This window comes from Agelaius tricolor, unplaced genomic scaffold (genome assembly GCF_023055355.1).
Source record: "Agelaius tricolor isolate 1412-34295 unplaced genomic scaffold, bAgeTri1.0.p SCAF_9, whole genome shotgun sequence".
NCBI classification, from domain to species: domain Eukaryota; kingdom Metazoa; phylum Chordata; class Aves; order Passeriformes; family Icteridae; genus Agelaius; species Agelaius tricolor.
Window position 1 is genome coordinate 21,187,062 of NW_027269269.1, and position 142,499 is coordinate 21,329,560.

Genomic DNA, 142,499 nt, shown 5'->3' on the forward strand with positions numbered 1-142,499 from the left:
AAATGTGAATTGCCTACTTTAGAGGAAGAACAAGCTAAGTACTGCTAGTATCTGACTCTTTACTGAATGGCTACTCAGTTGGAAGAACAGAAGGGAAAGCTACAAGGCATACTGAGATATACTCAGAATTAAAGCCACATAAACTCAAGGTAGAAGCTTTTCAGTTTTTTCCACACAGAAACAAATGCAAAAAACAGTAATGGAAGGTTTATGAGAAATACATTTGAAATGCAAAAAAATCTGCTTTTTTCTTCCCCCCTTAAACTTCCATAGTGCACTTAAGCAAACAGGCTGTGAAAAGAAATGGGAGCCGGGATGGCTGGATTGTGACCAAGCATGTCACAGAATCCTATGCTTAACTCAAACTGGCAATTTCTCTGGCACAGAAGATAAGATCTGTCTGAGAACCATGCAGTACCCTCGCAGCTGGCAAAGTGCAGATCCAGTGAGGTGTACAGCAAGAGTGCTCTTATGCCCTTTTTAGTTACCCTTCTCATTAATCACTTAGAAATAACATATGAGGTATTGTAAAACAGCAACGGGAGAGAAACATATGGCAGGTTTGCCATCTAGTCTAAACAAAGAAATAAGCAGAAAGTGGAGCTGAGAGCCTCAGGCAGATAGCATAGAACAAGGTTCATGCTGGGGCTAAGCAGCTAAATCCAGAGAAGACGAAATGAACTGAGGGGTAAGTCTAACCTAGTATGATGACAAAAGAGTTCTTTTAGGTGAAACATTCAGCAGCTGGACAGCATCTTCGCAGCATAATGTGAAATTAAGGAAAAAATATGTTTTTCCCATGCAGAGGTATAACTTCTAGGACCAGAGACATTTTGTTTTCCCAGGGACTCAAGTCTTAAAACATATGTGGAATAACTGATTTCATTTGATACACTACATTTCAAAAATAAAGTAGTTTAGAGGCCATTTGGGGAAAGAAAAAAAAACAACAACAAAAACTGCAACATCAACAACAAAAACCAAAACAAACAAAAACCACACACAAAACCAGGAGAGAGCACAGGGGAGACTTACAAGGATTGACAAAAATAAAATTTAAAAAAACCCTCTAAAACAACTAACAAAAACCTAAAGCAGTTAAGTAAGTGTGTCTTATGCAAGTCACAATTAATTCTATGAATGTAGTTATGCAGACATACATACCAAGTGGTGGGTGGCAACCTATTTGGTAGCAAAAGCAGGTAAACTGGAAAGAAGCAAATAAAATTCAAATAGAACACAGAAAGCAAAAATCAGTGCAATAGCTCTGGTTGTAAAATGTGCTATGCCTTGAGCAGGGCAAGAAACATGGCTTAGCTCCTGGAAGAAACAGAGTCTGAAAAGCACAAATATCTTGACAAGGAAATAATACCTTTCATGGCTAGAATTTAGAAGTCTCACATGGCAAACAAACTATGGCAAACAAGCTATTGGATCTACCTCATGTCCTGCATCAGAAGCAGAAGACACAACAATGTTGGAAGTGCAGAGATGTTTCCTTCCCTCTGGGTGGACCAATTCCCCAATTTGCTATGAGGACAGCGAGCTGAGAAGCATTTAAAACTGAAACGTGAACCCGGAGTCGTGCTACCCAATGTCAGTGCCTTATACAACCTAAGCATCAGACACCTTTCTGTGTCCTAATGGGCTGTTGTGAAATTTCTGTCCAACTCTGAGTCAGATGTGTCTGCATCTCACCAGTATTGGGACAAAACTTGTGTGTATCACCTGGAAAATGCTTATTCAGTAGAACAGGAAAACTCACTCTGTGCTAAATTAGAGGATTGTGTTGATGTGATGCTTTCTATCTTCAAACCTGGCCTAGGATACATGTCCTGGTAGTCATAGACACACATCAGATTTTAGCCCAGTATAGTCAAACATGTGATGTTCTTTCTTAATGAGAAATCAGATACTTCCTACTCTGGGGTGCTTCTCCAAGCCACCATGGATCCTTTTCAATGTGCTCCATCAGACTGTCTCTTTGAAACCCACCCCCTCTTCCTAGGATCCTCCTTCCTGAGACGCAAGTCCCCTGGAACCAGTCCCACAGAAATAAAACACTTCCACCAGCCAGGAGGGCAAGACCACATTCTGTTTAATAACAACTCCATAAAGGACTGTACATGCTATTTTGAGCTACCTCCCCTCCTTTACTGTGGTTGCTGCCACGTACAGGCATGGAGGTGTGTAGTGCCATATAGTTCTCTAAGTCTATATGTAATGTGTGCACATGTATGCAGGTGGTTGCACATGGATGTATTTATATATAGCTTTGTAGAAGTGTTTATCTCGTAAGTCACATTATCAAAACATGCGAAGTATATCCAACAAAAATTTTCAGGCAAACATGTTTTGGAGCTGGAAGACCAAAGGCAAATCAGACTCATTTTAGTTATTAAGGGCTAGTGTGGGACAATGTAAGGATGAAAGCTTTCAGTAGTGGGTCCCTCTCCCTTTTTGTTTTACTTGCATTCAGTACCTTCTCCCCAAACATCAATGCACCTCTGTAAACACTAGCTGAAAAGGAAACAGACAATCCCCATGCAGCCTCCCCTCTACAGAAAACACGTCCAGGCTTGGGGGAAGCCCTTGAAAACTGCTTTGCAGCAACCTCCATTGTCCCATACACTTATGCTAAAGGAGTTTCAGATACTGAGAATACAATATTTGCAGACCCGAGCCTTGAGATATTTTTACACATGCTTCAGGAATCCATTCTGCATGCCACCCCTGAGACTCCCATCCACCACCCTCATACCTCCCAAATCCTCTGCCTGTACCTACCCACATCTGAAAAGAGCTGAAACAAGAGGAATCTTGTTCCCTGTAAAATTACTTTTGAGTTCCAGTTTTATAGTGTAGGGATTCCCAGAGACCTCCAATCATGCACAACATCCAAAAATCAGAGAAGAAAAATTAAAGCCAAACAAGAATATATACCTGCAAAAGAGCTTTTGGCTTGCTACATTGCTCAAGCATGCAGAATCTGAAAAGAAGGGAAATCCACCTACACTTGCCTCATGGGAACATGGCAGAGCTCTGGAAGAGGATTCTTAACCTTGTGGCCTCCAATCCAATCATGACTGGATTTCCATGCCCAATGAAAATGAATCCAGAAGGCCAATGAATCTGGACTACATGCCTTTATCTTATTAGAAGCAAATCTTGATTTGCAACAATCTTGTTTCCATAATGGAGAAAAGCCTTTTTAGATGTTTTTGTCTTGCAAGCATGGACATTTGATCCCTTATGGGAAAGCGAAAACAAGACTAGGTTTCAGAGGGCATTTAAAATGTCCCCAGCTGAAGGAGATGAGGAAGATCCTAGCAGGAGCATTCTTTCCACAGAACACTGCAACCCCTCTCTTCCCAGAAGACAGCAGCTACTACACATCAGTGGGTAGGTCCTGCCCAAGGCAGAGGGGTTGGGCTTGATGGTCCCTTTCAACCATTCTGTGATTCTGTGGTATCTGCACTGAAAACATTATTGAACAAGTCTTTACAGTTCAGTAAACATGCTCTTTCTCAGAATCACAGCCTGACTAAATTTTTCCTCTTCCAACAATGTGTATCTGCACTGGAAAAATACAGCACAAATTTCTTTTCTTTTGTGCAGACCAACACTGACAATCATAGAGCTTCTCTTCATTTCCAAGGAAAAAATAACACTTTGGTCTGCCTATGCTGGGGAAAATGTCAGTGCAAGGATGTAAATAGACCCTGATGTTGCAAGCGCAGATCTTCCATGTCCATTTGTTAATATCATAACCCTCACGCCTTATCCCAGCCAGTCCACAGAGCTGGTTGTGCTGCTCAGGGAGCACAGTGCCCCCAGGCTCCAGGACATATTCTGAGACACACAGAGACACTGATCTGGCACATAAGTGCAGCTCTTCTGCTTATGCACAGGTCCACTACTACTCAGCCTGGGAAAAGCCCATGGTACAAAAGAGGCACCTGACATTGACTTTGCAGCTTGCAATCGTATTTGAGACTGTGCTTTAATGACTGTAGGCTGTCCTACACATACATTTAGTTCTAATAGGCACCATTTTACTCACATTTTCCCTGTTTATTTTTCCTTTCCCTGAGCCATGGCATAGAAATCTTTCCCTGTCAGATTGCTACAGGGGAGGAAAATCAAAGATGAAAGTATTACTTATTTACATTTTTCTAGCTGTAAGCTGCTGATAATCTCTGTATTGGACTTAATTTTTTTTCTTTCCTTTCTTTTCTTTTTTTCTTTTAGAAAAAGTCAAACAGATTGTTTAAAAGATATGCCAGAGTTGTCTGAACAAGGAACACTGGAAAATCCACCTGGGAGAAATTAGAAGGAAGAGCTTAGACTTTGCCAACATTGCTCTGCTTTTTATAGCATTTAGAGGCAGGTTATCTGAGTTTGCTTCTCCTTCTAGGCAATTAGCAATACAACAGTTAAGGCAAACTAAGCTGAATTTAGGTATTTTGGCTTTCCAGTGAGATCAGAACTCACACTAACTTCATTTGGGCAAGGAGTAAATTCTTATTTTGTGTACTTCTCATACGATTTCCCTGAAGAACAAAACACACTGTGAGCTTTTTTTTGAAGACAAGGAAGAAGAAGCTAGCAGGTACCCAAATCCAGGCAGGTCTCTTTCCTATCACTGTCTTAAAAAAAAAGTGTGTTTTGGACTAAGGAGTACCATAAGCTGCAACAATCCTGGACTTACAGCTTGTTTAGCAATTCTGTACCTCCGTCCACTCCGCTGGGAGTCTGCCATGAAGCTTCTTACCTGTGTTGTGTAAACAAAAGACATCAGGCTTTTCTGGACTTTTTCCCAAGCCTTTCCCTCCATGTCTTTCCCTCTCTGCCACACACAGTGGTGCACAGGCCTGAGCTGTTGCACACAACCTTGCCTCACCACAACACCTCCTACCTCTGTCAAACAGAGAGATGACTTTCCTTCTCCAGTTCTCCAGGGCAACAACTAACATTTTTCATTGCTGCTGTACACAGTACAGCAGGCACAGGCTCTGTCTAGGTGTGAAGTACTCTTCTGTATCTCACATTGGACTGGAACTGGCCTGAAAATAGGGATAGATAACCCTTCCAACAGCTATTCTTCACTCTTAAACAAGTCTCCCCTCTTGCAATTACAGGATAAGACTTGTCAGTATCTTTAGCTGCCATGGAGTTTGATCACTGAGTGCATACACAATTTGTGCATGTTAATTTTATTAATTTCATGCATATATCAAGTTACTCATGTCTTCCTGCCCAGTTTCCAGGGTTTACCTCAAAGGGGCCTGTGGAAGGGAACAGTGAGGGAAACAACAGGGCATAAATAACAAAGACCAAATCAAGTAAGAGCATACTAAAAATTCCAAGGAAAACACTAAGGAAGAAAATGGGGAATAATGTCCTTCTTGGTACCCCAGCGGGTCTTATTCTTTTCAGACAGACATACCACAATCAGCTTAAGCCAACTTAAGTTGCATCTGCAACCAGTCTTCCACACGACCATCTACACATTTCACCAGCCCTCAGTGATGCCTGCCTCACCAAGAGAAGCAATATGAAGAGTTCACCTCACTGAAACCTTTATTTAGGTAGGGGACTGGGTTAGTTTTCAATGGGGCCAGTTCCTGAGCAGCCAAATGAGTGTTAGTGCTGGTGCTTTTTAGGCAGTAGAAGTACAGAGCTGGTGGTGGTGGAAGAGAGGAGGCAGGACAGCTCCTTTGAGCAGCTTAGACTCATAATGAAGATGCCATTTCAAAGTGCACTTTCCCAGTTTCTCCAACCTGATATAAAGGAAGGCCAGCTGCTGAGAACAGCACTCTCTCTTACTCTGCTCACAGCTCTTCCATCTTCACTTTTATAGCAGGGTAAAAGTCGCTGGCTTGGTGTGGGCCAGCTGTGCATCAGCACCTGCCCAAGGGTTGTGGGAGGTGAGCATGGTCAGAGCAGAGCTCCTCTTCCTTCAAAGCAGCTCACCAAGAGATCAGCCTAGAAGCATGGCTAAACTTGTTCTCTGCAGCAAGCCTGTCCTGAAAGGTGATGTTACCATTTTTAAGGGGGAAAAGCAAGTGGATGACTTGTCAGCAGCTCTCCAGAAGAAGATGATGATTTAGAGGCACAAAAACTGAAAGAAGCAGATAAACTTCTCTGTCTCAGAGCCTGAGGTAATGGAATTGAAGAGAACCCAGAGGGCTTGTAAAGAAAGCTTCAGATTTATACAAAAGAAAAGCTTATGAAAGAGTATAACTAATCAGGTATGAGCAATCATGGGAGAAGGAACAAGGGAAAATTTTCTTCCAGCAGAAGATTTTAAATTAGGGTCACTTCTGGTTAAGCCTTATTTCATGCTTAGCACAGTAATTTCAACAAGTTCCTACTGAAGAACAAAGGCTTGGAGGAAAGATGGGAATCTTCTATCTCCACTACTTCAAGAATATCCAAATTTTTCTGTAGTGCAGCTTTGCTTCATAATGGGTTTGTGGCAACAAACAGCAGAGCTCAGTTTCTTAGTAACTGCAGATCAGGGATACTGAGCTCACCTTTCCTTCTTATTTACAGCCTCACAAACACAATTTGGGCTCTGACTACTTGGCTGGACTCTCTCCAACTCATCCCTCCTCACCAGGATAAAGGGACTGCAGGCCAAATTTTGCTCACAGAGCACCTGTGCCTCCCATATGCTTGAATAGGAGTATCTATATAATAACAGCTTTTCTGGGAAATGTACAGGAGGTTCCAGGTCTCTCTCGCTGGTATTGGATACACACAGGCAGCAGGCCTGTTATGTAAGAAAGGGCCAGATTACACAAACAATTTTCCACTTTCAAAGAGATTCAAACTGCCTTTCCAGTTCAGCTCAGGCTGCTCACTCGGGTGGCAAGTGTGAACTGGAAGACCTGCTCTCTCTAGTCAGACTCCTAGCAATTAGCTCTTTTGGACTGTGGAGAGGTATGCAAAATAGCCTTTTTCTTTCTTTCAGGAAAAGGCTGAAATTTTATTGTTCACAGAATGTTAAGTCATTTAAGGAAAAAAAATTACAGAATTTAGTAAGCTGGAAGGTTTTTACAGAGAGTGGTGTTCAAACCAGTCTGCATTCACAGAGAATGAGGCTCTCTACTGGTTTCTAAGACAGCAGAAATAGGACAATAAAGCAGGGTATAATTCTTTATCCCAATTCCACAGAGACTAGAAGAATCTACAGATTTTCTCTTCCTATTGGACTCCACAGAATTTTCTATATGGTCAATTTTTTTCACACTTTTCCTTATGCAGATAACTCCCTGTCACTGCTTTCCATGGAGATAAGGTATATCTTTTAGACATCAATCAGACATCTTAGTAAATGTACCACATGACCATCTTAAAGAAAAAGAAGCCCTGGACAAGTTGAGCCACTTGTCCCAGTCCTGTAAACAACACGAAGGGATGATCAGAAGCTACTCTGAAAGTTACTGTAAACATCCAGATTGGTCCTGGAGAGACACATGGGAACAAAATGGTTTGGAGAAAGAAACAAACAAGCCACCCAAATCTCCCACAAAGGTACATGCCCAACCATTTTTGTTTCCCTAAAGACCTTTTAAAAGAGAAATAAAAATAGGTTTAAACTTACTCATTTACTCATCTGCTGAAGTGCTCTTGGCACTTGCCCCATCTCCTTTTTCTGGCTAGTGTGATTTCCCAGGCCCTGCTCTACAGCTGGACCCAAGCCAGTTCAGGACAATGAGCTACCACTGGCCCTGCAAGAACTATAGGAGATGATTTTTATCAAGCTTTTCTGCCCAGGGGAAGTTAGTACCTGAATGTGTAAACATCTCTGAAGAGATACTGAAAGCTCATCACTCAGGAGAAGAGCGACCTCCTTAGAAAGAAAGGAAGCAAGACCAAGCAAACAGGTAAAAAAAGATGGGTCACAAAAACTTTTCTCTCTTACCTACACCAAATTACCAGTGTAACTTCAACATCCCAGAGGTCTTTCATTTAGAGGTGCAATGGAGAGGGAAGACAGATCTGCTTGAAGTGGACTTGGCTGGAAAGACCTGGGTATTGAAAAAGGAGTCCCTCTTTTTGCAGCTGCCCATGTCAGTGGGGAAAAAGCTGATTGGGGTAAAGTTCTTCCTGAGAGTCCCATTCCTACTTTTCACAATTCCTGGACATCATTTGCTTTGCTTGCCAGGAGCTGTCTAAACTCTGAGACTTGATGATATTCCTTCAGTGACATTTTGCTCGCCTTAGACATTCTTCCCTGAAAATATGCACGAACTGAACCTGAAGCAGGAAAGAAGCATGTATCACTCTCCTGTCATCCAAAAAACACACCAAGCCTGAAGAGGAGGCAAAGAAGAGACAAATGTATCATGAATTAAACAGAGCAAATATGAGTCAGAGTAAGTGAGAAAAGAGTTGCTCCTGGAACAGTATGGCAGTGTCCAGGCAAATTCCTTTCTATAACTCATCAGATCCAGCATCTGATCTACACCCATGCTCTGCTGATGCTTCCTTGCAAGAGGTCTTGCAATTAAAACTCAGCACTCAGGTAATCTCTGCTGGTTCTCTTCAGTCCTCCAGCAAAATCAATAACCTTATATAATTTTTGCCTTTGTCCCTGTTTATTTTCTGGTGAGAGCTGAAAGTGAAACAATTTCCTTTCAAAACCTCTCCCTCCCAAAAGGAGGTCTGTGAAAAAAATGGCGAGGAATTGCAAGAGACCAAATTCCCCCTAATCAGAGAATCATGTTTTTTTTAAACAAAAAATATATACCCCGTACAAATACGGGAAACTCCTGAAATCAGATTTCTCCACACCTAAAAAAGAGATGGGAGGGAAAAACAAACAGACCAACTATTGAGCATTATTTACACTGCTTGGGGGTAGGAAAACAAAAGAAGAAAACATAGGCAGGAAGAAGACAAAGAGGAGGAGAAAATTTCCTCTCACCCCTTTTCATCCAGCTATATTTGGCACTGCAGGAGTGGCAGAAATGGGAGAGGTGCAGTATTTCTGTTAAGTCATGACTGGAGTACAGGCCTTTCCCATTACTAACTGCTTTGTTATGAACACTTATCCAGAATATAAAAAGGTTAAAAAAAAGTGCAAAAACTGAAAACTCTAATGTAAACTAGGTATCTGTGATCTCATAGCTGTACGCACTGTTCCTGGACCTGCTGCCTGCTCTCTGGGTCTCCCCATTCTGCTGGCAAGGAAAAGACAGAAGGACACAGCAGCAGCACCAAGATGGGCATGTCCTCAAGCCCCCTGCAAGAGTCAGCTTTTTATGACTGTCTCTGTTGCTGAAAATGTCCTTTCCACTGGCTTCCAGTGCCCACTGCCAAAAGGACACACCGCTCTTGCCAGCTCCTGGGAAGGCAGAAATGTCAAAGAGAGAAACAAACAAACGGAAGAGACCAAAGCATGAATATCTGAGAGCAGGGTTAGGTTTGTATCTGCACCCATTTTTCCACGCCACAGCAGAGCCATGCCCACAGAGCCACTCTGGCAGCACAGCCCAGGCTCTGGGAGCACAGCTCGTACCCATCAACCCTACAGCTTGTATCAAGGTGCTACTGAGGATCTGGTTACACAGCACATCTTCCATGGCCTGATCCTCTGCATCAGCCACAATCCCAACGCTAGTGCAATCTAGATCTGCAAAGCCACAGCTTCATTTTAAACCAGTTTATATTCATATATTCTACGAAATAGAAGGGGGCCATGTCCACAGAGCAACATCCATTCTGCCAAGATGAATTCTAGCCACAAAGTTGCTCCCTAAACCAAGCCTGTCTCATCAGCCACATCCCCAGTACCAGAAGAGTTTGTATCCACAGCCAAGACTTTGTATTAAAAAGACTTAGAAATTATTTACCAATCCAGATCTCTCCAAGCACATCACATGTTGCCCAGAGCAATGAAAATCCAAAATATGTGTCCATGGGGGAGGGGAAGAAAAGGTTTTTATGTGTCAATCACTTTGACATTTTCCTCATTTAAAAAAATAATTAAATGTCAGGAATGGAAGGTGTGTCTGCCTGGAAATATGGGGAGCTGGAGAGAAGAATCCCTGTCATTGCATTCCTTGCCACCCCTCTCTTTGTTCAGCAATGATGAGTATTTCACAGAAAGCATCAGTTGTTTGTTTCTCCCTCTTCCTCATCAAAGGACTGCACCCCAGAGGAGGTGACATCTGAGACTTTGCGGCTCAGTGCAGCATGTTCCATCTCCTCTCGAGGAGACAAAGATTCCAGGTCCCGGCACACTGCATCATCCTCCTCTGGAGAGGGCTTCTTGTTTAGGAGAGGAGCCTTCTCCAGCCTTGGGTTCCCTTCATCCTCAATGTGGTCCTCCATGTACGTGCTGGACTCAGCTCCACCCCCACCCTGAGCAGTCTGCAGGGGCCACACGTGGACCAGCCCCGTGCTCTGGATGAAGTTCTGCTCCTGCCGCTGTTGCTGCAGCTGCTGCTGCTGGAGAAAGCTGCTCTGAAGCAAAATGCTTTCCTGAAGGTTTGTCTGGGACTCATCAAAATTCTGGCCTAGGTAGGAGCCAGTGGCTGGGGAGGCGATGAGGGACTGGTCACTGGCCTCCCAGGCGTCGGAGGAGCCTAAGCAGTACATGCCCTGCGAGACGTAGGAGTGAGGCCAGCTGTCATACTGCGTCTGGGCCATGTGCTCTGCAAGCAAAGGAGGCAAACAACACACAGTTAGACACTCTCCCTAGGCCAGGCTGGCTCATCCTGGTAGCCTGTGTGCCTGAGCATGGCACTGTACTGCACAAGGTGGGTGAATCCACCTTTAGAGGCAAGGAGGGCAAAGAGAAAACACAGTTCTGGGCAGTTGGCAGGTGACCTTGATACCCACAACTGACTGCAAGAGCTGGTAGTTTTCCACAGTTGTGCTCCAAAAAGGCAAAAGGAACTGGGCTTTGGAAACTCTCTGCTAAGATTAGATTCCTTGGACAGCTCCACAAACAGGGATGACTCTAGGAGATCTGACTGGGGCTACAGAATAAAACAGAGTAGAGCAAAAGAGAGCAACCAGAGCAGGAAGCGGGTGTCTAAGATTAGCAAGAAGCACTAGAACTCACCTTGGCTCTCCATCAGCTCCTGATAGTTCTCAGAGTAGTTGCCTGCTGGGTTGTCCTGATTTGAGTTTACACTCATATCCTCACCATCCATGGAGGACCAGGCCATGAGAGTCGCCTCAGAAATAGCAAATTGCTCCATCACCCCTGGGCCAAAGGAGACAGGGAAGGGAAGCAAAAATGCATTAAAGTCTCCACTTCTCACCATCATCCTTTACCCCATCTTTTGGTCACACTGTCCCACTCTGGTCCTATCTCAGCAACACCCATCACCCACAACTGACCCTCACCCTCTCCACCTTGCATTCCACTGGCAATATCCCAACCACCAAAGTCTCTCTCTACTTCAGCCTGTCCCGAGTGCTCTTCTCAAGCTTCTGCATTTTGGAATCTCTCAGGGGTTCCCCCCTGGGGGCCCCCCGACCGACCCCAGGCAGGTGCCAGGAGGCAGGCACGGCTACCTGCGAGGAAGCGGGCCTCCTTCTCGCCGTCGCTGAGGTCCGAGTAGGCGTCGGCGTCCTTGCGCGCGCTCTCGTGCGTGTGCTGCTGCTGCTGGCTGTGCGCCTTGCCCCAGCCCTGCCACTCGATCATGTGCGCCACGCGGCCCTGCCCCATGGCCGTCGGCTTCGTCACGTGGTCCTTCATGCTGCGGGATATCCCTAAGGGGCCAGACATTGGGAAACAAGGCAGGGCTATTACACAGCTCCGGCGCTTTCCGACGGGGATTTTACTTCTCTCAGAAGCGGAGCTTCTCCCCTCCTGTCCTGACAGGATGCGTGACTAGGGTTGGGTGTCTCCCACCTTTCACTGCGTCACTCTCCAGGGGAGTTTCTCCATCTTTCCCTGGACAAACTCTCAGAAGGGGGAAAAAGGGAAACCCCAAATATGAAAGACCATTTCCTTCCTTGCCTAGAATCCATTTAGGATAGAGCTGGGCATGAAGGATGAAGCCTGGAAGTGAACAAACTAAGAAACAAAAAAGGGGGTTAAACCCAAGACTGAGGGGAAGCAATTGAAGATGTCTGAGCAGGGGTGCACAGTGAGAAGCCAACAAGAGTAAGACAAATCTGTTCTTTAAAAGGGCAACAACTGTGAGATTTCTGTATTTAGAACCATGGTGTTGGAGACTCCTCTAAGGCCATGAAAAGGTGAAAGCCAGAAAGGAGCAGTTGTGAGAGTGACAGATATATGGGAAGAGGCACAAAGGCCTGTGGAGAGAAGCTGCCAAGGATAAAGTCAAATTTTGAGGACCTCACCAGAGAAAGATGATTTAGCCAAAGCCCCAATCCCATAAGCATTGGAGTTGCGTTTCAGCTTGGGAAGGATGGAGGTCGTATCTTCCATGGAGAGCTGAAAAGAGAGAGAATATGAAGAAATGATATACAGGAAGGAGAAAAGGAAGTGAACTGAAATGAGAAAACAGCAGGTAGTTGGAAGATGAGGAGCAGAAGCAAGCAGTAAGAACAAAAGAAGGAAAGGAAAATGAGAGGCTGTTTAACCAGGACTCGATATTGCACAGCACTGGGACTGACTGAGGCAAGGCCAGAGGGAGAGGCAGAAAGAGGCTGTGAGAAGCCTCTCCCTGGCAGCTGCCAGCCCTCCACAAACATGCTGCACCATTCCCAACTCTTTGTTAGAGATGCAAGACATGGCTGTTGGACAATTCAGGGATCTTGCAGTGGGGAGCTGTCAGTGCAACAGGCATGCCACAGTAATGTATCATATATGCATTGTACTACCAATTTCTTGGTACTTTGGTTTTTTTTCTTCTTATATAGCCTTAATAAAATGATCATGACTATATCAGTGATGGGTCCTGTTTCAAGCACCTACATCTGTAAAGAAATTTGGTCTACAGCTCTACAGCTCTGCTTAATTTTCTTGACTGCCTTTTCTGTGTTTATCCTCAGTCCCTGAATAACAAGGACAGGGCACTGTTGGGACAGGCAGCCATCACAAACATCATCACAAAAATAATCTCTCAAGATGAATTCATCAGGCTTCTTCAGAGATGCCAGGCATTGCATATGAGGCTTAACTTTCACAAGGGCTAAATAAACATTGCTTCTGCTCTTCATTTCAACCTCTCTGAAAATCAAGGCCAGAATGTTTCAAACACAAGGATACTCGAAAGTAGTGACTATGACACTGAAAATTTTAAATCCTGACAGAAAACAAGCACTTGGACCTCACAAAAAGTGAGTGGAGCAGTAACTGGGCAGTGAAATAACTGGAGGCAAAGGAAGGCATTGTAAAGATGTCACACTGTGTATAATTCCAGTCAGTTGCCAAAATATGAGAGGTGAGATTTTCTGGAAACTGAGTGTAAATGCAGCAGCTAAGGCATCCTGTAACTGTGGAGGCAGGAACGTGCTGTGTGTGCAATGTGAGCTGAAGAAATCAGAAAGCAGAGGAAGAACAGTAAAAAGTGAGAGCACAGCCCTTGTTCCATGAAGCATTTCCTTTGGTGATGAAGCTTGTTGGAGGAAGTCCATCTATGCCCCCACTGGTCATTCCTGCCCAGGTGCTCCTGCTCAGTATCCACCACTTGTTCCAGGAGAGCCTGGGGGCTGTGCTGTGAGCTGCCTCATGGAACCCATCCAAAAAAGAAGGTAAATTGCAGAGGGCTGCCACTACTGCAAGGCTGAAGAGCTGTGACATGAAGGCAGGAATGAATGGGAAGGGAAGGAAATTCATGACCCAGCTTCGGTACCAAAGAAGATCTATGGAATTACCCTGGCTAAGAGCTGCCTCATGAAAGAGGCTCCATGGATTCTGTATGGGTTGGAAAATGGGAAACTGCAAGTAAGGAAACTGTCTTCTGCTTTCTTTAAGGAAACATGACCTTGTGTACTTTGCTTTCAGCTAGACATAGGTGCAGTGAGGAAAAAAAAAAGACAAACTACTTCTAGATAGTTCCTGCATGCACCATTATTTTCCAACACAATTTGTTTCTATAATTGATTCTAGGCAAAAGATCCCAAGCCATAAGTGCCACAATGAAAGAGGTGAGAATTAGTTAAAAATTATATTCAATGTCCCAAGTGATTTCAAATCACAGTAAAGAAGAAAGCTACAGGTATTTTAAAAGTTTTGTATTTGAAAACACTTACACTACTCAAAATGGGGCTGCTAATCCTGGCTTTCCAAGTGTACAGAACTATAAAGTTAATTTATGTGAAAATATTTTATAAGTACCCTTTAAAAAAGTCCTGTAGAATAAATATGCATTATTCCTTTTTCAGGATGCTGTTTCTGCATTAGTGAAAAAGAAAAAAAAATTTTTTTCATGGCACAGGTCTTAAGAGCAAAAGGAACATGTGTAATTAAAAGTTTTGCTTCTCATCTGCTTTTTAACTGAAGTTAACTGGTACTCTCCATCTACCCTAGGAGACATAAAGAATTCTGTTACTTCTGTGTGCAGCTGAGAATGAGGGAGACATTTCTCCCAAACTTCTCCCTGGAGAAGATCCAATGATGCTCTAATCAAGGACTACTATTTTTTTTAGATATGCTGGATGGACACCTTTCTTATGTAGCAGTGCCCAGAAATCTCAAAAACAGAACATATGAAATGGCACACATTTGTCCCCAAAAGGATGAAAGCAATTCAACAGCCACCTACAGATCAAAATATCTGCCAGACAGCAAAAGACTCAGAAGCAAACAAAAATCTATCACCATCCTCTGAATTGGAAACAACTCCCAGAATTTCAGCAGCACGAAGGACTTTCAGCCATGTTCCCATTCTGGCCTCCGCTGTATCCAATGTCAGACAAACCCTGGTCTTCCTATGACTAGAAATTTGAAAAGTGACTCAGTGCATACTCACATTGATACCATCCCAGGAGAAATCCGTCCGTGTTTGCTAAAGAAAGCAAAGAAAGGCACCACGTCAGTGTAACAAACAACTTGCAAGCAGCCAAGCAACTCCAGTAGTTTGCCACAATCAACAGGCACTACTTTCTTTATCTGGTGTGTTCTAAAAACTTGTGTCTTTCAAGATGGTTTCATTCCTTGCTGGTGCCTGTAAGGGTCACGGTGTTTGAAAGTGAAATAGGGAACAGAGTGACAGAGTAGGAAAGAGAAAAGCACCTTTTCACAAGGCTCTCCTCCTAAGTGTGGGTTGCACCACTTTGAGGTTAACACAAGGAGGAGCTACACCACCTTTGTATTTTGAGTACCCTATAGCAAGCTACTCAATTCTGCTGAAATTATTTTCTTCTGCAGTGTTTTGGTTTGTCCATTCTGACTCACTCGCCCCTTGTGAGCCAGAATCATTTCCCACATCATCCATCACAGCACCAACTCAGAGTGTGCTTCCTTCAGCTGGGAGGACTCATCTCAACATCCTGGGTTTGGGGATGGAGACATTCAGGAAAATTTAGATTACTCATGTTACACCTATGGTAGCCTTTCATATAAATCAAAATGTTCACTGAGGTGTGGATTATGCTCGTTGACTTTTAGATCTGCTTTGATTTGACTGAATTCACCATACAAGATTGGGCCCAACCATTTCCTGCGAGGACTCCATGAAACTCTTAAGTGTCTTGAAGGTGCTTTCCAAGCCAGCAAGGTACACAAACAAAATAAAAATACCATATATATATGTACACCTATCAACATTTTTCAAGGTTTTGCAAACTGTATATTATTTGTTAAGCTTATTTGTGAACAGTATTTGTGATTCTTCAAATATTATGCATTTAAAATAGATTTTATCTTTCTAATCATTATCATTGCATACTCTGAACCTTACAAAGCTGAAAATTCAGGTATCCAAGAATGCAGAAGCTGCAGTAATTCAATGAATCAGCCCTTAAAATACTGCATGGTAAGTCGATTGTCTGTGAGTTATTAGTGAATGCATCTCTAAAATTCAAAATGCAGACAAATGTGTTTCTTCAAAAGATTTCATGGCTGTGCTGCAGAAGCTGGGACAGACACAGTGCTGGACATTCCAATGTGAATCCCTTATTCAAGGAATGCAGACCTACAGGCTTGTCAGAACTGTCACTGTTTTTCTCATGTTGTGTTCCACTCCCATCATGACTGGTTAAAAAGCACTTTCATTTGCAAATTCTTACTCACCATGGATCTTGTGAAGGGAGTGACTCAATTCTGTTCAAAGCAAGCCAAACTGCCCAGGTATGATCCTCAGGAGCTCACTGGCATTCCAGCCCTCCCACAGATGATGCCTTGGTGATGCACAACACCCATTTCTGAACTCAGAATTCAAACTTTCTCATCCCCTTGGCTCATTAGCTCTGGGCCAGGCACTCACCTCAGTGGAAGGTCGATGGAAGCTGCTGCCATGCAGTGAACTTGTGCTGTCCATATTGATTTGATCCACATCTTTCAGTCCCTTCCAGTCTACTGCAATCACCTCGTTTCCTGTGGGAACACATCTGCTCAGGCTTCTGAATGCCTCTAAAATTTGTTCTACCAGTCTTAAGCCAACTCACCTAAACAAGCAGGAGAAACATTGAGTTTAAGGCCACAACAGACTCAAATCAGATATTCCATTTGTAATCAGACCACCTGTACCTCATCAACTATTACATTTCTCACAGCTTTCTCCATATTAACACAAGTCACTTGTGTTTTTCTCAAGCATGATGTAAGCTTGGCTAAAGTGCAGATTCATCCAGTCATGATGTGTGACTGGGAAAGAATCAATTCCTTTAACATCCCCTTTCTATACTGAACCACCATCCCTGAAAAAGGCATTTCACCATTATGGCTTGAATTGGTTGCACATCAGCTTAGAGCTGCTGAAGCCTTTGCTTTGTCACTCTCAGCAAGATAAAAGACCTTTGTAATACCTGCCATTACACTTCAAATTTTAAATATCAATAATACAAAATACACATGATAAAATTTTATTAAGATTTAAAAATTAAAAAAATATTAAATGTAAAAAGTAAAACTAAATGCTAAGAAGCACATGTTAGTAGTCAGCTAGGTAACCAGGACTGCTCTGTGCAGTCAGCAATTTACTCTATCTTCAGCCTGTGTGCCATCCTCAAATTCTGCTTGAAGTTATTTGCTCCCATGTCATGGAGGAACCATTGTACTGTCCTTAAACCTGAGCCTCCTATAATCTGTCAAGAAATGTAGCTGTCAAAATGATCATCTATTCCTGGGATCAATTCAGCAAGGTCTAGTCTGGTTGGATTGAATGTGAATGGTTCTACTTTCATGATCTTCTAACGTTTTTTTTTTTTTTTTTTTACTCTTTATAGCAAATTTCTCCTCCACAGACATATGCAAAGCCCCTTGCTCATTCTAGCAGCTCTGGCACATTTTATAGAGCGCTCATCACTGCACTTCCCCAGTACAAATCTTCTGACAGGAGAGAGATGCTGCAATCTACCCCACACAGGCCTGCAGGGCCATGGAGGCACTTAAGGGTGGGGAAACCCGAGGCATTCATCACCAAGAATTCAAAATGCAAAAAACCCCTGATTTTGTCCCCTAAAAAGGCTAAACATGGCAATATGAAAAACATCAGAAAGACAATGCTGTTTGCATATGATGGGTGTCCACCACACCTTCACATCTCAAATTTCTGCTGTGCAGGAAGGTTCATTTCTGAAAGAACTAAGGGGTATTTTTCCTTCACATCCAAAGGATGTTTCTGTTCATCAGAACCAAGTGCTTTAATAGCATCCCCCATATGTTCCTAATTAGGCTGAGTAAAGCTGCTGTTCTCTGAGTTGCAGCTCCTTGCAACTCAGGGAACTCAAAAAAAAAAAAGGATTCCTGTACTGCATGTTACAAAGGTGAGCACAGAGGTCAGACACAGCCAGACCTCTGGAGAAGGCAGGACATGGCTATGACAAGCATGACAAACACCACCCTTCAGGGCTGTGATCCTCTTAACTGGTTCTCCTGACAAGCACATCCATGTATTGGGCCTCACTGAGCTCTTGCTGACTGCACTGCCACAGACTGGACTGGCAACCTTGAGTCCAGCAAAGCAAGAGAGGGAGATCTTGGGGAGATCTGGGGATTTCTGAACTCAAGCAAGAGGAGCAAGGCTTAATGGGCCACTTGTGAGCTGCCTGTTGCCACCACAACTGGGAATCTCTTATATTTGGGGTCCAAGTAAACCTTCTAGGCCTAGAAATCTCTCTCTTGTAGCAAAGGGAAGTTGCAGGCAGAGCTGTGAAAGGCCAGCTGACAGACCCAGGCACCGTCAGCTGTAAGGTCTGGCTTAGAATGGAATACATCTGTCCTCAGTGCCCCTGAACGGGGAAGGGGTAAAGGAACAAAGAGGGAGCACTGCCAGGAAGAGCAAATCTAGAGAGGAAGGATGGAGGGTGGACTGTGATCAGGGTGGACTGAGGGTCCAACAGAGGTCAGTGGGAGGAAGAAACTGGTGCAAAGAGCAGAGCAGGACCCTGCCCCTGCACACTGGGATCCAGCTGCCTTTTCCTGTCTGTGCTCCTTCCCTCCACCTGCAACCATGCACACTACAAGAGGAGAGATGGGGCATTCCTGCCACAGAGCTGAACAAGACAGGGATGCTGGAGAGCAGGAGATGACATCTGAGCAGAAGGCAGCTGTACAGAACCCTTCAGTGCAGGTAACAGTGTCTCACCTGCTTTATCTCCATTTACCCCAGGTCTTTTTCCTGTACTGTCAGCTCTTTCTGAGCACAGTGCTGTGGCCCTTCTGTGAGTCTGAGCCACCCTGGCACACACTGCAAGCAGGCTGCAGCACCATTCTGGGCACACACTGCAAAGACACCTCCGCCCCAGCCAAAGGAAGAGGAGCCTCTTGCTCAGCACATGTCACTTGACAGCCCCAAAGTTCCACAAATGACACTCAGCCTTTGCTCTCAATGCTGCAAGCCTACTGATGGTTTTCTTGAAGTGTTAGAATGTGGAAAATATTCACAGAACCACTCAATGATTTGTGTTGGAAGGGACCTTAAAAATCATCTAGTTTCACCCACCTGACACAGACAAGGACACCTTTCACTAGATCAGGTTGCTCAGAGCCACATCCAACCTGGCCTTGAACACACCCAGGGATGGGGCATCCACAGCTCTTCTGGGCAACCTGTGCCAGTGCCTCAGCACCCTCACAGTAAAGAACTTCTTCTTATTATCAAATTTAAACCAACCCTCTCCCATTCAGAAGCCACTTCCCCTGGCACTATCCCTCCACGCCCTTGTAAAATGTTCCTCTCCAGCTTTCAGGCCCCCTTCAGGTCACAGAAGGTGCTATAAGGTCTCCCAGGAGCTTTGTCTTGTCCAGTATTAATACTATTCTGGCAGATGGCAGCATCAAATGGTTGAAAAACATCAAACAATTATTTGTCTCAAAGCCCATACCTGTTCTGTGGTAGCAGAACTGAAGACCTACAGTATTTATTTACTACTGTTTCTCTCCAGTTGAAACAGGTCATCAACCCAGTTCAGGGAAAAAGAATGAGTAACATGCAATTCTGCATGCTCTATAGAGACTGAATAATTTTTGAAAATAAATTCTTGGTCTAAACAGTTTCACAGGTACTATGAGAGAAATATATTGAGAAAATAACTCTTTAACATCTGTTAAATGGTTTTAAATGCAGCCATATCTGCTGAAAAGCTACAGCATCACACACTGGTTGAAAAGAAAATGTCTAACTGATGTTGGGCCTGGGGCAACATTACTTTCTCTTATTGAAAGTTGGATAAAGGTTAGTGGGTTTTTTTTCTCTCCTGCTAGAAATAGCAAGAGCAACATTAACTCATGTTAGATCAAGACATGAAAAAACAAGTTCTGCTCTGGCAAATGGAAGGAAAGAAACATGGAAAATCAGAAAAAAAAGTATGGAGAGTGAAGTGGGAAAACAGAAACTGAAAAAGCAGTACTTTGTAAATTAGTGTTCTTTTTATCCAGTCTCTTGTCAACTTCTTTCTCCCTGCAATTAGTAGAGAGTTCTTTTCTTTTGTAATGGTATGTTTCTTCTCCAGTATAATTTCTCTTATCCATCTCCCATTCCAGCTTCTGCTAATCATCATGACTATTCCATTTGTAATTCTATGATCAATATCCTCTTACAGAATAGTATTTGGTCTTCTCCATATAGAGCTGATAAGAACTTTAAAATGAGTGGGTCATAAAGCTAATTTTAAAGTGGAATTTTTACAAACATGCTATCATTTTCGTTCAGATGTTCTGAAATGAGGTGATGAAAGTTGAAAGATAACTGGGTTTCTGACCTTGTCATTGTTTCTGTATAGAAAGGATATAGAGGGGATTCATTTTCATTGAACTTTTAAAAGTTGTCTTCATTTTATTTAGAAATTTGTTATTTGGTTTGGGGTTTTTTAACATCACAGATTTCATCCTTGTTTTGGAAGACTCAGTAGATGGCTGAAGAAAAAGTAGGAAGCTGATTACATGAAGCAGAGAGGGGAAAATGAAGGCTGTCGAAATACATTAAGCCACATTACTTCAGATCATGGCTGCTTTGTATTTTTTAACACAAATTAGATAAAAACAAAGTCTGCAAAAACACTCATAAGAAAAAGATGTCTCCATTACAACTGACGTAACCTTCCAACTCAAGTAATTTAAGCTTTAGGGGGGAATATATCATCCCTCTTTCTCTTACAGTACTGTTAAGGTAAAAAGATTTATTTTTAAGTCAAGCCTTTCTAAATAATAAAGATGAAAAACATTTAAAGAGGAAAAAATGTGAGGGAAAGAAAATATCCTTTTCCCCACTTCTTGCTTTATTTTGGGTTTTTTGAGCATCATAATTTTGGACTCTCAGGAACTAGGGAATACATGTAGTAAGCATTCCCAAGCAAAGTGAACATTTTGATGAATGCACTGGAAAAATACAAAAATCATCTGGATGACTGCACCTCACCTTGCTGATCTATTACTACTACTTTTTTTACTATTTCTGTAGTTCGTTTTGCCTCATACCTTAATTTACCATGAACACGCTGAGTTTCTCAGTTGATCATATTTTCAGTTTCTGTACATTCTATGACCATAAGAAATTCACCTTGTTTTGAATTACTCAAAACTTAATCTAAACAAGCCCATTCTCCCTGGGTTTCCTCTTGACATTTTCTCAATTGCTGTTTCCACTGTGCATTACTTGATTCTGTATTTGGTACCTGTGCCTGCATTTTGTTCATTTACCAAGGTCCATGCTTAAATCAGGCTTCTGCATCTATGACTTTAATCTGCATCTACAGCCTTTAATAATCTATTGTGTTGTAACTTTTGTGCTGGATGTTAAACATCATCTCCAATTTGTCTTCTCTATTTTGTGCCACACCAAATAGATGAACAGAATTTGAAAGTCTTAAATTTTGTTTTTCCCTTCCAAACATCATGCTGGTGAAGATCTACACCATAAACCAAATAAGTATTTGTGTTATTTACTTTCTGATGTGTCATGCCAATTAACACAAGAAACAATTTAATTAAGCAATGACTTTCCAGCACTGCTATTATCCCCTGTTAGCACACTTTCTTCTGTTTCTCAAATGTTACTTTCCAGCAGAGAGCAGAAACCTTGTCATTTGATACTGGTAGCCAGCATTAATGTTGGTAAAGATGAATATTTAGAGTAAATGGTTCAATTATTCCTTTCCATTCCCTTTTTTTCCCCCTGAACAACTAAGAAAACAACAAATGTAATTGCAGTAATTATGATCAGTCTTTAAATTGTTCTTTCCCTGATACCAATTTTCATGATACTCGTGGGAGTGTGTATCTTTGTCAAACACAACATCATCGTGTCTTGTCAAATGTAGTTGAAATTAAAGCAGTTGAAACTACTGGGAAGGACTGACAGATGGGTGGCTAGAATAACCATAGAAACCTTCTCCCTCCCTGCCTGCTTTAGACAGAGCCAATCAAAGCTATCCAAAGGGTCATCAAGGAAAGGAATAAACCTCTGTCACCAGAGCTGTCCCTGAGGTGAACCTCAGAAGGAAGCACTCGAATTCTCTCAGGTAAAGCTGAGAAATCCATCAACCCAAGTTATTCACCTAACTCTGTAGGAATTCTAGGTTGTACTGCATAAGCATAAAAATTAGTTATCTGCTGCTGGCACCTACCAACAGGGTCAGTTGTGGAAGAGAAACAGAAAAAAACCCATGCTTAGGTGGAGGAGACAGAGCAGAACAGCTTGGTGCTCATCAAGGCAGAGAAATGTCTTGGTCTCCACAGATGCCTTTCAAATTTCTGATAAAAAATGGAAACACCTACAGCTCTGACCTGTCTCTAAGATTAGGAATCAGATGCGCAGTTCTCAGGATCTTTGCTTTGAATTTGGATAATTTGAGTACTCTTCCAGACCATTCTACAGCTTCCTGCAGGCAGATCCCTTTTCAGAGCTGTTTAGGAGACAGAATTAATGAACAAAGACCTAGCACCTACATTTTTCTTCTTGACTGGAAACACTGTCAAACCAATACTAAAGGCTACTGCATATCTTTAAGTAAAAGATGAGCGGAGAGCCTAATGCTAGACAGAAGAAGCTCTGCTCTTAGAAGCCATCATGTCATGTGGGCTAGGGAGGTACTGCAAAACAAAACACAATTGGAAACACATCCAATTAACACAAACTCCAAAAACACCAAACCTCAGAGCACCGTCTCATTTGCAGAACAAGTATCAGCCAGCAGGAACAGCAGCGATGGGTTTATCCTCATTCTTCACTGCTTCTCTGAAGTGCAGGGAATGTGTCCCCAGGGCCCTCACTCAGCACAGCAAGTATGAAAACGTCGATATGAACCAAGGTAGCAGCCCCTTCTGCCTGGCCTGCAGCCAGCCTTACAGAAGTAATATGCAGCAGGCAATTGCATACATTGCTCTCCATAGGTGTTTAAATTTTAATCCCCCTGTAGCCAGCACGTCACGTGGGTGCTGTCCTGGAGCACAGGAATACTATTAGATGTGCCATCTTTGTGGTGTAGTTTCATCCTTAGCACTGGGGAAGAAGAACAACCCCCAGTGCTCCTCAAGAGTCAACCAGCAGATCACAATGCACCTTTCCCACCTCAGGGATGCTCCCAGTCCCTCTTTGAGGAATGGACAAAACCAGAGCCTGCTCCAAACACCAGCACAGGGGGGCAGTGGCAGCCTGAGAGTTTCAGGCTCCATCCTCCTCACCTGCCCTGCCTCAGCTGTGGGGTGTCACCCTGGCAGCCCCAGGGTTTACAGCCAGGTGGCTACACCCTTCTCCATCACAGCCATCACAAACTTGGTCACAGTCCCCACAAAGCATCTGTTTTTGGGACAGCAGCAGTGGTCAGAGCCAGACAGGAAGCACTGAGGCTGCTGACTCCCTGCCACCACTCTCCCCCAAAAACAAAGTGTATACCTCAGCCTTTTTCTCTTTTTTTCCCATAATATTTTCCTCCACATCCAATAAAGGATGAAAATTCTCCTTAGCCCTCCTTTGGCTGCTTATGCATTTGCAGAAACCTTTTTATTGCCTTTTATGGCAGCAGTCAGACTAAATCCTGGTTGCTCTTTGGCCTTTCTAACTTTCTCTCTGCACAACCTCACAACACCCTTGTAGTCTTCCTGAATGACCTGCCCCTTCTTCCAAAGGTGAAACACTCTCCTTATTCCCTGAGTTTCAGACTAAGCTCTGGTCTTTTTCCCCACCAGCTCATCTTTCAGCACATGGGGATGGCCTGCTTCTGCACCTTTATGACATCCTCTTGAAGAATGTCCAGCCTTCCTGGACCCCTCTGCCCTTCAGGACTGCCTCTTAAGGGACTCTGCCAAACAGCCTCCTAAACAAGTCAAAGTCTGACCTCCTTAAGTCCGAGGTGGCAGTTCTGCTGACCCCCTCCTTACTGCTCTGAGCATCAAAAAGTCTCTCATTTTGTGATGGCTATGCCCAAGGCAGCCTCCAACCACCACATCACCCACAAGTTCTTCCCTGTTCACAAACAAGAGGTCCAGCAGGTGCTTTCCCTAGCTGGCACACTCACCAGCTGTGTCAGGAAATTCTTACACACACTCCAGGAAACTCCTGGTCTGATTCCTCTCTGCTGTATTGTATTTCCAGCAGATATCTGGTAAGAGAAACTGTTCCCAATCCTAGAAAGCCACCAGCAGGGCTTCAGGTGTCCTCTCCAGACAGAGCTCCACAGCTCCCGAAGCAACTGGGGAAAATGACCACGAGCTGCTGGTGCTGGGACTGCAGGGGCTGAGCTCACCAGGCAGAGCTGCAGGCACTGAATGCCCAGCCCTGCACCTGCTCCGGTGAGGCCACATCTCACCATCACAAACACCATCACATCGACCCCTAACCCCACCCCATGATTTTCCCCACTGTCCCTGAGGGCATCCACACCTACACAGGGGGTATCTACTGTTCAAGAGGCCCCTCTGATCTCCACCTCAAGGGAACAGTCATCACTTTCTGCCAGGTATGCACATCATTTGTTCTACCTTCTCCTCAAACCCAAACACAGTTAACAACCCCTTAGACCCATGATACGTGGTTGTAGGACCACTCATTGTCAGAAGAAAATTAAGAACCCCGGTGGCCAGTTTCTACTTTGAGCTAATTCAATGGCCAATTGGGAACATCATCTGGGAAAATCCTTCATCAAGCAGAAGGTTCAAGTTTCTTCAGAGGACTCCTCAAGTCAGGCCTTTTCTGCAGTCAGAGGGAAAACTGGCACACCACACATGCCCATCTTCTGTCTCCTCCAAAACTCATTATTTTGATTCTGGCTGCACTTGTCACATCTTTATTGTACAGTTTCTATCCCAAGACTTACTAAATTAGGGGTCTTCTTTATCAACTATCCTGTTTCTCACCAAGCTGGATATGTCCAGCTCCAGGAAGAGGAAATCCCAGAATCCCAAAAAGTAACAGTGCCAGTTCTATTCCTGTGCTCTGGGCAGGGCATCACTAGGCAGCATCTACCAGTTCCTGGATATCATTGGAAATACAGGGGTATTTCCAGGTATCCTCACTGTTCCCCCTGTTCCACTGGTTCCCCGTTTTCCAGGTTTTAACCTGTTAGTCTGTTCTCTTTTCTTATCACTTTCTTCTTCCCACCCCTCAGTCCTCAGTGATTGGGGTTTTTTTCCACACCAGTTTCTTTTCTTTATTCTCTTCTTTTGGGAAGTGGTGGGAAAGGAGGTATTCAGTATTTGTTTGGGATGGGTATCAGCTTGTCCTTAAAGTGGGCGTGGATGTGTAAGAAAGACAGGGAACAATTCAAACAGGGGAAACAGCAGTGATATTTTCCCAGAATATCTGTCCTAACCTGTCACAATTTACACCTCAAGTAGCTCCCAAGACAGACATAGTCTCTGTATTTAGTCATCTTTAAAGGATTCATCTGTTCACTTCTAAAATCAAAAAAGGCCTTTTAGTACCCGTACCATCCTACATCAAGTACTTCCACAATTGAATTCTGTGTTACATGAAGAAGTGCTGACTTTTATTTGCTTTAAACTTGGCACTTGCTAGTTTGGTTTGATGTTTAGACTCTGTTTTAAAATTGATCATTAAATAGTCTTCCCTCATCATTTTCTCCATGCTGTTCCAATCCCAGAGAAAATTCATGATTTTTTAGATATCTGTCATATCCTTAACCATCTCATTTCCATACTCGAGAAATCCTTATTTAAATGGCTCCTTTCATATTGGCCACACAATACCTTTGATTGTCTTTCCTATCCTTTTCTGAATCTTTTCCAGTCTTTGATTATGGCCTTTCTGAAATGGGAATAGACCATTAGGGTCAATGCATTATAAAATGTCAAAACAAGGGAACCATATGGATAAATGCATAGTATAAGGCTATTTCTCATTTTATTCTCTTATTCTTTTCCTAATTGCTAACATTCGACTGGCATTTTTAGTGGTACTAAGCATTAAGCCACACATTATAACCTCAAGATCTCATTCCTGCATGGCAACAGTAAACTCAGAACCTCCATCATTGCAAATGTAACTCTAGAATTGCTTTGCCTGTGTGCATCATTTTACATTTATCCACATCAAATTTCACCCATCATTTATGTCATTTGATATTGTGAAATCAAATGACCTAGTAATTTGATATTGTGAAATCCTTCCCAAATCACTCCATGCAGTTTTCTGTCTGCTCCCCCAAATGATTGATTACTTTATTGCCATAGCTTGTTACCTCATTATGTAGCCCTTCCCCTTTTTAATGTCATTTACAGATATGCACATATCTGAAAAAATATTAATATCATTTATGGATATGCACAAATCTGAAAAAAATATCCCTGTGAAAAATGGACATTTCCTGCTAATCCTTGTTTCCTTTCTTTACCCAGCTACTTAAGAAACTTCTCTGATTCAACAGCAGATTTATATCTTTTAACAGCCTGGGGTGAGTAACCTTTACAAATGTGCTTTGCAAATCCAAGTGGACTACTGCCACTGGACCTCCTTTGTCAATATTGCTTGCTGACCCCTTCTAAGACTTATAAATTGTGATATCAACTACCAACTGTAGGGTTAACTCTTTCTCAGTACATCTTATCTCTCCATGCTTACACTAATTCTGTTTTTCAGAGTAATGTTTATTAGCTTGCCTCCTAGGCATATCTTGTTTACTAGCTTGCAGTTCTCCAGATCTCAAAATCATTTTAAAAACTGGCATCACATCATCTACCTTCCAATCTTCTTGTACCAAAGCAACTGGAAAGCATTACAGATAACAATCTGCAGTTCAGCTCCTCCAGCCTCAAACTTCTCCAGAAGTCTCATATGAACATCATCTGACCACTTTTTTGTCTACCTGCTCTACAACCTCACTGAGGCTTTGATCTGAAGCTGATGTGATGTATCTCAAACAAGAAAAGGTTTCACAGGATAAAATTCCACAACTTCTTCCACAATGAACAGATACAAAATTGTTGGGGTTTTGAGGCTGGGGGCGGAGGGTGGTGATGTTCTGCTATGGTCTTAATCTCTCTGAGTCACCTGAAGCCTCTTTAATAGTAACACCACGCAGTAATCCTCCTAATCATTGCAAAAGGCAAGTTATTTGCCTTTTACAGGCTCTTTGAATAGCTCCTGAAGTAAACATTTAATCTGCAGCCAGCCGAGCTTCCTGCCTCCACAGCCTCTTTGATCCTCCTCTGCCTGTCACAGCTTTTTGTCACCATCCTGGCCAGTGAACATAAATGGCCAGCAGTATAAACCCTAAAACTCTTTTTCCCATGTGGAATGTCAATCCATATGCTCACCATTTGGATCACCAAACTGTTTTCTCCAGGGCACTTTAGAAATTTTGAACTGAAACTTTCCCCATGAGCCATGTCTGATCAGCATCTGCAAATACAACACCATTCGTTTCAGGACATAAAATAATGTTTCATTTAAAAGTCTGGTATACTCCTGGACCTGGGAATGTGTAGCTTAAACTCATGGAGAAACATACTGATCATTTAATCTGACCTCCTTAAAATAAGAGAGGCTAAATGTACTGCCTTTGTTAATTATACTTTCTGTTGCTGTGATTGAATGAGGGCATTTTTTAAAATCTTGATTTTATTGTGTTCATGTGACAGAGGGCTCAGTACAACTCTCAGTAAATTACACCAATAGTTCAGTATTTTTACTGTTTGATTTTTGCCTCATTTCCAATCTGAATGTATCTGCCATCCTTCTCTCACATCTTAACAGCTTTCTACTAGGTTGAAAAGTCAGATGACTTGGAGGTCGTTTTTTTCTTCAATCAAACACTTAAGGATTGTCATCAAGTCACTTCTGTAAGTTTTTATTCACAGTTCTATGTTTATTTTCTTGTCATACTTCAGTTCTGCAGTATTTCTCAAAGTGATAATAATAGAATTAGACAAAGTAGATGAAAAATAATTTTTTTCACAAGTGCCAAGTGCAGAGAAAATATGCTTTTCTCTCCTCCTATTCAGTATTCAAGATCAAAGAAGCACATCAGCTTCCTTGGCTGCAGCATCTCAGTAGTAGCTGTTGACCTACTGATTACCAGTTCCAATATCTATAAGCTTATTTAGTGTGACTGCTCACAAAATAGAATTCTGGTCCTGTAAATAGTATTCACACTCTGCCATTAGATATAAGATTAACTCATATTTGGTTAGATTTAAACACACACTGTCTGTCAGTACTTAAAATGAATCAAACTGTTCCCTATCAGTGATTTATCCCTTCCATTTGTTACTTTCATTTTTAGCAGTTCTTCTAGTCATTGCAAATACTATCAAGCTTATCAGTATTTTAGATCTCCCTAAGGATTTTGAGCATTATGTAAAAATCACACGGTTCTTGGCAAAATTAGAGCCACAGGTTTTTCAACAAGGATTCTTTCCTTGTTACTATTTTGCTATCTATTGAATTTAGATGCACTTAGAATGTACTGTACTCATATATTAACTAAGAATCATGTGGTTCTAAGATGATTGCTGGCTTATTAGAGGTTGTATCTTTTACCAATCTCATATTTTACCTCCATTACAATGATTGTAGGTAAAGTACTTCAGAGAACTACTTGGCTGCAGGGAGTCTCATAAAGTCATGAAATTAAGTTAGCTTGACAGGCTCTGTTTTGTATAAGCCCATTCTCACTGATATATTTGCCTTCTAATATTTTATTGGAAATTTTAACTAATCAATAAAATAAAACAGATAGGTCATCTCACAAAACTTTTCAAGTTGTGCTAACATCCTAGCTTTTCACTTGAGACCTTTTTCACCATTTCAAGACCTTATAAAATAAAGCTTTGACTTTTTATCAAAGTGCTTAAAAACTCATGAGTGTGAATTATCTTGAATTGGTTAAGTATCAGTCTAAAATCACAGTTGTTTGCTGTTGGAGAACACAACCTTATTAAATGACCTGAAAACTATTTTTTCTATGTCCCCCCAAGAAAGCAGGCCTAAAACACTTATTGATTAGCCCACTTCTTCTGCTTCAATACACATCAGTCTATAGAATTAAGACTCCCAGCTTTATCATGCCAATGAATTCATTACTTCCATTTTCCATCAGCTCCTTGGTAACTTCTCTCATAATTCTTGCAATATTACTGTCCACAGGAGTTCACAAAGTGAGTATGCTCTTCCTCAGTTCTGTTCCTCAAATCACATCTGTTGCACTGTACACACACAGAAGTCTTACATCAATCAGCAACATGCCAAAGACTGTTTTCTGTTACTAATCACTGTTTCTGACACACACTTACCTTGCACATGTATTTTTTAGGACTGTTTCCTTATAAAGCCAGGCTTATGCAATCATGCTCTTTGCCAGCCTCCCCCCACCACAACTTTGAAACCACCCACCTGTATTTCAGAAGCCCTGGCGAGAGAGGGAGGTCTCAGAGATCACCTGTTCATATACCCTTCAGGACAACTGGCTGCTAGGCCTGGGAGATGCTCTCTGCTCAGAATCTTACTGGGACAAACAAGTTCTCATCCCTGAGCCCTCTACTTCAGTTTCTAAAAGTGATCAGATTGAGAACTGCTTGAAAGAGGAAAAGCCAGACTGGGAAGAAATACAAGTAGTGAAGTGAGACCAACCACAAAGCAGTCTGGTCTGGAAGGTGTCCCTTTGTCCCTCTGTTCTGTCTGCCTCTATCCCAAATAAGGGAGGAAAAAGATATCCAGAGGCCCCTTTTCATGTATTCCCACTCTTTTACTCACATCACCTACAGTTTCTACACGGAGCTCTGTGCTCCTTCCCCTTCCACCTGTGTGAATGCAACTAAATGAAATTATTCCTACTTCCATGACTCAGTTTTCTTCTGCATTACCATCTCCTTTCTGAAGCTTCTCCTCTCTTTATTCCTTTTCACTGACTCACTCAGATGTTGAAGGTGAAGGAGGTAGGAACTGGACACCTTGATACATACTTGGTGTGTGTGAGGTATGCCTGCAGAGTAGATGTCTCACTTTTTCACACTCCAAGTGTGTAGACCACACTTGCCATTCCAGATCTCACTTCACACACCTACAGATCTGTGGGGGGGAATAAGTAAGGAGAAAAATGCAGGGGATGTTCACTGCTTTCTCCAGCTGCTTTACCCCTCTCCTGTCAGCCTCCTACCCTGCTCCCACTCTGCTGAATCTAAAGTGGCTGGATTAGGAGTGGGTGGTCTTTGGCTCCATCTCTCCTGCTGAGGGTGCTATGAGCCACTCATTTACACCTAGCAGGGATCATCCAGTGGGAAAGCAACAAAGTACAGGTGTCTGACAGGACACCAACCATTCCCAGTTAAGGGGAGCCCAGCAAGCCAGGTACCTGGCTTTGGCAGGTCACACCTGACCCAGAGCCTGAACAGTTCATTAACAATGGAGAGCACTGCCTTTTCCAGCCTGATGCTCCATGCACCAGCCCAGCTGTCACTTGGGCTGCTTCTTGCAAAACCGCCACACCAAAAACACACAGAGAGGAAGGGCTGCAGCTGATAGCTGGGGCTATCATGGGGAGGAATTCTGTGACACATGGCACTCCCAGGAGTTAAAGGAAAGTGGTGATGGGGGCAACATGTAGGAATGTACTGATGGCATGTGGAAGACCTGGGGTCCTCTAGCAGAGCAAGAATGAAGCAGTGAGTCCAACCTGACTCAGAGAGGCAATCACTCCAGGGTTTAGACCCTAAGCATAGGATCACAGGATGACTGTGTTGGAAGGTGCTTCCTGAGGTGAAAACTCCAGTTCAAAGCAGAGTCAGCTATGAGGTTAGACCAGATTACTCACGGCTTTATCCAGTCTGGCTCCGAAAACCTCAAAGAATGGATACTGAACAATCTGTCTGAGAAACCCGTTACAGTGCTTGACACTTCTCACAGTCAAAAAGTTTTTCCTGACCCTCAGTGTGAGCAACTCTAGTTTCTCTTCTCCCACACTCCAAAAGTACTATTAGTTTGTAATGTCTTGGAATATTTTCCCACCATTTTACATCACATTCACAAAACATGTTTGCTGCAGGCTTCTGTGCAAAGATGTGACCGAAATCAGAGAGAAATCACTGGAAAAAAAGAGACAGCAATCTTGAGCTTCACAGGCTTGAGCTTTCTATTAATTTAAATCCATTCAAGGAACTAAGAGAAACCCTGCCACACTAATCAGAACAGCCAGTGTTAGGAGATGTCTAAGCTGTAGTCAAAGGTACACTTGCAATGCATTCAGACACCTATGTCGACCTGAAACCCTAAACTTGGCTCAGTTACTGATAACAACCGAGCTAATCTTTGGCATTTAGCTGGTTGGCACTCAAATATCCACAAGTTCCTAGGTGGATTTTACAGCCTTAACTGTCTAGCAACCTCAGTGAAAATTCTCCTCTACATTCCTGAAACTGAGACCCAGCTATGATGAGAGTTGCTACGCAGCTCTCTAGGAACTATGATGGGGTATCCCCAAAACACAGAGACGACCTGCAGCCATTACCAGAGGAAGAAGCCACCTCCACTTCTCACTGTGTAATTGCTATCATGCCATGTTACACAAAGCACATGCATGACATTGAGATGTGACTGTGGAGAAGGTGACTGGATATCAGGTTAGCCTTTTAAGATCACTTTTCAGCTTTTTCCATACCTTAGGAAATCATAATGTGATCATTGCCATTCTGGTGTCCCCTGTAAAATTTAAATATACTCTATGACGCTATTTCAAATTATCACATATGGAGCTGCTCTGTTATGACCCACTCAATTACTTTTCTCCAGGGAGAAATAACCAGAAAACTCATATTTAGGAAAGAAAATGTAAAGTTGCACATCACTAAACATGTGCAAACTATGACATCTAACTAGATCATAGTAAAACATCCCTGCGGGAGATGAAGAAATCATGTGGCTTGCTTAAAATTGGAATGGAAAAAGGCCCGGAGCAAGCTCAGGGCACAATCCTGCACTGGCCCTTGTGTGGTGAATAAACTAAATGTGACTGATTATGAGCTTTCTATCACTAATTAAAACCTCTTGAATTCTGAGTTCAAAATCTGCTCCATGTAAATTTCAAGGTAAAACCAATACAAGCATAGCACTCCCTTCTCTGGGACCTACCTGGTCTTGGCAAGGCAATACAGAGGCTGTATACTGAACTAATTCTGAAAAAATCTAATCAGATAGACTTGGAAGAGAGAACACAAAGCTCTGCTCACGCTAGGATGTTAGTTTCCAACCACATCCTAGAGCTCAGACCTAGTACTTCAAAGCATTGATTTCCAGCTCGAAGAAAATATGTCTGAAGAATCCTCTCAATAACTCCAGGAAGGCTGGAGCCAAAAATCTAGGCTGCCAAGTAAGAATTGTTCTAAACAAAATTCCTTAGGAGGAGTAGTCCAACTAAAATTCAAGGATCCCACCTTCACTAAATCCAGCCTCTAGGACTGACAGGAGAATTAGCCCCTTCTAAAGCACAGCAGTGTAAAAGTTTCACATGAAGCAGGCATCAGACAGTATTACTACATTCATATCTGACTCCCACAGAGACCAGAATCATAGCTGTGCAATCCCCCTTAGCACACGCCTTCATAACACCAGGGCAAGAAAAGCTCCTCAGTTAACTGTATAAATAGGTCCCTAAAGTCCACTGAGCTATCACCATCAAGAATGAACGTGTATCACACTAACCAAAAATTGCCATCATATAAGAAGTCAAACATCTGTACCATTAAGGTCTGTATTGGAGGACTGCAATTTGCAAAGTGAATTTTCAGCTATCATTATCCCATCGACATAGCATAGATGCTATTCTCTGTTTTCATCTATGCCCACACAACTGTACGACACTTATAAATATATATACAAACATATACATAATCTCATATGAGAATGATACTTGCAACAGCTCAGCTATTGCAGGGGTTCTTTTGTAACATAGACTCCAAGTCACAGATCATAAAAACGCTGCCACACACAGGAACAAACACCTGTAGTTTGTACAACAGCTTAACCACATTTTGCAGTGGAGAGTGGATGTTACTAAATGCATGTTTGTTATTTCAACAGCATTGTGGGAAGAGAGACCAAGAATTAACGCTGCCAGTTAGACAGACATTGATAAAAGGCGTACCAATAATTACCTAGCTAACAGAATAATAATGTCCTCGGCAACGTGGGTGTGTGGAGGATAGGGGCAAGGCAGGAGATGGAGGCAACACATGTCCTGATGTGCTATAGAGACACTGATCCAGGTGAGCTTGAAGAATCTCAAGGGAAATATTGCAGTGATCTTTGCCATGTAGACACATAAGAGATTTCTCTAGGTCATAAGGACATTTGAGACCACTGAGAGACATAGGCTAGGTACAGGAATTAGTTCCCGAAGTACAAACTGGATTCTGTAGTTTAAAGTTTGCTGCTGCAGGAGTAGATGGTTCCTTGCAAGTGCTCACAAAGGGCTTTCCCACTGAGACAAGAAGTGTCACAGCATCAGGCTTTGACATAGTCCCTCACATTTACTCTGGGGTGACACAGTCCCTCCATCTGGGGCGGTGGTGCAATTCTCATGTCCTCAGAGATCTCCTTTTCCCACAGATGCCCGCGTGCTCTTGGGAGGGACAGAGCCGACGGCTTGGGAGCGAGATGTACTGCCAAATGAACTCTGGTTTGCTCTCAGAGATTCTTTTGGCATATTGAATTATATATCCCCACGTAACTGATAGAGCTGTACCTGTGGTTTGCACAGAAAAAAAAAATTCCTGAAGGCAAGAAAGTGTGCCCAGAACGCTGTGTTTACCTGTAGATACCCTTGCTTAAAGATCAAGGGACCTCTTGGTATCTGCATGTGTGTAGGAGGGGAGAGATGGGTTACACAGCCTGAAGGCTTGGGATCCTTTGGTTAAAAATGTGCATGGCGTGGCCCAGCGGAAGGATGCGGTCCCTCCCCGTGTCCCCTCGCAATAGCTCTGCGAGAGGGAAGGGATTCAGCTTTCTTTGCTCTTCTCCATTGAAGTCTACGCAGGGGGAAGGGGAAGACAAGAAGACGTGCAGATCATGCAACGTTATGTATCCTTGGATAACAATAAACCCTTACCGAGCAAAGGAGCCAGCCGCCGGCCGCCTGATCCCGCTTCGGGAGGCACGGCACGGCACGGCACGCCCCGCACCCACCCCCTTCTCCGGAGGCGCCGCACTGACCCACATGTTCGGCGACCTTTCGTCACGGGTGACACGGGCAGACGACCCCCGGCCCCGGGCACGTCCCGCCGCCCCGCTGCCAGCACCTAGGCCAGCGGCTCCGCGCAGCCCCGCCACGCCGCGGGAGACCGAGGTGGGGAAGGGTCGCACGCAGCTAATGGCGCTGCACGGGCAGCAGGGAGGGGGGCTGCGAGGGGCGACCTGCCGGGGGCTGCCGTGCGGGTACCCGGGCGGGGGCCGCGGCTGCCCGAGCATCCTCTGGCGCCGTCCCCGCCAACGCCTTACCCACGGTGCGGGATCCGATGCAGCCCATCACTCCGGCGGGGCTCCGGGGAGAGGCGGCAGCCTCAGCAGCGAGTAGGCGGAGAAGGCGGGGAGCGGCGGAGGTCGGAAAGGAGCCGGTCCCTTCAGCGGGAAACGCCGGGGTGGCCCAGCGGGGACCGGCGCGGGGTCATGGTCAGGTAGGAGCGCGGGGTGCCCCCGCCGGGGCGAGGCGGGCGGGCGGGCGGGGAGCCCGCGGGCCAGGCTGGCATCTGCCCCCGCCGCGCCTCCGCGCTCTGCGCCGCGCCCCGCGCGGCTCCCCGTCCGCTGCCGCGTCCCCGCCGGTGCCGCCGCCGAGCCCCCGCTGCCCGCCCGCCCCCCGCTCCCGGCTCCCCGACGGGGGGCGGGCTGAGATTGGGTAAACAGCTCGGCCCGGCAGCGCCGCGCCGATTGGCTGCCGCCCTCCGCGGCCCGGGGAGGGGAGGCAGCGCCGGCCGGGCCGGGCCGCCCCTCTGCCCGCGGGGAGAGCGGGACGGGCCGGCGGCGGGACGGAGGCGAGGGACCCCGGCGGGCGGGCGGGCAGGACGGGACGGGACGGGACGGGACAGGTGCGGGCGGCGCGGGATGCGCACGGAGCGGGGGGGACGCGGGGCCCCTCCCGCCCGCCGGGGGAGCGGGGCGGGCACAGGTGAGCGGCGGGCGGTGCCGCAGGCCGGGAGCGGCGGGGGGAGGTGGGTGGGCAGCGCGCTTGTCCCTGTAAGAGTAAAGCAGGTGGGGACGGGGGAAGGTGGGTGAGCAGCTGGCGCGTCCCTGTAAGAAGAAGCAGTAGCAGCGAGGGGCGCTGGGGTTGGATGCATGGATGCATGGATGCATGGATGGATGGATGGATGGATGGATGGATGGATGGAGGCGGGGCGGGCGCGGTTTCCCGGTAACTACACTTGCGGACCCGACTCAGTTACCGGCAGCCCCCCAGCGGCCGCGCCGCGCCTCCCCCGGGGCGCGCCCGGCGCGCTCCCGTGCGGCTGAGCCGGCCCGGCGCGGTGCCGGTGCGGTGCCGGTGCCGCCGCCGCCCGGCCCGCCGGGACTGCGGGAGCTGCCCGGGGGCAGGCGGCCCGCGGAGCCGCCCCAGCAGCCATCCGGCGGGAGGACGGCCGTTCCCCGCGGTCCGATCTGCCCCCGGAGCGGGCCGCGGGGCTCAGGCGTGCGGCGCCGCCCGGCCTCTGCCCCTGGCCCCGCATAACCGTGAAGGATGAAGCGAGCCCAGCCTTGAGGACGCTCGCTGGGGCCTTTCCCAGGTCCTCCCCGCTAACACGGCAGTGAGGAGGGATCTCTGCAGATGGAGAAGGTGTGGTTAGGTCAGTTCCCGTCACAGCCCAAATTCTTCTCACCTGATGGCACCATCAACAGGCAGTGTCCTCCTGGGCCGCTTCCCCAGCACCACGGACTCTCTCCAGTCTGGTCCGTCCACCTTCAATCTCTGAAATGCTCACAATTTCTCCCTGGCCCTTTGTGTCTCCTTCGCCCAAAAAGCCTCTCTGATCTCACCAGCATCCTTCCACCCATCTCTAGTAATGGCAAATTGAATTTTGCTGATCCCATATGATCCATTTTGATCTCATCCTCGTGCTTGGAGAATTCAGTTTTTGTCAGCATTGCTGAGAAGTCATTCAAGACAGCTGATCATTCTTCATTAACAACAGTACCAAAGAATAGGTAAGTTCATTCATTTTTCCATTCACACCTTACAGTCAGCCTAAGGAAGGAAAAAAATAAGGAAAAAAAGGGCTTCAGACAGAACATATTTTGCCTGACCCTCTGAAACAATAAGCAGGAAGTCTACTCAGATAAAGTCAATTTACAAAATAAAATCTACGTGGGAAAGATAAAGGCAGAGAAAAAACCCCAAACCATGGTCTGAATATAGGCAGTTATTTTGTCTTTTTCCTTCTTCATGATATTGAAGGTATTACTGTGTATGGTGAACATGACGCTGCTGAAGTGTAAGAGATCACAGTCCCCTCCTCTCTGGTGCCCGAGGCCAGTCTGCTACAATGCTTATCACTGGGTACAATGCATTAGATCCCTGGTGGGGATGAAGTTTTTCCACAGTTAGAATTCTTTCCCTATTTCACTCCTTCCACCTCCCCCATATATTTCCAAACCTATCAGTTTTCATCTCATTTTTCTGAATGACTTACTAAAGATACTTTTCCCGACATGTCTGCACTCTCCTAACCTAGGTTGTAAAAGCACTGGGAAACAATGGGTCTGGCAGTATGTTAACCAAGGTGTTTCACCATCTCTAAAAAGTCGATCTCTAGGGCTAAAAATGTGAGGAAAGGGGAAGCAAAAGCAGATTGCAATGGGAAGAGTGGTATATTAAGACAAAAGTCCTGTTTTGGGTAAATGTTTTTTAAGTTGGTGGCTGCCCAGCCAGCTGCTGTCACCCACAGTCTCCTGTGGACTGATTGATCAGGACAGCTGTCCTCAGCAGTTTCACCAAACCCACCAAACAGCATTTGCACCTCACCCTGGCCTAAGAAGATGTATTACTGACACAGCTGTGAACAATTTCTTTTCCTCTGTTCAGAGAGTCTGGTTTCATTTTAATCCCCTTCTCCCTCTCACCCACCCACCAAATCTAAATCTGTTCCTCTGTGAACCTTTTTTGTGCACTGTGTGAACTCTGCTGTGGTTTCCTTTTCAGTAAAGATTTCAGACAAGTCACATTGACTCTTCTTTCTTTATTCCCCCTGAGCTTGTCTATCGCTTTATCTCAAGCTCAAAGTCGTATCCCAAGTCCTAGCAAATGCACATTTGGCTTTCCTTTCATTAAGCTACAATATCATCTACATCAACCTGCTCTGACTTCTGCCCCAGGGTGTGATTCCACAGGCAGGTGAGCAAGTCCTAGCACTTACCCTGCCTGAAAAGCTGCTTTGCAGTTCTTCATGGGTTTGTCTGCTGCTGCTTTGGTGAGGTGGTAGTTTACACAGGATCTGGCAAGCACCCATGCTGCTGCCAGACATGCACAGCAGAAAAAATAAAAGAACTGGAAAGAAGGATTATACCCAAGTGTCCATTCATTCACTCCACAGAACTATTGGTCTGTCTTGTGGCTGTCTCGCATGTCCTGATGCCACCAGCTCCCTCATTTTTTTAATTTGAAATCAATATCACTTAGCTGCTGGAAGCAATACCTGTCTTGGCACCTAGAGCCATGCTTCATCTCTCATTTCTAATATAGTCAGTTTAATGAAAGGATAGACTCTTCACCATCTTTTGGTTCTTAATCACACCTTTATTTATTATGTTTACACAACATTATGCATTATTTATATTTACATAAATCTCCATATTTAAAGTCAATTTCATTCTCATTAGAAGTTGAGAAGATTTTGTTAAGATTCAGCTTTCACCCAGTTGCTCAGCTCTTCTGTACAGTAGGTTCTATGCAATAGGGAATTCATCATCAGTGAACAGTTTCTAGTTTTTATCAAGCTAATAACAAACTTTTTAAAATCAGTAAAAATGTTTATCATATAGCACCAAAAGAAAAGTAGGTATTTTACATTTTGAAGAAATACTTAGTTTAATAAGAATGTGATTTCATAAGAATTATCTCGTAGGAGGGAAGTGACAAGACTGAATCTCTGAACAAGGGACTGAAACAGAACATAAATCTAACTGTCCCCCACAGTTTTTGTCCTTGCACTTTCATGAGCAACAGCATCCCCACTGCTGCTTCAAGGAACTGGAGGTAAATGACAGAACATAAACAGTTTTGTTTTCTTTGAAATACACTTTCTGACAGGCTGTGGATATTTTCTCTGAGCATTGTGGGTTGGTTCTTAAACAATGAGGCTGCAATTTCGTGTAGAAAATTGTGTACAAAATTTTTCTGATAAGTGCTGATTTAAATGCTGGTCTGGAAAGATCTTCACAAATCTAAGTTTTTGTACAGGTTTGGGAGAGGGAGGTATTTAAATATCTAGAGAGAAACATGGATAGATCTTTTTACAAAGCTGGGTACCTCAGAAGAAAGGAGCAGTAGGAAACAGCCTCTTGCAACTTCCCAATTTACTTTTATGATGGGTGAAATTATGTGCCCCTCTGTTTATTGCAGATCTGAAAATCTCCCCTTCCACAGCCCCTGTTGTGAGGGCCTGTGCTGGCAAAAGGGAAGGAATGTTTGACCTGTTGTGTTCTGTAGGTCACTGCAATTAGCAACTTCTGTTTGCAAAACAGAGCTTGAGTGCTGCCCAAACTAGGTCAAGGATGCTGCTGGAGGAAGTGCCACATAAAGATCCCTTGACTTTCTTCTTCCTCTGCTCCTGCAGTTTTGCAATGAATTCAGCAGAGAAATTGAGATACCATAATCAATAAGCATGTGCTCCTAGGTGAGGACCACCTATTTCTGGGCTTGTATGCCAAGGTGAATTGGGAACAGACAAGCATCCATGCCTCTCTTCCCCCATGCCCTGCACACAGGGGTCACTGTAAGTCTGGGCAGGGATGGGTGGGGAGGAAAACACAATTTCAGCAAATCTAAAAATAGTCACCTTGTGACTGATAGAGTCACTAGCCTGATAGAGGGGCTGATAACAGCACAGAGCAAACAGTTTTAGAACTAGTCTAGTTCTTAGCAACTTTAGTTCTAAACTACCCTGAGGCTTCCATCATATCCCTGAAGACCAGCTTATGCTGTAAATTAACTGTTTGTTTGTGTTTTAAGAGACAGCTGTTCATATTTTCTATAAGCCATTGATGAATCTATTAAATCTGTTCTACCAGATTTTCCCTATATTTCTACATAAATATAAAGATCTTATAAATTATAAATACTGGAACAGCATCTTCCAAAGAAACACTGCTTATAAAATACAAAGCTATTGTCACTGTCTTACCTGCTGAGTAAATATATTCTTTTCATCAATTAATTATCACGGATGCAGATTATATCACAGTAGGTAATGTGCCCCTGTCATCTTCCTTAGCTACCACTAAAACCAGCTAAAATGAAAAGAAAAAACAATATATGTCTTGCCAACTAATGTCCCACTTTCAAGTAAACATCACCAAGCACCAGATAATGCAAAATGTCTTCCTTTTGCCTATTCCTCAGAGGTATCATTGGCAACAATGTCTATCGTCCCATGAAAAGACTCTGGAAAATGAATGTCCACCTTCTCCTTCTCTGATCCTTTTTAAAATCCTTATGTAATACCTTGTGACCAGCTACTATCACGGAAGACATGGAGAAACTTCCTACAGGCTTCTTGCAAGATGTGTCTTCAGCTGTGGAAAATATGCAGAGGCCTGTGAAGTTCATGAGTAGGAGATGTTTACAAAAATAGTATCTGTATCAGATCTATAGAGGCAGGAATCGTCCTGCAGGGGCTGTTGCTCCAGTGTGCTTCAGTGCTGGCCTCCTGCCACTGGCAGTTTGGATTCCCCAGTAAAAGCTACTTCTGGCAGAGATCTCAGTAATTGCTTCATGGAGGTAATGTAGTAGATGCCATAAGAGTTAATTCTACATCAAGCTGTATTAGCTACTGATAGGATTTTCGTGTGGACCGAAAAGGAAATGAGATAGCAAAATGACTCATGCAGTTCTTCTTTCTTCAGAGCTCCTTTGCTGCAGAAGACAAACAGAAAGGTTTTTTATGAGGTTTTAAAGAAGGAAATAAAGCAGTGCCAGTGTAGTTCAGCTCCTGAAAGTGGTGCAACTTATCTCACATAAGTGAAAGGCTGGGTCCTTTCAAGCTGGGAAAATATTTGAGGCTGTGTGAATCAACTGAGGGGATAACAGGTGGAGAGAGGTAGGATATGTTTGCATTACATATTGTGATATAAGCTCATGCTTACCTACACTCACACCCCAGAAAGTTTGATCTTGTTCTTCCTGCACCCAGAGACCATAAAAAACTTTAGGGGAGCATATTAGTTCAGTGCTGAGATAGAACTAATCAGTCCACACCCTCAATAGTGCATTTATCAAAAACTCCTTCTGAGTATTTTATCCGATATTGCTGAAGAGATGTAATGGTAAGCACCATTATTTTTTCCTCTTTCACCATAAAATATTTTCTCCTCTTCACGGTGAATTCTCAAATTGGCCTGTGCTGCCACAGTAGAGACACATGCCTGGCACATCCTGGCATCATCTGTTGGAAACTGAACATCTGGCAGACTGTCCCAAATTAAGGACAATCTTACCCAGAGGAATTAAATACTTTGATGTTCACAAGATACCTTAAAAACACACTTATTTTGACACAAGGTGAAATTGAAAAAAAAATTCTGAAACAAATTAGAATTTCTGCAGTGGGGAGATCTTCCCAGCACATAAAGCCCTGGCAAGGAGTGGGCCACCTGTAGCTTAACAACAGACAGGACTCACATATGTGCTTTGCTGCAAAGATCCTACTGTGTGACCTTGCTTAGTTTGGCAGTATTTTATTAAAATGCAATCAGCTTTCTGTATAACACCTGGGTTTGAAGTATTGGTACAGAAATAAATGTTCAATACTCAAGTGTTCACCATTCTTTTCTCACCTTACATTGATATTTGCCTTCCATTAGTTTTTCTTAAGAATTTGTAGCTTCATGGTTTTTCAGAACAACAGTCCTGGTTTGCAGTTTTTTAGGAAGTGTAATATTCTCTCAGCATCTTCATCCCTTTTTGTTTTTTATGCAGAGTCATGCAGAAGTGTCATGCTGAGTTCTAGATATATTACGATCTCATTTTTGTACAGTTCCCATTTCAAGGCTTTATGGAAGACACAGGGCAGAAACTTGCCATCTGGAGCTGTGGTGGTGCAGCTTGCTCTGGTAGCATCTCCCCCACGCCTTCGTAGCACAGTGACCTACTGCATGTGACCATGCATCACCTGCCACTCCAGCAGGAGACCCAGCACTCTCTGGAACTGCAGCTCAGCACCAAAGAATCAGCAAGTCTAGGCTGCCTCATCTGTCACAAACTTCACCCACTCAGCAACCCCCTCCTGGCAAGTGTCTTTCATAAATCCATTCTGCATCCTCCTGTGTCCTTACCTTGTGTCTGAGCCAGCTAAATGCCTGCTCACACAGAGTGAGACCAGAGTTAGGCTGGGCCAGGCTCCAAAATTCCAGTTTCCTCTGCCATGGCCTGTGGCTTTTCCAGCAGCAAGTGAAATGGGAAGATCAGTGAGTTCAGATAAGGGACTCTTTCCCACTCCCTGCCTGCCAGGAAGGGCTCAGAAGATGCCAGTGAGTGAGGAGGAGAAAAGAAAGGAACTTCTAGGAGTGTAAAAAAAGAATTTGTTGAACCTCTGGCAGTGACACTGAGACTGTGAAGGCTCCTCATCATCAGGTAGGTAGTGACAAGAGGGGATGTCTGAGGAGGTTGCTTTGGAAGGTCAAAAAGGCTACTTGATATGCATTCAGAAAAGAGACACCCCCCCAATGACATAAATGTGAGATGTATATTAGGGTGAAAACATCTTTGGTGCAGTCTGAGTCTTATTTTGCCTTTTTTTAAACATTTACTTCATCCTCTACTGAATGTCTCATTTCCCAGCAGTGAAGCTCCTTCTCCTAAATGTCAGTTGAATCTATACTAGTGGTGTTGCTCAAACTGCATTTTTAAAAATAATCTGCAAGCAGTTAATGTGCTTTTTAAATTCCCAGTGTTATGTAAAAAGGCACAATATTTTTAGCCTTACAAAATATCAGTTGTCATCTCCTCACTCTCTCCCTTTGATATATTGGAGATGGGGGCCTAGAAGCTCAGCAAAACTGTGGATACTAACTGCTTTAAAAATAAGGTGGGGAGTTTCTTTCTGCAATGTGGTTTTGTAATTTTACAGATCTTAATAAAAACATACAAAAATACCCCAAACTGTAAAAGCAAGCCTGAGCAAAGAAAAGTACTTCTTATTTTAAAAGCTACTGATTCTGTCCTCGCTGCCGAATTTTAATGTCTGGAATAATGACAGTATTATGTATCCTGAAGCAAAATATCGAATTAAAACTGTTCACTCATGCACTGGCAGAATGGCCCTCCTATTTTAAAAAAATCTCCAGAAATTACTCTCTAGCATAGAGCACACAGCTGTTGTGAGTATGCTCTGGCAAATCAACATTGACTCAAACTATTTTTGGAATCAAGTCAGGCCTGCTGCTGTTTCTGGAAGATGTGAATACATCTACCTGCTCTGCTCTGCTCTGCTGCAGTCCATAAGGAATATGGTGGGATCCAGGATGCTTCCCTCTGTGCTTATTTGGAGGTGACCTTTCCATTCCCATCTGTTTACAAGTCTTCTGAGGTCTGATGTTTTTACCTGCTGGCAACCACCTTGATAAGCACATTTGGACCTTGCTGCTCTCTGTGTTCTCCACTGAAATCTGAGGAACAGGGTCTCAGAAGAGGCTGCCTCACTGCTTTTTCTTCTTGCTGTCTTGTAACACTTGACATCCTGATGGCACTTCTGGCAAGAAGGCATCGCCTATCAGAAGCAGCTCAGGAAAGAGCACCCCATCCTCAGACTTGCTGGGATCATAGCTGATTCTTGAAAGAAATCCACCAGTGCAATTCAAGAGATGGCTACTAGAAAATTTTGGAATGATAATGTTTGTTGTTGCACCACACGGTCTGTGCAGGTGCTATGTACCAATACTGGGCTAAGGCAAAGCCTCTTAGCTTTTATCTGCTCTCACAGAAGGCTGCTTTTCCTTTCTATCTCCCCAAAATTCATCTTAATCTGCAATAAGTAAGATAACATTTATAATTTTTTAATAATATTTACCACTTCTTCCTCAGTTTACTGTCAGCTGGGAGAAAGAGTCAAAATGACTGTAGATGAGGAGAGTTCTGTTCTCATGGTCCCTGGAGTCACATAAATAATTGCTATGTTTAGGAGAGTGGAATTCTTCAGGCACCAACTATGTAGCTTGAAATTCCATTCCTTGCTTGGAGGTGCAGGGGATTTGGAGAACAACAATTTCTGAGTCAAAAGCAAACACAAGTGGAGACTCTTGGACTCTGGTATAATCTGCTAAGACAGCAAAGCAGAATGCAGCATACTGTAGGCTTCTCATCAGTGTAGACTGAAAGACAAAATGAATTCTGAGTCTAATGAGGGAGTCATTCCAGCCTCAAAACCAAGCCAGGGGGCTGAGAATATGCAACATTAAAGAGTAAAAAAGTCTACAATTTAGTGTCCCTCTAATCTTGACCGCAAGCTAAGGTCATTAAGTTGAATTTAGGCTTTTGGCACCAAAGGGCTGATATCTGTCTGCACTGATGTCATCTAAGAAGTTAGAGGCAATGAACAGTATCAACCAGATCTTCATCATATTCTTCACAGATGAACTGTACCCTCTACCTTTCCCAGTCTCCTTCCTCAAGAAGACTCCCTGGCAGTGTGTAGTCTAGCCCCTGTGGAATGCCTCCTTCTGAAACTTCAGAGGGAGACAGTATCCCATATGTGCGTTTAAATTTGGACCTCTCTGCAGATTTCCTCTTTCTTGGATCAGGAGAAAATAGGAGCTGTTTTACTGCATTGGAGAAATGCAGGCTGTCCAATGTGTCCAGAGCGAGTGACAAGTGGAACTAAGGCAGCTCCTTCCCTTTCAGGGTGATATATCTGAGGTTGCAGTGCTTGTCTGTACATTGACTGGATGTAATATGTGGCTCTTGCACTGCTTCAAATTTGACACACTCTTACACAAATACACAGTATTTTCTCATTTACTTCTAAACCAGATATAGCCCTCCTTTTTACCAGATCTCTCTTTTTTTTTATAGTCTTTAAGATAGAGGCTTGATGACCACCTTGGGAAGACAGAGTTTTTGGAAAGCATGGCCACAAAGGCTAAATAAACAGGAAGCAAAAGGATTAGTGCTGGTAGGACTCAGTAATTCTTCTCATGGCATTGAACACTGTGTACCAAGGTGTTGGAAAAGAAAGCTGTTGGTGGGAAGCCCAGGAAAAGCTACACTGAAATAGCTTTGTAAACATCCCGTTCATTTCCTCTGGCAGCAGCAAGTCTAGCACTGTCTCTGAAACCATCAGTCACTGCAGAAAATGTTTCATAGGGCTCTTCTCATAATCTGAGCCTATTTTCATTAGCACCTAGGTGAGATTCTGCTGGCTTAGTTTCCAGGCATCTTTCACTACTTGCTGCTCCCAGCCTTTAGCCAGCACTGTCACAAACATTACCTGGGACTCAAGAATCCCAAGGAAAAAGTATATTTGCAGATGAAGCCTAAATGCAATGACCTTCATGTAAATTGCATCTAAATGCAATATCTAAAGTGGCTTGTAGGGAAACTGAAGTGTTTTGGGTAAGGTTGAAGGTTCCAAATGACTTTTTTTTCATGAGCTATGAAAGCAAAGGGTCAGATTTGCCCAGTACCACAGTCATCGTATTGACCTTCACCAAGGCAACTGAAGAATGCCTTCATTGAAGGAAATGCACCTCCATCAGACTACAGAGTGCAGATGGTCAATGACTCAGTAATACAAGATGGAACACCTTTTGAGGATCTCTCCTGCCTTTTGAGCAATAGCTGTGGCTGCTGATCTCTCACTATCACTTCGCCACCACTGGCACTGGTGGCCTGTAACCACTACCACCCTGTCTTCCATTCAGTGGCTTTCATACCATGCTCAATCACTTTGCTGCATACAGAAGGAACTTAGCACAGATCTTCAGAAAGGCCTCTTACAGTTTATATTTTCAACCTACTGAAAATCATACTCTGCTTGAAAAAAACCAGCTCTCTCCCCTAAGTTATCACTTGTCACAGACTCCTAGCTGCCACTGGAAGGACAGTAACTCTACTGCAAGGCTCTGCTGATTTTCCTGAAAATCCCATGAAATAGTCAAAGATTTTTGTCTAGTCGTCCTTTTATTCATACTGTCAGTAAATTCACTAGCAAAGGCACTAGTAGCCACATGCACTAAACCTGGGAACTGCAAGAAATTTCATATACCCCACACTGTTTCTTTTTTTTTATAACTGGACAGCAAGGGCTTGAGGGGCTGCACCTCTTAAAGCTGTACTCAAATGGTGTTTTACTGTGCAGCTCATGGAAAACATTTGGATATTTTTTAAAATTATTTTTGCAAGCAGACTGTTGGACCATATGCCTGTATTGTCTGTTTGGTTGGTCTGTTGCTTTGCTCCAGGGCCTTGGTTCCGTGATCATCTACACTGTGTACATACTAGATTTTGCCAGGACTCCAGTCTGGAGTTAAATAATTACTTGGTTTTTATGAGAGGCTGGTTTGCTGCAGGATCCACACCCTGTAGATAATGCAGGCAGAGACTGTATCAAGCTTCATTCTTCCTCACCAGAGCAATCTGCTTGTGTCTTCCTAATGTGCTCTCAAGTCCAGCATGCCCTGGCAAATGCATGGCCACATGTTTGTGGGCACACTTCAAAGCACAGAGTTAGCAGTCTCCAGAGCCTGTCCCTGCTTATTTGGCTAGCTCAGTTCTTATGCAAGAAAATAGTAGCACTGGGACAGACTGGAGTGACCAGGATCTTTTCCCAGCTTAATGTTACTGGGACTGTAGCTTGGCATCTCTCTCCCTCCAGTACCAAGCAGCTGCACCAGGTGCTGCCCTGGGAAGCCACAACACAACTTCTACTGCACCACATGGGAGGAGGCTCAGTATGAGATCAAGAGAGCTGAGCACCTGCTTTTGTGTCTCAGCTATGTCACAGGGAGGATGGGGTGAAGAACCCTTTTCCCAGGAAACAGCACCCTTCCCCTGACACAGACACATTCTGGAATTACTCATGGGAATTTCTGTCTAAATCCACCAGGTTGCAACATCCAGGAGTACCTACATCTGATGAAACTCGTTTGTAGAAAGGAGCATGGGTTGTTTGTGCCATGCTTACAGCTCTACATAAGTGAAGAAAGGAGACTTCTACCATGGGAGCGTGGTACTTGGGTGGAAAGAGGCTTGCAGCACACACAGGAACTCTTTTAAGCAGGCTGACAGATGTGTTTCTTTGACAGTTCTGACAAGCAGCAATATTTGCCACAGAACAGCCAAATACGTCACTGCTTGTCTTGCTGGTGGCAAGGGGTGGGGCATAGAGCTGAGAAAATGGCAAGGATGCCTTGGAATGTGGAAATGGCAGCTTTCCGAGCAGAATGGGCTCTGGCGGCCATCCACACTCAGCCACACACATGGGCATGCCCCAGGAGCCATCTCACAGCTCTCCAGAGTTGCAGAACAGGTCATGCAGCACCTGAGGGAAGAGATATCCACTGGGACAACCTGCTTGCATCTCTTTCTTTGGGCACAGAGCCCAGCAGCAGAGCAGGAGGTGTGGGAGGGCTGTGTGAGGGGAAGGAAGCCTGCCAGTGAGCCAGCCCCAGGAGCCACAGAATTGCAGGCCGCTGCCTGCTGAGAAGCAGCAGGAAATTTTGGTAGAAGGAGATAAGGAAACAGCAGTGGTAACTCATCTGGGAGCTGCCCCAGAGCCCCTGTCATGGCTCTGTCTAGGAAAGACCTGCCAGTTTTGCTGGAAAGGGAGCTTCTTCCTTGGACAGACATCACCCCAGTCCCCTGTTCCCCTGGCTGCTCCGATGTCCAGTCACATCCTGGCATGACCAAGGTCATACCACAGGGACACTTTGCTTCCTCTTATGTGTATATGGCTGATCTGCCCCACTAAAGAAGTGTTTCATGACATAGCAAAGGTTTGAGGGGTTTTTTTGTGTTTACAGCTTTTGGCCTATTCTGGTGTTTCAGTCAGGACAATCTAACTGTATGTGTGGGTGGAATGCCTTTTGAAATGTGGACATACGTGCATGTGCACCATGCAGCACCTTCTCAGTGGGATTTGAGCACCTACAGTGGCCCTTCTGAGAGATCACAGAGGCTCTCTCTGCCTGCTGAGCAGCTCCCCTTCTTGGGGACCCACACTTCTGATGTGTGCTTTGCACAGCAGACCTGGTTCTGAAGGGAACCAGCAGAGAGATGCTCCAGCTGTATGTCCTGGCTCGCTGGTCATCCAGGGACGTCTCCAGAACTCATGACCTTTGCAAACAGTGTTCCTGACTGTATGCCAGCTGCACAGAGGCAGGGAGATGACAAGGCTTGTGAGGACTGCTGTCTCATGAGGCTCTGGTGTCCCCAGCACAGCTCTCTGTGTGTGCCACCCAGCTGTCAACACGCAGCCCACAATGGCACTGAGGTGCTCCAACTTGAAACTGCTGCTTGGTCAGAAAAAAGACAGCTCTGCACACATCATGGCCTCCACAAAGGGTGTGAGCAGCAGCCTGGCAGGGGACAATCGGGGCCAGACATTGTCTTTCACACAGAGAACACCCTGTTCAAAGGAGAGAGCGAGGAGCACACCAGGAGAGGCTGTGCCGTGGGAGCACAGCAGATCCCAGAGACCTCCTGCCAGGGTGAATTACATAGAATCACAGAATTGTTCAGCTCAGAAAAGAACTCTAAGATGACCCAGCTGTAACATCTGTTGGCCCATGTGGATGCAGGCAATTTGCTGCAGGTGGCCCTGCCCTGGACAGTGCAGGCCCAAGTACTTGGCCTGGAGACCAAAGCAGATCCATTATATATTCCCAACCCTTCCAGTTGGCCCAGACGTAGCCTTTAATACAGCATGGGGAAAGCTGATTAAGTAGCAATTTAACATTAATCAATAAAACGTGGTTAGACTAAACAGAAGTTATGTGATTAAAGAAGCATCAGAGATTCAACATAGACATGAGTCAGAACTTTTCGTTGCTTAGGAAGAGCATGGGCTCCTGCGTGGCGTCACTAACTGCTAACTAACTCATGCTGAGATAAAATGGCACTAATTGATCTGTTGATATGGATGGAAATTATACAGATGCAGACATTTTGCATTTTTAACAGAAGTAAAGCACCCTGTCCAGATTCCAGACTGCTTTCCTCTGACCTTGAACACATATTTAACACAAAGATTCCCATCTGCAGCTATCCAAGCCATACCTGGCTATCAAAAAAGATTTTCTGCCCAATAAGTTTAATTCCCCAGTAGTGTTCTTGCAAATAATTCTTCATTTTCTATTCAAGGACTTCTTTTTTTTTCTTACATCTATTTTTCTTTTCATTTTATAGGCACCTAACCAGTGCTAGCACATACCTCATCCCATTGCAGTACATGAATTTGCCACACCACTCCTGTGTGGTCTTATTCTTTATTTACTCATTGTGTTACAGGACTGAATTGTCAGCAAAGATTCTCTATAACTGTCTCCATTAAAACTTAGTCTTCCTGAGATGGCTGCCTTGAACTCTCAGCATTTCTAAGCTTTGATTTGATGACCAGTAGCAGGGCTTGCTTCCTGTCACTTGCCTCAAAAGAAGCACCCAGGCAGAACTGCGTGTTCTAAATCCCTCCAGCACCTGCTTTGTAGTGGGCTGTCACTTCACCCACGGTGACAGTAGCATTCACACCACAATAAACTCCAAAAGACCAGATCACTTTTATTCATGGCATGGAAGAGCCAAAGTGACTTATGCAGAGGACAGCTGCTAATTCCAGAAATAACATGGTCTGGCACAAACCAAGTATACCTGCTGATCCATCTCTGTACCCAGGTAGCTAAATGCCTCTTCAGGACTAAGATTTTGCTTCAGCTAATGAATGTCAGTACAACTGTGTGCCTCTCAAGGCTCTAATTTTCATTTGCAGCAGAAAAATGCCTACTTTTTCAAGCCAATAATTGCATGAAGGAAGACTGCTAGCATAAGGAGATTGTTATTTTCTTTCTGGAGGAATCAGAACTAATAGGGAAGTTAGTTAATTTTCATTTCCAGTTACAAAAGCACAAACTTTAAATTCACTATGTGGCAAGCACAAAATCAGATTAGTTTCCCCCTGTGTATTCTATGTATTCTGATTTGAGAATTCTAGCTTTCACACATGCAACCTGGAAAACATGTGTTTTGCATTTGTTTCCTGTAGTGAGGAGTTCGTATGAAATGTCTAAGAGGGCTGCTTTTCTTTTTCCTATTCCCACTTTCCTTGATCTGCCTTCCTGAGCTTTTAACATCAACACACTGGTAAGAAAATGCAAGCATCTGGATTTATGGGGATGTGACCAGAAAGTATGAAAGCATAGATTTTTTTTTTTCATATTCACTCAGCACTTTTTTAATCTCAGTCTGAGACATTCTTTGTTTTCTCTGAAGTCAGACCTAGCCGAGGGAACAGTGGCAGAGTTCTCTGACGTCTGGCTCATTGTGTAGGGTGTGTTGTGATGTTCCAGAATTTGGTTCACAATTATGCAGTGAATTCTTTTTAGCTCTGCACTGACATCTTTACCTGAACAAGAGGGAAGGTTGTCTGCACTAGAAAAGTGACAGTTGCTAGAAGACCCATCACAGAGATACATTCTTTATCCTACATAATTACTTTGTGCATTAATCATAGGAGATAACAGAATTGATGCCATGCCTACAAAAGCAGCAGTAAACAGGATTATTTAGCAGCCACAGAAGACCTATATTTCTCTAAGAAATTCAGAGCTATAGATCAGTGGTTCAGTGGTTGCAGCCATGTAAGGAGTGAGATGCTCAGTGCTGGGCGCTGCTATGGGTGGCATTTTCAAATGGTATGTAACACTGAAAAACCTCAGGGAGACTTTTCCCAATTTTATCACCTGGTTAAATAAAAGGTACGACCTCTTTGTACAAACTTTACGTGTAAAATTAAAGATTTGTTTACACTGGATTTAAACCTTGGACGAATCTCTTTGCATAGCTCTCTAATTGTGAGAGTTCTGCAGCAGTGCAGACTGGGAGTGTCACTGGTATGGTTTGTGGCTTACTCTCTCAACCTGCAAGTAAATTAGCAGTATACTGAAAGATACCTGTGTTGATAGGTAAGTCTTGGGAGCAGACAAGTCCCCTGAGCATTACCAAATACAGTAATTCTCCAGGGAACTTGCAACAGTGGGTGTATTAACCCCAAAATTAAGGCCAGATTCCAAAGTCAAATGCAATGATTGCACAAAGCACAGGAAATATCTTTATTGGTGTTCCTCCTTCGTGAGAGGTTCTGAAGCAAGGAGAAGCAGCAAAGGCTAGGGCTGAAAGTTACGTTCTGTTGGGCTGGGTCAGGCTGCCCCCGTTCTACAGCGGGTTGAGCCCCAAGCGAGCACTGGCATAAAAATAAAACCGATGTGCAGCGCTGGCAATCCAACAAAGCAATTCGTGTGGATAGTGTTTGATATAAACCAGCTAATAGTGTTTGCCTTGCAGCCAGTACGAGGAGAACAAGTCGCTTTTCTGCACGGTGGAGTCATCTGATGTTTGCTTTAATTTCTGGCAGATCGGGGCAGCGTGAGTCAGATGCTCTCACAGCTGGCTCGGGCGGGGAGGAGGCCAGCAGGGACCCTGACTCACCAGAGCCGCCGCATTCCTTCCCAAAATCCAGCTCAGCGACTAGAAGTGAAATCGCGGCCTGGGGGCAGCTCCAAGGTTAGGCGAGGCGGGAGGAGCGGGGCTCTCCGTGCGGGGGGCAGGCAGCGAGCCCGGCCCAGGGTGGGCGCCGGGGGAAAGCGCGACAGACGCGTCTCGCTGGCGGCCCCGGCGGGCACAGCGCTCGCCCCCTCCCCGCCGGCGGCAGGGCCCAGGGCCGCTGCCCCGGCAAGCCCCGGCCCCCGTTACCTCATTGCCACATTCCCCAGCGAGTGAGCTCAGCTGTGCTGCGGCCTCGCGCCTTTTATGGTCAAACAACTTTGCCTGGGCGAGGCTTTTTTCGCGAGTTGGGAGGAAGCGCGGGGGCTCGGCGGCTCCTCCGCCTCTCGCTGCTGCTGCTCCCGGCGGGCGGGCCGGGGCAGCCGAGCAGCCCGGCCCCGACAGCCGCAGCTACTGCTGGGGCGGCACTTCCCGCTCCCCCTGAGGTGAGTCTTTTCGCTCGGCTTGGCGACAAAGCCCTTGTCTTCTCCCGGGAGTGGCGCGGAGGGTGCGGGTTTCCTGCCGCTCCCTCCCGCACGGCTCTGCACCTCGGACACAGCCCTTCGCTCCTGGTGCTGGCTCGGGGGTGAGGTGGTGCTTGGCCCTCCACAAAAAAAGCAGGTTCGTGTGTGTGTGTGTGTGTGGGTATGTGTGGTGACTTTTCTTCCCTGCCGTGGAATGGAGGTGGACTCGGCGCTCCCGCACAGCCCCAGCAGCAGCGGGGGAGAAGGAGGGGGTGCTGCTGCCGGGCTCTGCTTGGGACAAGCTCTCTTTTGTGTGAGCTTGGATGACCGAGACACCTCGCGAGCCTTTTTCCAGATGTGCTCGAGAGAGGAATCTGGGGCCCTTTGTGCATGAAATTTGCCTAATTTATGAGTTTCTGGCTCCCTGGGAGTGGCCCGAGAAAGTGTTTGCAAAGTCGTGGAACTTACTAACGTTTTAAATATGTTTGCATAGCTTTTTGGAGTTTTTCTTCCCGGTTTTTCTTCCCTCCCTTGCATAGGGAGGAGGCAAGCCCAGTATCTGTGAGAGAAGTTAGTAGCTCCGAATTACCCCCTCCCCCAGCCCGGTTGCTCTGAGGCTTTACCTTGCAGCTTGCATAGCTGATAGACTTTGCTCTCTTTGAAGCTTTGTAACTTTGGGGCAGGCTGGGAGAACTTTCTGGATGAAAAGCAGCATAACTCCTGAATCCGTTTAATCTGTTCTTAATATTCTTGTTTGTTTGTGGGGATCTTTTGTTTTGGTGGGGGCTTTTTGTTTTGTTTTTTTTTTTTCCCCTCTGACTCCCCTCAGTTGGGAGGAAGTTGGCCGATGGGGAAGTGCTGATGTGATGTGTGGAGCTATAGGGGCTCCCAGCGTGGCTGGAGCCAAACTGCTCTTACCAACAGAAGTGAAAAATGTTACTTGACTGTCTGCTTCTTCAGGTTCCTCCTGCTTTTGCTACCCCAGGAAAGGAGCAGAGCTGTTGAGAGTGGTGTCATGGCATCAAAGTGAAAGCTGTCAAGATGTATAACTTGTGGCAGACCCACCACGAGACCTGGGAATTGACCCTCTTGCTAAAGGAGGTGTCCCTTGGTTCTGTCCTCCTACTTCTTCCTGCTGTCAGAAAGAAACGGTGTATGAGTCAACTTAGGTATCCTGACTGTGGCCTTTGGGGGCATCTTTCTTCATAGCTCCACTTGAGTCATCCTAAATGCTGTTAGAGCAGGTAGAAAAATCTCTCCCCTCGGGGTAAATGTGAGGATGAGAAAGATTTGAGGTTAGTTCCGTTGGCATGACACTCCCTCTCCCACAGTTCTCACAAACTGCACCACAGGACCCGTGTGAGCTGTGTGTTTCTGGTAAGGCTTAGATGGCATTGGCAACACCCAGGGCTGGAGGGGGTGACTCTCTGCAAAGCCGAGCTTTCTCAGCCGGTTTGGTCTGTGTGTGGGTGGTCTGATAGCCAGCAGTGAGGATGAGCAGGGGCAGCTGCTGGGTGGAGACAGCCCTGAGCAGCAAGTGCCCTAAGTGTGAAACAAACATCGTGCCGGGAAATGGGCTGCTTTGGGTTCGGGGAGATGGCAGCTGCTGGTTGCAAAGCCAGTGGGTTTTTTGTGAAGCAGCCAATGTCCCCAGACTGTGTGTTGACTAACCCCGTGATTAGAAGTGACATTGTCACTGTAGTGTTCTGCTCATAATCCTGTCAAATCTGGTAGAGCTACTGCCAAGTGGTTCATTACACCCTAGTGAAATAATGGAGAACGAGGCAAGTCTCTAAAGAAAGGCTGGGGGTGTTTTTAACAGCTTCTGAAGCTTGATGGGAACTGCAGAATGGAGGGAGTTGGTCAGTCCCTTCTGACAGGCAAGTGTCTTGACCCCTGAAAGTTTGGCGGAATGAGGACAGACCTTGCAAATTACTCTTCTGCCTTGGCCCTTTCCAGTTCTGAATCCAGGGGGAATGCTCAGCACAGCTTTTTGGCTCCCACTTATTGTTGCGGCCTCATTCTCCTTTTGAAACTCCCAGAAGAGTTGTCCAAGTGTATGCATCTTATCAGCACCGCACAAAGGGAAGAAAGAGTTCAGCAACATGGACTTTGTTTGTCTGTGTTGCCACATGCTTGTGACCTGGGGAAGGCTGGGACAGGTTGCTGCTATATTGTGCCACACTGCACCGAGCCGTGGGAGCGCTTAGAATGGGGCAGGCAGTTCTTAGCAGCAGCCAGGGGTTATCGGGGCCGGGCGGATGTTTGTGGCACCAGGGCTGTCTGTGGCAGCAGCTGTTATTGTCCCAGGCAGAGGCCGGCAGCGCGGAGGGGCACTGATTCGGACATGCCGACGCGGAAAGCTGGCACGGAGCCCCTGTGCTGACGGCAGCCCTATTGTGCTGGGGTGTTAGGAGGGCTGTGGGCATGCCAGGCTTTACAACAAAGCGTCTGGCTCCGTGGGGGCTGCTAGCACGGGTGAGCTTGCTGGTCTGGATCGCAGGACCGGGGCAGTCCTAGGGATGCGCCTCGCCTCGGGACAGCCCCGTTCCCCGCACAGCCGGCCCGGCCGGGCATCCTGCGCTCGCTGGGCCCGGGCCCAGCCGGGGCTGCCCGCGGGCGGGGGGCGGCGGCATCCGGGGAGCGCTTCCTGGCGGGGGCGGAGCGGAGCGGGCGGCGGAGCCCGGCCGGGGCAGGCAGGAGACATAGGCTGGCATCGCCCAGCTCCGGAGAGCCTCTCCCGCCCGGCCGTGCGGCTCCGGCGGCATGGAGGGGCCTAGAGGTAAAGGTGTGGGCTACCGGGGGAGAGGGGGCATTGCTGGCGCTGTCACAGGCTGAGCTCGAGAGGAACCGGCTGGCGTTATCGGGTAAAGGGGGAGAGGAAATGCTGATTCCCTTTTGGGGGCATCCTTTGGGGTGCGGGGGATCACCCTCCTTCGGGTCACCACAGGTGCAGGGCTGCAGTGCAGTGGAAATCTGGGTTTTCTCTGTTGCAAGAACCCATTTGTGGTTAATGCCATGCTGAGTTGAAATGGTGAAGTGTGATGGCTCATTCGAGCTGTCTGCAGTTTCTGTTCTTCCTTTTTCCTGTGCTGCTCTTGTAAGTGCACTGCTCAGGCACCTCAGCCTCTGGCCTGAGTTACATTCCTGTATCCCTTTGTTTCACATACTCTTCTCCATTAATTTCCACTCTGGCCCAAGGATGACTTCATGTAGGTTTCCTCCTCTTCTCTCCTGCCAGGTGCTGAGAAGATGGCCTCCCCAGGAGCCCCAGGGACCCGCATGACATCCACAGTCAGCATCAACATTTCTACCCCTTCCTTCTACAACCCACAGAAGAAGTTTGCACCTGTGGTTGCCCCTAAGCCCAAGGTGAACCCCTTCAAGGCTGGGGGTGCGTCAGAGTCGTCACTGCCTCCACCTCCTGGTCCTGGTGCCCAGCGTGCTCAGATGGGGAAGGTGGGGGAGATTCCATTACCACCCGTGTCCATGCTGGCAGAAGGTAGGTCAAGGCTGGCATGGCAGATGTGAATATGCATTTCTGACTTCTCAGGGTGGGAGGTTTGTAGCTGGGCTGAATATGAGAACAGGAGCATAACTGCTGTATGTAATGGATATTCTTGCTGTAGAGACTAGGAGGTTCCATAACAAGACAAATGGATTGGAAAGAGATCTCAAAAGTACAGAGTGTCTCCATTAGGAAAGGAGGGGGGAGGCTGTCCTGCACTGCACTGATGCTGGAGGAATGCAGTGGATTTTTCACAGTATTCGCTGGGTGCACAGTTGTGTAATTGCAGTCAGTTTTTGGCCAGCATGTCTGAGAGCAAGTATGTTGCAGAGAAGTTGACCCTGATAGTGATGAATCACTCTGTCGTCCTTCTTGTTGATTGGTCCCAGCTCTTAACTTAACCAATAAGTTGGTTATCTCTGACTATCCTTCTTGTGGACTCTGCAATTGCCACCTTTGATGCTGGAAAAGAGAAGGGAGAAATAATTGTGTGAAAAAATAGTGGCAGCAACGATAAACAGGAAGTGAGACTCAGAGTTTAGTTTGTATGGCTTGTACAGTTGGTACTTTTTCCTAGTGGTTTGGGTTGGGTTTTCCTGTGTAGAGGGACTTCTTGTTTCACTGTGGTTTTCTTACTTCTTTCTTTCTTTTTTTGTATGGCTTTTTTTGTTTCCTGCAGTGGTAGAGTGGGTTTTTTTGTTCCTTGTTTTGTTGCTTGGTTGGTTTTGTGTCCTTTTAGATGCAGTTTAGAGGCTGGTTTTGTTACTCTGTAGTTTGAACGTTTGATCAACATGGGGCCACCAGAAATTTCTGTAGGGACCCTTTGCTAATGCTTGATAGGCCTATTTCCCCAAGGCTCTGTCAAGTAAAGGGTGTGCCTCAGTCAGGACACACATGTTTGGAGAATGCTAGCTGCTGGTTTAAATCTCTTTTCTTTCACTGTTTAGCAGAGACTTGCAACACTGATATTTTCCAGGTTAGTGTGCTAAGTTGGTGGGCAGCTGACCTGATGGTCCTGTGCTAGAGGAGAAGAATGATTAAGCCATTTTTCCCATTTCTGAAGTCACAAGGACATGCTAGTGCTTCTGCCTCCTAAAATTGTACCAGCTAAATGTATTTCTTGTATGTTCTTGGCTGGAATCTTGTGTCTGTGGAAACCAAGGTCCCGTCTTAAGACTTGTCATTTTCTGCTGTAGTTGTCTGGATTAGGGGATGTGTCTGTCAGAAGGTCTCAAACTGACACAAATACTACCTGAAGTAGGCAATGGATGTTAAAAATTACTTTTCAATATACAGTATGAGTGGAGTGTTAGGTGCTGCTTGCTCTGCTTCTCCTGTTGTTAAAGTGGGCATTATGGAGTAACTAGACAGAAAATCTAGCAGAAGAGCCATTTGTCATAAGCTGCTGTGTCATCATTGGGTAAGGGCTGCCAGCAAGACAGCTGAAGTACAGATGAGCCACCAAAACTCAGTCATGAGAGAAAGGCATCTGATTTGATCCTCCTCTGGTGAATATCTTCAGTCCTTCTGTGCCTTTCTTATACACTCCCCAAACAAAATGTACAGAGCTGTAGCAGTTGGACTTTGTCTTAAATGATAGGATGGCTAAGTTAGTATTGCTGTTGGAATGTTATATTTAGTATTGATTACTCTGTAAATCTGGTGTAACAACTTTGTGGGGAACTTTCTTGTCCTGTGAATAATTCATAAAACAGGCTTTTAGTGCATCTGGAACAATGTGACAACAGATCAGGGTTTTGTTTCTTATGGTTTTGATAAACCAAAAGGCAAGCATGTACAAGCTTGATCCCAAACTGTAATTTCAAAGAAAAAAAAACCAAAACATAGTATTACTCCCTCCCCCCAGCAGAATTTCTGCAGCACATGAAGGCTTGCTTGGAAGAGGTGTTGCATACCAGGGCAGTTTATGCATTCCACAGGCTAATAAGATTTTGCCTTTCATTTTCTAAAAGGGCAGTATCGTCTCCCTTAGGTTACAGATGAGAAGTCCTTATAAAGCCTGTTGACAACAGCTGGATATAAAGATGAGACAATTTGATTACTGCTGTTAAAAGTTGCACATGGAGTAGCTGGAGTGAAAAGCTTCATCTTTCACCCTACTGCTCATTGGGGCTAGCTGGGAAGAGAGGTGGGTGTTGGAAGAAGGCATGTGGAAGTTACACCTCCTCATCTTCGATGTTCTTTGCTGTGTGGTTGATAAGAGGATGCTTTCTTCCCTGCATGGTGAAGGGAAGAGGATTCCCATTTATTTGTCCATGTTGTAGTAGAAAATGGTTGGTTTTGCCTGTTGGTCATCTTTGGCAAATATGAATAGGTAGAAGCAACGGGCTTTTCTAGAAAACTGAGGTGCTCTGGTGCCTTTCAGCCTGCTTAAAAAGGTTTTGGAAAATTTCTCATGTCATTATGTATATTGAGTGTGAAGACATACTAGCCTCAAAAATCAAAGCTGGTTTTACCCCCCAGAAAAACAAAGGCATTTCAAAGATTCTTCGTACACATAAGGGGTAATTGGTCCAGCTTGCTTTTTTCCCCCCCACTTGTTTCTTGTAGTGTTTACTATGCTGCTGTGAGATGCCAGCTTATTTTTGTGTGAAAACACAGGCTCTCCAGGGTGCTGGGTTGTGCAGTGGCATTCCATGTATGCTACCCTGTGTTCAGTAACCTGAGCCAGTTAGTGGCAAGAGAAGGGTGTGCTGGGGACCAAGGAGTGAGACAAGGAGCAAATGAGACAAATGAGGAAGGAATGAGACAAAGAGCATAGCAAGATATGTTTCCCAAATATACAACAACTCTGCCCAGTGACTAGTAACAGCAGCTACTGAGGACAGATTAAATGATTATGAAAAGCTTTGGACAAGGTGAAAAACAGCCTATGGAGTTCAGTTGTCCTTGATGGCTGCTGAGATCCCATTACTACAGGGAAACCAATGTGACTCCCTGCCCAGAAGGCTGATGGAGTCCTGAGCTGCATCAAAAAGGGTGTGACCAGCAGATGGGAGAGGGATTCTGCCTCGCTGCTCCACTCTTGTGAGACCCCACCTGGAATGCTGCATCTGGCCCTGGGGTCCTCAGCACAAGAAAGACGTGGACTTGTTGAAGAGAATCCAGAGGAGACCACAAAGCTGATCCAAGGGTGGGAGAGCCTCTTTTAGGAAGACAGCCTGAGAGAGCTGAGGTTTGTCAGCCTAGAGAAGAGAAAGCTCTGGGGAGAACTCATTGTGTCCTACTATTTAAGGGGGTTATAAAAAAGAGGGAGATGGAGATTTTATTTGTACAGATAGTAAGAGGACAAGGGTTTTAAACTGAAAGAGGGCTGGTTTAGATTAGATGTCAGGAAGAAATTCTTTACTCAGAGGGTGGTGAGGCAGTGGAGCAGGTTGCCCAGAGAGGTGGATGCCCGATTTCTGGAAGTGTTCAGGCTCACACTGAATGAGTGAGCATCCTGATCTAATGAGTGGTGTCCTTGCCCATAGCAGTGAGGTTTGAACTAGATGTTCTTTAAGGTCTCTTCCATCCCAAGCCATTCTGTGATTCTGTGATCCTGCTTGCTGCAATACCCTCAAGAACCCTCCTGGCTAGGAGTAAGAAATGATCTGAAGTCACTTTTATTCTCATTCTTCCCCACAGACCTGCCTCTGCCACCTCCTCCTCCACCTGGGGAGGATGCAAGCTTCTCCTCAAACTGTGCATTTCCACCACCCCCACCACCCTTTGAAGAGCCTTTTCCACCAGCCCCAGATGAAGCTTTTCCTTCTCCTCCTTCTCCACCTCCTCCTCCTCCACCAATGTTTGATGAAGGACCTGTGAGCAAGGTTCCTGCCCCACAGGTGAGTGAGGTCCAAGGAAGTGTGGTTTGTGTGTGGTGCTCTGTGAGTTGGGACAGCTTCTCGCTCCTGTCTGAGCTCAGCAGCAGGAAGCCCTGGGAACCTGGGAAAGCAGGAAATGCTACCAGCCACTGGACCAGCACAGGTTAGGGTCAGCTGGCTGGGCTGCAGCTCTGAGAGGAAGGACCCGGGGTTCCCTGTGGACAGAGAGTTGAATGCAAGCCAGCATTGCTCCCTTGTGGCACTAAAGGCCAGCCACACGCTGGGCTGCACCTGGGAGAGAAGGACAAGGACGGTGAATACTCCTCCCTTCTGTGCTGGTGAGGCTGCATCTTGGAGGACTGCATCCAGTCGGGCTCTTCAGTATAACCACCCCTCTGGAATACTGAATGAGATGCAATCCAGTGAAAGGTCACAGCAGCCTTTGGGGTTGGAGCAGAAGAGGCTGCCAAGGCAGGGGTCTGACTGGAGTCTGCAATACCTAAAGGAGGGCTGGAGAGAAGACAGATTCTTCTTACTCGGGCACAACAAGGGACAATGGACAGAAGTTGTGGCAAGGGAAATTCCCATTGGACAGAAGAAAACCCTGTTCCACTCCAAGGGTGGCTCATTGCTGGCACGTGTGCCTAGAAAGACTGGGGAACCTGCATCATTGGCAATGTTGTGAAATCATCTGCATGAGGCCTTGAGCAGCCTGGTGTTGCTTGGGAATTAGCCTTCCTGTGAGCAGAGTGTTGGACTACAGATGTCCAGATGTCTTTTCCCACCTAAATCTGAGAGCTTCCTTGGGCTGTGCATTTTCCCACTGTTTGTAGACCTTTGAGACTGTGTCTTCTTCGTCCTCACCAGCTTTTTATCCATTGAAAGCAAGGAGCAGATCTGTACCAAAGTCCAAAGTATCAAAATATGCTATTGGAAAGAAATAATACACCCATTTCTGTGGCTGGTCCTGTAACATGCTCTGCTCCCTTTTTCCTCATGGATGGCTGTGTAGGTACGTGGCAAGATGAGCAGCGTTGATCTTGAGATTGAATCACTGTCTGTAATGTTGGATGACATGGAGAAGAATGACCCCTTCAAATCCCGGGTGAGCTGTCCAGAGTGTTGCAGGTGGAAGAGGAGGTGGCTGGTTTGCTGAACAGAGGTAGTGAGAAAGGTGCTACTGAAGATTAAAATATGTGGATAAACCATAGTATGGAAGTGTTGGTGAAGGACTGGAAAACGTGGGTCTTGCAACTTGTCAGTACTGCTAAACATGTCATTGTGGAAACCCCTTGTGTCCTGGGTCTGGGATAGCTGCTGGCTGATTCGCTGCTATAGATGGCATATTTTCTTTCCCACCTTGCTGATACCTGCCTGTTTTCTCTCTGCTGCTTCTCTTTACAGATCACTCCGGGATCTACAGGTTCTCTGGAGAAACCATTGGCCCCAAAAGCCCCTGTGGAAATACCATCTGCACCCAAAGATGCTCCTCCTTCCTTTCCTTCCAAGTTCACACCAAAGCCAAGTGGAAGCTCATCTTTCAAGCCCCCTGGGGTGGATTTGAACCCCACCCCAACCCCATGGGCAGCCCCACAGCAACGTAAAGAGCCCCAAGCACCAGTCCCTCCACCCCCTTCTCTCCCTTCTGCTCAGCCTATCCCTAAATTCACCCCATCTGCTGTTGCTGGCTCTCCTAAGTCTGTGTCCAAATCAGGTGACAATGTTCCAATGGCTCCCTCAAATTCTACAAGATACCCTACCTCCCTTCAGACTCAGTTCACAGCCCCTTCACCTTCAGGCCCCTCCTCTCGACCACAGCCCCCCAATTTCACCTATGCCCAGCAGAGGGAAAGACCCCAAGTGCAGGAGAAGCCACGCCCAACAGAACAGCCTGCTGCGGCAAGAGACACGGTGAGGGAAAGAGCCCTGGGACTGGTGTCTTTGGGCAGGCACACTGGGAGTGAAGTGGGAGGATGAGGGTGGATCTGCCCAGGCTGTAGGGAGGCTGTTACCCCTCTGAAGGAGAGATGTAACTATAGAGATTGTAGTGCAGAGGGATAGGACTTCATGTGAAGGTGGGAAGAATCAAGCACAGTGGATGGCAGATTGTTCCTAGAGGTGAACAGAGAGGACCTGTAAAGGCTGGGGAAAGAGGTTAGTTAGGGACAAGGTGGGAGGGAATCTGTCTTTTGGGATTTAATGTTTCCTCTTCCTGCAGCATAGGCCCACAGGTTCCAGTGCAGATCCACCTAGGGGGAATTCCTGTCTGACAATGAAGGAGGTAGAAGAGCTGGAGAAGTTGACCCAGAGACTAATGAAGGATATGGAGCATCCACCCCCAGCAGAGGCTGCAACTTCTGGTGCGTGCTTTCAATGGATAGAAGTAGGATCAAGACTGTGATGGGTTTTCATCACTCCTGATGCCTTTCCTCTTCCATTGACAGAGCTCTGTGGCTTCTGCCGGAAGCCCCTGTCACGAACCCAGCCAGCTGTGAGGGCCCTGGACCGCCTCTTCCACGTGGAATGCTTCACCTGTTTCAAATGTGAGAAGCAGCTGCAGGGGCAGCAGTTCTACAATGTGGATGAGAAGCCCTTCTGCGAGGACTGCTATGCTGTGAGTCACTGGGGTGAAAGCTGCTGGAGAGAGCTGAGCTCACTGTGGTTGTTCTCTCTTGCTTTCCCTTCCTCCTTCCATCTTTGCTTTCTGTGGTGTAGCCTCACAGGGGTGGATTCATGTGTCTTACTTGTTTTCTTTGGGCCTAGAGCACCTTGGAAAAGTGCAGTGTCTGCAAGCAGACCATCACAGACCGGATGCTGAAGGCCACTGGTAACTCATACCATCCCCAGTGCTTCACCTGTGTGATGTGCCATACCCCCCTGGAGGGGACCTCTTTCATTGTGGACCAGTCCAACCAACCTCACTGTGTGGATGACTACCACAGGTATGGAGAGAGCACGTGCATGTGATGTATGAGAGAGGGCAGATTCCTTCACACCTGCTTCTCTTTGCTGCAGCATGGGGTTGGGTTGCCCATGTCGTCTGTCAGACATGAAGTTAAAAATGAGTCAGCAAAGTATGAAGATGTCTTTCCACCTAAACATTTGTTATTCCTCTGCTGCTAATGCCACTGAACAGCACTGAGAAGCCTCCCTTGAATGTCACCATGGTGGTCATGGTCTCCTCCATGGTTCTGTGTTGCAGGAAGTATGCCCCACGCTGCTCAGTCTGTAGTGAACCTATTATGCCAGAGCCTGGAAAGGATGAGACAGTGCGTGTTGTTGCACTGGAGAAAAATTTCCACATGAAATGTTACAAGTGTGAGGTAAGCCTGGTGGCCCCATTCCTCCCATGTTTCCTGTGCCCATCACCAGCAACTGGACACCTTTGTTGTCTAGGCTGACCAAACACTGAAGTTGTTTTGAAGGAATCTGGAGTGTTTTTGAAGCATGTTCAGAAAAAGATTAGACATTCACAGGCATGAATACAGGGACTGTGCAGGGTTGTTGCATTCCCTAACACCCCAATGCATCAGCTGTTTTATAGGAGGGGAACTTGATGGGATTGCTCTCCCCTCAAAACAGCATCTCCCATTAGCACCACCAGGGACAGAGCAGTGGGCTGTGAGCGATTGTCCTGACCCTGTGGGGGCATTTCTTATGTCCTTGAATGCCTTCACCCTGTTCTTGGCCGTCACTGAGCTTCCTCTTCTTTTCCTGTTTAGGACTGTGGGAAGCCCTTGTCCATTGAAGCAGACGAGAATGGGTGCTTTCCTCTGGATGGGCACGTGCTGTGTATCAAGTGTCACACCGTCCGTGCAAAAACAGCGCGCTGAGGAGCTCAGAGGGGGCATTCCCTCAAGACCCCCGCACTCAGTACTCCTCCCCTCCCTGCAATTGTCCTGCCCCTCTGCCTGACAAGGCAGACTGCTACCAATGGAGACTATGCCAGCACAGTTTTTCACTCATGTAGGATTCACTGCTCCTAAACTTCACTCTGCACACCCACCAAGAAAGGACTTCTTCTGCCACTGCTTCCTGGCCACAGCATATTCCAGGCTGGGGGCTGTGATCAAGGTGAGTGCACAATCGCTGTTCCCTCAAGACTCTGGAGGAGAAAGATCAGCCCTCCACCACCGCCTGGTGGAAGAAGCAAGAAGGGCCTGGTGGCAGGTGCTGGGAAGGGCTGAGAGCATTCTTCAGTTCCATGGAGCCAAGAATGATTATTTTACTTGAGAAGGTGGAAGCCTGCATCTCGGCACCACTTCTGTCTTTTATTTTATATCTTGTGACACCTCATTATCAGGATGTCTTCCTCTGCCTGCTCCCTCACCTGGGTTAGAGTGTGGAGGCATATAGTAGTGGGAATCTGTTACTGTTGCTGGAAAAAGCTAACCTGCTATAGCTTTTCTGTCTCTAATGGATTTTACTGGTTAACTGTCTTGTCTTTTTTTCCCTTAGCCAGATTAAACTGGCAGTGTTTGAAATACTACTCTGTTTCTGAGTTTGGAAACTTTAAAAAAAAAAAAATCTTCTTCCCCTTCCCAAAATGAATTGTTTCCCAGTGTGGTTTCTGGACAGCCAGGCTGGGAACCAGAGTAGCAAAGCAGTCCAAAGAATGCACGTTTACAAATAGAGACCGTCAGAAGGACGGGCAGCACATGGTGAGGAGGCGTCTCAGTGCGTGGATGAGGATTCAGCAGACTGAGGAATGTCTCCTGTTCCAGTAGGGTTTCTTTCACTGCTGTCAGTGAAAGCCGCAGTGTAATTTGTAATTGCAATGTACTGTCTGGCTCTGAGCGTTACTGCACCGAGCCCCATTTCCTGGACTAGAAACTGTCTCAAACTGAACAAACATTTTGAATAACAGCACTGTCCAACCACTGTTTGCATTCAATAAAATGTGTGGGTTTTTTCCATTAACCTGTGTCTGCTGTGTTTGTTCAGCCACCCATGGGAGTTGCTGTCTTTGGCAGTAGAACTGCCATTGCACAGCTTTTTTATACATTGCCAAATGTATATAAGGCTATTCCACCCAGCCTCCAGAGAGCAGGAGTCTGAACATGGCCTTTCTCTCTCCACCTCTTGGTCTCCTTTCCAGACTTCTATTTTTCTGTACCTGAAGAGTAGCTCTCATTTAAAACAGTGCAAGACTACAGTTCAGTACAGCAATATTGTAGTCTGCTTTACATATCACTCAGAGGTGGGTATTCCAGTGAGATGGAAGTGGATTGTAATAAAAGTGCACTTTGTTTGCTTTGTCCCTAACTATTGCCTCAGAAAGTTTGTGCTTGATGTTCATGGTTATAAGCATGGTATTGTGATGGACACTGCAGATGAAACTTCTTTTTGTGGTAAGCACCAATGTTTCTATACTTCAGAGACCTGAAACCTACTCTTGATCTCTTGCCAGTTTGGGGAAGATCTTTAATGATTCCTTGTAAATTGATCCAGTAAATGTCTTATGTTTTCTATAGAATGAGTAGAGAATAAATCATCCATTTATTTTTCTTACTGTAGTTGTTGCTAGTTTGTAGGCATTGTTGTGAGAGGTTGTTTCTAGACCATGTTATCAAAAGTTTGTGCCCACAAACACCAAGGAGTGCAGGGAAGAACAATGCTGGGATAGAGAAGCCGTAATTCTGCTCCTCCCAGAACTATCAGAGGACCACAGCCTTGGTGTCTGTGCATACTTCTCTCTGTAGGAGACCTATCCAGTCGAGTCAATAGGATGGGATTACCTTGTGGGTTAAAGGGACGTTTCCCCTCTGAGGGGCATGGGATATGTAGGGGGGAGATCAAAGGCAGGAAACAGGAGTGATCAAGGATGGGAAGTGCCATGGGGAAAAACTGACAGGAAGAAGGCACAGGAGGAGGTGCCTGCACATACACGGTACACTTGTCTGGCCATGCCCTGTGTGTCATCAGTGCAATCTGTCCTGCATTCATAGTAGCATTTTTGTTGTTCTCTGTATGGGATCTGTTCAGTGCAAGTGGATCTGAATGCCAGCAACTGGACAGACCTGAGTGCATGTATCCTGTGTGGGTGTGTATGTCTGTTATTGCCAGCAAAATCAAGTCAGAGTAGCTAGTGAGTAAGGTAGGAGAATTGAGAGCCAGGACATGGCATGGCTGTGGGTCTGGCTAAATACTGTGAAGACGTGTGGGAGTGAGCTGCTCAAGCTCTTGGGAGCCACTCATAGGTCTGGAGACCAGCTGAAAGAGTAGAGTTTGCATCTGAGTGTGAGGACACTGGGAGACCAGGGAGTCCAGGAGGCAGCTGCTGGGTAGAGCCGATGCCTGAGGCTAATTCCTGGAGTGCTCCAGGGTGTGTGTGCATGTCTGCAGGCCCACCACTGCAGCAGGGCTGCAGGCCTTGAGGATTTGCTTATCCTGGTGCCGGCAACTGAGGACAGCAGCTCAGGCTCCAGGGCTTGGAGGCAGCTGCAGGATGGCTGGTCTTGGGCACTAGAGGGATCCATTGTGTACTTGTATGTGTTTCCCTCTAACAGGTTCATCCTGATCAGCCAGAGCCGGGAAGAGGATTAGGCTGTTTGTGCTGTGCTTGCATGTCTGCTGTGCTCTCTGCCTCCGGCCAGTCATGCACGGTGTGCGCATTTAACGACGTGCAACCATTATAGACTTGGGGATTTTCTGTGCATGAGTGCCTATTGGGAATACATGCTCAGGCTTGCTACTGGCCGTACCCTGAGGACATGGAACTGAACAGCCTTTTCACTACCTGGCCAGCTGATTCAGCAGCTCCTAACACTTGAAGTTGGAGGGGACCTCCCTGCTCAGAGCAGGGTCAACCACAGCAGGTTGCTTTTTAATACCTTAAAGGATGAGATCTGGATAATCTGTTCCAGTGTTAACAACTCTCACTGTAAGTTTTTCTCACCTTCAAAGAGAATGTACTGCATTTTGGTGTGTTCTCACAGCTGCTTTCACTGGATACCACTGAGGACTGTCTGGCTCCTTTTTTACTCCCATCAGGTATTTATACACAATGATAAAAGCCACCCAAACATTCTTCTCTTGAGGCTGAGCAGCTTCCAGCTCTCTCAGCCTCTCCCTGTTTGTCAGATGCGCTAATCCCTTCAAAACCACAGTAGCTTTTCACTGGACTAGCTCCATTAAGTTTATATCCTTTTTTGTACTGGGAACCCCAAAATTGGACACATCACTTCATGTGTCTGACCAATGCTTAAATAAAGAGGAATAATTGCCTTCTTCCAGTTACTGGTGATGCATTAGTTGAAATGCAGCCCAGGTACTGTTGTCTTGTTTTGCTAAAGGCCTCAGGTGCAACTTGCTGTTCACAATGACCAGCATGTCCTTTCTTCCAAAGTTGCCTTTCAGTCCCCAGATTGTACTGGCGCCTGAGACTATTCCTCCCCAGTCGTGAGGCTCTGCCTTTCCCTTGGTTCAACTTCCTGAATCTCCTCTCTTCTCATTTCTCTCCTCTCTTAAAGTGCCTCTGTGTGGCAGCACAAGTATCTGATGGATCAACCACTCCCACTTCCCTATCACCTGCAGTGACAAGCCAAAGTTTACATGTGCGTGACACAAGCTCATAATCTTGTGCTAGCCTGGGTATCTGCCAGGCAGCAACTTTACTGGCTACCTGTACTTCATGTTAAAGACATCTATTGCTAAGACTGATACACTAACAACTCAGAGCTTTGCTTTTCAGCTCTCTCTCTTACTGTAGTTACAGTGACTTGAGTAGCCATGGTCTGTGTTGAATAGAAACCAGCCTTCTTGCACCAGATTGCAGTTCTTTGGATCTCTGCTTCTCAGCCCTCCTGTCATCTATGGTTAAGCAAGGCCTTAATTTATAGCCTTAAGAATTTAGAGCATTATACAGTTATGGAAACACTGTTATCTCTAGCAAGTCACATTGCTGAATGTGTAGCACTCACTTTCACCAACCTAGACTTGAAAAATAAATCTTGAAGTAGCTATTCTTCCCGAGTGGGAGAAAGAAAAATTCTCACTGATGTTCCTGAGACTTTCTCCTGGACAGTCTAGTCTGCAGGAGAAAGAAGTACTATTCACATGTATTTCATCAAACACAGCAGTAGTTGCTAATATTTATGATTTAGGAATAATCACAGGATCTGTAAAACAATGGACTCAGATAGATATGCCTGTAAATGGGTTGAAAAACAAATCTGAAGTGATCAGCTGCAAAGGTATCCTTTAATCCTAATGCAATTGCACTTCCATGTTACATCTGCAGTTAAATGGACAAAGACCATTGGCTGAAATAACTAAACATGTATGTAAGGACCGTGCTGGGACTTATGATATGTATGCTAAAGGTCTCAATCACATTTGAAATAAGCCAAAGAATTCCAACACACCCTGCTCTGCCACAGGTTTATTTACAAAATATTATTTACAGACTATAACTGTCTTGAGATCTGATAAATAATAACATTTCCTCCACAGAGAAGGAGTAAGACAGACCACCTACACATTTTTCTGTTACAAATACCCTATTCCAGCCAAACAAGACTAGTGTCTCTTTTAAAAAGGGGCAGAGAAAAATGGATATGTATAGGGTTTTCTGTCCATGGCATAAGAAAAAGTATTAAGCAGTTTGGAGAGATGTAAATCTCCCCACTGAAGTGTGCATGTGCAAAACAGCAACATGCTGAGGTGATGTGATCACACAAGTTACAGCGGGGTGTTCTTCTACTCCCAGTTTCTCCTCCAAAGAAAAAAGTACACCACAAGGCGGTGTTCAGGCAAGAACAGCTGCATTAAAAAATATATGCCTTACCAGCAGCCTTGTGAAGACTGAATAGTTTGTTCCTGATGCAAAATAAGAAAGACAGAAGGGTGCTGAAGTGAGAAGGAATGTATGCCAAGGAGTGCATGAGCCCTGTCTCTACCTGTCTGTATTTTTGTGCCTGCTCTCTGAATGTCCCAGTCTATCTTGAGCCCTCATCTCCAATCTTAAAACATTATCCACCACCCTCTACCCACTTTGTATTCCATGTGATACACTGAGGGTCTGAAACTCCAGTATGAGGACTACAGGGCCTACTTAGTCCTGCACAAAGTGGACTGCAGAAAACAGAATATTTTCTAAGACCAGTGCTCTGAAACGTACTGATGGCTGCTGTAGAGCTAAAGCAAGGGGGAACAGAAATGAGAGCAGGTGGTGTTGCCTCACGAGTTTTTCAGTTCTGGTTGTTTTGCTTTGCTTGTCCAGTCACTCATTTGGAAGCAATTGCCATAGGAATTATTCCAAGTGATATCTGGTAAGGATGGGCATTTTTCAAGCTTAAGAATGCAACGACTGATCACTCCTTAAAGCCTTGGATGCTGCACAAGATCCTCTTCTGGTGGCCTGGAAGTGACACTCCCATCTGTTTCAAGTCCCTGAAGGAAATGTGAAAAGAAAGGAAAAAAATGAATTGCTATTCTTCTATTCTTGCTCCTTAGGGACAAGAGTGTGGTAAGGGCAGAAACAGTTAGCAAGCATTAGTTCAGAAAGCTTCCTTTTCCTCAGTGCCTCCTAGTGCACCTACCTTTTCTCTAGAGGGAAGAAACTTCTAGATATTCCTTTCCTCCCCTGACTATCTCTGCCCACCCAGTCAACTGACCTCTTCTACCTCGTGGCTAGGCCTGTGCTCCCAGTAAATCAGGACTTGTGATTACATCAGCTTTGTGATAGGGGCCATGTCTCAACCATTTAGCAGGTCTGTGCCTGCTCATTTGTTTCATGTAACTGCCCTGGTTGGAGTTGGTTGAACATCCCTGACAAAATAACACAGCTGTGTTCTGAGTCCTTCTGAGGAGCCCAGAAAGACTTTGCTCTATGATACAACAGTGCCTGGCTGATGGAGTGGGGGGGATATCACTAGTCTATATGGAGTTTGTGGCAAGGAAGTTATCCTACAAAGTCCTGTGGGAGTGGGGAGACGGTCAGGTTAGAGATCTGTTTGCCATCTATTCTTTCCCTTTGCTGTTTGTGTCTCACGTGAGTTCAGAGCAGCTGAAGACCCCTGAAGAGCCTCAAGCATGGACATGGATAACTGGGGAATTTGTCTCACAGTTTGGGCTGCTCCCAGTTCAGGGCTGATTCTTCCCTTTTAGGTCAAGAAGCCAGTCTGCTTCCATTTAACTGCACGGAGAAGGAAGGACAGAAGCCTTCCAAGTAAATATGAGTGCCTGCTCAGATCGCACAGGGATGAGCACAGCAACTTGTAGCCAGCCTGAGTTGCCCTGTGGAAGCCCGGCCTGAACTTACTCAGCAGTGAGCTCCAGAATGGACTCCATGGTGTCCAGGCCGGCCGTGCGGAAGTTGGAGATGTAGCGCTTCATGCGAATGGACTCCAGCCACTCGGGGATGGACCGGTAGGGGATCCCATCAGATCCACTGCAGCTGGGGAGACGGAGCGTTACCCTAGGGACACAGAAACCCTTCGTTAGCCAGGCAACCACCTGAAATGGACAGCACTGCGAGACAGTAACCAAAGGGGGAGCAAGCACCGCCCGCTAGGGCTGAGCCAGCTAATCTGCTCTCTGCACAGTGAGGCTCTGCCCTCTGTCACCAGGAGACAGAGATGACCACTACCTTCTGCACACGGAGCACACAAGGTGCATCTCTCCAGTCTGCATGGGGACAGGGAGGTGAAGTGTCCCAGTTAACCCCTCCTCCTCTGGTGACAGCTTGCTTACCTGGGATCAAAGTCTGCAACAGGCCGGAGGAGCTGAGGACTTGAGATGAAATGTTGCAGCTGTGCCCGAATTTCCTGAAAATGAGGCCGCCTCATCCGATCGTGTGACCAGCAACTCTTCATGAGTTCATAGAGGATAGATGGGCAATCCACAGGCGGGGGGAGCCGGTACCCATCCTCTAAGCTTTTCATCACCTGCACAGAGGAAACAGAGAAATCTGGCCAAGAGCAGAGAGTGCAGAAGAGAAGCCAGAGACCTCTGGGAGCAGCCATTCCCCACTTCACAATGTGCAGCCAGAGAGGGGTTGGTGTAGATTACATACGTATGACACAGGGCATGGGCAGCACAGCACAGGATCAAAACACTTAAGGGATGCCAAAAATTTAAGCGGCATATGCATGTGTTTTCAGTCCTTTACTAGTTTAGCTCCCATTTGCCACTCAGGACATGTTCATGAGAAGTGAGGAAAAGTGAGGACCAAATGGTCCTGGCACAGTGAGAGAAGGGGAACCAGGCTCTGAGGAATAATTTTAACAGCATGTATTGAGCCTAGAATAAGACCAGATATAATGCACCAGAGCCAGAAGAAGGACAAAACAAAAGCAATAGAAAGTATCCCCAGATCCAAAAGCCATGGCTGATTTAAACTCTCTCTAATTTAGCTTCTTGCTGTTGTTGACACCTCAATACTCATCGCCCTTGACTTGGTTGCACTGATTTTAAGCAGGGAGGGAAACGCAGTAGTTATGTGTTCAAAAGGAAGTCAAGACTGCAGACTGAGGTAGATCTACAAGAGTTTTTCCCACATGCCTCATTTATCTTTTAAATCAGCTCTTGAACTCGATGTCTGTTACCTCTTGATTGGTCATGTGCCCATATGGCTTGTCACCAAATGACAGCACCTCCCACATGACGATTCCAAAGCTCCAGACATCACTGGCTGAGGTGAAAATGCGATGAGCAATGGCCTCTGGGGCTGTCCATCGGATAGGAATCTTACCACCCTGTAAAACAGCAGAAACATAGTGTACCCAGCATATATCATTGTGTTGTATTTCTCCAGTGTTTTCATGCAAGGACCTTACAAAGTGGTTCAGAGATTGAGCCCACTTCATTTGAAGTGACATGTAACCACCCCAGGGAAATTTCTCAACAGGAGAGAAATATTCTTGGAAAGTATATGAGTTTAAGCCCTCTGTTCAGTTGAACGCGACACAAAACCTCTGCTGTGGGAGTAAGAGCCTGACACCAGTCACAGCCCTGCTTTGAAGGACACCATGCATTAGAATTACTGGAACTTTCATTGAAAGAGACATGGAGATGACTCTAGTCCAAAACTCTGATCACAGCAAGGCTATCTTCAAAGCTAGATTTAGTAACCAAGTCAAAGAGATCAGACCTCTTATTTTGCTTCTCATTTTAACACCACAATCCCTCTGAATTTCTTAGCAAACAAAATCAACTTGGACTCCAGAGACAAAAGCACCACCTTCTGAAACATCCACACCATGACTTGCAATTTTACTACAGATTTTCCTCAGAGCCTACAGTTAATTCACAAGGCTGAAAGATTGGGTTTGCATTACCTTGGTTTCATAGGTTCCCTCTGCATCATTCTCCAAAATTCGGGAGAGACCGAAGTCAGACACCTTGCACTGGAGACTGCGTGTTACCAGGATGTTGCGAGCAGCCAGATCCCGGTGCACGTAATTGTGTTCTGAAAGGTAGGTCATGCCAGAGGCTATTCCCTGCAGCATGCTCACAAGCTGCACAGGGCTAAATTTTTCCTCATTCTCCTGCATGGAAGAAGAAGAAGTGAGAGAAGTGACATCGATCCGCTTGGTTTCTAGTCTCTGACCTTATCAACATACAAAAGTGGGCAGTGGTGAACAAGCAAAAAGGCAATGCTGCAGCCCAAAGGCCCCAACAGGTTCTCACTAAGGGACTGGTGATGGTCTCCAGTCATCATTAAGCAGTTGCATTTCAATTACCAAGGACGCCACTCTTGTCACTGGACAAACTGGATGGCATTAAGCTTCTGCTGCTGACAGTGGAAATGTCAGTAAGCAGAAAGTAAGTGGATGTCTGGATCTTCTAGTTTTATTTTAGGGCCCTAAATCCAGGTCAAGTGCAAGTTCTGGCAGTACACAAGCCTATTAGAGATTGGACTTTCTCACCCGGAGGAAGGTATCCAGTGCTCCATTTTCCATATATTCAGTGATGATCATCATCGGCCTCCCTTGAGGAAGACAAGAGGGTTTCAGCCTTCTTCAAATTCTCCTACTCATGCCTTTCAATGCTATCCATATTCCCCAACACAGAGAACAATGTCCAACCCCAGCTAACACCCCCACTCCATTGCCACAGCTGGCTGCCCTTCTCCTTACACAACTCCCAATGATCTTGTACTCTTCCTTGTATTGCACATATGACCCTACAGCATACCTCCCTATCCAGACTTCTCATCTACTCACTGGCCCTGAAAGACCTCTCCTAACACTGCCGCAGGACTCTGTTGGAAATCCATACCTCTCCTCCTTTCCTCATTCTCTGACATGACAATGCCTATCTTCTCCCAGAACAGCCTCTCTGACAGCAAATTCTCTAAGGCCTGAGAAATGTGCCAGTTTCTGCTCTCATCCCAGGACTCTCTCCCACACACTCTTACTTACTTTTGGTGACAACTCCCTCCAGGCGCACAATGTTCGGGTGATTGAACTGCCCCATAATCGTTGCCTCACGCAGAAAGTTCCACCACTGTGAGTCTGAATATGTTGACTTCAGAGTCTTGATGGCAACCACAATACGTTCTTTCCCTGGGAGTCGCAGGGACCCACGATAGACCTCCCCAAACTCCCCTGAAGACAAGCAGAGGTAAAATGTCACAGATTAACTCAAAGATAGGCAGCAAAACAACAGTGTGGGGAAACTGAAAGATGGGGAGAACAGTAACTCACCCTCTCCAATCACATTCTCCATAGTGACGCAAGAGATATCCAGTTCCTTCGTGAATTCCAGCACGCCTCTGCTGGGGTCATCATATGGTTGCAGGTCTACATAGGGTTTCAACCAGACTTTCTCTGTGGTAAAGGAAAACAAATGAGCAAATTAACCTGTCACCTCTTTGGACAACCTTTTTAAAGCATAACTACAAAGGCAGAAGTGAATCGATGGGCTTCTGACAATGGCAGTAAAAAAATTTACCAAACCAAGATTGAAGATTGGAACTGTTGTAGGAAGAGGCACATTACATCAGAAAAGCCATGCCAGTGTCTGGTTTCAAACTAAAGTTTCTTTTCATTCCTTCCAACACATTCTAGGCTTCCCCCTGGTTTTATTACCCCTTTGAACCTTACCTCGCTCAAAGCCTGAAGTACTGTATTCCGGCCGTGCGTGTCTCCGACGAGCCCTCCTGGAACATCAAAAAGAGTCATGAAAATAAAATGGTCAGCAGATAGCAAAGGGAAAAGCAAGACTTCCAAGGTGTCTGCCCTAGTTGGTTAGGAACAGAGTTTAGGGTAGCACAGAGCAAAGTGGGACCAGACTGCACCTACTTGGAACAGTACAGCTGACAATAAAATGTGATGCTTCATTAACATTTAGAAATAGAGCTTTGTTTTCAGAGGGAGTTTTGTGCTGAGTTACAGATGAATTTCTGTTTATTTCATGTTTTCTGTACCCTTTCAGGAAAATATCTGATCTTCTTAAAACCAAGCAACAGCAGCCTTTTATGGACATTGAGGAGGAAAGTAGAATTCTGTATATGGGTAAAGGACCCCAACAGTAATGGTATATGGAAAATGGTTTGACATCACAGGATACATGTATTACCACTCAACTGGTCAGCAGCTATAGAAATGACTGTACCATAACAATGTTTTTATTCCTCTGCCATGATAACAATATGATTCTGCTGGATTATAACAAAACTGAGAAATCACTACATATTCCTCTGTTCACTACAGCAAACATTATCTTACAATATCAATCCCTCCAATCCTGCTAATCTAAATTATTTACTGAGACCCTTTCCATCTTGCTGCAGCATGCTGGTGTTTTTCTTCTCTAACTAACCTCTACCTATACAATATCCTGTGAGAAATCCAGGCCTCCCCTTCTCAAGCTCCCATAGCTCAGCTATTCCTACACCTGTACCTTTTTCAATACCAAAATTCAATACTTACTTTTGCCGAAACATGAGAAATCCCACAATTAGACCAATAAATAGGAGAACTCCAAAGATAATAGAGACTATGACTCCACCAGACAGAGCTCCGGTGTCTGCAGAAACAAAGAGAGGCCATATCACTTAAAAGACCACTATGTATTTGTCTGGAACATACCACCCAGCTTCTACCAGCTAATGGCATAAGGCAAGTTACAGCCCCTTGTCTTCCAGGCAGCAGAGCCACCAGATGGGAGGCCTATCACATTGTTATTCATGTGCATGGAGCACCTTCTGGTGGTTATCTGGTTGACTCTTATCTACAATCTTGGTCTTCCAGTTGAGTGATTTATTCCTATATCTGATTTCTTACTTAAATTCCATGACACTTTCAAAAGTGAAGAACAGACGTTCCTTCCCCATCCCCACTCCTCTCCAACAATCCTTTCAGATCAGGCCCTTCTTCCAGCTCAGTAGCTGATTTAAACTATGGCAACAGTCTAAAGTGACTCTCTTCTTGTTTACGAAATTAATTATATGCTCCCCTCCCATCAATATCTGGGGCTGGTCCCTTGCCTAACTACGCTAACAAAAGCCCCTCACTGCTTAGGACTCCTGAAACAAGTACTGACTTACAAACTTGCAGTCTATCATATTAATATTTTCTCAAAACTGAGCATCAGGTGGTTTCCTTCTGTGATTGGATAGCTTTGAGAGAGTGTTCACATAACACAGGTTGTCTCCTTCCATTTAGGTTCTCAAGCTAAAGCTAGGCATTTCCACAAAGTACACTTGAATTCATCAGAGAAAATGCTATATTACCTCTGCTGGTCTTTTTAAAACTTACTTCTCATAATTAAAAAAAACCCCAAAATTAAGAACTTAAAATGCATTAATGGAGAAGTAGTGAGAATCTACATATGTTTAATATTTTCCCAAAAGAGATTTAGGAAAACATCCAGAATAAAGAAAATCACCAAATAATTTTTTTTAATAAATTAGAAGATTTTAAAGCAAGGAGCAAATGATACACAGTCCTGTGTGGGGAAGTGTTTCCTAACATCTAGTTGAATGGCCAGCATCCATAAAGCCTAATTAACACTAGTTATTCTTCCTCTGACTCATCCCACTAAAATTATTAAAAATCATCAGCTTACTTAAGCAGAAATCAAGAGACAGAGCTAACGTCCTTGTTTTGTTAAAATCAAAAAGCTAAGATTTGGAAGGTGAAATAGTATCTTTATTAATAAAATGGAGAAGCATTTAGATACACAGGACGTCTGCAGGAATTTAAGGCATCTAAATTATCAAATTCAGATTTAAATACAAAATTGACACTTCTTGCAAATCCTGCTACACTAATATTCCTAGACTATAATAGATAAAAAATGCTCCTAGTATTATTAAACAAGAAGTCTCATCAAATGAAACCTTGCTGGCACTTGTTTTTAATCCCTTTCATATTCAAAATACCTTTGTCTTGACATGATAAGGTGATCAACTTTCATTTGAAATAAAGCATAATATTGATGAAAGTATTTTCTAACTTATTTTTTCTTAATCAAAACAATTTTGCATGGTAATTTACATCTTTTTCACAGGGCCTGTGTAGTACATTATTTAATTGGTTAAACATCATTTTTGTTATCATCATTTGTCACTGTGACTTCATGAAGATTTTACCAAAAGCTCCTGGTGCCAAAAAGGGTCCAACCTTTACATTCCAGTAATGGTGTCCCAACTCCTTTTCAGCTTTTACATTAATTAATTTAACTGTTAATTTAACTATTTTGTTACATTAAGGTATGCCTTAGCTTTCTTCCTCCTTATTTCATGACAATAAAACTAGTCTTTCAAATGCAGCACTTCAATACATGTATTTCTAAAGTTATCCATAGGGTCAGTAGGAGTCTGTGGAATGAAGAGAGAGCAAATTCCATTACAGAAAACTTTAGATTAAGGGGAAGCTTCTAGGTGACCCAGGGAAAGAGGAGATTGGGTTACAGGCCCATATAAGATGTTCTTTGACACAGGAGAGAGGTCTTCTTGTGGCCCTGACAGCTTGGCCTTCTACATATTGTACTTTGGTGAATAACTTTTTTCAGTGGTACATGCCATCTCTTTGGGCAGAGCTACATTCAGGAGCTGGACTACATACAGTGGAACTGATAAAGCTGGAAAAAATAGTGCTGAGGTCCTCTGAGTTCTCATTCTCACTAGTAACTGGCACAGAAAAGGAGGCATATGGTAATTATTTGACCAGCACTCAAACTTAGAAACATTAGCCAAAATTAAAATGTCTTTCAAGAACTAAATGAAGGTCTGGTTAAGTATTGTGCCAGTACAACACAATAAACTGAGACTGATCAGGTCTAAGGGGGAAAGTGTAAACAAATTTTGTAAGATGGCAAGGAAGCAAGAAAAATGTCTTTTGTCTTTACAAAGCAACGGGCTTAGCTCTGGTGACAAGGAACTCAGGAGAGTGGTGTCTTGCCTTACAGCCAGCAGAACACAGAAAGAGATCCATGTACCACGAGAATATACCATCTGATGGGGAAGGGAGTTTCTCCCAGGTGAGATACCAGTGCTTGCCCTTTACCTGGTGGAAGGGTGCGAAATTCCTGCTCTGGGGAGTAGGGCCCAGGCCCCAGGGGTGTGATGGATCTCACACGGAGCAGGTAGGCTGTGTCTGGCTGCAGGTCTCGCAGAGTGACATTTGGCTCAAGAAGGTGCTTCACTGTGTAACGTGCCTCCTCCCCCTGCAGGAACCAAACAGGATCAAGTAACAAATGCACACCAAACAAGAGGACACTTCCAGCCCTTTGGGTGAAAGGGGGAAGAGCAAATCAGGCAGGCCTTACCTTCTCAAAGAACATGACCTCATACTCCACTGAGGTCCGGCTGCGTTGCCGTGGGGCAAGCCAAGAAACAGAAAGACTGCTGTCATCTCTCTGTGTCAGAATAAACTGGGATACTGTCACTGGAGCTGCAGTGGGAGAGAACAGAGAACATGAGGGGGAAATACAAACAAAATGCAAACTATATCCTCTCTCTACCAGAAAGAAGCTCTGGTTATACCATGCAACTGGAACTGAGTCTCATTGCCACTGTCATTTTTCTCTTGTGTGGTGGAAGGGAAAGGAGGTCTCTGGTTGCAATTAATTGCTTTCTGTGCATAGTGTGCTTCTGCCCAAACAGTGGAAGCATAACTGTGTTTGGCCCTCAAAACAAAATCCATGTTCCAAGAAATTACATTTATTCCAGGACTGCACTGAAAGTGTCCAATTTGAAATAAAAAATGTTAGGATTTTATGCTCCTACAGCAGCAGTAGCACAGCTCTCCTACGTAATGATTTATGAATGCAGCTGCATTGCATAAGGGTACAGTGAAACTCAATGCTCAAAATCTCTCAGCTGACTGCAAATGCATGCTGTTCATGAATAAAAAGATAATTCTCAAGAGTCTGCAAGGACTGAGGAGTTAAGCCTGGTTCTCTCCTTGTCCTTCATCATCATCAGGAAGTGATGAGGCAAGCCAAAAGTAGCTCTGCTTTTCTAGCTTAGAGTTGTGCTGCCCCCGCATAGCATCAGGAAGAAAAGTCATATTTTGTTACTAAATTAGAACCCAGGGAATGCACCAAGGGCTGTTGAGCGCTATGATGTCACCTTTCTATAATCACATTTCATGGTGCTCTGGAAAGTATTTACAGGACAGCCAAACTAGCCAGATTGAAGCTAACCTACAGAAATGTGTCAAGATTTAACATCCTTATCCCTCCATGCTTTCAAAACCTTTTATTTTCCAGTTACACCAGGGTTTCTGTTGTGTTTGGTGTTTTGCAATATCTGAGTCATGGGAAATATTTCATGACACAGCCCTCATTCTTCCTGTCACACAGGTAATAATACTTAGGCTGTGTGACAGGGAGGGCTTCATCCTCCTCACCTCTGTTAAGTTTTTGGTGGATTCATAGCTCTTGATGGATAACGATTACTGCTACATTGATTTGCAAGGAATATGACTAAAGGACTTTACATGTCAGAGGCAGAGGTACTTTAGAACCCTTATCATACCATACCAACACACGTGTCAGGCAGAAGGAGAAGATGGAGAAAGCTTAAATATTCACAGAGATTCCTCTTCCTTTTCATGATGAACAGGAAGAAATTCTCTCTGCTTCTGCTAACCTGCATGTCCAACTGAGACCCAGACAGCTGGAGCAGTTCTCTGTGGAGCAGGTCCCATTCCTGAGACACCATTATGGGCTTCCACAGTGAATGTGTAATTGGTGTAAGCTTCTAGGCCATCCACGTCCACTGCAGGTTTCGTGAGACCAGAGGCACTGGGGGAGAACACCACGGCAGCCTCACAGGGCTCACAGGACAGGAAATGGCAGCGCTGGCAGAAGACTGTGTAAGTCAGGTCCTTCCTCCCACCGTGGTCACTGGGCGGCTGCCACCACAGGCTCAGCTGGGTGCCAAGCAGGGAGAAGCTGACATTGCGAGGAGCCGAGGGTGGGCCTACAGGGAGCACAGAAGGAAGTGTTAGATCCAGCTGTTGGTGCCCAAAGTCCTGCGACAGCTTCCCATCTGCAGATGCATTTCAAATGGAGCCCTCTCTCCACCCCAGCCTCTCCCTCTCTGATCTCTCAACCCCATTTTCCAACCTTTTGTTTTCTCCCCCATATCATTGTTCATGGAATCATAGAATGGTTTGGGTTGGATGAAACCTTAAAGATCTTCTAGTTCCAACCCTCCCACCATGGGCAGGGACACTTTTCACTAGATCAGGCTCCTCCAAGCCCCATCCAACCTGGCCATGAACTCTTCCAGGGATAGGGCACCCACAACCTGTTCCAGCATCTCATCACCCTCTTCATAAAAAATTTCTTCCATGTGTCTCATCCAAATCTATCCTCTTTCAGTTTAAAACCTCAGTTTACCCTCTTTCACTACAGGCCTTGGTATAAAAACCCTTTCTTCATCTTTCTTGCAGGCCCCACTAAGTATTGAAAGGCCACAAGATGATGTCCCCAAAGCTTTCTCTTCTCAGGCTGAACAACCCCAACTCTCTCAACCTTTCCTCATTAGAGAGGTGTTCCATCCCTACAATCATTTTTAGGGTCCTCCTCTGGACCTGATCCAATAGGTCCCAGTGTCTCTTGTACTGGGTGCCCCAGAGCTGGATGTAGCCCTCCAGATGAGGTCTCATGAGAGCAGAGTGGAGGAAGAGAATCCCCTCCCTTGCCCTGCTGGCCACATGCTTTTGATGCAGTCCAAGATACACTTGGCTTTCTGGGCTACAAGCTCATGCTGCTAGCTCATGCCCAATCTTTCACCCAGCAGTACCCCCAAGTTCCTCTCTGTGGTGCTGCTCTCAGTAAGTTCACCCCCCAGGCTGTTTGGATATTGTTCTTTCTTTCTGTGTGCAACTACTCACGGGTACAAGCAATGTTCTGGCCCTCTGAAGGTGCTCGGTAGAAGCCTGCATTGCAGGGACAAGATGTGGCCCCTGACTCGTTGGACAAGCTGTTGGGGGGACACTTCAGGCAGCGTTTAGCATCCAGGGAGTGGCGGTAGAACCCTCGCTGGCAGGCTGTGGAAGGACAAACATAAGCCAACATAACATAACCAATAAACCCAGATCAACAAAGCTTCTTGAACGATCCTTTATCTGCCTCCATTTTTTAGTTCACAGCAATATTTAGGTTGGAAGGAGCACCTCGACACCTGGCAGTCACCTAGATCAATCATCTCAGGGCAGACAGAGAGAAGATGCAAACTCAAGGTAGCATCAGTATTACGACAGGACTTTCAGACTGAAGAAGAGGGATCTAATCTTCAAAGAGGCTGCATGAATACAGAATCCAGTCAACCTCAGAATCTTCCTCCAGTGTAAACCCACACTGGTCCCCATCTTGTCCTTCAAGCTTTCCACGCCATAAATAAGAACCATAGTAGCTACAAATCCTTGTACTCCTCAGAGTCTTCTTGCTGACTCCATATGAGATAGCCAGTAGGCTTTTTGGCAGAAGCATCTTTGCTGGTTTCAAGTGTTGTACCAGAGCATCACCTGGCAGGGCTCTGGGGAATATCTAGGAAGCTATCAGTTCAACTCACAGCATCGAGTGAAACTGGCTATGGAGCCAATACAGACTGCAAGAGAATAGGTGTCACAGCTTTCTACTTCCAGTCCTACAAAAAGGAGCAGCCAGACTCTCTCAGTATAACATCTGACCACCTGTTTTTGATGTGTTACTATTAGTTCAATGCACAGAAGCACTGATCAGTTTACCAGTTGTCTCAAGGTCAATGCTTCACCTCTACAGTTGTATAGCAAGGAGGTGAAAATCAGTGGCAGAACTTAAGGCAACCTGCGAATTTAATGGTTTGCCAGCCTGTGCTAAATGAATCAAAAGTTCTTTAGCTAAAGAAACAACCAACCTATTGCTAATCAGATGGTTGAGAAATGCATACACTAATTTTCTGCCAGAGCTACCACTTTGCATTTTACTTGCACATTGAGGGAATGACCCTTTTTATATTGCAGTATAAAAGCAACAATATCCTGTGTAATCCTCAGGAGATCCCAATGGAGAAAACCATCTATTCAGCAGCTTCACACAAATGGCTTACAAAAAAAACCAACCCAGCCATGCCTGCTATGTGACAAAGAGGAACATCTGAGGTACCTTGAAAACTTTCCACTAACACAGGCCAAACAAGACTACTCATCATTAGTCTGCAGAAGAGACGCTTGAAGAGCCCAGAAAAAAGAAATAATCACAAGTAGGAGATACCAGCACCTTCTGATTCTGGGAAATGACAGAACCACTCAGGAAAATCTATCATTCTGAGATACAATGATGCAACTATGTGATTAATGATAGCAAAGGCCATTGAAAATAATTACAAGGCTCAAGTATTGATTGTCACAGCCCAAAGAGATTCCATTTATACTCCAGTTCAAATCATCCCTTTGAGAAACAGGCAGTAAAAGTTACTTTGATCTTCAGGCTGCTCACAACTGCGAGCACTTCTACATGCTGGACTGAAGATGAAAGTTTTGAGGCCTCCTGCCACTTTGCTCCAGCATAAGATTTGAGAGTTCCTGACATTGGATCAGTTTGGGCCAGGACAGCTTTGACATGAAAAACAAAGGAAGCACATGGCCACATTCTTGTATAAAACAGAGGTTCTGATGTTGCCTGTATAATACTACCTGCCACAGATATGACACAATATAGATACACTCTTATCAGGCTGAGACCATCTGCAAGTAAATGATAGAAATTTGGGGTTGGGAACCTTTGCAAGAATCATGGAATCAATTAGAATGGAAAAGATCTCTGACATCATCGACTCCAAGCTGTGACTGAACACTGCCATGTCAACTAGACCATAGCAGTAAGTGCCACAGTCAGTCTCTTCTTAACTACAGGGATGGTGACTCCACCACCTCCATGGGCAGCCCATTCCAATGTCTAATCACCCCTCCTGTGAAGAAATTCTTCCTGATGTCCAACCTAAACCAGCTAAAGACTATGTCCTCTCGTCCTGTCACTACTTGCCTGGGAGGAGACGGATCCCTGCCTGGCTACACCCTCCTTTCAGGTGTTTGTAAAGAGGGATAAGGTGTCCCCTGAGCCTCCGTGCTCAACACCCCCAGCTCTTCCAGCCACTCCTCATAAGACTTGTGCTCCAGAACAGGTAACTCCGACCCCAGAAGTGCCTCTGCTCCTCCAGCTCTGAGCGCCACTCCAGCCCTCCGCCCACACCTGCTGTGCCACCGGCGGTGCCGAGCCTCTCCAAGCAGGAGGCGCCTTGCAGGGAGCCCACAGCCCGGCAGAGAGGCGCTTTGCAGGGAGCCCACAGCCTGGCAGAGAGGCCGCAGCGGCACAGGGTGCTCGGCTCGAAGGGACACACACATTCAGGAGGCGAGGGCAGCAGCGGGGACACCGGGGTGCTCGGCTCGAAGGGACACACACGTTCAGGAGGCGAGGGCAGCAGCGGGGACACGAGCTGGCTGCGGCCGGCAGGGGGCGGGAGCGGCCCGCGGAGCCCGGCCCGGCCCCGCCCCGGGGCGGCGCGGAGCGGCCCCGGCCCTGGCCCGGCCCGGCGCTGGGGCCGGCGGTGCGGAGGGGCCTGACGGCGCTCCCGGCTCCCCCCGCCCTGCCCTGGGGGTGCGGAGGTGGAGGGGCGGCTGCCCGCAGCCCTCCCAGGGGCAGGGGAGGCGGGCGCACAGCCAGCAGCCTCGCCCCCCGCCCAGCCCCGCTGGCCCCCGGTTTGCCCGGGCCTTGGGCACCCGCTCCGGGCTGCACGATGGGAAAAACGAGTCTGGGAAAGGGCCTGCTCACCAAGCACCAGAGGGCAGAGAGGATGGCTGGGGCGCTTCCTTCATTCCCTATTCCTGCAGGTGCCCCTCGTGAGCTGCCAGCCAGGCCGGGAAGGCTGCAGGCACCAGAGCGGGGCTGGCGGGGAGCTCGGCTCACCTGCCGCCCTGCAGAGCCCAGCAAGGAGCCAGAGCACAGGCCGCTGCACAGCAAATTACACCGTTGAGGAAGTTAATCATGAGCTCTGCATTTATGGGCAGCAAAGTCTGAATGCTTTGGGGCAGGCACAGCTTTTCTGGGATTGTGAGGTGGCTGAGCCATTCTGAACCCAGCAGAGCTTTATACAGCAGGGAATTCACTGAGAGATTGAGGGGACCTGATCCTCTGGCTGTCTGTTGTCTCCTGTCCTGTAACAGAGGTCAGGTTCTTTTCCCTGTTAAAAGGTAAAGGTGCAGCTTTCCCTTTTGTTTTTGCTCCCTATTCCAGGCAAAACTCAGAATCAAAATGACACTGCCAGGTCTTCCATCCTGTCACACTTTACATGTCTGAAGAAGTCCTCCTCTGTTCTGAGGACAAAGTAAAATCTGTGATTTCAGTCTTTATCCTGAGCTGGATTACTCCCAGTCCATTGCACAGACTGGTCTTTTCTGCTGAGGGAGCAGATCCTAAGATATCCCCCCCTGCATTCACCTTCTCCCCTGATGCTCCAATAAGACACTGTTCTGGTTGTGAAGTACCTCTCCCTACTCCTGCTAGGTTCTCCCCTCTTCCCTTCCTCTCCTGGGAGACCTCCCCAGTCCTTACTAATCCTGCAAAACATACTTCTGGCTGCAGCTGTACTTGGGCGGAGTGGGATGAAAGCACAGATGTAGAATGAACCTGTGCTGCGATAGCAGTCGAGGCTTGTCCAGACATGACAGCTTCCCTGCCCCTTCCCAGAGGAGTGCTCTCAGGAGGGCGGGGAGAGCTCTGTAGCACCTAAGTGGAAAAACTGGCTGGGCTGTGCAAGGAGAGGGGATTGCTGGAGGAGGCCAAGGATCTTGTGCTTCAACCTTCTCCAGCTCCCCAAGCAAAATGAGCAGCAAGCAGTGCTGCTTCATAGAGACACCAGCTCCCTGTAGCAGAGCAAAGCAGAGACACGGGGCACCTGCTGAATCTGAGAGCACTGCGTGGATCCCTATGGCCTTAGCCTTGTGCCACACAGCTTTGGCAACAAGAGCAGAGATCTGCTGTCTTTAACCTCTCTCCCTGCAGTAATACATATCCCCCAAAACAACACACATGTCAAACTAAGTTGCCTTAAGAAGCTGAATCTTGTCCCTTCTGCAGCCACGGCAGAGCCCTGCACTTCTTACTCCAACAAACCTTGCTTGCTGTGACTCCAGCACCCTGGTGACTCTTTTGCTTACTAATTGCTCTTCTTTCAGAAGAGCAGGCACCACACTATTGCGCAATATGCTTTACAAGGTTTCCCATGGCAGAAGAGCCATCCCAGTCCAAGAAGAACAAGGGACAGAAGAGAAACCTGTCCCCTCTGCCTCTCAGCTTTCTAGTCACGGGACACATACCCTGCTCTGTGTGTCTGACCCATCTGCCCTGAGAGAACAAGGCTGCTGTTCAAGGGTTGAGAACCAGTTGTTGAGTGAGTCAGTGTCAATCACATAGTTACAGCTCGCAGAAACTAGCTCCAGAGCTGAAAGGTCCTGGATGAAGCCCAAGAGGGAGTGGAGAGGTGTGTGCAGGTCTTACACCTGACACATGAGGAGAAAAATCCCAACTGAAAAAGAGAAGCTAAGGAGAAGGAAAGGAGAAGGAAAGATATAAGATACAGAGGGTAGGCAAGAGACAGGTAGACCACACTAACTCTCCTGATCCCACTTTCTGCTTACAGATACTCTGATCTCTAGCTCTCTGGAACCTCTCCCATGGCCTACAGCTAGTGTCTGCATACTCACCTACGCAGCTCCCATCGACTTCCTCAAACCCCACAGCACAAAGGCATCGGCCCACTGGTACCAGCCACTCCCCGTCAGTGCTGCAGTGCATCCTGGGGGGAGAGCCCACTTCTTCAGCTGCGTCCTCCACGCAGACCCCAGGCACTTCTGTCAGCCCCTCTGACCCTGCCAGTGTCTCTGGAAAGCGGGCCAGGCCCCGCACTGCCTCCGGGCAAGTCTTGTAATACACTCGGACAGACACCATGGCTACACAAGCCCCAGAGTTCTGGAAAGCCAGGTAGAAGCCCCGGCGAGAGAGCTTCCCAATGGGGCACACTTCCGTGTTCAGCTGCATGGCCCCCGACTCGATGTCTCTGCTTGTGAAACTCCGATCTGCTGCCACAGTGTTGAGCTACGTGAAAAAGAGAAAGACAACACCTTTACCATCTGAACAGGCCACAGCGGCTGAGATACCTGTTCCTCTCAGGTCTTTTTTATACTCAGGCCTTTTAGAGGCTGTCTAGTCAACTACTTCTAATGCCACTGCACTGCATGCTTTCTTTGCACTTGAAAGATGTGTTAAAAATGGGGTGGGCATATTTTCCTGCCTCTGTACTTTCCATCTATCATCTCCTTTAACTGCTTTGTAGTCATTCACTGGTCTTCTACAGTACCCTGTGTTCCGAGTCTCTGATTTCAGAGGTCTTCAGGAACTGCCCCTTTTCTGTCATAAAAATTTTGTTTGCAAATTGCATGCAGTAAATCCACAACACCACTCAAGAGCTGTACTTTGAAACTGACCAGGGAATTACAGCCACTTGTTTTTAGGCTGTAGTTGCTGCAGTTCAGATAATCTACTGTAAGGTGCTCCTTGTGCAGCACTCAACATATTTCAGCACAGTAGGTACTTGGGTGAAAAATGCTCCCATGCTTTTACATTCCCACTGCCTCTGCAAACAAAGGGTAATAGTGAATGAGTGAGTGAGGGTATTTTCCATGCTTGAGCAAATGGGAAAGGCCTCTGTGACACCCTGTGACTTGGAAGAGCTGGACTGCAAGTGGGGTAGCCTTTCTTCTTGGTGGGAGAGCCTAATAACTGATCCTCTCCTCCACAGGCCCCTTCCCATTGTACAACACCACCCACTCCTTGTAGCTGGATTGGAGATGAAAGGCTCTGTAGAGCAGCTGCATTTGGCAGGGATCATAAGGCATGTTTAGGAGTTGTGGAGGTATCGCACAAATTCGTGTTGTAGGCTGCAGGGGAGGTGGAGGAGCACTGGGGAGGGAGGGGAATCAGTTACCAGAGTTCTGCTCTGCCTGTGGTGGCCTTTACTACTCTTTGTTTCCATCACATCCCATTTAAACTGCAAAGGAAAAGGCATCAAATAATTCAGGTCTGTGGCTTCTATTAGAACAGAATTGGCTTAGAGAATTTACTCTGAAAAAAAAAGCAGAGTTTCTCTATTCTGCAATTCCAGTGTTTCCATGGCAAGAGAGCACAACGTTGAAGAAAACAGCAGGTAAAATACAGCAGTGCTAAATACCTTCACACCAGGGAGAACTTCACTGTAGCAAGCCATCACCTCCAGTGATGAAACAAGACCCTATACCTCATGGCAATCAGAGTAAATAATCAGGACCACTGAGACCTGAACTGGATTCTGTTCTCTGCTTGGTCTAATCTTGTTTTATTCCGTAAAGCAAGCAAAATTCCTTTCGTCTCTGCTTTACTATTTCTAAAAATTGGTGTAACCATCCATCCCTGTCACAACCCTTTAGAATCCTTACCTACATGGTGTCTGGTTAAATAAGAGGTTACACAGAACACAGGTCTGATGTCATTTGAAACCTCCTATGCCTCCTGTGGCAAAGACTGGTCTGAGCATCACAGAGGGCACCGGGGGTAAAGTTTACTCTAAGGACAACACTATCCATGCCCTTCCCCACATGCTGGTTCTCCTGGCCTGTCCCAGCCAGCAAGACACACCTAGCTTAAGCTGAAAGATATGACAAGTTTAAGCTGAAAGATATGACTCAGTTTTCACCCCCAGCAATACAGACCTTGGTGAACAGCGGGCGGCGAAACTGGATCCCAACATCTTGTTCAGACTCCATGTAATAGAGATTGAAGGTCTCTTTGCAGGTCACCACTTCACCTTTGAAACTCTTGCAGTCCCTTACAGTAAACTTTAGCTCCACATAAACGCGGGAGGCTGCCTCACCCCGATAAATCCAGTTGGTGCGAAGCCAGTGATCGGTGTCACCCTCGGAAAGCACACTGCAATCCTGGTACATGTAGATTGGGGTACCATTTATCATCTGCTGCACTTCACTCCACTGCTCCCAGGGAAGAAGAAAACACATACTGTTAGACAGGTGTGGGAAATAAGTTTCACTTCAAATATGACAAAAATCTTGCCTAAAAATCAGTTCTTACACAGGGTTCGGGGCTCAAAGCCTTACCAGCTAAAAAGTCTCACACTCAGCAAGAGCTGCATCTGGTCTAGAGCCCCTTGGATGCCTAAACTCTGTACATAAGGAGCAAAGAGGATCCTGCAATTAGAATCTGACTTACACAGACTTTTTTACATCCCTTTCATCCTACCTTGGTTCCAGTTTACTTCTTTCATGCACTGCCTTATCTTGGAGATTGAGAAAAAGACCCAGTACTTCCATGTGTTGACCACTTCTCTCTGCCACAGTTTACATCCAGGGTGTACAGTAGGACCTACCACACCAGGACTATTATCTGCCCCTGGAAATAATGCACAGCATTTGGGAGTAAGAGAAAAGATGGCCTGGCATAATGGAAAGGTAAATTGCAGAAAGACTGTTCTAGAGCAAGCACTCATTAAGTTGGAGTTCACGCTTCTTTAAGTGGGATATTTTGCAAAACCTAATTTAACTATTAAAACTCAGCTGCTTTTCCTGACTTCATATTGCATTAAGGTTCTGCATCTTCCCCAAGCAAATAATGGCCGAGAGGAGGACACAGACCCAGCTGGTTAGATGACCTTACTTATACTATTTGCATGAATCTAATAAAGTTTGATACTGATTTTAACATCTGCTTTTGCCAAATTTTAGGTGGCTCTAGTTTTTCTTTCCTTACCACAGGTCAGATACAAAATGCAAAGAACATTCACTTTTGAGTAATTCACATATGAGAACTGAAAAATTGGAAAGCAAGGTCTTGTCCACAGGGAAAATAACTTACATCCTTTTTCCTCCAATGCTAAGACTGCCTTTCTCATTATGCTTTAAATGTTTAATCAAATTAAATTGAAACAAGTGCCCACATAAGTACTGGCACAAGTTTAAGCATCTTGGTTTTAAATCACACTCCAGGTTAAGATGCAATTTAAACAAGGCCTCAGTCTCTGAGTTACTCCAGACTTGTCAAATCTCATGGGCTGAGCATGAGATTCACACATTTCTTCAGCACCACCATCTCCTGTGCTCACAGCACAACAGCTTTTCTCCCTACAGACCAGGTCACTCTGCTAGTGGAATACAAGAGATGGACCCACAGAGTGCCAAAGAGGTTCTGCTTTTATGCCATGACTTAGAATATACTCCTACACAGCCCCACTCTGAAAAGTATTGGAGAGCCTTCTCCAAACTAGCAAGTCCTGCTGATAGCACAAGCTCCTATCTGCATGATTTCAGCCTTTTACCTAAGTGCATACTAGCAGTCTCCTCCCAAGAAGTTCTGGGGATGGTGTCTATGTGTCCCTTCTTGTTCCCTTTTTTCTCCACATAATTAATCCCCAGTGTTACCCCACCCTCTTAATCTGATCCAGCTGGTGTAGACCTGCAGCACACAGGATTTACACTTATTTCACTCACTGGAGGTCAAAGGATTTATGATAGCAAAACAAAGGAAGACACTGATGGATCAATCACAATTGATCAAGCAGAAGGGACAATCACTTAATGACCTCTTGCAGTCTTTAACGTCTCTAAAAACCTTCCAGAAAATGTTACAGAACTGAATTTACAATGCATCCTGAAATAGACTGAAGTAGAAGAAAAGAAGTTAGGAAGGAGAATAAGAGCAAACTGGCTTTCATACACTGCCAAAGTTAGGACTGGCTTTTAGAAGCATTTTTCAATGCGCGTCTGCCTGGGGAAAGCATAATTGCATTTGGAGGCTGAGAGTTAGACTACTTTCCATTAGCAGTTTATCCCAAGGCAGTACCACAGACAAGTGTCACCAGAAAGTGGTTTTTGCATGTCTCACTGAAAGCTGTTGTGGTGCCTGTCAAGAAAATACATTTTCAAAACTTACATGATACAGGATCAAAGTTTTATTTTCAGTGGTGGCAACTCCAGCAACAACAACAAAAAAATTCCTTTAAACTATACTGCTGGAAAAAAAATCCAACTGCTAACTCCTGTATTTCTTAGCGCAGCTCAGCCCAGCTTCTTCCAGACTCAGTTCTTCAGGGCAAAGATGCTTGGCACTGACAATTGCACAGTTTCATATGCAGTGTGGTGCAAAGAAATAATAAGGGAGTCAGACATGTTTTTTCTAGACTCTGCTGCTGATGGGTAAAGGAAGTAAAATGAGGATATTATTTATGCTAACAATACAGAACTATTGTTAAATATGCTTCTGACTTCTTTTCATTATTCAGTGAAGCTTTTAAATTCAAAGTAGTAGAGGAAAACTGTTACATACAACATTTAATGAAAGGGTGATGAGACCAGAAGTTGCCAGGCAACTGTCTCCCATCCTCAAAGAATCTGCTGCAAAATCAAAATGTATGCCTCTGACTTTTAATGTAATGTTCTTAATAAACATGTGTGGTAAAGTCTGGCTCAATCAATATTAATTACTTGCCTCTGCAGTTTGTCTGCTAATGACATTGAATCAACCTCCTTTGATAATATAACTTTTTACCCACTTCATTCCAAACACTGTTGCCTTACTCCAGTTGACCATAGAATAGGTAACATTCTTCTAGAAGTGGAGAACAGTGTTAGTCAGACTTCCTTATTTTAACAGTGAGTGAATTTGTGGTTTTTTGATGTGAGAGAAAACTTTCTCATAAGATTCAGAATCATAGAAAGGTTTAGGCTGGAAAGGATCCTTGAAAATCATCTAGTCCAATTCCATTCTCCAAGCAAGCTAAAGAGTTCTTGAAGTCTTTGCATGTTATTCTTTAAAATGTCTTTTAAACTCTCTTATTTTTTAAGTTAGAGTGTAAACTGTCCTTAAACTAGTCTTCAAACTCTTAAAATCTTTCAGAATTCTTTAAAAGTCACTAAGAAAACAAATGCCAATGCATTCAGGAGAGTGCCATAGGTTAGCAGCTTGGCTTCCTAAGAAGTCTAAGTACATAGCCATTGAATTTGAGAACAAACGGGTTTCCTGTGCTTCTCAGAATTCCATATACTAACACAGGCACCTACTTCCAGAGGTTTGTTCTTGAAAATCTTGGTGTGGTGGTGTAATACAGAGCAAAATTATTCCAGCACAACAATTAGAGTCAAGTGAAAAACAACCTCAAAGCAAAGGTACTATGTCAGTAACCTCAAAACACTGCAAGTTCAGAAAAAAGAAAAGCAACTTTCCTCGTTTGATTCCATATAAAGAAAGTTGTCTTTATAAAGGCCATTCAGAATGACTTCAATGTCAACCTGAAAGGGCACCAATAGATATTTGTAGTAAACAGTATTGGTTTGGTCTGCCATGTGAATAAAAATCCAAAGATAAGATAAAGTATGTGCCTTTTAATATCTGCCTTTATTGACCTGAAATGATTATACAGTTTGAAGATCTGGAGCCTATGGAATACTTACTCTGCTTTTTCTGTATAATAAGCCTTCTCTAGATTAGGTTTGTGTCAAGGATCCTATCTAGGACAAGTGGTGATTCCTTCATCACAGGAAGAGTACCTGTGGGCTACTCTTCCTAGGATTTACCATCAGGTATAAGAGACAGTTTGCACACCTTGGAGCCATTGTCTCAGGCTTTACAGGCATCAATGAAGTGGTCTCTTTTGATTTTAGCCTTTTTTAGTAGGGAAAAAAAAAGGAAAGAAACAAGCTTTTAACATTGACAAGTACAAATTTCATCCCTGCTAATGGAGAGGTAGGCTACCAGTGGCAGAGGCAGCAGACTGTGACAGTATTGCAAATTGTAGGCTGAGACTGGAGTCGTAAGAGCTTGTGACTCGCAGTAAGAACACTGTCTCCATCTCCAGCTTGCCAGGGACTTGCCTGTCTCCTTTCAAAAAAGAGCCTGCCTGCCTGCTGTGACCTCTATCTCATTTGCTTTCACATTACCTCAGCACAGTGACTTCCAATCTGTGGTCTGCAGCCCCCCAAGGAAAGGCACAGTGATACTTTTAAGAGACTTACAGAAGCAAAAGCTAGGCAAGGCTAGCCAGTAGGCTTAAAGTTACTAAACTAAGATGCATGTCTCCACTGGAAAAGTTAATAAGAATTCCTACTGGAAAAGTCAAAGAGTTCATATGCTGAAATCTAATGACTTAACTTTGGGTTAGAAAATTTCACTAAGACGAAAAGACCAGCTATGTTAATAAAGCCAGCTACAGTGTACCCGTGCATAGTAAGTGTGTCTCAATCTCATTTAATTTTCAAGAGAATTGAGAGGCCATTAAATCTCTTCCTGAAGAAAAATTGCAAGGCCCCAAAACAGCAACCTTTTTCAGCAACAATACATCACTGGTGTGGCAAGCCTAAAACCACCTAGGAAAACATGTGCCGCGGAACACTCTTTATCCCCTTTCCCTGGCTGCAATCTTGCCTGTGGAGTGTCTTGATTTTTGTATAGTATAGCATTTGCATGCTACCATGACCAAATAACCTTCCTGGAACAGATTCAGCATTGAAGGTAATTACAGCTGTGCTACAATCATAGTGTAGTTTCCTCAGAGGAAAGCCGGTGACAAGAGAGGCACCTTGCTGGCACCTGTTTTAATACATGAAGATCTTCTCTTCAGTTGAAATACATCTGACAAAAATTTGTCAGGAGGCAAGCCAGACCAGCCAACCAAAAATAGCATCACCACAGTGGTGTATTCTAGAATTGAAGCTTCTATGACCCTTTACTGAAAGTTTCTCAATACTCTTTGAAGTTCTTTTGCTGGTGTGGAAGACAATTTAGATGACGATGATGAAAGAAGCGTGGTGACATCTAGACACTTCATGAGTCCTGTAACTTTAAATCTGAGAACAGCTGAGGCTGCTCTTATTTCTTTGATCATTTGGCTATGGTCAGGCAATTTTAATTTCATCACATCATCACGGAGCCTTTGACACAACTGAACACAGAAGAGATGTTTGCTTATCTACAGTATCTTTATGGGTGGGATGATACATTTTTTCCCCACAATGATCCATTGGTTATTTTCAGGGAGGAGTAACTCCATTATGTAATTACTCGTTCTTTAGGGCACTAGCACACAGGTCTCCATCCCACCCATGTCCTTTCTATTTAACTGGTACTCATGCTCTTAAGGGAAGATAAGGTGTTCATGTGGGACACCGAGCACCAGTGCATCGATTACAGAACCTGTTTATCAAACACAGGTTCTGCTGTCTGCTCATTCTCTGAACTGCCTGACCACATTAAGGTCTTGCATGAAAACAGTTCTGGTCATAACAGATGGTGCTAGATGAGTGATAATGATACTCTAGTCCAACATTTCACCTAGCTGGTTTGGAACACTTCTTTCTACTACCACTCACTAACAGTACCAATACAAAAAGGACACCAACTACAAAAAGGACAGGAGTGAAAAATCAGATTGTGCATCTTAAGAGTTCAGAATTCATGGCTAAAGCCACATTACCAATAAAGCAAATGTTAGCTCTTGTGTTATTTTTGCATTACATTGCATGGGATCCATTGTAAATGGAAGAGATTTTTTTTTTCATTTTTTCAAGGTAAAGGGCTTTATATTGTGAGCTGTGGTTTTGTATGGTGTGTCAAGTGTACTTCTAGTATTTACAGAGAAGCTAGAAATTAGTCTGATGGTGATGGGCAATACTTGCTCTGTTTGTAGAAGTTCCTTTAAAGATGGATCAGGTGGAATCCCACACAGGGATGGGGTAATTATGCCTTGATGATGATGATCAAACCTGCCTGGAGAAAAGAAGCTGCAGGGGATGGCAGCCTGAAAGTCATGTGAGGAGCTGGCAATATTCAGGTCAAACAAAGAGAAGCCAGAAACTAGGCCTTGGAAACAATGGAAATAGCCTTTTGAGAAATAAATCATGGGAATATTTTTCTGCAGATCTGCCTCTGAGATAGTGAGAATCACAGTTCAAAGCATAGGTTCATCCTTCAAGGACACAACAGGCAACAAAAGATGTAAAGCTTTTTCTTTCTAATTGCTTGCCTGCAAACTCACCAGTATTTTAGTTGGTATTATAATAGAAGTTGTTTTGTCTGGGTTTTCTGTTTGTTTGGTTGGTTGGGTTTTAATATTATTATTATTTTAAATAGCCTGTTAGTCTTCTTGGAGGACCATGCAATAGGCAGGTTAATCTCCAAGCTCCAGCTGACTTGTGTTTTTTTTGTGTTGACATGAGGAAGTTCAGTGAACTTTGTCCACTCATTCAACAGCTATAAAAGAGTGAAGCAGCTTTCTGAAGCTGCCAGGCAACAGGGCTGTCACCACCCCAGTGCCTGAGCAGCAGTGGTGATGAATGTCGTGGCTGTACAGCATCTTCAGCTCACAGTGTGCTCTTTTCTGCCCTTCAGGTCACAACACTGAGTGCACTGGCCAAGACTGTTACTTGGGTCTCTGGCAGTGACTCCTTCCTAGGCTGCCTAGTTGGTGGCTCAACTGGCCTTCCCTACAGCTATTAATTTACACTTCACTCGTTCTCATCTCACTGGTTTGTATTCCCTTCTTCTCATGCTTCTGAGTAAAGCATATCTGGATATGCATAACAATTTTTTTCCTCCTCTCCCATATTGACACAAAATAATTAATTTTCAATTAACAGGATATCAATAACAAATATCTCTCCACCAGTCCACAGATCAACAGCAGCAGGTCATGTCAGGATACAAGCCTGAAGCCAGAGCTGTTCCCATTTCCAGGTAGTTGTTGACTTTATTAAGCATATTTCCCTTATTTCTAAACAGATCCTGTTCACTCAGGGGAGCTAATCCCCTATGCCTGATACTTAACTGAGAGCAGTGAGGTGTGCACTGCTACTCTACTCCAGCTTCAGAGGTGATGGCACTCCTCTGAGTTAGCTCCTAAAGGACATGCATGAACAACAGTTGTGGGAAGAAGTGCACAGAACAGCTTTTCTGATGGCTGTTTTTCACACCACCTTTGGATGCTACAAGAAGCTGACTGGCTGAGACTCTTCCAAGTAAGACTATCTGAGTAAGAGATCATCAAGTCTGACTAAGTGATCACTGAGTCTGACTCAGTGAACTGCCCAGGTTTAACGAGATAGGAGTGCTGTGCTGGAATTGCTTGCAGGTTGAAGGCTGTGTGCCCCATAGCACCATTTCCTTCGTGACCAAGAAGTGGTGGAACAGAAAGCAGCCATCAGCTGATACTGAAATCTGGGACCGCTGAGTCTGGTGGAACACAACCTCACCTTGCTAGAACCTGAAGGCATGCAAATGTTATGGTGTGGTCAGTGACATAGAAGTTGCTGACAGGTCACAGGTACTTGATCTAGTCTATTACCTAAAAATTTATCAGTGTAGAACTTGAACTATGCCTGGACTTTAATAGGACAACAACAGCATAAAAAAAAAAAGAACTGATTTTTTTGGCTTAATCAAATTGTATTCACATAGCTTTGGCGGTTGCTGTGATCATAATTAAACTTTCCATGGAACATGAGGTGCAGAACTCAGAACTCTTTTTCCTGAACAAGAATCACATAATTCCCAAAGTTTTCAAGTGGTTTTGGAGCCCCAATAGTTGTAGTTAGTGGTTATTCATTGATAGCCTTTGGTGTACTAATGCCAGTTAGGCCACTGGCGTTACTGTCCCTAATCTTGTTTGAAAGTAGACTTTGGGAAAGCTGAGCAGATCAGGGGCTGTGCACACTGGGAAACTGGTAGAAAGCTTGAAACTGATAGCAATGCTTTGAAGTATGTGTGGAAGCAAGCAAGAGTATGGAATAGGCAGGAAAATAATTATGTCCTCCTCCCCACTGTGAATAAAAGACTGAGAACAATAGCAGCCTGGAAAGGAGACTAAGAAAGTCATTGGGAAGCTTTAATAATGCTATGATCCAAGCAGGAATATAAGTTGGGAAAAATAGGCTCCACAAAGCAGCTACCAGCTGAGAACTGAGCCTTGCCAAACTTTTTAATATGTAATAAATATGGCACAATTTGGCAGCAGTGGAGTTCATGTAATTCCTGAAATAACATACATCCAAGTTAAAAATGAAGTCACCGTGCAAAAGGACCCTTTTACAAGCAAAGACTGGTGAAAGCACATCTCCCAAGAAAATGTAGTAGCTAAAAAAAAGGAAGTGTGTTTAATTTACAATTCATTCAACAATATAGAGAGAGAAAGTCATATTGAGAAGCCCAGTGTGCAGCATTCTCCAGCACAAATAGCTTGGAACTTAAGTAGTCACACATACTTATGGGAGTGTGACTGGATTATGCAAATACTATTCACATACACAAAAATTGGAAATTGTGGATAAAAGGAAAATTTCAAGATAGGCCCACAAGCTGGGAGTGAGGTAATCACAGCATTAAAGACAAATATTGGATCGCTCAGTATGTTGTATTGTAGGTGTATATAAACTGATACAGGAAATCTATAGGAATAGATAGTACATAAAACCATGACAAATAATCAAAACATAAAATCATGAGGACCTTTTGTGCCTCTGCTAAAAATTTAAACTCAGAATTCTTATGAACAAACAATTCTAAATTATCACAAAAACGCAAAGATTTAGGTGGGAAAGGACCTTTGGTTCTCTACTCCAATCCCCTGCTCCGAACAAGGCTGACTTCAAAGCCAGGCTGGGGTGGCTTAGGGCCTTGTCTGTTAAAAGCAAAATGCAAGAGGAAAGCATAATTCCTTATCACAATCTGTTCACAGCTGATGCAATTATCTTTGAAAGCAAATTAGTGATTAATAACTTTTTATAATGTCATTTTGCAAACTGCCAAGAAGCAGTGCCACTATGCCTGATAAGTGAATTTGTTCATGATTGGATTTGAGAGGTCCTTTTTGAAGTTTCAGTGGTATCTGAAACCAGTTCAGGTAGCTAGGCTATTTGTGCAGCATGAGGAGTCTTTAAGAAATGTGAGAGTAAGCAAATCCTGTACTCCTGCCACCTTCAAAGTGGCCATCATTGGCTCTCTTATGTATGTTAAAAGGTGGAAATCTTCCACTAGTACTGTAACACACCTCTCTATGCCCACCTGGTGTTGCTGTGGCAGAACTTCAAAGCCAAAAAAGAATTATCAAGGAATATGTTGGAGGAGGGGAGTGGTGGGTGGGTAAGGTAGATAAAAGGGGGTTGTAGGAACTACGGTGTGCTCTTTAAAAGCCTAGTTTCCAATAGTAGCCTAAAGTGAAACCCTTTCTAAATAGCTAATACAAAGCAAGCTAGCACAAACCTTTTAGCAAACAAAACTCTACAGACCCTTTACTTAAAGTACAGAGACTTTCACTGAAAGACTACCCTTAAGCTTAGGCAAGATGCTGGCTAATGTGGTGCAGAAGTTCTGAAGTACAGAAGCGCAGCCCAAAACTGAGTGGTGTTCTCAGGCTGAGCCTGTGTGTTAATGGGAGCATTGTCTGCCCTGGATACAGCCATGGTCTGACCATGGAACAACCACACCTGGCAAGCCACTTCATCCTCTGTCATTGGCTACAAGTGAGGAGAAAACAAAGGTGTAGTTCTGCCTCCACAGACTTAGCCAGCCTCTTCTGAGCTATGCCTCGGGGGCCTTGTCCATATAAAGCATGAAAATTCCCCACAGCAAATTCCTCCTCTGTGCGATAAGTATATTGACACAAATCCAGCTCACTGATGGGAGATCTCCGGCATCTGAGGTTAGCTACAAGTAGCAGTGTTACATGAAGTACACCCTTCAGCTCTGTGTGCAACACAGCTCAGACGTTTCCAGCCTGTTACTAATCAACCTAGTCAGATTATTCAGTACTAATCTTGGCCCTTTTTTGTCAAAAAATGTTCTGAATTCATTTCCGTTCTTTTTTGAACATACTTAATTCTTCATTTTGAAGGAATGGTTTCAGAAACACCTGTTCAAAGCTCTCACCACAAGAGAATCAGCCATTGTTCCCTTTTTGCTTGTGGCAATTTGTCGGACTTCCACCTAACAGTTATTGGGAAATTATGTAATTAGACAAATCTCCTCAAAAGACTTGCTTATGAGAAGTCAATGGATCTATTCTTCACCCTCTGTTGTTTGATCAGCCATCCATATCCTGATCTGTTAGTTTTGATTTCTCTCAGGCCATGTTCCCCTTAATTCCAACAATTCTCAGTAACAATTACATTGTGAATATACATATTTTAAAAAGTATGTAGCACAAGCAGAAGGATTTGCCAACTCTGGACCTCCTGTGCAACACTCAGATGTTCTGTAATAAAGGTTTTATTTTCTATCAGATTTTGGTTTCAGAACACAACTTTCAGTTGTTTTGTTCAATCTGTTCAAGAAGCAAACTTCTTCCTGAACATGCCTGGAGCCTAGAACACAGAGAGTTGATGAGACAACAAAGGGAACAATGAGCAAAACATGATCTACATGTATGTCTCACTGGGGCACCTGTTTTGAGCAGGGTATAATAATACTACTAATAATAACCAAAACAGCTTTACTAATGAAACAAATGCAGCTATGCCAGTACAGGAGAACCTCAATTTCTGCCTCTACTTCACCCAGCAATACTGCTGGGAAGGAGGAGGAGGCTGGGGTGGATTTAAACCAGGCACAGCACATTACAGAGGAAAGTCACGGAAATGAGTTAGGAACAGGCTCTACCCAGGTCTGCTTTAGAGCAGGAAAGGTGAAGACTCTCCATTGGAAAGCTTGGGACTTGTTACAAACACAAGAGCACGGATGAAGAACTGAAACTGCGTATCAACATATGTGCTAACTACCACAGCATAGTCCCTAAATTCCCTTTTCTTTCTGCCTTCCTTCCACCACTCCCACAGCAACCGCTGCTACAGAGGAAGCACCTTCACTGATGTAGGTTGTGACCCCAGAGAGACTGCCCAACTATGCTTCATACAAAAAAGCTGTACTTGCACAAAAATAGCTGAGAGTTCAGCTCTCTTTTGTGGTCCATTGTTGCAGTGGTTTCAGGAGTACATTTTGAAGCACTTCCATCAACTCAATTTTACAGTCACAAAACAAAGGGAAATTCTCATTGTCAGCTGTGTGGACCAAACACCACAGCTTGGTGTAAAGTCCGAGAATCTTGCAGCCCACCCACGCAGGCAGATTGCTGCCCTGTGATTTAACAGTTATTTCTTCAGTCAGCTGCTGAATTAAAAAACCTATAATGTGTTTCTAATTTCTTGAGAGACTGAGACAGAAATACTTTTGTTCTGCCTATTTTCCTAGGGAAAAAAAGAGACATTGGATTTATGTGCAGCATGACAAAATGAAAAACTGGGGGATGATTTGAGTTTTTTTATGTTTCTTCATTGCTTTATTACTTCATGAAAACAGTATATTTCAAGGTTATGTTTAATCATACTGGAAGTCAATAGGCATCAGTCCTTAAAAAGCTGGCTAGGGGTGAGGCTGCACAGGTGAAGAGAGAGAGACTTATAAAGCCTAAAATGTCCAGGAGGGGGTGGGGCCTCAGAAGCTCAGTTTCCAGAGGTAGGTTGAAATTTCAACATGGATTATATTTTTCCATCATTTAGTACTGCCAGTGGCTCCCCTTCCTTGAATGTGGGTACTCACCCCTACTTCCGGAGGGTCGGGAAGCCAGCCCAGTTCACCCTGTGCAGTGCTTGTGTCAAGTAGATCCACTGAAAACCAGAAGAGAGGGAAAAGATAAATCGGTGACCCAACTCATATAGCCCACAGAATGGTTTCATCCTTGTTTTGTCAAAGAAGGTAAAGCCTGCATTTCCTCTCTCAACCCCCCCATCCTTTGAAACCTTTCACGTTCAAAAAGCATGACTAGAGGAGGGAAGGAAACATACGAGACAGGGCAGTTAGTCGGGAGTTAAAAGTTTTTACTAATATATGAGACCCCCTCCTATACACATCCAAAAACCTCAACCCTGACAAATTTTATCACTTCCTAAAACTGTCCCAACAAGGAAGAAGGAGGCTGAAGCCTATTCAAATGGGTACCCGGCATTAGCAGCTGAACACATATCTTTCCTTGAAATAGGAAGGCAGCAAACTAAACGGCTGAAGAGGAAGGCAATCAAATAAATTACCAACACAAAAGATCAATCAGTGTCGCCTCGAGGGACTATTCAGTACTTGAAACACAGGGGGAAAGTACAGAGGCAGTGTGAAGTTGTAGAAGGGACTTTCCATTGTCACGGTACCCAAAAGCCCGGAGATGCACCACTTGTGCAAATTGATGAGCCTCCTACTTCTAACTCAGACTGTCCACCAGCTGACGATGGCCTAGAAATCGTTTAACCCTCTCCCAACCTTCCGACTTTTTTGGCCGGGACATCAAGAGAGAGTAATGGCTCCGGCCATAGCATGGCCACCTCCTGCGGAATTGCACGGCTGCTTTAAGCCTCGCTCCTGGAGTCGTGTGACAAAGGAGAAAATCATTGGTATGTTCATTTTTAGCCCTCAAAGGAATTTGAAAACGCGATCACAGTTTGGCCTAAAGTCTTGATCTGAAGACACGTTTAAAAATGTGTCACTTTGTAGGCAAACATTGAGAAAGCAGAGGAGTTAGCATAAGACACACTGTGGGATGTGCAGCTTCGTGCCTGCCTTTGGGTCTGCCGGTGCTGCCAGAACAGACTACTGGCTTCTGTGCACCTATCGAAGTCCCAGCTTGGGAACATAGGAAACGGGAAAAATTCTGTGGATTCCCTTTTAGATTCCTGTGGGTGTATTCAGAGGGGTCGTTTCTGAACATCTCAGGAAAGAATCTGGGGGTGAAAGGTAGGAGTGAGGAGATTTTTAAATGGCATTTAAATAACCAGGTTTCCTCCCCCTCATCTGACTGTTTTACAAATACTCCCTGCCAACTATAAGTAATAGTGTAAAGTGCAGATCAGCAAGAGTCCCGTGGAATGAGGAAGCAGGCTGTGGGCCCAGAATGAGAGATAAGAGGGATTGCGCTGCTGTTCTCACCTCTGAAACACCCTTTCAGGATTGGGAGAAGGGAAAAGCAGGAATCCAGGTTTTGCAAGTTCCAAGTGCTCACAGTATGGTCATATGGCAAAACCTTCCTAGCCACAGACTCCCTGTCCAGACAAGGCTCCTCATTCACTTCCCCCCTACTCTCAATCTCTTTATTTGAGATAATATTCTTCTGTGGTTAGCTCCAAAAGCTCAGAGGGTGAGGTAGCCTGTCTTGCCAGAACCATCACTCAGATAACATCTCTGCCATCCCATCCTCTTCAGGACTGAAGCAGCAATGTGGAAGTGAGAGGGGCTGCATGGCTCTAGCAGAGCAAGGGGAAAGGAACTTGGAAGTGGCCAGGAGAGGAACCTGGCAGAGCCCTTGTGCCATGCTCTGCACTGCCAGCAATGGCAGCTCCTTCAGCTGCTGAGTGCCCACTGGAGGGACAAAGCCCATCACCAAGAAGTACTTCTCAAAGTCAATCCCACAACAGGGATTCTCCACGGAAAGGATGATTGAGTCAGTAAGACTACAGAAGCAGAGGAATAAAGTTCTCGGGGACTACTAACTCTCTGCTCCACAGCTTTGCTGCCAGGAGCCTCACGTGGCTGTCCAGCCACAGGGGAGGAGGAGGTGTCCCCAAAAAGAAGAAAGGCTTCAGATAAGAGAGGACGCCTGGAAAATGAGCTGTTTCCCTGACAGACAAGTTAAGGGAGAGTGGATCACAGACACAGCCCAAACGAGATGGCTGAGATAGGGGAGAAGCAGGCAGACAGGTCCCTGACTGTTACTGCCAACTACTGGTCACACGCTTCTGGAAACCGAAGCCTGCGCGGTGCCACCCAGGCTGGCCTTCTCCACTACATCTGCCAGCTGCATCCATCACGTAGCTGGATCCTAAGTGAAAACGTGTTTGTCAAGGACCCTTTAAAAGATCACTGAGCACTCGCAGAATCAGAGCTGAGCCCATGGCTGAAGTGCCAGTTATGACAAAGTCCCCTTAATCCAGAGCCTAGAGAAGTGAAGGAGGACTGTCCTTGGGATGGAAAAGCCCCAACACCTCTTGCTGTACAAAACAGAAGTCCCTAATCAGGAATTGACTGCAGGAGGAGGTAGGAAACAGAGCCGAAACACTTCCCTCACCTCTCTATTAAAAGTTACCATTCTCCCACGTTTCATAACTACTGTGCAACTACCAAGATGGAAGGAAAAAAAATCACTACATTTAATAAAAGGGAGTGAGTGGTACAGGGAAGGGAAACATGGAAACCTAAAGAGGTGGAAGAGGAAATTTTAAAGCCCAGCTCCGTCTTCCAGCAGTAGGGTAGATAAAAGACTCTGATAAAATGACTGTCCGCTTGCTCATAAGGGTTAACTCCTAGGAGGGCTTCCTGAGGAAACTGCGGGGGTGTTGCCAGAGGAGGGGAGAAACTTTCTGAGTTTGTGTTTAAACTTGTTATCTGCAAGGCCCTTGTTTGAGGGGGACAGGGGCAGAATTCTCTTGGATCACTGGATATGCCGAGGCGTTTGTGTTTCACATAGAAGGAGGTGAAGGAGGACGAGAACATAACCTGGGCTCGTTCACTGAGCCACCGAGATTCGGATGGCATTTGCCAGGCCGTGGTCCCCCCACACGCGGCCGCCCTTCCCTGACCCCCCAGTCCCTCGGAGGTGTCCCCGGAGCCCCAGACGCGTGGGCCAGGTCCCGTTCCCTGCCCCTTAGCGAGGTCGCTCTCGCTGCGCGCCCCAGCCCAGCCCTCCAGGCAGAGGGACCGGCGGCGGGTCCCACGCTTACCTTCTTTGCCGTGCGCCTCGGGAGGAAGGAGAGCCCAGAGGAGAAGGAGCCCGAGGGAGGGCTCCATGCCGCCGCTGCAGGTGCTCAGCCCCAGGCTGGCCGGAGAGGGGGCCCGGCTCGCAGCCCCCGCCGGCTCCGGCCTCCGTGCCCGGGCAGCTGCGGGCAGCGCATGGGCCTCTCCCGCAGCCTCCCGAGCGCGGCGCGCACGTTGCACAAGCGCCCGCCTGGCCCACGGTGGTGATGAAAGATCAAGGCGAGTGGGTGGAGAAGCCTTACTGCCTTTACCTGTTCTAAGGGGCTGGTCACAGACTTCCCATCTGGCAGGCAAATAAACCCACCTTAAAGGCAGCCACCTCTTTTCTGGGAGCCTCCCTCCACCTTTGCTCCACTCCCGTAAGAGGCTCCCGATTGCCACCTCCTGGGCGGCCCTCGCCATCCTTCCCGGTCCCGACGGCCCCGGCAATGGCTTTAAGTTGAGATTTTAGGAAGAAATTCTTCAGGGTGGTGCAGTACTGGAACAGGTTGCCCTGGGAGGTTGTTGCTATTCCACCCCTGGAAGTGTTCAAGGCCGGGTTAGATGGGACCCTGGAGCAATCTGGTCTAGTGGAAGGTCTAGTTCCAACCCCTATGGCAGAGCAGTTGGAAGTAGATGATCTTCCAGGTCTCTTCCAAGCCAAGCCATTCTGTGATTCTGTGATCTGTGATAATGAGGCTAAAACCACTGAGCCATCCTCACTTAATATGTTTAAGAAATCCATCTGTACACGGGGACAGTGGCCTGTTTCATTCCCAAGTATGTCACAGAACGACAGCGATACCACTTTGCCTGGCAGAAGTACTGTTTTTCATTTAGTATGCTCCTCTGCATTGATGGACAGTGCCTGCTTTTCAGCAAAAAAGAAATCATGGGAGAGGAAGCAAACTAGAAGGATTCTTTCTCTGTGTAAGAAGACCTCATGGGACTTTTCGTTTTCTTCCTGAGGGACATAAATATGAAGGAACTTGCCTTTGTTCTGTCTCTTCTGGCATCCATCAAGGATGTAACTCCCACCCATACACAGCTATTACACCCCTCCCCGTAAAATACAGATGGTATTATTGCACTTACACTTGCTGTACGGCTGCATTCCTCCTGCTCTCTTCCTCCTCCTCCCCAAGGAAGGCTAAAGAAAGGACCTTGTCAGGTTGCTTAGAGAGGCTGGGGGATCTCCACCCTTGGAGATGTTCCAGATTTGCCAGGACACAGCCATGAACAATATAACCACCTCTGGAGTCAGCCCTGCTCCGAGCAGCCTTTGGGACTGTGAACTCTCTGAGGGCCCTTGCATCTAATCTTTCAATGAATCCTGTGGTTCTCAAAGCCTACATCTTGAGAAAGCAAGATCTATCCCAAGATGTCTGAACATAGGCAAGAGAAATTTCAGAACAAATGGTTACAATACTAAGCTTTAAATTTTACGTAGCACATGAAGTAAAATATAGGTGCAAATAATTCAAATGTAAATGGCATTCAGAGTAGTTGTACCTTAAATTTGTTACAGTTTAATCCTGTCTAAAGTTCTCTTTATCAGTCCACAGTACTAAGTCCCAAACTTTTATGCCTATGTTTCCCCCACAGTTGAATGACTCCCATTGCAGGAGTCATGTAAGATTTTTTGGTCCACAACACATACTTTGAGTTTGTAGTGGGGGAATGTGTCCATTTAGGGCTTCATTTGGACAGTTCTGTGCCTTCTTCAGTCTATGATGTAGCAGTGGGGCAGACAGACCCACAGCTAACTTCTCTGTGACGGGGCAACATAGGCAAGGCCTAAATAGACATGAAATGGGGAAGAACCATTTGCAACTGGAGGATAAGGCTCTAGGGCAGGCCAGGAGCTCATGTCCTTCCTCAGGAAAAAAAATCAGTGTCGAGGTCTGACATTTGGCTCCTCAGGGCTAACAGAGCTTGCATCTGTAAAATCCCAGAAGTGACAAGTTCTGGAGTGAAGATCCTTGGGAGGCTCTATCTCCATTTCACTGGTGTGCAGATACTTGGAACATCTGATCTAAGGAGTAGGCAGGAAGCAATTTACTAGGCCTTACTGGAGAACATGGCCTAAAAAAAATTCCTTTCTTTTTCTCCCCCTCATAGTGTGGGCAGATGGGGATGAATTGGGGTTTTCCAGATAATGTTGGTCAGAAATTGTATTTACTGCTTTGTGTTTTTTCAGATTGGAGATCACCTAGGGCAGCTGACAGTCAGAATGTGTACAATGATAGTGAAACAAAATACAGTCTAATGTTTCAGCAGGATCAGGATCTGAAGAAAATCTATAAACAAGTGGGAGCGCACAGAAGTAAAAACACAAAATGCATAGAACTTTGCTGATACCTGTAAAAGCTCTGCAAGATTGCTTTCCCATGTGTCCTCTGCCCCAAAATGCAGATCCAAAGGGAAAAAGAGGGAATATCCACAGAGGCTTTAGCCAGAAGAGTGAGTACCACACATGCATTTTCATACTCACTATTTCATTGACATTGTTATTCTGTTTGTGCATCACAGGCTTGGATTTTGTCTTTGGAAATCGTTGGGCAAAATTAATTCTCTGACTGTAAAAAAAACACAAACAAAAACACCAACAACAAACAACTAAAACAAACAAATCCCAAACAAACAACAAATAGGCAAAACTGAAAGAACTTAATTAAAAAATCTTTTTATGTCTTGTTTACAATCATATTCTATGATTCTATGATTTAGATTTACATCTCCACAGCCTCTCACTCTCATGGTTTCCCAGTGAGCATCCCATCTCTGGCATCCATCTTGTGTTAAGAAGGTAACTGTGTCTTTTCAGCTCACTCTCAGCATGTCTTTGGGCTGATTCTCATCCTCTCTTTCTTGGCCCTCTGAGTATTTCTGAATTGCAGGGCACATTTTTTCCTTCCATTCCCCAGAATCTTGTTTTGAGTATCACTGTGATTAGGTATCCAGCTGGAAAATATCACCACACAACACACCTGGGCTTTCCTCCTACAGCTATGTGGGCTTGTGGTGAGGGAAGTGAGGAGGAAGGCTGTGCACCAGGTCTTGTTTTGATGTGCTGTTGGGAAAGTCAAAGGGCACTCCCAAGGCTGAGTCGGGACGTGCTTCTTTTGAACTGCAGTTCAGACAGAACTGTCTCATATGATTCTTACAAATTGTTTACTGTGTTTGCTGCTCCTCATATTTTAGAATGAGTTTCACCATCGTGCTGTTAAATGTCCTTACAGATGATGAATGAAAAAGAACCTAGAAATAATCTCTGAAGGTTCTCACTTGATATGACTTCCCTAATTATCAAAGCATCCCTTTGGTACGGATAACTTGAATCTGTGCATCCTGAACTGGCTTTCAGTAAGGTAGCATAGTAACATATATTATAGGTCTTCCAGTGCCTCAAATCCATTTTGCAACTTCAGTTAGAAGGAGGAACTTGCTCTTGTTCTGTGGTCTCTGATTCACTCCTTTTATCCACTATTTCTACAACTCTAGAAATAATCTATGACAGCTCTGTAGAGCCTAAGATATGCTCTGTATGAATGTCTTATTCCCTGTATAAAAAATTGTGCTTTCTGTCCCTTATTCTCACCTGCATGACCACAGTTAAATATTCTAGTGTTTTCATGTTTATCTTAGAAGGTTTTCTGGCTCTACTCCACCAGCAATTATCTAAGAATATTTCAAACAGCTGACTTCAGACTGTTTTTCTGCAGAAAACAGACTCCTACCATTTAGTGGTTTAAGCTGTTAAATTAGTTTTGTATACAGACATTTTGCATTCAGAAACTCAGATTTTGTTTTAAATAGATATTTTAAACTCCTACGAAGAAGCACAAGTAGGTCCTCTGGATCACAGAGCAGCCATCCTTGTGTTAGAGACCTGAGGATCTGACTGCACAAGTAGTCAAGCTGGTTATCTTTCTCCCTTGAGAAGAAGAACAAGGGCAAGGGCATGAATGAAGCTGATAGAGACAAGGCGTAGATCTGAGTTTTCATACACAGAAGAAGCAGGGGACACTCCCTTATTCTTCCTCACATATGTGAGATAAACACCCTTGGAGATGTACAAGCTTTGCCTGAAAGGCCCTGAACAACTTGACATAGTTTTGGTGTTAACCCTGCAGTGAGCAAGTATTTGGGCTAAAGACCTCCAGTCATCCCTCCCCACATCAATCTTTTGCTCATTCAGTTCATCATTGGTGGATGAGCAATCACATCTTCTTCCACCAGGAATGTAGACAGTTCCTTACTTGGGCTGCAGTCAAAACAGGAGGGTAGCCTCCCAAATATATCTTCCACCTGACAGAGATGTCATACAGTACATGAACTAGAAGAAGCCCAGTATTCCTGAATAAAACTCCACTTACTTGATCATCAGCAACACACTAAATAGGTGTTTCTCTACCTGCTGATGCCCTGGTTGGACACCTGATCAGGCAGAGAAGCATGTTTGCACTGCTGCCTGAACTGCAGGCTTGCTGGCTTTTGTCTCTGGATAAGCTTATCCTGCCATGGTCTGCCATGCTCTTATTTGGCTTGCAAAACAGGGCTCAGTTAAATTATTACACCATCCTGCAAATGAGGGGGAGGACCTTGCTTTTCCGCAGAAATTACCTGCGATAACTCTCTTGCCGTGTTAGCCCAGCTCTGCTCCCCCTCGTGGTCCAGCGGCTGTGGAGCCCCAGATGTGTCCCGGCTGCCTCCAGGCCAAACAGGGCTTCGCCTAGGCTGAGGTGTGACATTTTGTATGGACAAGAGGAAACCAATGAAAACCAAGTCATAATAGAATCTGATTCATTCTCCTAATCATAAAACTTCCCTAAGTGGTACAAATCTGGGTCACAAGAGTTAGTTACTTTCTATTATACTATTGCAGCACATTATATAATTAGAAATCCAAAAAGTGCAGTTCTACACTTAACACTCCTCTTTGAGAGCACATTCTTCTTGGCCACCTTTAAAGATATTTATTCATCTTGGTGGCATTAAGATTTCATGAGAGGATTCAATTTCTCTTTGAGCATTACTGACACAACAGAATATGTGTGATAAACATAAAATCTGACCCAGATAAATTTGATTTCTAGTAGAGAAATTACTGATTACTTATTTCTAGTAGGGAAATGCTGATGACTTATTCCACTACATTATAGAAAAGTAAGATTATAATATTTTTAGTAGCTGAATCAAAGCTCAAAATATGGCAATGGTAACCTCTGCATGGCAAACACATACCTCCCTGTAATTTGTAATTTCTTCATATTTTCCTGCTGTTCTTCCCCCCTCCTGGATTAATTATGTTCAAGCATGGAAATTTCTCACTGACACTGAAAAGGCTTTACTAATATACAATAAAAAGCCATACCACAAGTCACTTAGATAGTGTGATTTTAAATTTATTTTTTCTGCTCTTACAGGTGAATGTGTGAGTTAATAAATTTTTCTTTTTCTGGGGGTTTACAACAAAATATTTTAAAGCTTTTATGTCTATTTCTAATATGTTTTTTCAAGATATTTTTATGGTCCGCTTCTTAACAAATTACAGTTGCCTCCACAATCTAAACACAAGAAGCTTGCCTATATTTGTTGCTGTTGTAGCTTGATCCTGATGTTGAAGAGTTACTGTCCAGTGCAGAAATGAAATAGTTTCCACTGTTCACTGTGTTAGCAAGCAGCATTCTCCCTGAGAGGTATCAAGGTGGACACCAGGAGAAGGTATTTGAAGCAGACACCTTGCAGGTGGAAAGAGGGCATTGAACATGTTAACATCTTCCCGACTCACTGCCAAGTCTATTCTCAGTTCAGCCTCCCACTTGATTTTTTGAAACTTGAACTCATTAATTAAATCAAAACATGAAAACTGAAATGAATGCTGAGAGCAACTGTACAGCAAAACCACAATGAAACACTACACAGATTTTAGGAGACCTGATTTTCAGCAGTGACTAGGCTAGAGGCCATATGCTGCTGAGCCATCAGGTCTTCCCTCAACTTTACATGCCAATTTGTAGAACCAGACGGTCTTACATCCTCACATACCAATTTGTAAAACCAGACTGTCTCATATTCTTGCACTTATGCAGGTAAAGCCAAAGGTACACACTGGGTGGGTATCGACCTTCCCATTCTCTTTTTCCTGGACTTGCTTGGAAGACAACTGAGCACAATAGGATCTTTAGAGCCAAAGAGCTTTAGGTTAGGGATACAGTGCTGGAATTATTAATAACACCTTCAGTCAGCTTTTTGATGTGGAGGTACTTGTAGGGCAAGGTGAAACTAATTCTGAAACCAACCAGCTGGCAGGAGCTTCACCTCATTCTTCAGCTCCACTTTGGTCTCCTGATTAGTTTTTGTCCTATATTACTGGTTGCTTCCTGAAACAATCCATTAAAGGAAACTGAAGGCTTGTGCAACAGCTAAGTTAATAAATAAAAAGCTTGTAGAAATGTTTAATTCTGTGGAGAAATGGCAGATTATTTAAGTATATTTAATTCCCATTAGCTTGTTTACGGGGGTGTGGACTATATTTGTTTTATATCGTATAGAACGTATCAGATTTTATATTCTGAATACATAATTTCATATAATAGTAAAAAACAATCTCAGGAAGGACTCCTCTCTCTTCTTTTGTAAATCTTCTATCTATAAATATCTGCAAGAGAAACTCCTATAGCATTCTAGCCTTTATAATAGTAAAATATGTTAATAGTAAAGTAATAACACTAAATATTGCTCCTTTGGCATGTTCATAATAAACATCAAAAACAGAAGCCTTTTCTTAATAAAGAAAATATTTGACAACTTTTCACCCTTATGATATTAACATCTATTTTCTAGGTTTGCTACAAGCCCACATCCATTTCATTTTACAACTCCATTATCGTAAATAGCTGTATTAATTTCACCTTCCTGCTTCAGATCAAAGGATAAAAACCATCTATTTGGGTAAATATAGGATTATTTGCAGGTTTTCTAAGCTTTTAAGGAATGTGAAAGAAAGAAAGAAAGGCTGGTGGACTCACTTTCCATGTAAGCCAAAACAGACAGAATGTTATGACATGACTTTGTCAAGGGAAAATAAATACACTGAAATGTCTTCCTAGCTCTTAAAACTGGACTTTTGCCAAGTTTTCAACTTTCCTTACCCATAATAGAAACAAATCCCCTAGATAAACTTTTTGTATTTATACTCCTAGGAAAATAAGCATTTTGTTTTAATGCAAGTGCATTTATTTCTTTTAGGAGATTGATTATTTATAGGAACTTTTAGGAAATGTCTTACCTGGCTTGCCAGCAAAGCATAATGGTGTGCAAAAAACCCCCCATAATGAAACAAAAAAACACCAACCAAACAAAAACAAACAAACAAAAAACACCAAAGCATTTTTCTCTGGTTTCTCTCTATACTGAAAGGGAGGTTTCACTTGTATCCTCCCAGTATGTCTGGTACTGGTAGTAGCTCTCAAGGAACCACCTTGGAGTATCGCCTTAAATGGAGGAACCTTTCAATGGCATGTACCATTCAAGGTGCTGGACCTTGAGCATCCTGAATGCTGCCCAAATCTGGGCCATCATCCTCCAAACTCTCTTCATTTTTGAGAACGTGGACAGCTGATCACTAATGTGATCTTACAGGTTGAACTCTTACAGGCTGGGCTCTGGTGCTCCACCACTGATAAGATCTGTGCTTTTACACAGTGCTTGCTCAGGGCCGCCTTTATGAAATTAATTGCAAGGGTGAATACTCTGTTTGTATGGCTGTGTAAACCATAAAGTGATTCTTAGTGATGTCCTAATTGGTTTCACTGGAAAACTTCATGACATCTATGTTTGCCAGATCTCAGGTCTCAGCAAATTTGGGAATGCAAGCATTCCTCTTTCAAGAATGTACAAGACTACTTGTGAAATGCAGGTATCCAGCTGTACTCATTCACTGGGGAGTCTTGAATCTCTACCCAACCCAAAAAAGTACAACACCCATGGAAAGATCTTTTCCATGCCCATCTTTGTTTGGAGGTGGAATGTGCATTTGTCAAAATCTGCTCTGCCTGGCTGAATCCTGCTGTTCCCTATGAAGGTCTGAAAATAGCTTAGAAATTACCTTTTAAAAATTATTATTCTGTGCTCACGCCTACATCAGGGATGGTGCTGCCTTACTTCACTTGAGCACTCTCCAGCTCTCAGCACACAGTGTGCTGAGTCAACAGGACTGAAACAGCCACTTGTTGAGTGGAAAAGGGACCTCAGGCAGGTCCAGTCAATTAAAAGATAACATTTTAGAAAGGAAATGGGTGTGATATCTCTGATACATTGCTGCTGCTCTTACCTCATACTCTCTACGTATCTGTACAGTGCCCAACACAGCTGGCATGGGATGGGGGGAAAGGGTGCTGTGAATGGGTGTGGGAATACTGATAGGGCTAGTCTTAGACTAGTGGATGTGGGAATACTGGTGAGGATGGTCTTGGGCTCTAGGATATCTCCTCACTCTGTTCATCTGCAAGAACATTGGGTAGAGAAAGCGTCTTCTCAGAAAGCCTCCACTGCTTGTTGTACTTCCCACATGTATCTCAGGCTGGGAGTCTAACCTGACTGCTGTTTAGGTCATTTCATCCCTTCCAAAGGCATCATCTGTATCCTTGGGGTGAGGAGAGGTCTGTCCAGGTGCCTCTGTTCTGCAGTGGTTTGTGAGGAACATCCTGGTTCAGGGGAGAGCCCTGCTATCTTCCCACAGCAGGTCACAGTTATCTCTCTGCTATCTCACACCCACAGCTGCCAGAAATATGTGAGGGCCTCTACCAAGGCTTTGAACAGCGTTATGAACCTCAGTGTCTTTCTGTCCTTCAGTTTTATTGCCAGGTATTTGGACAGAAGGCAGGTTAGAAACCTCTGATGCAAAGTCCTGCTAATCTCAGGAAGGACCTCTGGCCACCTCAAGTCCAGCCAACTGCTTGCAGCAGGATTGACTTCAAAGCTTGATTTGACTTGACAGGATTTAGAATTGATACTTCCTCTTCTGCTTGTGCTCATTACAGTTACTTAATAGTATTTGATTCCAAGTACTTCTCTAATGTAATTCTGAAGTACTTCTCTATTAGTACATAGTGTTCTCTCATTGAGACCCTCTCCTTCTCACTTTTTGGAAGAGCTGGCAGGTGATTAAAATGTTCTCTGCAACTTTGATAATTTTAAATAATGCAGCTAAGTGTTTGCCCACAGAGTAATTAGGTATTCATTGACTTGAGAGCCAATATTCTGTGTTAATGTTTTAGGCAGGCTAGACTCTGATCTTGAAGACAGCTTTTAATGTCAGTTTTAAATTCCACATTTCTCTTTTGTCAGAAGGCTCCAAGTTAACTTCCTTAGTTACAGTGCCAATTTCTTACATTTGTCAAATCCACTTACCATAATTTTTAATGATTGTAGCCCAGAGAAAACAAATACCACTCTGCTCTCTCAATCTGCCCAGCGAGAGAGTTGAGGGCAGCTGGGGTGCTGAAATTCCTTTGGATTAGACAGAGGAACAGAAGCAAACATTTTAATTTTTTTCTCAACTATTTTCTATGTAAGAGGTGGGTTCTGAATCATGGGGTCTCTATGGCCTTTAAAGAGACATGGGGAAGGGAAGTATTAAATAAAATAATTAAGTTGGTTCTTTCGCCCCCTCTTCCTGGCCAAAACTGATCTTCTCTAATTTGTCTGAATCATCCTGTTCCTCCTACACATAGGAAACTCATAAAATAGTACTGCTTTGCACCTTTCAGACTCTTATGTCTGCTGCAGTATCCAGCCTATGCTGTAACTCTCACTGGTTTTGCTGAAGAAATTGCAGTAACTGTGGCAGCAGTATTATTACTTTAACAATTACAGATCTCAACACTCCCCAGGCGTTCATATTTATATGATGCAGTCTTTGGTGGTGAAAGTCACATGATAAAATAAGTATCTTAGCCTTTGTGTTGCCATAGGAACAGTACAAACCTAAAGCATCTCCCAATAAAAGGAAATATGCTTTGCTTCCTGCAAAACAGGCATAGCAAAGTCATACTCTTGTTAGACTGTTGGCATTTTAACTTTCAATATGTAGAATAATTCAAGGTTAGATGAGTTTACACTATCAATCTTTCCATTTGTCATGGGATGCCAGAGTGCAGCCTTCTACTAAATTTGGAGAAAACCACAGCTATTTTACCCTTCTTTCTAGCCACGGACTTTCTTCTTCTAACCTTCCTTTAAGCCCCTACAGATTTATTGTGCCTCTAAACTTACAGTCTAAAATTTGTAGTGATTACCCAATTTCTACTGTCATCTTGATAGAAAAATAACAAAACCAATACTTTAATATTGGTTTATTAGCTTTAAAAACTTTTGTGTTGATCTTCTGATTGTGCTGGCATGACTATGAATGTAAGCCTGAATATGTATGTGATCAGAGAAGCGAGACCAGTGATTGATCAAAGCTCTTCATCCTCACAACTCACTAAAGCATTTTCCTTTAGATCAAGTGTTGGGGATTTTTTTGAGCAGAGATATCTTTTTCTCATAAATGTAGTGATGCATGTAGAATTCTGCCTGGATATTTGCCTAAGTGAAGCCTATGGTGATCTGGTTATGGGGCTTTTTCCCAACAAGAATGTGTTTGTGCTACTAAAATTTACCACACACACACATCACAACTCTGATAGTATCCCAGTTCACCTATTTTCTTCTTCCTCAGCATTTTCCTGAGGATCCCTCTGATTTCCTTGTTCCGCAGGCTGTAAATGAGGGGATACATTAAAGGAGTAACGTTGGTGTAGACCAGAGACACCACCTTGTCCCGGGCCGGTGAGTAATTGGACTTGGGACGAATGTAGATGAAGGTGGCACAGCCATAGTGCAGTAAGGTGATGGCCAGGTGCGAAATGCAGGTGGAAAAGGCCTTGCCCCTTCCCACAAGGGAGGTGACACCTAATAAAGCCACAGCAATGCAGAGGTACGAGGCCAGGATCAGGAGGAAGGGGAGCAGCAGGAGGAGCACGCAGGCCGCCAGCAGGGCCAGCTCGGCGGCGTAGCCCTGCGTGCAGGCCAGGCGCAGCACGGCGGGCACGTCGCAGAAGAAATGGTCGATGCAGCAGGGCTGACAGAAGGGCAGGCGGAACACAGCCACTGTCAGGCCCAGGGCCACAGTGAAGGCTCCCAGGGCGCAGGCCAGAGCCAGGTGGAGGCACAGCCCCTCGCCCATGAGGGCCGCGTAGCGCAGGGGCTGGCAGACGGCCACGTAGCGGTCATAGGCCATGGCTGCCAGCAGGAAGCACTCGGCACCACCAAGGGCCACGAAGAAGTGCATCTGTGCGGCACAACCCAGCATGGAGATGGGGCTGCCACCCACTGCCAGGCTGAGCAGCGCCTTGGGCACGATGACTAAAGTGTAGCACAGCTCCACAGCTGAGAGTTGGCCGAGGAAGAAAAGCATGGGAGGACGTGAGGGTTCCATCACCACCGCTATGAAGATCATCATATTCCCTGCCAGTGTGATCAAATGAACAATGAGGAAGGTAAAGAAGAGCAGGACCCGCAGATGGAGCAGCTCAGAGAAGCCGAGCAGGATGAACTCCATGGTTGCGCCACTGCTCACATTGTCCCTCTCCATGCAGCCTTTGCATGTCATCTGCAGGAGGGAAACAGAAGGGAAACAGCTGAATTCAATGCCTGGCAATCAATTCCAGATAGGAAATAATGCTGCAGTACTGTAGAACCAGCTTAGTGTGAAAAATGCGTATTTTATGATTGGCTTTTCGCAAATATTAAAATGTGTTGTGTTAGAAAGTTATACTGTATTAATTCTCTTAAGTAGTGTGCTAAATATAGTTTTAGGTTATAACAAAATGTTAAAATAGAAACTATGCAATGTAAGATACTTTTTTAAAGAAAGGACTCACAGCAAGATAGCAGTCACAGGACACCTAAATCTTTCAGAGAAAAAGAATTTATTGCTATCTTATCAGAGGGAATGAACTTCTTCCCACCTTGCTCAGGCTTGAAAGTGCCATTAGGATTATCAGAAAGAAGCTGAGGATGACCAGACAGAATCCTGTGTTTGAATGGAATTTATACATCATGTATGAGGTGTATGAATATGCAACAGGCTGTTGTTTTTAAGGGTTAATCCTCTGTTAAAGAGTGTCCTTTTTCGGGCCCATAACTCTTTGTATCTATTGTCTCATATTAGCCTAATTGAAATTGTCCAAATTATTATTACTCTAATTGTATTACTGTTTTTATAACCATTTCATTACTATTAAACTTTTTAAATTTTAAAACAAGTGATTGGTGTTTTTCGCAGTAGTAAAGCTTATTGGGTGGGGAGGAAGGCAATTTCATTTAAAAATAAAAACCCCAAACTTCAAACCTGATTTCACTCAGCCACTCTCAGCATACTCTCAGACCCATATTCTCATAACCACCAAGGTTCTTGTGCCCAAACAATCAGCCTGGGATTCTTTGTCATGACATTGGTGACAACGACTGTCAATCATTGGGTTTTCATCACTTCTTCTCAGTTGTTCTGAGATTTTTGACCATGTGCAGGTTTTGAACATGCATCCTTTAGGAGTTGGCACTGATTAGTCTGACTTAGCTGTCCTGCTTTCGAGAGTCTTCATTGGACTCTCCCTCCTGATCTGTGTGTCCTAAGAAGCTGCAGAGGTGTTTGGGTGTTAACAACCATCAGCTCCTAGGTCTCACCGAAGCTGCTGCTGTTCATTGCACCTCTACTCCCAAGCAGACCTGTTAATTCTCTATTCACAGCACTTCTGCAGTCCCCTACATCTGTGTCAGAGATGTGCAAGGACAACCAGACAGTGAACTGGAGCTTCTGTGCCACAGCCTGACTCCATGAGTGGGTATTTGAATCAGTTCTCTGACTGGCTTTTCCCTTCTCCACAGTAGGTCTGCCATAAGGTTCACACAGAAAGAGGGTTCCAGTGATTAGACGTGAGGATTCCGAAGTTAGGGCTGACATTTTGGCTGCCCACATCTTTATGTCTGGCTCAGCCCTGTGGCATCAGGGTTAAAGTAAACAAACTTCCACTCTCAAAACCAAAGATGTCCATGGCAACATACATACTCTGTAACTGTTTTTTAAGGAAAACACAATGCTAATATCGTGGACTTGGAGACTGAGATCTTGCTTTTCACAGGAAGAACAGAAATTTCCTAGGAAAGTGGTGTGATACAAAGGTATTAAAGCTGGAAAATTTAGGAAAGATAAGAAGGTAGAGAGACGAACAAAAATAAAGTATATATACTGGTCATGGTTGAACAGAGTTCATTGTTCATATGTTCATCAATACAGTATTAACTACAAGAAATAATTTCAACTCTTTCTACACTTTTCCATAAAACAGAAATAAAATCAGAGATTCCTTGAAGACTTCTGCTTATATAAAAATCTCAGCAATATTTAAGTGTAAAACAAACTGGAAAACTACATGAAATATCATCAAAGACTAATAGAAGGAATGTGAAATTGGTGGAAAAGCTATTAGCGGGGATGAGATTTTCCTGGAAATAGATGTAAAAGAACTCCAGAAAAAATAATCAGTACAATTGAGGAGGTGAATCTGCTTAAAGCCTACAGACCTTTGCCTTTTTTTTTTTTTTGCCCCAAGGTTTCCTTGTGATTCAGTATCTCAGCAGCATTCAAAACATCTGGGAACTCAGGTAAACATGAAAATTCCCACAATTATATTACTTCAGGTGCAAAAATAGGAATTTAATCAGTCTGCCTCAGAACATAAGTCAGCAAATTAACAAACTAGGAAGAAACTACCATAAACTCCAAGACTAAAACATAATGGACAGTCAGTGAAGACCAAGAAGGAGCACTTTAGATAACATAGAGCAACAATCCTGCAAAAGCAAGTAAAAATACTACTGCTGGACATAGTTTCCAGCAGTTATAAACCCATAGTTATCTCCTACATCTACGTTTTACTGCTGCAAGACCTCTCCAAAAGCAGTTCTAAGCAGTCTGGCTGTAAATCTTTCATGCTCTATGCAAGTAGAAGGTATTCACTGAAAACAGGAGTAATGGGTTGGTACATGGCTGTGGATTGAGTCACTGAGGACCAGCTGGGGCTCTCCTCACTCCAAGTGCTGAGACTTTAAGAGGATTCTACTAAACATAACAGGGTTAAAAAGTGGGGAAGAAACAGGGGTTTCCCTTCCTTTCATTTGGAGCTGTTTGCTTCAGTGGCAACATACCTTCTCTGGGTTAAAAGGTAAGAAAATAGACACTTCTTTCTCTTGATGATGTGTGCTGTTCAGTCTGGGCTGAGATTCTGTTTCTTGCCCAGTCTGGGCTCCCTCTGGCTGTGGGTGCCCCTAGAGCCAATGTTTTCTTTCAGCATCTCCTGGCCATCCTCTCTTCTCTGCAGGACCCAGCTCCTTATATGCCATATGACACAGAATTCTGTCCTGTTCCTGCTGCCTCCTCCCTGCACCCAGGGCAGGCAGTTCCATTCCTCCCAAGAAAGGGGGGGTTGCAGGTTTTCTGTAAATGAGCAGTAGGATGTAATTGCATCTTCAGAGGATGGCAGAGCTGCAGCGCCCTCCTTGCTTGTTCTCTTCACTGAAGCCATTGAAAGTAGCTGATTATTGATGGGGCTGCTTTGTACCTGGCATGGCAACATTTTAAGTAACAAAATGCATTGCTGCTCTTCTTAAATAAAAATAAAGCTATGGGTCTTTAAGTAAGTTTAAACCAAACTAACACTTAGAGGCAAAGCAAAACAGATATAAAGACCTGAAACACATCCTGTGTGTGGAGTTTTCACCAGTTCAGGTGGCCCATTACTTCTTACTGGCTCAGATCAAATCGCCATTCAGCAATTGATAGGTCTGAGATTATTTGAGCCCAATTTATTTTTATTGCCATGGTTACATTCATTCCTGGCCACTTACACTGAGATAATGAAAGAGATCTGTAGCTTTATGTGAGTAGAAAAGAGAAGCAAAGTCAAGATTTTTGACTGCTAAAATGGATCTGCTCGGTAGAAACATGTAAATATACTACCTCAAGACTTTCACAGGACCTGGTTTAGAAGGAACCCTTTCAAATGTTCTTGTCTCATATTTTATCTATGTGGCATAATAATTTTGGAACAAAACTGCCTCATGCATCGGTCCAGTCTCTGACTAATTGTGCTGGAAAAAGAACCCGGGCTTCCAGTGGACAGCAAGAAACAGGAGCCAGGAAGAGGCAACAAAGACCAACCACTAATTGGGCTGCAATAGTAAGAATGTGTCCAGCAGGTGAAGGAAAGTGATTATGCCTCTTTATCTGTCACACTTGTAGCTACCTCTGGAATACTGGCAAAGTTGTATTTAAGTATTTTTACTCTATTTTATTTTTTCATTTAACTTCTTGGAATTACAGCTACGACAGTGAGGTCTATCCTCTTTAGTTTCTCGAGTCACTTCCTTAACTTTCAAATTTATTTTTTTTTAATTTCAACTCCTTTCCTTACACTTCTTATTGTTTAAGATTCTGCAAATAATTCAGCACACAGAATGTTTTTAGAGCATTTACAAAACTGAATTCTGAATCTGTCTTGAATTCTAGGTAGTGTTGTACAATACTGAACAAAACAGCAACCCTGAAGCCTCTCTTGGTGACATATTGTCTGTGCAGCTGTAAGAGGAGCAAAATCGAGGTGCTGGTTATTTTCTAATTACACCTGGCAAGTTGGGTGGATTATAAATGGAAGGAAATCTTTACATGAAGTCTACTTTAGTCAAATGCTTTGGAGAGTAAAACTGCTCCCTCTAGTAAACTCTGTTAGAATTTCAGGACACCAGCTGATTAACTCATGTAGAGTTTATCTTTGTGTTACAAGATAAAATTCAGGGGCTCTGGTGCTATTTCTTACTTTGTTCTCTTCTCTGACCCAAACTGCAGGAGAAAATCTGCTGCCTCAGTAACAATGCAAAAATAATTATTAGGAACTACTTTGACAAGTCTATTCCAGCTTTCTCATCTTCAGATGGTCCTTTCCTCCTGCTGGACTGGAGGTGAACTGAGGTGAGTCAGCACGTACCCAGTAACCAATACCACACAGTCAGCAGTTATATGCACTAATTTTTTTTTACCATAGTGCCCAGCCTTACACTGAAATAAATCAGGCAAATTACTGTTTCAGTCTGTGTGTGTGCAGATAAGCCATCATTTATTAACATGCAACTTACACCTCCCCGCAACGTTTCAACACACTCCCACACCTTACCTCCAAAACACGGCTCCCCAAGAGGGGAGTGCTAGCTGGAGTGAGCAGTGCAGCCCAGTGCCAGAACACACAGCAACCAGACAAACAACAAGCAGCAGAGGATGAGAATATGCATGTCAAAGCGACTCTGTACTTCCTCCTCTAGCCCACACCTTTCAGGTTCCCAGCACTTCCATTGCATCAGCTTACAGCCAAATTCATAACAGATTATTAAAAGCTGCACGTTGGCATTAGTGTTTGCATGTCTTGAGTCTGCAGCATGTAACAGAGCTGTACTTTCTGCCTTGCTGCAGAGTTCAGCCCTGCTCTCCTCCCCCGCACTCTTGACTGTGTGATTTTTTTTCAGTACGTGCCTGCAAGGCTTTGGGACTGGCCTGCCTTAGCTCGAATTTGTATAAAGGGTTTCTTGGAATCCAGCTACGGTTAGTGAATCACATGGTATCAGCTTCTATCAGCAATTGCAACATACTTCAGAGGATATTCCCCTTGGTCTTCAGAAAAAGGGCCAGTACTGGGCTTGCCTCTCCACACCCATGAATCGCCAGCCTTCTCCAAAGAAAGCAAGAGAAACTGGGAAGCTCAGTGTAATGTGGAGCAATCTGGGCAAAATGGAAACAACTGAGAGAGGTACCAGGAAACCTGGAGGAGAGGGACAGCCGGTCCCAGCCATGGCCAGGGAAATGGTGCTCTCAGCCCAGAGGACACAAAGTTCTGCAGCAGGCTGCAAGCAATGTTCAAGCAACACGACCTACCTAGCCAGTGGTAAAAGCGAATAAAGAGGATAAGAAAGATTGCACATCTTTGTATGCAAAAGCACACTGATATTGATCCTCTGGGGATGTCTTAGCGCTGTAGAAAGCAAAGATTTTGGCTGTCATAGCTGCACTGATTTTTCACAACTGATGTTCTGCTGCAGGAATGTTCAGTAGCAGAAGCTACTGTGTTATTCAGAAACGTTACGGTGACTTATCTGATTAGAGAACTTAAGGCAGTTTTAAGGTGGATTGCTTGAATTGGTTTTGGTGGTTGATGAAATGTAAGATTCACTCAAATGAAAATGTTAAGAGTGGCAATATAAAAATAAATGCCAATATCTTTTGAGAAAGTGCATTTTTGGATCCAGTATGGCTGATTATGATCATAACATAGCAGGGCCAAGGGCTGAAAATTACAACATCCTGACAGATATTTTCTAACAGGTATGGGATCCCCATTCTGTAGTAAACAGGAGTCAAGAAATGTTGTCTCCCACAGAGGCAAGACACTGAAACAACTGGGCATAGCCTTTAGGAGGAGCAGTGTATCCTTATTCCCACAATGTTCAGAGCTTTCTGGAAACCAGGAACTGAAACTGGCTGGGGTGGGAACAGCAGGATGGCTGGCATCAGTTTGCCTTGGTGAGAAAAATCATCACGCTGCCCTCCTCGAGTTTCTGTTGTTTGGCTTGATAAACCGTGCCTGGGAACTCAGTCTGGGAAAGATGCTGAACCATAAACCAACCAAAACAGAGTTTTGCAAAAAAAGGGCAGGCAACCTGGCAGCTAAATACTCCTCATGATTTAAGGGTGGGGCATTTCTTTCACCTGGTTGTACTTACTCATAGTCTAACCCAGCCAAAGGCATTGTCCTGTGTCTCTGCTAAAAAAAGTTTGTACAGATCAGTTAATAGTATCATAAACATGCAAGCTTTTCCCATTTGGAATAAAATGGAGTAACCAGAAGAAAGCTCATTTAGAACTAGAGAGAGAAAGGACAAATCTAAAATAGGGATTCATGAATAAAAGGATGAAAATATTTTACCTGAGAACAGCAAGTGAAAATGAAAAAGACAGACTGAAAATGAGGGCTACAGGTCCTGGAAAAGATTAACTAGAACTCTAGTAGTTAAGACAAGAAAGAAGGTTAGGATAGTAGGAAAGACTGATATTCTGAAGACAAGTCTAAGTTTTCTTCTTGTATCTGAAGTTATTTTCAGATTCATTTGGACAACTTTGTGGATGTCTCTGTGGATCCAATTAAAAGTTTGGATTTTAACTACCTTCAGCCTGAAGGGCTCATATGGAAAGAAACAGAATAGCTGCAACTCTCATGGTCTCTGAAGGACCTCAGCAGTGTTCAGCCCTTCCTGGGGCAGGGATGATAGCACTCTGGGGCCTTGCTGAGAATCACTGGTGTTGTCTTCCAAAAATCATGTATTTATTGTTCCCTGTGCAGTGGTAAATGAGGCATTGTCTCACCTGAGCTCTTCCTTGGGATGGCAGTGACTGAGACACTCCACCTGGGGACATAATTTGGTTTTGCTTAATTTGTTCTGATGCAACTACAGCCATTGAGAGAAAAGCCAGAAGAACTCATTGTCTTATGAAGTTCTCCACAGGAGACATCATCCCAAGCTGATGCTGCACACACTTCATCCCCAGTGTACTCAGCTACTACTCATTTCATCCTCCTCCTCCCATCTCATGTTTGGTCATCTAGAGTAACATTTTTCATCTGTGTCACTTAGAAACCCAAAGCTCATTTTCAGAGTAGTGAGGTAAATAACTATTAAGCCAACATGCTTTTCTGAAGAAGCTTATTTCAGAAAATAAACTCTGGAAACCATCATCCCAGATTGAATATACAAACTCCGGGTGAACTGGAGCTTGTTTCAACAGAAGAACTGTGGTAGACAGTCAATATGTGTGGTCAGAGACTGCAGATGGGATGTAGGATCCATTCTAGCACTGAACTCTCAAGTTTGTTTCAAGCTGTGTTTCAAGAAAGTCAGTGGAGGTGAAAGAAAAGAGCAATCTGTCCCTAATTGTGGAAGAATCTATGTTTTAGAAAACATATACAGCAGCTTGCTGGACTGGATGGCAGGGGAGCAGGTGCTCAGTCAAAGAGCCATCCAGCTGTTGCCTTCAGCATTCTTTAGCATCATTTCCATTGATTGTCTCACACAATGATGTACTTATTATCTACTTCTATTATTTTTTTCTTGTGTTCACAACATCTCTAAATTCTTACATAACATAAGAGCATATGCTGAAACAACTCAGCAAGACAACAATTCTAAGTGAGAATTCAGCAAACTATTCTTGGTACAAAGCCCGGCATTGCATCACCACTGCAGAATACAGGATGAGATGCAGTAAAATGTTACTAGTCCAGATGTCCAGGAGCACAGAATTACAGAAAATAGTTTCAAGACAAGTGGATGCAAGAGAGAAAGACTTCAAAAAGCTTTTCTGCATGAGGACCTGCCAGAGATGGGGGAGAGACTTAGCCTACAGGGATCCCTGTCCATAGATATGTCATATATTTAATTTTTTCATTGTGCTTCTTGGGTGACCATAGCCTTTATCTGAAAGGAGACATCACATGGCACACCAGAATCATGAGCTGCTTGGAGGAACAGGAGAAAGAAGAGGACAGTAGGTCACAAAGGACAAAAAGCTTAGGCCCTTACCTACTTCTGTGAATCTCAGTGAAGATATGGCAGTAAGAGAGGACTCATGTTTGGCCAAGGTCTCTGGAAATCCCAGAAGTTGCACTTGATCCTTGTGGGGTCCCTTCCAACTCAGGATCTATTCTATTCTATTCTATTCTATTCTATTCTATTCTATTCTATTCTATTCTATTCTAGTGTGGCACCTTGCATTTTACTGCTGGCAAATGCCCTTTAGGTGTCAGAGTCCTGAACCCTGTCCTGGGCTGTGGAACTGTGGGCACACCTAGAGTTATCAAGAGACCACACTCATATTTACATGTTGTTTGACCAGTGCAACAGATGTAGGTCTTGGATGGCTGATCTAAAACCTGCTACCTCTGGTGCCCCTAATGATTTCCAGTCTCGTGGATCTATTTGGTGCAAAGGCTTTTATTCTGAAATAAGCTGCTTGTTAGAGCACATGCTAGCTGATCTGCATATTTATGCCTTTTCCTTTATATTCAGACACTGAGAAGAGCTTCCTCCATATTCAGTTTTAGCTACTTTCTTTTATTAGCAAAACCTAATTTTCCCTGATTAGGGAACACAGGCTGAAGACCTTGTGACAGCCTGAGCAACAAACCAAGCTAAGTACTGTGCAGTTCTTTCAGGCTGATGAATGGGAAAAGTAATGATGAAACTGCATCAAGTGGATGTGATTCCATAACATTCTCCAGTGCTACAAAAGGTCTTCACTGAGTCACAGAAACATAAGAAACCAGCCTGGAACACCCAGCGTCCTGCTCAGAGCCTGAGTATCACTAACACTGCATCCCATCATGATGGATTTTTCTTACTGGGAGCCTCCAAGGCTGGAGACTCCTTCACCCCTCTACATGTCAGTTCCACTGCTGGGCTGCCTGTTGGTGAAAGTTTTTCTGAATTTCCAATCAGAATCCCCTGATATGTGATTTACAGCCACTGACCATTACTGTTGGTTTAATGGAGCTGTAATAAACCTCCTGTATTTGGGACTGGAAGTAGGGTGTCAAAGGGAAACAGGACAGGAAGGAGGAAAAACAAGATCAGTGCATCAAGAGAATGTTGGAAACAGCCTCTTAGCACAGCATAAAGGTAGAGTAGCTTCACAGAGGTTACTAGATGTAACTTCACAGAGGTTGCATCTTCAGAGTACCACAGCAGACAGCTCAAATGGGCTGCAGATATGAAAATTCATCATTTTAAATGCCAGCTGGAAATATCCGATGAAACTCTTCAATATTCACATGTTCTTAAAAACTGATTTGATTTGTTCTAGACATTGATGAGAAGAGGTGCCTTTTGCTGCCCAAAATTTGGAACAATATTAATATTGCATAAGGTAGCTCACTGAGATAGGAATCTTGATATGTGTTTCTCAACAATACCACTGGACACTAAAATCAGAAGAACAACTTAATTGGAATTAAATAATGCATATTGTTGTGTCTAACAATTAAACGTTTTTTCAAGATGCTCCAAACTAAGGTTTTACCCAGATTTTACACAAGATGGAGAAAAAATATCCATATTTTCTGAAATCATTACTACAGCTTGGAGAACCACAAATCTCATTTTGGAAGCTCTATGACTATTCCCAGAAGCACAGTTGCTTTCCCAGACAACAACCTTCCTACAGATTTTTCTTTTCAGGCATTCATATTAGACATAATGATATCCTTTTTGTGCACAAAAATTGAAGACTGTGGAGCAATGGAAATGCTGCATGGCAGGTGGGATGCAAGATGGAGAATATAGCTCTGCTGGTCAATTAGTTACACATGCCAGGAAAGTAAAAAGAGCACAAGGCCACCCTGAAAAGACTGAAGTCACTGGTGATAAAGATTTTTCATAGTCCCACAACATTAGGCCCTAGTCAAAAGTGGGAGCCTGATACTTGTCTCATGGAGTATTTCTTTAGAGGAGGAAAGAAATTGTGGAAAAACATTAATTTTGAAAACCCTGTTGCGGTGGAAGGTCAATTGTCTGGACAGTGTGCTGATATCCAGGCAGATAAATGGGATAAAAGCACTTTCCAGTACACTGAAGAAGAAAACATAAGTCTGAAAATTCAGATTATAAGACAAAAACAGAAATACTTCCTTGTAGTCAGCTGTGTCTGTGATGTTTGATGTACGGTCAACATTAGGCCAGCATTTACATCTCTACCCAGTAACAGTCTCCTCTGTTGCGCTGAAGTTTTCTGAGATTTCCTTCAGTCCAGGAATGGCTTTGAAAGAATATTTTACTTAAAACTGCAAACACCAGCTTTTTATCCCCAGTAAAATTTAAAGACAAACTGAGGATGGCAATAGAACTGGAAAGTATCTCAGCCACCACTGCAGAATACATATACACTGTCCTTGATGTCCCTGCATTGCATTCAGATGAGGAACTTGGCTGTCTCTCCTTGTTTTATGGGAGTGCTGGTGGTGTCAGCTGTGGGTGGCTGAGGGCAGCCCCTGGTGTGTGCCAGCCGGTGCCGTGGCCGTGTCCTTTCCGTGCCCAGTACCTGTCCCTGGGTCACACAGCCGAGCCCAGCACGGGCTGCCCCTGCAGCCTGGCCAGTGGCACTGGGAAAAGCAGCCCTGGACAGAGAGCCTGCAGCCTGGGCTCCAGCAGCTGAGCAGGAGGAGCTCCTGGGGCTGAACTCTGCTCATCCTGAGCTATCCCTACACATGGCACTCAAAAAGTGACTTGGTCAAAATAGAACTCTGGAACTGGGGCTTTCCCTACAGAAAAAAGAGCCTGTGTAATTTTACTGTTCTTTCCTCTTACTTTCTGTCCTTCTTCTTGATATATTTTTACCCTTTAGTTTGGGTTGGAAAGGAGGTTTAAAGATCATTTAGTTCCAGCCCTCTGCCATAGGCAGGGACATCTTCCACTAGAGCAGGTTGCTCAAAGCTCCAATCAACATGGGCTTCAGCACTCCCAGGGATGGGGCATCCACAACTTCTCTGGGCAACCTGGTCCCATGCTTCACTACCTCCATTGTAAAAGATATCTTATGTCTTCTATATATCCCATCTAAATGTATTCTCTGTCTGTGTAAAACCACTGCCCTTTATCCTTACACTACAGGTTCATGGTAAAAATGTATCTTTCTATCTTTCTTATAAACCCTTTTCATCTATTAAAAGGTCCCAATAAAATCTCTCCAGAGTCTTTGCTCCTCCAGGCAGAACCACCACAAGTCCCTCAGATTTTCTTCATAGCAGAAATGTTCCAGACCTCTGACTACTTTTGTGGCCCTCCTCTGGACTTGTTGTAACAGGTCCCTATTTTTCCTGTGCTGGACTCCAGAGCTGGACACAGAACTCCATGTGGAGTCTCTCTTGAGCCAAGTAGAGGGGCAGAGCCACCCCCATGACCTGCTGGCCTTACTGCTTTGGATGCAGCCCAGGACACAGTTGGCTTTCTGGGCTGCAAGTGCTCACTGTCAACTCATGACCAGCCTTTCATCTACCAGTATTCCCAACTCCTTCTCAGCCATGCCACTTTCAGGTCCCTCAGTTGGTCTTTACCCTGGTCTTTTCTGATGATGGGAGAGACTTCATTCCCCCAGTACCTGTCCTGAGTTTCAGAGGCTTTGGAGATGTGGGAAGAGGGAGCTGCAGCAAAAAAAAAAAAAAAAAATTGTTCAGTACCTCAGCCTTCTCCATATCAGTTGTCATGATTTCCCCTGTCTTATTTATTTGGGGGTGGGGTCAGTGGGATATGACATTTTGTTTAATCTTCCTTTTCTGGTCAATGTACTTATGAAAGTCCTTATTATTATTCTTTCTAAATTAAGTTCCAGCTGTGCCTTGACTTTCCTGATCTCATCCCCTTGTGTTTAGAGCACAATTACATCAGTTAGGAACATGAAAAAACTCAGGAGACTCCTGTCTCCCTGAGTTGCTGAAGGAGATAGCTTTTTTATACTTTGTACCTCCCTTAGATGGAGCCAAAAAGCTACATCTTCTTAGTCATTAGTACTGTAGAAAATCCTTAACAAAAATAATGCATTACTGTCATGTGGACAATCCACTGACACAAAGTCAGTGCTTACACACAGGCTTCCACCAACGTGCTCACCATAACCTCAGTACATATTCATTGTCACTCAACCATCTCACCCTTTTGGTCTTTGCACCTCTTCATCCATCTTCATAACTGTCCTGACACAAACTGTGATTTAGGAGGTTTGGACATGGCATTGAGAGGAACTTTTTCACTAGGAGTCAGTGCAGCACTGGACCAGGTGTGAGATGGTGACTTCTATATCAATATTTTCAGCACTTGGCCAGATAAAGTCACAGTGACCTGATGTGGTATTGAGGATAGTCCCACTTGATGCAGAATTTCTGAACAATGCACCACCCACTCAATGACATGGATATGCATGAACAACTGATAAATAATAAATGAACCCTTACTTGCGCTTACAGCTCTGGCTTCTCACACAGAGGGTATCTTAACGTGCTTCCCTTCCCAGTTTGACTGGGAGCTATTTCCATCAGCAATCCTTTCTATTCCTGTCATATTCATTCACTATCAGGTGAGAGCCCTGTTCAATGGTAGACTGAAGTTCAGACCATGTCATCTTTGCTTAGTCTCAGTCCTTGACAACTTGTTAATTGTAATGACAGTGCAATAGAGTGTTCTGATTAAATTCCAGGCAAGTATAGCAGTTTTCTTCAAATACTGCAAGGATGGATAAAAAAAATTCCAACTGATAAAGACCCTCTCCTTTCTATTCTTTTTAGGCTATCCAGGAGCACAGTAAAAAAAAAAAAAAAAAAAAAAAAAAAAAAAAAAAAAATCATGATGTTAGTGGTTGCTATAATTAATTTTTCTAGGAAGCAGATATTCAGGCTGTAGTGACCACAATCATCTCATAATGGCCACTATATTCTGCAAGTAATAGTCCAGCTAAGGATTAGTTACATCAACCATGCATATAACTATATTCTTGATGTGTTCGGTTTGCATTTTAATTTCTCTTACAAGGACTTTGAATGAAAGGAGTTTCTAGCTTTAAAGTCTTTCCTCTTTCTCTAAAACCCTCTTGCTGCTGGCACTGCTGCCCCAGGCCAAAGGCACAAGGCTGCTACATGATGGCAAACAGCTCCTCAGGCACACTGGTCGCAGCTTTGCTGCCCACATCTTTCCAGTCACAGCCACCATACTACAGTGTCCCTTTCCCTCCTCATGGCCCAAATTAAGGCCAGGTTTTGTTACTAGCAGCAAACCCACCCAGCCATAGAGAGGAAGCCCATTTAGGGTCAGCTCACTAGAGCTGCACCCTGTCCCTCTCCAGAGGATGGCAGCAGAGCTCAAGCAACCCTGAAGTATCTTTTTCCCCACCCTGGCTTATAGAATCACAGAATGGTTTGAGTTGAAAGGGATCTTTAAAATCATTCAACCCCTAAATGTTCAGACTCTGCTAAGCTGCCTGCTATTTTCAGGCTTGACCTAAGCAAATTTTCCAAGGGATCCAGACATGACCAGATGAAGTAGTACTGACAACTGACCAGATGAAGTAGTACTGACAACTACTTGGTTGTTGTAACATGAGGAGATATTAAAGCAAGCAGCACTAGAGAAGCAGAACCTCCTCCAGCCAAATGTCTGTACCAGTGGGGGTCCTACCTGGATCCCATCTGGTGTGCCCTGTCCTGCAACTCCCCAGGCTCTGCAAGGAGAGCCGCTTTCCCACTTTTCTTGTTTTAAAAAGTGGGATTTCAAGGATTTGGAAAGGCTCACCTGCCACACCAGAAAACTGCCTGCTGAAAATACAATGTATTTATTTCAACAAGCTATGGAAAGTGTATTATGGATGATTAGACCAGCATGAAACAGGGGCTGGGAAAATTTGTGAGGTAAGGAATTTTCAGTATTAAATAAAGGTGAATGTGCCTTGTACTATCTGTAGATTGTTCACCTTAAAGTTATCCCTTTTATGGTAAGCTATTTCCAGAGTAAAATGAAAATGCTATGTTTATAAATAAATATGTCTATATCTACAAAAAATATGTCTATATCAACAAAAAATATGTCTGCATCAACAAAAAAATATATCTACAACAGGGTTGCAGCATTGGTGGATGGGGAAAAGTGTTTGACATTATCTACTTTGCTTATGGAAAGCATTTGAAGCTGTACAGCATGACATCCTTATCTCTAAACTGAGGAGACATGAATTTGGTGGATGGACTGCTCCAATGGATAAGGATCTGGCTGGATGGTCACACTCAAAGAGTTGGGGTCAATGACTAAATGTCCAAATAGAGACCAGTGATGAGCAGTGTTCTTCAGGGGCTGGTATTGGGACTGGACTGTTTAACATTTTTGTTGGCAACATGGATAGTGGGATTGGGTGCACCCTCAGTCAGTTGGCCGGTAACACCAGATCTGCAGTGCTGTCAAGATGTTGGAGGGAAGGGATGCTATCCAGAGGAGTCTTGCCAGGCTGGAGTGGTGACCCTATGTGAACCTCATGAAGTTCAACAAGGCCAAGCGCAACATCAGCCTGCGAGCTGGGACAATCCCAAGCACAAACACAGGCTGGGCAAAAAATGGACTGAGAGCAGCCGTGCAGGGAAGGACTTGGGGGCACTGGCTGACAAGAAGCTCAATGTGAGTTGGCAGTGAGCACTCACAGCCCAGAAAGCCAAATGTGTCCTGGGCTGCATGACAAGCAGCATGGCCAGCAGGGCGAGGGAGATTCTGCCCCTCTGTTCCACTCTGGTGAAACCCCACCTGGAGTGGAGTGCTGCAGCCAGCTCTGGGACCCCCAACATAAGAAGAACATGGACCTGTTGGAGAGAGTCCAAAGAAGGCCATGAAGATGGTCAGAGTGTTGGAGCACCTCCACCATGAAAATAAGCCAAGGCAGCTGGGGCTGTTCATCCTGGAGAAATGGCAGCTTTGGGGAGACCTTACAGCAATTTCCAGTACCTAAAGGGATTACAAGAAAGCTGAAGAAGGACTTTTTAAAAGGACATGCAATGATGGCACAAGGTAATGGCTTTAAACTGAAAGAGGGTAGGTTTAGATATTAGTAAGAAATTCTTTACTGTGAGGAGGTGGCACACTGGAATACGTTGCCCAGAGAAGCTGTGGATGCTCTTTCCTTGGAAGTATTCAAGACAATGTTAAATGAGGCACTGAGCAACATGATTTAGTGAAAGGTATTCCTGTCCATGGACTAGAGGATCCTTAAAGGCACCTTCCCACCCAAACCATTCCGTGAGTCTATGATTCTATTGGTTACACACTTATTTAGCCAAGATACCCTTGCCTTTGTCTTCCTCAGTCATCTTAACCTCCTAATGCATCAGTTTTACTTCCCATATTCAACAATCAGCAGTTCTCCCCAGCCAGCACTTCTCCCCAGCCAACAGTGATTTTCCAGAGTGTTCCTGTCACTCACATCTCCTGAAAGATGGTGTTGAAGATGTTTGCAAGGCTCTGAGTCCATCTGATGCGTCATGGGCATTTCCAAGAGAGGACGTGCTGAGTACAGGATTCCCAGCAGGATTCTCATTGCCTGCTGTGTACGCTTTGTGGTCACTGACTCTATTAATAATCTCCTGCCTTGGTTCCTCAGTGAGCACAGGAAGAGGGGGAGCATAAAGTGACAAGTAGACTCCTGCTGTGCTGTCACTGGTCATCTCTTAAACATGCTGAAGATTTTCCTCTGGTATATACATTTGCTGTGATTTCCTGTGGGGAAGAGCCTGGCTGGTAGGCTCTGGCTTAACTGATACTGATAGACAGTTTGTTCCCAGCCTTTTCAAATACATTTGACTAGGTTTTGCTGCCTTGTTTGTCACTCTGTCAGATTTGTGAGGTCTGGAAGTGCACATGAACAACAGCTCATTCCATCTTGTGCTGCTGCTAAGAGCACCTCAAGCTGAATTCTCCTTGGGCCCGGGTGGGAACTGCACTAGGAACTGCCCTAGATCAATAAACTGCTGTATTCCCTTGTGTGTGGTTTTGCATGGCCTGGTTTTTGGTAGTTAGAGGGCCAGGTTCTGTGAGAAGCTGCTGGAAGCTTCCACCATATCCAGCAGAGCCAATCCCTGATGGCTCTGAACATGGACACGCTGCTGGCCAAAGCTGGGCCAATGAGAGATGATGGTAACACCTCTGTGATAATGTATTTGAGAAGAACCAAAAAAAGGTGGGGGCACAATTCTCATTCCAGATGGAGAAGAGGAACAGGTGAGGACATGTGAGGGAAACAACATGGGGACACCAAGGTCAGTGGAGAAGGAGGGGAGGAGGTGCTCCAGGCACTGGAGCCGAGATTCCTCTGCAGGCCTTGGTGAGGCCATGGTGAGGCCATGGTGAGGCAGCTGTGCCCCTGCAGCCTGTGGGGATCCATGGGGAATGCAGAGATCCACCTGCAGCCTGTGGGGGAAGTGCCCGCGCCAGAGCAGGTGGGTGCCTGGAGGAGGCTGTGGTCCAGTGGGTGGCTTGGTGGAGGGAAAGGGCCCCTACTTCCAGGCTGGAGCAGCCTGTCCTTGGAGGACTGCACCCCAAGGAAGAGTTACCCACGCCGCAGTGATTTTGGGAGGGCTGCTGCTCGTGAGATTGGAACCACACTGGAGAAGTTCACAGAGAATTTTCTCCTGTGAGAGGGACCCCACAGTCTCACAGGGAAACAACCTGTCTCCCTGCACAGGGGAAGAAAACGTTGGGTGATGAACTGACCAAAACCCCCACCCCCCGTCTCCCTATGCTGTCAGTGGGATGGACAGGCTGGGGGGGAAAAGGGGTTTTTGAGGGCTTATTTTACTTCACATTATCCTGCTGTGATGCTGATAGTAATAAACTCGCTTTGTACCTCTAAGTTGAGCCTGTTTTGCCCTTGGAGTGTTTCTTTCTGGTCCTCATCTTAGCTAATGAGCCCTTTGTTAAATTTTTCTCTCCTCTGTCCAGCTGTAGCAGGGGAGGTTGAGTGAGTGGCTTTCATGTGTGCCTGGTGTTTGGCCAGTGTCAAACCATGACATCCCCACAGGTGACATTGCACTGGGAAGGTGTCTCAGAGCACCAGGTCTAGTTTGAGTGCACTTGCCTCTGGGGCATAGAGAGCATAAACAGGCCAGGGGCCCGGGGGACCCATGGTGAGTCTGTGCTGAGCTCTGGGGCTGATGGTGTTTACCTAAGGTGAACTGCACTCTGCCAATCCGTGGGACTGTGTGAACAGGGCTTTGGGAACACACAAATGACAAAGGCAAGTTTGCTCCAAGGAGGGGAATTCCTTATAGGAATAATCTGCTGCAGCTGTGCACATTTGACCGTGCCACATTTATTTTCCTGATTACCTCTACAGATCTCTGAAAGAAGGTCTCTCATTACTGCTTTTGTCAGCAATATGCTTTGCAGTTTTTGAGATTTGATTTACCAGGATAGAGAATCTCATTTAAGTTTTGCCATAGTATTGCTCTGTTGAATTCAAAGGTCAAATAAGGCACTGCCAAGAAAACACATCAGCATAAGGGGGAAGAATACTATGACAGAAAAAACCAAGAAAAAATTAAATACTTAATCAATAATTTAATTGAAAGTGAGGCAGATGTTTAAAAAAATCATATTTTACCATTGGGACCAAGCATTCAGTCAATTCAAATTTGTGAGAACAGTCTGATTATGTAATTTGGGCAGTAAAAGGCTATATCATCAGTGTGATCAACGTCTAAAGACACAATCAAATATGTGATACTTATGTACAAGCTGCAGGTGAGAGTTTGGCCAGGATCACAGCTATTATCAATGCGCTCATCAAGACTTTAGCACTGATTGAGTTAAGCCTGAACCCACTGTAACTGAACAGTGAAACTGGAAGGAGATAAAATCTTACAGGAGATATCCATGAAAAAGGCTCAAATTAACTGCAGGAAACATTCTCCGGATACACAGAGACATCATGAAAGGGCAATATTTATCTACACTAAACAGTACATAAAACAGACCCACTGTTGCTTGCAAGAGTTTATTTGATGGCATCAACACAAAATGGATTAGAGAAAATAGCAGAAGCCATGGTATCACAGGGGCATTTTAAAACAAATCACAAAGAATGTGACAAAAGCAGAGGCAGAGATCTAGGTCTCAAATTTCTTGCTGGGGCTGCATCTTTCCTCAGCTTTGGAGGATTTGCATTCTAATAAGAACGGCCAGCACGAAGGGGACGCAGGAAGGAAAGCTTGTCATTGAAATTGATTGCCTTGTAATTTGGAAGGTTTTCACGTTCTCGAGCAAGGTATTGAATTCCACTTCCATCACTGTTTTCACACAGCAGCCAGACACCTCTTTGTACTTTGTGGGAAGACATGATGTCATTGTCATGTCCCGCAGCCAGGTTGGTTGCTTCTCGTACTACCTTGCTTTTCCCTTGATAGTTGGCATCCTCATAGAGAGTGATCTCTGGATTGCTCAGGTCTTCAGTGATCATCTGCAGAGAACTGACCTTATTATTCATCTTTGAAGTAAAAAGGCTATGGTCTCCCTCCTCAAGTACCAGAAATTTGCCTCCGTAATTTGAATGCTCATAAAGCACCCAAGGCTGGCCAATTACTTTTGCTGAGGAGGCGAGATCATTCCAATCTACATCTCTTAAATTGGCAATATCAGAGGTGAATTCTTTGGACATGCCCTGGAAATTGGCACGCTCATAAAGGATGATTCTTCCCATCTCTGTAGGAATTCTAGAGTTTGAATTTCTTCCTCTAAGAGCTGGATGACAGCCTGAACAAAAGGAAGACAGAAAACAAACAATGCTTGTAAGAAGCCTTTTGGACCTTGAAACAAAATGATGGACACCCAGAAGGGAAAAAGGGGAAAAGGAAAAATAAAGCATTTTGAACAAAGAATAAACATAGAGGTAACTGGAAAAGAGTGAGCTCATGACATGTGTGTTGGTTTAGGTGCATACATCCAAGATCAAGCTGTAAATACTCTCACATTCACCCCCCACAACTGTGTATCACTGGCCCCTCCAGCCTCTCCCTTGGTGAGGTGTGTCTCTCCTGCAGCAGCCATCCATCTCCTCATGCCCTGAGAGATGCCTTCAGTCTCTGCACACACACACAGAGCAGACCCTCACGGCTGTGCTGCAGCTCTCAGCCCAGCACTAAAGCCTCCTGCCCTTGGCCTGCATTTCACAGCAGCTGCCCAAGAAACCCTTCCAGCTCTCCTGTGCCAAGGGTGCCTCTTACCTTGCTGTCAGCTGCAGGGCTGGGGAGAGCTCAGGGCAATTCCTCCAGGGCAGGGCTGCAGTTTGAGCAGGGTCTCTCACCTCCCTGCATTTATACTTGCACAGAAGCCTCGAAAAGCACCCCAGTCAACAGAACTGAAAGTGTCCAATATTACCCCCTGGCATCAAAACTCATTATCCATTATATTTTGCTGTCTATTGTCCTACAACCAGACCCCTTCTTCCTTCTTGTACAAAAGTCCATTGAAGCATGAGTGACTTGATGAAATGGGGGAAGTTCAGTTCTTGTTTGTCCTTCTCCTCCAGAAGAAAATGGAATCACAGTAATAAAAATGTATCAAAGTATTTTGTGACACATGTGCTGTAGAATGTTTCTGCCTGTTGGAGTTTGCATTTTTGCTTTTCTGGGAAGAATATTGAATACACAGCCTTAGTCTTACTAAGAGGTTTTCGGGGGGAAATATCCAGGTAGCAGAGAGAACATTTACATCGGTTTAGTTTCTTTTTTCAGTTGTCTTTTGTCCTTAGGATCACAGTATTATTATATGTAGGAAAAGCCTCCAAGATCCAACCTTTGACTGAATGCCACCATGCCCACTAAACCATATTGCAAATGTCACTTCTACTTGTGTTTTGAGCACTTCCAATGATAATGACTCCACCACTTCCCTGGCCAGCCCATTCCCAATTTTAACAATCTTTCGATGAAAAAATGTTTCCTAATATCCAGCCTGAACCTCCCCAGACACAACTGAAGGCCATTGCCCCTTGTTCCTCCCTTGCCTGGGACAAGGGCCAAACCCCCACCCTGCCACAAGCTCCTCTCAGGTACTGTCAAAAGTAAACATATCTGCCCTGAGCCTCCTTTTCCCCAGGATAAAAACCCCAGTTCCCCCAGTGGGTCCTCATAGTACTTGTGCTCCAGGCTCTTCACCAGCCTTTTCGCCCTGGACTCACTCCAGCACCTCTGCTGGAGTGTTTCTGTTCTTGTCCTTCTGCTAGTGAGGGGCCCACAATGAGCACAGCATTCCAGGTGTGGCCTCGCCTGTGCTGAGTACAGGAGGACAATCCCTGCCCTGCTCCTGCTGGCCACACCATTGCTGATACAGGCCAGGTGCCATGGGCCTTCTTGTCCACCTGGGAACACTGATGGCTCATGTTCGGCTCTCTGAAGGTGTGGATGCCTCATCCCTCGAAGGGTTCTTTAGGGTCCCTTGCAGCCCAAACCATTCTCTGATTCTGTGATATATGTATTAATGTATATATTTATGTATAGTAATAGCTGGACATGGTACTATTGTTGGTAATAAACAAAAGCACCAATGTTGTTGTTGTCTCAAAACCAGACAGAAGAACACAGTGTAGAACCCAGAAACAGGATGTAAATAGAGACCTTCTGGAATGGCGTAAAACCAGCTTCAAAGTCAGAATTTTAAAGCAGAATCGTGCAAAAGAAATGTAGATATTTGCAGACATTTATTTTGCATTCAATACTGTTTTATTTTAAATAGTGCTTTATACTTTCAGTTTTGAAATTAAACACTTGAATCTGGTTAGACATAGTGTTTCTTTCACAAACAAGTCAAGCAGCAGTCTTATTATGCTAAATATGACCCTAAACATTTTTCCAATTCAGGCTGAAGTAAATGCTTCAGATAATACTTCTTTTAAATGTTTTTCCTCTATCAAGTTTTTCCTCTATCAAGTTTTTCCATTACTGTACATGGACCAGCAATATTGTTTCTCCTCATTTTCCCATCTTCCTTTATTTTCTTCTCCAGATGAGTACAAATTATTTCCTGCATCAAGTTATTGGTTCTCCCAGATGCCACACTATGCTCTCAGTGACTCCTGCTGGAACTCTGCTTTGCAGAAAACAGCATCCCAAAAACTCCTCTGCCGGGAATTCTGCAGTGTGTGTCCCCAGAACTCAGCCCATCCTGTCTCTGGTCACTGGTCTTTCAAGGTGCTTTGATCTGACTTGTTCTGCTCTGGGGTTCCTGACCAACTTCCAAGCACCAGAAACACATCTAATGAGTTACTGAATTGAATTCAACTAACAATAAATTGTAGAATCAGCTCTATTTCTGCATTTTTAAATAACTGCCTTTGGTCACTTATAAGGAGCTTACTTTACAGGATCATGCTGTTGGAGGTTGTGCTTCCTCCCTGCTGGTTTTGGAATTAACTCATGGGCACTCTGGACAGCATTAAAAAGTCATCACTAGAACACTGTCCAGAATCAACTCTGAACCCTTGTTTCTTTGTCAGTTGTTTAAAATATTTCTGGTTTATATTTTCACATTTTCAAATATTTTATGTTGTCACTTTAAATTCTCATAAAAATCTACATTAGCATAAAATTAATTTTAGTACAAAAGTAACAGGATGGGAAGATGCATTCTCTGTTTCTTTGATTGGTTCTTAATTTCTGCTTGCATTTGTGCTGAAAGAAACTATGATATCTGCTCAAAGGAAACTGTCTGCAGCAGCCCAACCACTATCACAAACAGAAGGTTGGGAAAAGTTAGAGAGTACTCTGAGACTTGGGTCACTGGGTGGTCATGTTGGGTCTAAGAGTGTCTTCCCCAAGCTTTGAGCACTGCCTGGCACAGAGCAGGGTGTGGTGCTTTGGCAGGGAAGCCATGGCTGGACTTGCCTTAACACCTCAGTTACAACAGAGGCAGGACAGAGAGGCTGCTGCAGGGCATGGGGTCTGCAAGACCATTGAAGAGGCATCCTGCACTGGCCTGAACCTCAATGGATTGCTCTGTTCAGCCTTGGTGTCGCTCCTCCTTCAATTACCAGCTCTACAGGTGTCTCCTGTCCTGCTGAGACACATCTTACTCCACAGTCTTCCATCACTTGTGATATTTAAAGTGTGGGAAGACAAGCTTGTAAGGGTATGTGGAACATGACAGCCTCTGTTTCATGAACTTTATCAAATAAAGACATTTTTGGTTCAAGAGAAGTTATAATGGTGTGATTTGCCAGCAAAGTCTGAGCTGGAGCAGCCAACAAGCAGGGCATGGATGTAGACAGGGATTTCAGGCCGGCAGGAGACTCGTGCTGGGATTCAAGGCACCCACGACTGCCAGAACACCAATGAGAACAGTGTCTGGTGTGTGTGGGCTGGCTGCAAGCACCAAGCTGCACTAGCCAGGGACTAGGAGACACCAAAGTGTGTTCTGCTCAGAGAGCCCAGAGCCAGGTGTGAGACTGGACAGGCTGGGGGCTCTCAGTCCCGTTGGGAGCACGTGTGCAGGTGCTGGTGGCTGTGGAGAGTGAGGGTGTGCAGGTCTTCACTAGAGGGCTTCCATGTGGGTGGGCTGCAGAGCAGGAAGGAGAGGGGGCTGTCTGTCTTCCATTCCATTCAGTGGGAGTGCTGGTGGTGTCAGCTGTGGGTGGCTGAGGGCAGCCCCTGGTGTGTGCCAGCCGGTGCCGTGGCCGTGGCCGTGTCCGTGCCCAGGTACCTGTCCCTGGGTGACACAGCCAAGCCCAGCACGGGCTGCCCCTGCAGCCTGGCCAGTGGCACTGGGAAAAGCAGCCCTGGACAGAGAGCCTGCAGCCTGGGCTCCAGCAGCTGAGCAGGAACCCTCCTCCCTTGACCTCTTGAGCACACCCTTGGCAGCCCAGGATAGGCTTGGCTTTCCAGTCTGCAAGCTCAAAGTGCTGGGTCATGTCCAGTTTTTCACCCAGCACTGTCCCCAGTGCTGAACTGGGGCTGAACTCTGCTCATCCTGAGCTATCCCTACACACAGCACTCGAAAAGTAACTTGGCAGACAGAAACCCTGGAACTGGGGGTTTCCCCACAGAAGAACCACTCTCATGTAACTTTTGTGTTCTTTCCTTTTACTCTCAATCCTGATCAGCAGTTTGCAGGAACTATCACAGGCTTTCTCAGACGAGCCTCTTGTGTGTTGAAATCCTACACATCTGCAGATGCTCTCTCAGTTCTCTTTTTCTTGCACTTGTGCTTGGATGTGATTGTACTTCTACTCCCCTGAAAGCAGGAGAGCCACATCATGAAAAATTTCCCTCCAAAAAGACCCAAATTTACCAAGAATGCCCCAAACATTAAACTGATGGCAGACAAATTGCAGGGACACATTAATTGCTGAGTGCAAGGACAATGCAAAGGAGCTCATTAGACCCACTGAGGCAATGTCAGTGCTTAGAAATCCCCATCAGGACAGCCTTGGTCTGACAAGGCTGAATGAGATGGACAAGGGACATGGATCATCTTTATTTACAACAGGATTCCTCAGGAGCAATATGGCTCAGGAAATACTGGGATTTGCCTGTGTTGGTCCTTATGTGATGAGTTTGAATGATCCAGGGAGCCAGGAGGATTGTAGGTTTGTAATTGAAGTTGGAAGTGACTTTTGGTTGCCATTGTGTCCAGTCAGCTGCTTAACACAGGGACAGCTGTGAGGTGAATTATGCTTGCTGTTGGCTTTATCCAGTCAGGTCTAAAAAACCTCTGAATATGCAGACTACACAACATTGCCCTATGAGGAACATAAGCCCTGTGAGGAACAACTGAGGGAACTGGGGTTGTTTAGCTTGGAGAAAAGAAGACTCAGAGGTGACCTTATCCCTCTACAACTTCCTGAAAGGTGGCTCTTGTCAGGTTTGGGTTGGTTTCAGACAGCAACTGGAAGAACTAGAGAACACAGTCTTAAGCTGCACCAAGGGAAATTTAGGTTGGGTGTTAGGAAAAAGTTTTTTATGGAAAGAGTGATAAAGTACTGGAATGGTCTGCCCAGGGTGGTGGTGGACTCACATCCCTGGATGTGTTTAAAAACAGACTGGATGTGGCACTTGGTGCCATGGTTTAGCTGAGGTGTTTGGGCATGGGTTGGACTCAATAATCTTAAAGTTTTCTTCCAACCTAGTGATTGTATGATTGTGTGATTCTGTGATCTCTAGTGGCATGATTTAAAATTGGCTGACCTCATTGAAAAAATGTTTCTCAGACATGGAAGAGAAAAGGCTAAGGGAGTAAGGGAGGTGCATGCAAAAGGACACCTGGGAAAGAGTCCTTTCTGGGAACAGGGAAGCTCTGATGGAAAGTAAGGAAAAAAATATGACCCTAAGGGGGTTTCAGGACTGACGGAAGAGCCAGAGACCCTGGGGAATCTCCACCCTCACAGCTGTTCAGAAATCACTTGAAGATCGCCATGAGCAACTTGATCATATTTGAAGGTATCTCTGCTGTAAACAAGGCCTTGGACTAGGGAGGTCCCTTCTACATTAAATCTTTCTGTCAGTTATTCTAAGGAAGATTTAAAAGCCTTTGTCATTCTCTGCCTGATTTCATCCTTTGTTCAATTTGAGTAAAAAAATGTCATCATCAAGTCCTGTGTACAATGACTAAATTATTTCTTGTACCTTTATAAATACCATTTCCCAACATCAGACTTTCCTCCCAATTCCTCTACAGGCTCTCAATCATTACAAATATTTCTACAACCAAGAAAAAACAAAAGATTACCTGAGGGCACATACATTACACCTTAAAGTGAGACATTGCAAGAATCTGCAGGTCATAGTGTCAGAAACAAGGAAAGAACACCAACAAAGATGTTCTTACATCTTTATTTTTTTCCAGTGTATGAATCCACTCCAGAATCTCAAATTCTTTCCATATATGTGTTGTTTTGACAACATGCTTCACAACATTCAGGCGTTACCCACTGCATGCCTGAGAAGCAGCCAGAAAGGCACTGTTCTTCCACCCTTTCATGCCACAACCATAAACCATCCAGCCTGAGCTGTAAACATGCTAAAGCTTTAGCAGACACTTCTGTCTACACAGCCCTACACAGTAGGATAGGGTAGATTTCCTCCTCAGTCAGCCTTGCAAAGCACAGGATTTTGCTGGGACATGGAGCCATACAGGCTCATTATGCTGATATTCAAAATTTATAAGTGCTGCTGGAAAAAGAGGTACTGTAGATGTAAAAAGCAGAACATGAAACTGAGAGACTGGGACCTGAAACCACGGCAAGGTTGACTGTATTGCTGAATTTGCACATCCTAGAATCACAAAATGACAGAAGGATTTTGGCTGGGAGAGCTCTTAAACACCATCTAGTTGCAACCTCCTGCCACGAGCAGGGAGATTTCCCATTAGACCAGGCTGCTCAAAGCTGCGTCCAGCCTGGTCTTGAACACTTTGAGGGATGGATCAACCATGGCTTCTCTGGGCAACCTCTGCCAGTGCCTCACACCCCTCACCACAAAAATACTCTTCCAAATGTATCATTGAAATCTCCTCTCTCTAGGTTTCAAAGGCCCCAGTAAAAACCTGCAGAGCTGCACGCCATACTCCAGGTGGGATCTCACCATAGGGGATTAGAGGGTAGGAACCCCCTGCCTTGACCTGCTGAGCACACCTTTGGCAGCCCAGGATAGGCTTGGCTTTCCAGGCTGCAGGCTCAAAGTGCTGGGGTCATGTCCAGTTTGTCATCCAGCACTGTCCCCAGTTCCTGGGCTGCTCCCAGTGCACTCATCCCCAGACTGATCTGATCCCACAGATCAGGAGGTGAAAGCTTTGCTGAAGCTGTGCTGGCTGTCTCCAATCACCCCCTGTCCTCCATGTGCCTGCAAATCCCAACACGGCAGTGGAAAATGCAGGAAGCAGTTGGAGCTATGGAATTGTTAGGCGCACACACATGAAGGGCCTTGTCAGGATCAATGGAAACCAGTCACAAATGGGGTCCCTGAGGGTCCCTGCTGGCACCAGTAGTGCTCCCTGTGTTCATCCATGGCACAGGCAGTGGGATGGAGGCACCTGGGGCAGGTTTGCAGATGGCTCTGAGCTGAGGGGGGCATTTGATAGAGCTGAGGGAAGGGACCATGCCCAGGGACCTTGGCAAGCTTCAGCACTGGCACCGTGTGCACCTCATGAGGTTCAAAGAGGCCAAGTGCAGCTCCTGCCTGTGACCAGGGCAAGGAAATCAGGGCCCACAGCAGGCAAGCACAGAGGGAGAGGAACCCTGCAGGGCAGAGCTGCCCTGGGACAGCTGCCACAGTGCCCAGCTCAGGGTGCAGCTGCCATCAGGCACTGCTGCAGGAGGGCTGAGACTCTGCACTTCCAGCTGAACTTGCACATGGCAAAACAGATCATGGAATTCCTTGTCATCCCTCCTCCCTTATCAAGATACTACAGGTTAAAAAGCACAAAGCAGTTGTTTCCACTGGGATCAAGGAACCAATCAATTCAAAGTTATGAGAACTTATTGTTTGATTATGTGATTTGGGCAGTGGACGACTGTATCACCAGTGTGATTCATCTGTATGACTGATTGTCCACAATACCATCAAAAATGTGCTATTTATGTACACTGCACTGGAGAATTTGGCCAGGATCACAGCAATAACCAACATGATCACCAAGATTTTAGCACTGTTTGAGTCAAACCCAAACCCACTGTTACTGGCCAGTGAAACTGGCAGGAGACAATGTTCCAGGAGACATCCAGGAAAAATATGCATGACTCTATGAATCATTCTCTGGATACACAGAGACATTCTACCATGAAAGAGCAATATTTATTTATTTATTGTAAAGATGCTAAACAGGCTCACTGCTAATTGCAAAAGATTCTTTAATGACACCAATGCAAAATGGATTACAGACAATGACAGAAGCCATGGTACCTTTGTAAAGCAAATTAAAAGAAGGTGATGCTGGCCCTACACTTATATTTTCTGTTTCACTTAGCAACAGAGACAACATGCAATGTTTCAGCATTCCACAGCACAGGATTCTGGAATTCCAGCCGAGGGTGTATGAGGTTACACATCCCTGGCATGTTTCTTAGCTTGGACACTCTTTCAATATGATCAAGCATGATAATACTTTCATTTATGGGGCTGAAGAAGCATGCAAGGCAGGATAGAGAAGTACATATCTGCAGTGCAGCACAGCAGAGAGCTTCCAGGGAAAAAAGGCTACACAAGCTGAAGGAGAAATCTAGATCTCAAATTTCTTGCTGGTGCTGCATCTTTTCTCAGCTTTGGAGGATTTGCATTCTAATAAGAGCGGCCAGGGCGAAGGGGACGCAGGAAGGAAAGCCTGTCATTGAGGTAGATTGCTGAGTAATGTGGAAGGTTATCTTTTTCTCGTGCAATGTATTGAATTCCACTGCCATCACTGTGCTCACACAGCAGCCAGGCACCTCTCTGGACTTTGTGGGAAGACACGATGTCATTGTCAAATCCTGCAGCCAGGTTGGTTGCTTCTCTTATTACTCTGCTCCTCCCATGATAGTTGGGATGCTCATAGAGAGTGATCTGGGGATCATGCAGATCTTCAGTGATCATCTGCAGAGAGCTGATTGTGTCATTCATGCTTCTACCAACATAGTCATGTTCCCCCTCCTCAAGTACCATTAGCCTGCCTGTATAATTTATGTGCTCATAAGCCACCCAAGGCTGGCCAATTACTATCACTGAGGAGATAATATCATTAAAGTCCAAATGTCCCAGATTGGAAATGTCAGAAGTTATTTCTCTAGACACCCCCCTGAAGTTGGCATGCTCATAAATGATGATTTTTCCCATCTCAAGACTTCTGAGGATGAAAGTTCTTGCTGTTGGCCTTGGATGACAGCCTGCACAAAAGGAAGACAGAAAACAAGCAATGCTTGTAAGAAGACTTTATACAAAATGATAGAGAGCATAGGGAAATAAAGAAAATGTAAAACATTTTGAACAATGAATAAATGTAACAACAGCTAGAAAAGAGGGAATGCTTTACATAGTAGTTTGTATTTGGAGGGAAAAAGTAAAATTAAATATGTGTCCACAAATGCCCACTTTTAATTAGCTATGTGTTGGGTTAGATATACATCCAAGATGAAGTTTTAAATTATCTCACAGTCACCCCCCACAACTGTGTATCACTGGCCCCTCCAGCCTCTCCCTTGGTGAGGTGTGTCTCTCCTGCAGCAGCCATCCATCTCCTCATGCCCTGAGAGATGCCTTCAGTCTCTGCACACACACACAGAGCAGACCCTCACGGCTGTGCTGCAGCTCTCAGCCCAGCACTAAAGCCTCCTGCCCTTGGCCTGCATTTCACAGCAGCTGCCCAAGAAACCCTTCCAGCTCTCCTGTGCCAAGGGTGCCTCTTACCTTGCTGTCAGCTGCAGGGCTGGGGAGAGCTCAGGGCAATTCCTCCAGGGCAGGGCTGCGGTTTGGGAAGGGCATCTTACCAGCCTCCCTTTATAGCTGGCTCAGAGGTCTTGTGAAACAGCCAACTGCCCAGAACTGGGAAGTGGTACCATGCCCCCAGGCATCAAAAATCATTAACTATCCTGTCCTAGATTAGATGTTCCTACGATCAGACATCTTCTTTGTCTCATTCAAATGTCCCATGAATTGCAAGTGACTTGATACAACCTGGGAAGTTCAATTCCTGTTTGTCCTTCTCCTCCAGAAGAAAATGGAATCACAGTAATAAAAATGTATCAAAGTATTTTGTGACACATGTGCTGTAGAATGTTTCTGCCTGTTGGAGTTTGCATTTTTGCTTTTCTGGGAAGAATATTGAATACACAGCCTTAGTCTTACTAAGAGGTTTGATGGAAGATTTCCAAGCAACAGTGGTGACATTCAAGTAATATTTTTCTTTTTCTTTTCCCTTTTCCCCTTACAATCACAGTATCATAAAATAGGCCACCAAGATCATCAAATCCAGCCTTGAACCAAATGCCACCATGCCCACTGAACCATATTGCGAAGAACCATTTCTACTTGTCTTTTGAATATTTTCAGGGATGGTGACCCTACCACTTCCCTGGCCAGCCCATTCCAAACCTTAACAATGTTTCAATGAAGAAATGTTTCCTAATATCCAGCCTGAACCTCCCCAGACACAACTGAAGGCCATTTCCCCTTGACCCACCACTAACTGCCTGGAGAAGAGACAAACCCCCACCTTGCCACAAGCTCCTCTCAGGTACTGTCAAAAATAAACATATCTGCCCTGAGCCTCCTTTTCCCCAGGATAAAAATCCCCAGCTCCCATAGTTCCTCCTTATCAGACCTGTGCTCCAGACTTCACCAGCCTTGCTGCCCTGGACTCACTCCAGCACCTCAATGTCTTGCCATGAGGGGCCCAAAACAGGATTCCAGGTGTGGCCTCGCCTGTGCTGAGTACAGGAGGACAATCCCTGCCCTGCTCCTGCTGGCCACACCATTGCTGATACAGGCCAGGTGCCATGGGCCTTCTTGGCCACCTGGGAACACTGATGGCTCATGTTCAGCTCTCTGAAGGTGTGGATGCCCCATCCCTTGAAGGGTCCTTTAGGGTCCCTTGCAGCCCAAACCATTCTCTGATTCCTTGACATATGTTTTCATGTATATATTTATGTATAGCAATAGGTGGGCATGGTACTATTGTTGGTAATAAACAAAAGCACCAATGTTGTTGTTGTTTCAAAACCAGACAAAAGATCACAGTGGAGAACTCATAAATTGGGGGTAATAAGGGACCAACTAATATGGTGTAAAACCAGCTTCAGAGTCAGAATTCTAAAGCAGAGGCATGGCAAAAGACCACCAGAGATCTTTGCAGATA

At 44.8% G+C, this 142,499-nt stretch overlaps 6 protein-coding genes across 16 annotated transcripts; 1 reads left to right on the forward strand and 5 right to left on the reverse strand.

Moving 5' to 3' along the window:
- Window positions 1-2,077: 2,077 nt before the first annotated feature.
- On the reverse strand, window positions 2,078-34,619 carry FAM131B (family with sequence similarity 131 member B). Of its 2 annotated transcripts, none has more exons than XM_071433115.1 (7): window positions 34,485-34,619; window positions 16,368-16,477; window positions 14,913-14,948; window positions 12,337-12,430; window positions 11,542-11,739; window positions 11,084-11,227; window positions 2,078-10,670 (listed from the first exon to the last, which is right to left on the reverse strand). In XM_071433115.1, exons 1-7 carry the CDS (start codon window positions 34,510-34,512, stop codon window positions 10,126-10,128), a joined length of 1,155 nt encoding a protein of 384 aa, XP_071289216.1. In that variant the 5' UTR covers window positions 34,513-34,619; the 3' UTR covers window positions 2,078-10,125. The 2 variants fall into 2 exon arrangements, with proteins under 2 accessions (XP_071289216.1, XP_071289215.1); XM_071433114.1 differs by having other exon boundaries at window positions 11,542-11,747; window positions 12,336-12,430.
- ZYX (zyxin) lies at window positions 34,011-63,650 on the forward strand. Of its 10 annotated transcripts, none has more exons than XM_071433103.1 (10): window positions 34,011-34,332; window positions 54,637-54,897; window positions 58,552-58,751; window positions 59,743-59,835; window positions 60,135-60,641; window positions 60,949-61,090; window positions 61,175-61,344; window positions 61,494-61,672; window positions 61,933-62,053; window positions 62,453-63,650. In XM_071433103.1, exons 2-10 carry the CDS (start codon window positions 54,648-54,650, stop codon window positions 62,561-62,563), a joined length of 1,773 nt encoding a protein of 590 aa, XP_071289204.1. In that variant the 5' UTR covers window positions 34,011-34,332; window positions 54,637-54,647; the 3' UTR covers window positions 62,564-63,650. The 10 variants fall into 10 exon arrangements, with proteins under 10 accessions (XP_071289204.1, XP_071289206.1, XP_071289200.1 ...); XM_071433105.1 differs by lacking the exon at window positions 34,011-34,332 and adding an exon at window positions 34,525-34,660; XM_071433099.1 differs by lacking the exon at window positions 34,011-34,332 and adding an exon at window positions 35,070-35,148.
- Window positions 63,651-67,098: 3,448 nt separating this feature from the next.
- Window positions 67,099-101,344, reverse strand: EPHA1 (EPH receptor A1). The gene is made up of 18 exons (XM_071433081.1): window positions 100,955-101,344; window positions 97,794-97,861; window positions 85,919-86,194; window positions 83,879-84,269; window positions 79,031-79,186; window positions 77,779-78,111; window positions 76,452-76,576; window positions 76,190-76,349; window positions 73,610-73,706; window positions 72,782-72,837; window positions 72,383-72,505; window positions 72,098-72,283; window positions 71,603-71,664; window positions 71,012-71,221; window positions 70,280-70,429; window positions 69,426-69,619; window positions 68,995-69,150; window positions 67,099-68,123 (listed from the first exon to the last, which is right to left on the reverse strand). Exons 1-18 carry the CDS (start codon window positions 101,019-101,021, stop codon window positions 68,045-68,047), a joined length of 2,889 nt encoding a protein of 962 aa, XP_071289182.1. The 5' UTR covers window positions 101,022-101,344; the 3' UTR covers window positions 67,099-68,044.
- A 10,289-nt stretch (window positions 101,345-111,633) lies between these two features.
- Window positions 111,634-112,629, reverse strand: LOC139592813 (olfactory receptor 10AC1-like). Its single transcript, XM_071433117.1, has one exon. It carries the CDS (start codon window positions 112,627-112,629, stop codon window positions 111,634-111,636), a length of 996 nt encoding a protein of 331 aa, XP_071289218.1.
- An 18,038-nt stretch (window positions 112,630-130,667) lies between these two features.
- Window positions 130,668-131,424, reverse strand: LOC139592817 (epidermal differentiation-specific protein-like). Its single transcript, XM_071433121.1, has one exon. It carries the CDS (start codon window positions 131,383-131,385, stop codon window positions 130,855-130,857), a length of 531 nt encoding a protein of 176 aa, XP_071289222.1. The 5' UTR covers window positions 131,386-131,424; the 3' UTR covers window positions 130,668-130,854.
- An 8,032-nt stretch (window positions 131,425-139,456) lies between these two features.
- On the reverse strand, window positions 139,457-141,141 carry LOC139592816 (epidermal differentiation-specific protein-like). The gene is made up of 2 exons (XM_071433120.1): window positions 141,053-141,141; window positions 139,457-140,532 (listed from the first exon to the last, which is right to left on the reverse strand). The coding sequence occupies exon 2, from the start codon at window positions 140,480-140,482 to the stop codon at window positions 139,952-139,954; it is 531 nt and encodes a 176-aa protein (XP_071289221.1). The 5' UTR covers window positions 140,483-140,532; window positions 141,053-141,141; the 3' UTR covers window positions 139,457-139,951.
- Window positions 141,142-142,499: the final 1,358 nt, after the last annotated feature.

Coding starts and splice junctions, on each gene's coding strand:
- LOC139592816 (XM_071433120.1), bottom strand. CDS start 140,482: ATGGGAAAAATCATCATTTATGAGCATGCCAACTTCAGGGGGGTGTCT.
- LOC139592817 (XM_071433121.1), bottom strand. CDS start 131,385: ATGGGAAGAATCATCCTTTATGAGCGTGCCAATTTCCAGGGCATGTCC.
- FAM131B (XM_071433114.1), bottom strand. CDS start 34,512: ATGGGCTGCATCGGATCCCGCACCGTGG. Junction 16,478..34,484: donor CATCGGATCCCGCACCGTGG/GTAAGGCGTTGG, acceptor GTGTTCCCACAG/GAAACGAGGTGATTGCAGTA. Junction 10,671..11,083: donor GGAGCTGATGGAGAGCCAAG/GTGAGTTCTAGT, acceptor CTTTGCTTGCAG/AGCACATGGCCCAGACGCAG.
- EPHA1 (XM_071433081.1), bottom strand. CDS start 101,021: ATGGAGCCCTCCCTCGGGCTCCTTCTCCTCTGGGCTCTCCTTCCTCCC. Junction 72,506..72,781: donor TACTTCAGGCTTTGAGCGAG/GTAAGGTTCAAA, acceptor CCTTTACCACAG/AGAAAGTCTGGTTGAAACCC. Junction 68,124..68,994: donor ATTCTGGAGCTCACTGCTGA/GTAAGTTCAGGC, acceptor CATTTCCTTCAG/GGACTTGAAACAGATGGGAG.
- ZYX (XM_071433097.1), top strand. CDS start 50,781: ATGTTTGCTTTAATTTCTGGCAGATCGGGGCAGCGTGAGTCAGATGCT. Junction 61,345..61,493: donor TCTGCGAGGACTGCTATGCT/GTGAGTCACTGG, acceptor CTTTGGGCCTAG/AGCACCTTGGAAAAGTGCAG. Junction 62,054..62,452: donor TGAAATGTTACAAGTGTGAG/GTAAGCCTGGTG, acceptor TTTCCTGTTTAG/GACTGTGGGAAGCCCTTGTC.
- LOC139592813 (XM_071433117.1), bottom strand. CDS start 112,629: ATGACATGCAAAGGCTGCATGGAGAGGGACAATGTGAGCAGTGGCGCA.